This window comes from Leptodactylus fuscus, chromosome 4 (assembly GCF_031893055.1).
Source record: "Leptodactylus fuscus isolate aLepFus1 chromosome 4, aLepFus1.hap2, whole genome shotgun sequence".
Lineage (NCBI taxonomy): Eukaryota > Metazoa > Chordata > Amphibia > Anura > Leptodactylidae > Leptodactylus > Leptodactylus fuscus.
In genome coordinates, this window is record NC_134268.1 from 91,786,448 (window position 1) to 91,923,254 (window position 136,807).

General features: G+C 39.3%; 1 protein-coding gene across 1 annotated transcript; it reads right to left on the reverse strand.

Moving 5' to 3' along the window:
* Positions 1-49,807: 49,807 nt before the first annotated feature.
* On the reverse strand, positions 49,808-100,631 carry LOC142201153 (uncharacterized). Its single transcript, XM_075271978.1, has 5 exons — positions 100,590-100,631; positions 98,915-98,964; positions 98,552-98,711; positions 62,174-62,383; positions 49,808-49,951 (listed from the first exon to the last, which is right to left on the reverse strand). The coding sequence occupies exons 1-5, from the start codon at positions 100,629-100,631 to the stop codon at positions 49,808-49,810; spliced, it is 606 nt and encodes a 201-aa protein (XP_075128079.1).
* Positions 100,632-136,807: the final 36,176 nt, after the last annotated feature.

The following is a 136,807-nucleotide window of genomic DNA, read 5'->3' on the forward strand; positions in this document are numbered from 1 at the left end:
TCGCCTTTTATTGAACTGTGAACCAATTTTATCCTGCATACATTGACATTCCAAAGATGATCTTTTATCAGTTGTTTTAGATAGAAATATGTGAATGTCCTTTGGAAAGGGTTGATACATTTAGAAGAATAATGTCTATAACAAGGCACATTTAATTTGTACTAGTTCTACCCATTATATGATTTATTGTATGTACATATAAACTTATCCTGAACTTAAAATCAGATAATGGCAATATTCTAGGATTTGTTTCTGGGGTGGTATAGCTATCTAGTGTTTTCTCAAATTCTAAACACTTACTTTATTGGCATAAGCTATGTTCATAGAACCCTTAGCCCATAGACTTCTGAGGAAAAGACATGGAAAAATGTTATCATTTTTATATAAATGTGGCCTGTGTGTGATATATATATGTTTTTGCTATCAGAGTAAATGGTATTCTATAAAGTGACATATATACGGGAAATACATTTTTATATACGTAAGAATATTATATTATCTGTCAAATATGTAGAAGTGGTGTTAACAGATCTAATTGTTTACCAATAAAGTCCCACTAACGTTGTCTGCTCCATTTTGATATTTGTATTGTTGCCTGGTGTATTCTTGTAATATAAAACTAAATTTTTACCCCCACAGTCATTTCTAAGTTTTGGGGAAAAAGACTGTTTTTCATATACAGTGTTGGCTAAAAGTATTGTCAGCCCTGCAATTCTATCAGATAATACTCATTTTCTTCCAGAAAATGATTGCAATCACAAATTCTTTGGTATTATTATCTTCATTTAATTTGTCTTCAACGGAAAACCACAAAAAGAATTGTCAAAAAGCCAAATTGGATATAATTCCACAGCAAACATAAAAAAGGGGGTGGACAAAAGTATTGGCACTGTTTGACAAAATGTTGTGATGCTTCTCTAATTTGTGTAATTAACAGCACCTGTTACTTACCTGAGGCACCTAACAGGTGGTGGCAATAACTAAATCACACTTGCAGCCAGTTGAAATGGATTTAAGCTGACTCAACCTCTGTCCTGTGTCCTTGTGTGTACCACATTGAGGATGGAGAAAAGAAAGAAGACCAAAGAACTGTCTGAGGACTTGAGAAGCAAAATTGTGAGGAAGCATGAGCAATCTCAAGGCTGCAAGTCCATCTCCAACCTGAATGTTCCTGTGTCTACCGTGCACAGTGTCATCAAGAAGTTTAAAGCTCATGGCACTGTGGCTAACCTCCCTAGATGTGGATGGAAAAGAGATTTCAACGCAAGATTGTGCGGATGGTGGATAAAGAACCTCGACTAACATCCAAACAAGTTCAAGCTGCCCTGCAGTCCAAGGGTACAACAGTGTCAACCTGTACTATCCGTCGGCGTCTGAATGAAAAGGGACTGTATGATAGGATACCCAGGAAGACCCCACTTCTTACCCAGAGACATAAAAAAGCCAGGCTGGAGTTTGCCAAAATTTACCTGAGAAAGCCAAAAACATTTTGGAAGAATGTAGGGCCCAGTGTGAGAAAGCTGGGTCTCCATCAGAGGAAAAACATGAACTATCTTCCAAACATGATCATTCCTCTTTTTCCTCTCATTGTTATCTGCTCCATTGTTTCTGTAGTTTGCAGTAATCACTCACCGCATACTGATGTTCAGAATATTGCTCCATCATGAACCATAGTGCCACTTAATGCATGCTTCACCACAGCCATGACAAAGTGAGGGGGAGTGTAAGCAATGGCTTGCCTTGGTGAAGTGGGGGCAGAAAACGGTCCAGTTTGGAAGAACTGGAGGAGGCAGATGGGTCCTGCCTAGTATTGAAACTGAGCCTGTTCCCACGTGGTGATGTCAGTACCAGAAAGCACCTGGTCTGTGTTTCTAGACTTTGATCACCGACACTGAAAGAAGACATCGTTGACAGTGCAGAAAGACGGCGTGGTAAGTTGTGTCAACATTTGTGGTTCACTGCTTTCAAAAACTTCTTATATATATGAACAAACAAACCAAACAAACAATCATTTTAATTGAAGAAAATTAGGATATGAAATTAGATTTAGCCTTGGAAAGGTAACCTTGCCAGCATTAGACTATAACACAATGTGAATCCCCCCCCACCCAAAAAAAAAAAAGTTACCAGTTACCAAACTAAATATAGTAATAAAATGCATATTAATTTAATTAAAATTTAAATAAATAAGAAAAAATTGTAAGAGAAGAGGAGACCCCCCCCCCCATACACACCAGTCTCACATACAGGTAATCCAAGATAGAAGGTAATTATAATGGCCAATAAATAATATATAAAATATGATGCAAAGGCTGGATGCAATAAATAATCATGTATACTACCAGGATACGCTGCAATAATAAGGCAAAATATGAATTTACATATAGTGAATCTATAAATCTACAAAAGTCATAATGATATAGATAAATATTAGAAGAGACCAAATTCAAATAGATCACTGCATATATGCCCATAAATCAGAAAAATACCACAGACTCACATAATGCATCTTAATAAAGGTAGACAATATTAAAAACCTACCAGCAAGACTATGTTCACATGTGTGTTTGGGCTATAATGCACACTGTATTATTTTTTAATAGGAAAAATGTTAATGACCTTAGGGGAGCCAAGTCAATGGGGTCTTCCATGAGATGTACCTAGCACCGTTTTTTCAATTTCCATTCTTCTCATTGAGGACACAAGTGATTTATCCCCTCCTTTATGTTTCAAAGTAGGTCAAATAACAGTAGCCAGTCTAAAGATGACAGTTTAAAAATGCACCAAATTTATCATTCAGTCCCTGTGCACAATTAGACTGTAAAGTTTAAGTTTGCACTCTCTGAGGGCCCCTTCACACGGCGTAAGTGCGCCGCTCATTTAGACACGTATACACAGAGCCCATTGATTTCAATGGGAAGCGCGTGTATATGCTGATATACGCACACTTTCCATTGAAATGAATGGGCTCTGTTTTGAAGCGCCGCAGTCGGACACGTGTATACGTGTTTAAATGAGCGGCGCACTTACTCCGTGTGAAGGGGCCCTAAAAATTACACAGGACTAGGATAACTCTGCAGTGTTTTGCTCTTAGGACATATCATAGGCTGCTTAAAGGGGTATTCCCATGTATATAACTATTTTTAAATTTGTAGATAATTAAAAGTTAAACATTTTTGCAAATATAAGTAAAATGGTTTCTGACCATGGATTTACCCCCTACTTCCTTTTCTCGAAATATCTTGTAATCACAGTCTTGTGGTCTTAATCGGTTGCCAATGGATGCGACCATGAAAGCAAGATCTTTTTAAAGTCAGAAAATCAGCTATGATTTTCTTATCATGGCCCGAATATCTTCTGATACATCCCTGCCTGTTATCCCAGCTACAATAAGAAAATCATGGCTGCGTTTTTGAAAAAATTCCAGACCATAGAAAGTCTCTGCATTTGTGGTCGATCAAGATAACAGACTGTCACCACTAAGATAGTAGAGAAAATCTTTAAAATGCTGCAGAATTTTTAACTACTTATATTTGCAAAAATATTTATTTTTTTAATTAACTACAAATATAGATATGACTATGTTCATGGAAATACCCCTTTAATCCCAAGTGAGGTTCCACTTTACTGATAAAATTTTCCCCTGCTGAAATCACAGGGGTAGTCTGGGCTATTTTTTTTAAATAATTTTTTCTAATTATGCCAGGAAAGGTGAAAAAAAAAAAAAAAACATACTCACCTGTCTACTGTGCTGCGGTGTCTCCCATCATAGTCCAGTCTATTGCTTTCCTCTGGTGGAAGTGTCCGCTGCAAGTAACCACTGAGGCTGCTGATTGATTTTCAAAAAATTTTTACCAGCCGAATCAAAAAAAAAAAAAAATACCCTCGATAACCTCTTTAACGTAATATAAAATATTTTATTGATTATCCAGCTTATTTTTCTTAGGTCTCTGCATTAATACCATATTTGGAATCCATGCCATCCCATATTTGTGTGCCTGACACATAACTGACATTACAAAAGATGGTGGCATGATTTTCAAATAGTCCTACCACTGTTAGATGTTTAAATCTCCATTTTGATTTTTCTCCCCCATTGATGAAAAATTACACAATTTGCAAAAAAAAAAAAAAAAAACATCAACAAACAAATATGTAATCTAAAAAACAAGAAACAAGCTCAGAAAGCTATATTGGAAATAATGGAACGTGTGAATAGAAATTTAAGAATTCTTATCCAAAATGCTCACATTAGGATTGGTTGTCCGTTATTCTGTTCTGTCAGAAGACTAGAAGAATGGATAGGTGGACTGCTAAAATAGTGTTTACATATGGAATATAATGGGAACTGTCAAGTGTCTATTGTTTTTAACCCCATCCTGACATCAGCCGTACTAATACAGTGGATGCAGGGTCTTTAAAGATGGGAGCCGAGCAGAGCAGCAGTCTTAGCTACCAGGTCTCTGCTGTATCTGACTGTGGGTATTGAATTCTGCGATGGCTATCCAAAGTGAAAAAAAAGTCCCCTTGGGCTGTTTCTCACTGTAACTTTGTTGTTTTACTCTTATGACAGCCAGGAGCCTAATGAGGGCTCCCAGGCCGGTCATAGTAATATATCTATTGAGGCTGGTCTATGACCAGCCTCAATAGCTATTTAGTAAAAGTTAAAAAAATAAGTATATAAAAAAAGCAGTCTGCAAATTTCAGACAGACATGTGAGTGTAGCCTGACTCCCCACAGTACACATATAAAAAACTTTAGTAAAATATAATTGTGGCACAGAAGAAGATTTGACTTCAAGATGCTGAATTATAGCAGAAACATTTATCAGTCACTGACTGGCAACTCGCTGCTTATATATTACAATTTGTAGAAATAATATTCCTATTATATATTCCTTTATAGAAAAGTAATGACTGTGAAATGTGAGTATGATATGAGCAGGGAGATATTCATACACAAATCTATACTATAATTATCTGATTTATAGACTACAGTCTTTACTGTATATATATATGAAATGAAGAGGAATGTACGGTAGCATGATAATGGCTCATACTGAACATAACTGTTTCCAAGCTAGCGCAAATTCATTTTCGGAGCTTTAATCTTCTATTGTAATTAAGTTGTTATGCAATTTATAGGATACATTTGATGATGCCAATGAAGACTTAATTAAAATCCTAATTTGGAGCATGTAAACAAAAAAGTCTATTACATTAAACAGCATTTGTTTAAAAGGGTTTTTACTTTAATTTAAACTGAGTTTACCTCGTTCTCTAATTGTTACTCTTGTAGCCCACATAATATATTCTCCCGTGGAGGTTACACGCCACCTTCTGCATACTGTATACTGTTTTTTTATTTTATTTTTATTTTTTTTTAGAAATATGCAGAGAATACTTAAGGCATTGAGTAAATAAGTAGGGCCTCATAATTTTTTATAACTATACTGTGTATATAGGAAAGGCAAGAGTCAAATATATAGTTTGTTTACAAAATAGTTTTTCTATTTGAGCATTATCTTAATAGTACCGCAAATGGTGCTGGAGGAAAGAAGGGTACATGATCCTTTGGTTCCAAAAGGAGATAAACCGCAGCCATAAGTGTTAGGTAGAGATGAGCGAACACTGTTCGGATCAGCCGATCCGAACAGCACGCTCCCATAGAAATGAATGGAAGCACTTGTGACGCTGACTTTGGCGGCGGCCGGACGGCGTCACAGGTGCTTCCATTCATTTCTATGGGAGCGTTCTGTTTGGATCGGCTGATCTGAACAGTGTTCGCTCATCTCTAGTGTTAGGCAGCAGTTTAGCTTCCTATTGTCATATAGAACATATGCAAGCATGCAGAGTCAAAGGTCCAGGCATCACTATGTAATGGGGGAAGAATAAGCTGTTGGTCAAGTGATCGTTCACCTGGCTATGCTTAAGCCAAAGGCTCAGTATAGCGAGCTGCAGCCAAAAAGCACTGCAGAAAAAACTGTGGCGGAAATGCATTGCGTTTATTTTTTTGCTCTCCTTTTCAGAATTTTCCTGTGTGGACTTTCTATCCCGATTATACCTATATGGAAAACACCAGTGTTTCTGTAAGTAGAATTGACAATGTTGCGATTTACAAAAATGCTTTTGACATTTGACAAAAATGACGGTTTTTGAAATCACAGCGTTTGTGCTGTGCATATTTTTCTGCAATGTGTGGATGGGATTAGCCAGAATCTCATACACATTTCAGGTATCACAAAACCCTGCAAAGTGTTCACAACACAGGGCCTTAGTAAGGAAAGAATAAATGGTGAGAAAAATGCTGCAAAACCACAATGAAAAATGCTGCAGAAAAAAAAGGTGATGTGTTTCCATTACAATTTTTTTCTGCGACATTTTTTAGCTGCGTTCCGCAACACGGGGCCTTAGCCTAGAGCAGCATTTGTTTCCTGAGAAGGGGATAGAGAGTATCTGTGTTACAGGAACCCAGTTCCTCTTTCTACATGAATATATATAAGGTGCATGGCCACCTGAAATCTTCTACCTAAATAGTCTGACATCAGTCTGACAGCGTAAATAAGTGTTGTACTGTTCATTTGCATGTGGTATACTACACATTTAAGATTGGTATACAAGCATAGAAGAAGGGATCATGCATGTCTCTATGCAAAAACCAACAAAATCCTATGAAAAGCAGTAGCCCCATGATAATGACTAGAGATGAGCGAACACTAAAATGTTCGAGGTTCGAAATTCGATTCGAACAGCCGCTCACTGTTCAAGTGTTCGAATGGGTTTCGAACCCCATTATAGTCTATGGGGAACATAAACTCGTTAAGGGGGAAACCCAAATTCGTGTCTGGAGGGTCACCAAGTCCACTATGACACCCCAGGAAATGATACCAACACCCTGGAATGACACTGGGACAGCATTGGGAAGCATGTCTGGGGGCATAAAAGTCACTTTATTTCATGGAAATCCCTGTCAGTTTGCGATTTTCGCAAGCTAACTTTTCCCCATAGAAATGCATTGGCCAGTGCTGATTGGCCAGAGTACGGAACTCGACCAATCAGCGCTGGCTCTGCTGGAGGAGGCGGAGTCTAAGATCGCTCCACACCAGTCTCCATTCAGGTCCGACCTTAGACTCCGCCTCCTCCCGCAGAGCCAGCGCTGATTGGCCGAAGGCTGGCCTATGCATTCCTATGCGAATGCAGAGACTTAGCAGTGCTGAGTCAGTTTTGCTCAACTACACATCTGATGCACACTCGGCACTGCTACATCAGATGTAGCAATCTGATGTAGCAGAGCCGAGGGTGCACTAGAACCCCTGTGCAAACTCAGTTCACGCTAATAGAATGCATTGGCCAGCGCTGATTGGCCAATGCATTCTATTAGCCCGATGAAGTAGAGCTGAATGTGTGTGCTAAGCACACACATTCAGCACTGCTTCATCATGCCAATACAATGCATTAGCCAGTGCTGATTGGCCAGAGTACGGAATTCGGCCAATCAGCGCTGGCTCTGCTGGAGGAGGCGGAGTCTAAGGTCAGACCTGAATGGAGACTGGTGTGGAGCGATCTTAGACTCCGCCTCCTCCAGCAGAGCCAGCGCTGATTGGCCGAATTCCGTACTCTGGCCAATCAGCGCTGGCCAATGCATTCTATTAGCCCGATGAAGTAGAGCTGAATGTGTGTGCTAAGCACACACATTCAGCACTGCTTCATCACGCCAATACAATGCATTAGCCAGTGCTGATTGGCCAGAGTACGGAATTCGGCCAATCAGCGCTGGCTCTGCTGGAGGAGGTGGAGTCTAAGGTCGGACCTGAATGGAGACTGGTGTGGAGCGATCTTAGACTCCGCCTCCTCCAGCAGAGCCAGCGCTGATTGGCCGAATTCCGTACTATGGCCAATACTGTACTTAGCACACACATTCAGCTCTACTTCATCAGGCTAATAGAATGCATTGGCCAATCAGCGCTGGCCAATGCATTCTATTAGCTTGATGAAGCAGAGTGTGCACAAGGGTTCAAGCGCACCCTCGGCTCTGATGTAGCAGAGCCGAGGGTGCACAAGGGTTCAAGTGCACCCTCGGCTCTCCTACATCAGAGCCGAGGGTGCGCTTGAACCCTTGTGCAGCCTCGGCTCTGCTACATCAGAGCCGAGGGTGCGCTTGAACCCTTGTGCACACTCTGCTTCATCAAGCTAATAGAATGCATTGGCCAGCACTGATTGGCCAGAGTACGGAATTCGGCCAATCAGCGCTGGCCAATGCATCCCTATGGGAAAATGTTTATCTCACAAAAATCATAATTACACACCCGATAGAGCCCCAAAAAGTTATTTTTAATAACATTCCCCCCTAAATAAAGGTTATCCCTAGCTATCCCTGCCTGTACAGCTATCCCTGTCTCATAGTCACAAAGTTCACATTCTCATATGACCCGGATTTGAAATCCACTATTCGTCTAAAATGGAGGTCACCTGATTTCGGCAGCCAATGACTTTTTCCAATTTTTTTCAATGCCCCCGGTGTCGTAGTTCCTGTCCCACCTCCCCTGCGCTGTTATTGGTGCAAAAAAGGCGCCAGGGAAGGTGGGAGGGGAATCGAATTTTGGCGCACTTTGCCACGCGGTGTTCGATTCGATTCGAACATGGCGAACACCCTGATATCCGATCGAACATGTGTTCGATAGAACACTGTTCGCTCATCTCTAATAATGACTAAAAACCTGAGGAGTTGATTATTTTGTTATATAATATAACTGGTAGAATAACCGCGGCTTCGCTCGCAAAAAATATGTTAAATTGTTGGTTGTGCTAAAGTAAAATTTTCTGTGTCACACTGAAATTGAGATTTTCTGTGCTACAGTAAATCTTTTTTTCCACTTTAAATTGTATTATTTTGCGATTTTACTAATTTATCATAACATTGATGTGAACAACAACTTTTTCTTTAATTTCAACGTTTTTATTGATTTTACATATTCAATACCTATTATGTAGTGTAAACTATTATAACAACATAGTACAACCCTTCCCCTCCCTCCAGTGTAATCTATAAGTAGTTCACAAACAAAAGAGTAAAATTAATTTACAGTTGCACAACTATCTATTGTAGTTCCTTTTTGGTAAACAATGTTTCCGATTTTACCTTCAGGTGCATACCGTATACGAAAAGATTTTTGGAGTTACCCACTCTAGAGCAAGCAACGTACAATTGTCCATGTGAAAAACGCGGGCTCTCCAAATTGATGTTGACTACTTTAAGTAATTCACCTTGTGCTTTGTTTAGAGTAAGTTCACATGGGGTTTTTGGACCGGAACCTGAGGCGGTCCAAAATAAGGGTAGCTGCGACTGGATGCCAGTGCAGTGCATGGGCATCCAGTCAAGCACTCCGCTCCGGATTAGGCCCAAATGAATGGGCCTAGACAGGAGGGAGTGTCTTCAGGTGTATGCTGTGAGGCGAATCCGCCTGAAAGAAGCATCTCACTTCTTTTTCTGGGAGCCAGAACAAAACGGCTCCCGACAAAAAGAACTGACCAGCTCCCATTGATTTCAATGGGATCCGTCTTTTTGCTCAGTATTTTGAGGCGGATACGGCCTCAAAATCCTGACCAAAAAAACCCCGTGTGAACTTACCATTAGGCTGGAGTACCACGGACCGAAAGTGCCGAGAAATTGCAGTGTTTGCAACGTGGATGGGATTCATGCAAATCCCATCTCCACTTTGCAGAAAAAATCGCAGTGCGGACACACTGTGATTTCCGTAACCGTCGCGGTTTTGAAAATCGCAGCATGTCAATTATATCTACAGAAACACCAGTGGCTTCCCTATAGATATTATTGTAAAAGAAAGTCCTCAGAGGAAAACTCTATGAACTTTCTGTTCAAAGCACTGCGGGAAGAACAGCGATGCGTTCATGCCGCTTTAACGCTGCGTTTCTGGCCCGTACCGTAAAGTCATAGCAAATGCAAGACGGATTGGGAACTGCAGACACTTAAAATTGAAGGGCATGTCACTTGGTAGCAACACCTGACACTGATATGAGATATAATAGGATGAATAGTAAATACAGAGCAGCCCTCACACAGTATTAGGATCCATTCACGCAGGTGCTGTATTTGGTGCTGAATTTTCAGAGCTGAAAAAAAGTCTCCCATTGATTTCAATGGGTTCTGCTAGCTTTTTGTTCCACTCACGTAATTTTCCGCTAGCTGAAAATTCTGCGCCAAATACAGTGCAGGATCCATGCACACTGTGTTTTTTGGCACTGATTTTGATGCTGAATTCGCATCAGAATCTACATGGAAAAAACACATCCCTATAGAGTTCTATGGGTTCCACTCGCTTTATTCCTCCACTTGCAGAAAAAATAGGTTCCTTCAGGCAGATGGCGCCTGCAAAAACCAACGCAATCAATGGGAGCCGCAAAATTCCATATCACGGATTTGAAAGCAGAATTGGCAAAAAACGCACGGAAAAAACGCTAGCTGTTTTTTTTTTTTCAAGGTCCATACATTGTGCTGGAGGAAAAAAAAACAAAAGTAAAAAAGACTCAAAAAATGCTCCAAAAACCACTTCAAAAAAACATTTCTTAATTCCTGAAGTGGATTGCTTCCTTGCCAAAAATCTCAGTTCTAGCAGAAAATAGAACCCATTGAAGTCAATAGGAGACATTTTTTCAGTGCTGAAATTCCACACCAAATTCCTCACCATTTTCCTCCGTGTGAATGGACCCATACTATGACCTGAAGGATCTCACATCTCAGTAATAAAAACCGCTTCACAGGCAGATTTGTGTAGTTGCCCATAACAACCAACCAGAGCTCAGCTTTCACTTTACCTCAACAGCTTCAGTGATGAAAGTGATGATGCTTGTGTGTCGTGGTGTGGCCTCTTTAGCATTTTTTGGTGCCGTCACTATAATCCGTCCCTGTCAGTCACAACTGTTCTTTTCCCCTCAGCACTTTCACTTTCACATTTCCCCATTATATGTATAGGGCCTAACTTCAGGGGCCCCAATATCATGATAGGGGGACTCTAGTGAGATGTAACATGCGCAGTATTCTGCTCCTGTGCGTGGAGAGGGGCCGTGCCAAATTTCACCAAAATTGGGCGAGAATTGTGGATTTGTATTGAGCAGACTACTACAGAATTTGATATATATATATATATATATATATATATATATATATATATATATATATATACACTCACTGGCCACTTTATTAGGTACACCTGTCCAACTGCTCGTTAACACTTAATTTCTAATCAGCCAATCACATGGCGGCAACTCAGTGCATTTAGGCATGTAGACATGGTCAAGACAATCTCCTGCAGTTCAAACCGAGCATCAGTATGGGGAAGAAAGGTGATTTGAGTGCCTTTGAACGTGGCATGGTTGTTGGTGCCAGAAGGGCTGGTCTGAGTATTTCAGAAACTGCTGATCTACTGGGATTTTCACGCACAACCATCTCTAGGGTTTACAGAGAATGGTCCGAAAAAGAAAAAACATCCAGTGAGCGGCAGTTCTGTGGGCGGAAATGCGTTGTTGATGCCAGAGGTCAGAGGAGAATGGCCAGACTGGTTCGAGCTGATAGAAAGGCAACAGTAACTCAAACAGCCACCCGTTACAACCAAGGTAGCCAGAAGAGCATCTCTGAACGCACAGTACGTCGAACTTTGAGGCAGATGGGCTACAGCAGCAGAAGACCACACCGGGTGCCACTCCTTTCAGCTAAGAACAGGAAACTGAGGCTACAATTTGCACAAGCTCATCGAAATTGGACAATTGAAGATTGGAAAAACGTTGCCTGGTCTGATGAGTCTCGATTTCTGCTGCGACATTCGGATGGTTGGGTCAGAATTTGGCGTCAACAACATGAAAGCATGGATCCATCCTGCCTTGTATCAATGGTTCAGGCTGGTGGTGGTGGTGTCATGGTGTGGGGAATATTTTCTTGGCACTCTTTGGGCCCCTTGGTACCAATTGAGCATCGTTGCAACGCCAAAGCCTACCTGAGTATTGTTGCTGACCATGTCCATCCCTTTATGACCACAATGTACCCAACATCTGATGGCTACTTTCAGCAGGATAATGCGCCATGTCATAAAGCTGGAATCATCTCAAACTGGTTTCTTGAACATGACAATGAGTTCACTGTACTCCAATGGCCTCCACAGTCACCAGATCTCAATCCAATAGAGCATCTTTGGGATGTGGTGGAACGGGAGATTCGCATCATGGATGTGCAGCCGACAAATCTGCGGCAACTGTGTGATGCCATCATGTCAATATGGACCAAAATCTCTGAGGAATGCTTCCAGCACCTTGTTGAATCTATGCCACAAAGAATTGAGGCAGTTCTGAAGGCAAAAGGGGGTCCAACCCGTTACTAGCATGGTGTACCTAATAAAGTGGCCGGTGAGTGTATACAGTCCTATGAAAAAGTTTGGGCACCCCTATTAATCTTAATCATTTTTAGTTCTAAATATTTTGGTGTTTGCAGCAGCCATTTCAGTTTGATATATCTAATAACTGATGGACACAGTAATATTTCAGGATTGAAATGAGGTTTATTGTACTAACAGAAAATGCGCAATATGCATTAAACCAAAATTTGACCGGTGCAAAAGTATGGGCACCTCAACAGAAAAGTGACATTAATATTTAGTAGATCCTCCTTTTGCAAAGATAACAGCCTCTAGTCGCTTCCTGTAGCTTTTAATCAGTTCCTGGATCCTGGATAAAGGTATTTTGGACAAACAATTCAAGTTCAGTTAAGTTAGATGGTCGCCGAGCATGGACAGCCCGCTTCAAATCATCCCACAGATGTTCAATGATATTCAGGTCTGGGGACTGGGATGGCCATTCCAGAACATTGTAATTGTTCCTCTGCATGAATGCCTGAGGATTTGGAGCGGTGTTTTGGATCATTGTCTTGCTGAAATATCCATCCCCGGCGTAACTTCAACTTCGTCACTGATTCTTGAACATTATTCTCAAGAATCTGCTGATACTGAGTGGAATCCATGCGACCCTCAACTTTAACAAGATTCCCGATGCCAGCATTGGCCACACAGCCCCAAAGCATGATGGAACCTCCACCAAATTTTACAGTGGGTAGCATGTGTTTTTCTTGGAATGCTGTTTCTTTTTGGACGCCATGCATAACGCCTTTTTTTATAACCAAACAACTCAATTTTTGTTTCCAAAATGAAGCTGCCTTGTACAAATGTGCTTTTTCATACCTCAGGCAACTCTATTTGTAGCGTACGTGCAGAAACGGCTTCTTTCTCATCACTCTCCCATACAGCTTCTCCTTGTGCAAAGTGCGCTGTATAGTTGACCGATGCACAGTGACACCATCTGCAGCAAGATGATGCTGCAGCTCTTTGGAGGTGGTCTGTGGATTGTCCTTCACTGTTCTCACCATTCTTCTTCTCTGCCTTTCTGATATTTTTCTTGGCCTGCCACTTCTGGGCTTAACAAGAACTGTCCCTGTGGTCTTCCATTTCCTTACTATGTTCCTCACAGTGGAAACTGACAGGTTAAATCTCTGAGACAACGTTTTGTATCCTTCCCCTGAACAACTATGTTGAACAATCTTTGTTTTCAGATCATTTGAGAGCGGGCTGTCCATGTTCGGCAACCATCAAACTTAACTGAACTTGAATTGTTTTGTAGAAAGAAATGGTCCAAAATACCTTCATCCAGGATCCAGGAACTGATTAAAAGCTACAGGAAGCGACTAGAGGCTGTTATCTTTGCAAAAGGAGGATGTACTAAATATTAATGTCACTTTTCTGTTGAGGTGCCCATACTTTTGCACCGGTCAAATTTTGGTTTAATGCATATTGCGCATTTTCTGTTAGTACAATAAACCTCATTTCAATCCTGAAATATTACTGTGTCCATCAGTTATTAGATATATCAAACTGAAATGGCTGTTGCAAACACCAAAATATTTAGAACTAAAAATGATTAAGATTAATAGGGGTGCCCAAACTTTTTCATAGGACTATATATATATATATATATATATATATTATAATAAATACTAGTGGTCTTCCAGAGTCACAAGTTAAATTACGGCAGCTTTATTTAATGTAGCCTCTGTCACCCTTTATCACCATAACATGCTATGGAGAGCACATTTCTTTACTATTTTTTTGTTGCCAATAGGTTTTCTATAAAGTGAAATATTGATAAGGCTGATACAGATATTGATTTGTCAATTCCAATGTGATGTGCATTTCTACAAGAACAGGGGCGTAACTTGAAGGGGTGCAGAAGGTGAAGTCACACTGGGGCCCAGGAGCCTTAGGGAACTCACGAGCACTGGTATCAGTATTGAGATTGCAACTTACATGCAGCCCATAAGCCAAGGAGCCCCACAGATTACCCTAACCACACTAAGGTTGATTAAACTCCTTAGCTCCCGTAACAATCACTATCAAGAATTCACTGTAGGGATGAGGTAGGGGGCCCCAGACAAAAGATTGCCAACAAGACTTTACTTATGCTACTGCACAAGAATGCTGGGAAATTAGGTCCCCTGAATGTGTAAAATTGCTCTGTAACTGGATGAAACACACTAAGTAAAACTGAGTCACAATCTGTGCCTGATTCAACTGCCATCTTGTCTCCTGTGCCTTCATTCACGTACAACATAAAGGCCCCAAACACCATCACACAGTAAACACCTAGCAGAGAGTGCCGCAGGGAACCCAACACTATGACCTCAATGCGATCACCTTATCAATATGCCATTCTAGGGCATGTAAGAGGATTTGGCTTCAAAACCCTGTTCAATCAAGCTGCCACCTTGGGCCTACTTCCACCTATGTTCTAGGCTAGCGAGCGTCCCACTCTTAGAAACCCCAACAAATAAGCTGTTTGAATGTCCACGTTGAGACCTTATAATTGTTTACATCAGTCTGCATAACTTTATGCCATATTTGTTGCAATATTGCCACTTTGTTCTATTCCTATAGAATCTCTCTAAACATTCCTTTTACAGTCAGGCCCACGAGAAAATGGCCGCTTACAATACTGTGCAAGCGGCCATTTTCTCGTGGCCTGTGGGCATGCGCAGTCTGCTCTGGCCCAAGGCCCGAGGCCTAGAAGTTGCAAGCCACCGCTGGAAGAAGAGGCTGAAGAGAACTCTCCTGGTGAAGATGGAGGCAGCACTAAAGAAAGTTCTCTGGCAGCATTGGGAATGCCCCCAGTGCTATTTGAGCGCTGGGGCCCGACCACAGTGCTGCGAGAGAGCTAATTTGCATACCGTTAAGAACCAGGACTGTAGGTGAACGGCGGCACAGAGAAGACAACAAAAGGTAGGAGATCAATAGCCTTTCTTAAGGCTATTCCGACGTGGTACCTAGAAAAAATAGTGTGTGAGTGATAGGACTAGCATAGCACTAGCACATAGCACTATGTTTCTATAAAGAGGTCTTCTTCAGTTCTTAAGGCCAAAACCGTATACTTACTGTGACCATTCGTTAACCATTTCAGGTAAAAATGTTTATACTCTCAAAAGTATACCGTATGTAAAAAGATTCTCAAACAAATATTATAACAATAATTAAACGTATGATGTACAGTAATGAAATTTTTATGCAAAAAACAAAATGCTCCATTTAGATAAATTAATAGTATTTCAAAATGATGGTAAGAAAAAATTGTAATGATAGCAATTAAGTCTTGAAAATGCAAATTTTATAGTCAAGGACAATTACCTCATTTAAAGTGTACTGGAATAATGCCAGAAAGAGGTAATTTAGCCCTCTAACTCACACTTACTTCATGATGGATCTCATATTCCTATTATTTCACATTGGTAGGTGAAAATGAGGAGATAAGACATAAGATACATATTGACCTTTACTACAGCTCTTGTAGAACATCTTTAAAAATTATTACTATTGTAATATTTTAATTGAAACAATTTCTCAAATGAATGTCTGCCATCAATCACTGGTTACGGAAAACCAGTAGCAGAGACTGTAATAAGTATATAACAGATGCAGGAACAGCCCACCAGATCTATAAAAGTGCAATGTGTGAATTTGTCCTGTTTCTATTATGGAAAGGCAAACTACAGTTCACTGCAATGCTGCAGGCTGTATAATAGGATATTGATTTGCTTGGATCTTGTGCCCGGAGCAGTAGATTCTATTCTGGAAACTGATGTCCATAGTATTTAATACATTTTCATATATCACATACATTCTCATTAAAGGTATAACCTTTATCTCATTCTAGTTCTCTCTTTATAAGCAAAGGAATACACAAAGAGTACAGTATATAAGAGAGAGAGAGACATACACACTACATATACAGAATATGCAGTACTATTGTATATATGGTTATTTCATATACAGTAATTCTATAGACTGCCTTCCTTAGCTTATGTTCCCATGGGCTGAATATATTCTAGAAATTCTATTCTTATTTGTGGGCAGAAAACCTATAGTGTATTACAGTACCAGCAAAGTAGTTGAGATTATGTGCAATGAACATTGATCTGCAGTGTGTAAATGTATGTTATGGATTCACAAATCGGCAGTCCATGTTAAATCTTCATGTAACACGTGGACTTTGTTACAGACAAACTATTGCTGCAAATAAGAAAATATGAATATATCTTTAGTATAGAAAATATTCTGTTTCACACTGGGTGAATTTTTTTCAAATTTAGGGTGCATTCACACTATGTATACGGCAGCTTATTCTGAACGTAAAACACGTTCTGAATAAGCGGCGTATAAAGCAGTTCCATTCATTTCTATGGGAGCCGGCCAATATTTTTCCATTGTTTGTCTGAGTCAATACTGGTAGAGGATATTCCCTTCATCAAGGCTGTTTCCTTGCTCCCTCTTAGCCTGAATACTACTACTAATATTACCTTGTCTTCGCTCCTATTATCCCGCACATCTCTGATGCACTTCTCTTTACTTGTATCTCTCTTTCAGGTCCAACACTTATGTTGGCGGATCCTGAGATGGGTTGCGGCTTAAAGTATACACTCCTTTCTTGGAGCGACGTAAAATTCTGCACCATCTACACACCTCCTCCAGATCCACCAGGCTGCCGGGCGGGCATTAGGAAGAAGCGTGGATGGCTAGCTTGCTAGCTTGCCTCCCATTGGGCTGAGTGCTATGTGTCTGATTGGTGGTCGGCTGTAGGGGTGGGGCTTTCCACATATAAGGCTTGCATTTGCCTCAGTATGGTGCCACTGTTATCAGCAGTGGACACGCTGAATCACCAATCCTTCGTGTTCATAGTGTATTTTACACATCTCATGCAGTGGTTGTTGTTTTGTGATTTAACACCTGATGATCCAAGTAAATCATGGAGAAAGGCGTAGGTTTTGTCTAGAGTGGGATCTCAGCACCATAACTCTTGGCTAGTGACTGACCTCTATTCAGCCTCTTAGGGATATTGGTGTGGCATTAGGCCAGTATCCTCATCCCTGGTGAGCTTATTTGTTTGTTTTGGACAGCCCTTGCATCAGTTCCAAGATTCAGCTGACCCCTTACTTTATTTTCATCTAGTAAGGAGTGAGGTTTTTTTTAGGGCCATCAAAGATATCAGGGCTTTATTTGCACATGCAATCACTCTCCTGCAGAGGTGTGTTGTAATGCACATTGGTCCCTATACCTTACAGATGTACTTGCATTCTGATGTTTAGCCATTGCAGAGAGATGGTGTTACTTGTGGACACACATAGATTATCTTTTTTTTTTTTTTTTATCAATGTTTGTTTATTAAAAGTTACTTTTTATTTATTGTAACTGACTTTTATGCTAGAGATTTAACTGTGTTACCCGATGAGTAACGTGGCTCCTCAGACTAAAAGTTTAAGCAAATGAACACTGATAATGAAATACAAGTATATGATTGAGTGTAAAAATAAACATATATGAGGGGAGTTCATTAAAAATTTCCCCTGACAATCTTCTATTTATTACAGGACACTGAAACTACACATGAGTAATGATATAAATCTCTATAGGTTATGTGCCAATTTTTAACTTAAATCTGAACATAGTCTTGATTTTAGAGGTGCTGAAGTGGTGTGAGGTTTGATAATAGACCCAGTGGAATACAGAGAAGTCATCAAGTTCCTTTAGTTGAAAGGCCACACACCAAAGGAGACATTTGATGAGATGAAAGAGGTTTATGGTGATTATTCCCCATCATATGATGTAGTCAAGAACTGGCATTGACAATTCAAATGTGGTTGGACTTCGGTGGAAACAGCTACAATTCCAGGGCGATACCACTCTGCTATTGATGAACACATTATCCAGCAAATGGGCCACCTAGCCCAAAATGTCAAGATTAAAGGGGTATTCCCACCACACATACTCATCAGTCTTTACTGCTGTAAAATCTTCTTTCTTCCTGGTTTCTTGCATCATTTGGTGGGCGGGGTTTCACATGCAACATGTCGTTTAGCTCCGCCCCAAAATTTGTGTGTAGCTCCGCCCACCCATATTGGACTATGAAGTACAGGCAGCAGCAACTCCATTCTGTGTTGCATACAGACACTGCCTGTCTCTGCCATAATGAACACAATTGAATTAGCTAGCCTGATAACTGGGAGAACAGAAGAAATGAAAGCAGTTCCTCTCCCCTATCTGATAGCAGGAAGCTAGGTCACGTGGTGTAGACACAGGAATAGCTAGATACACAGGCTCGCTCCCTGCACTTAGCCCCTCCTCCCTCCCCCCTGAGAGCAGCAGATACATCACTTGACTCATGAGCAGGTAAGTCAGGGCTGTGGCCACAAAGAATTGAATAAAGTAAGATAGTGGACAAACAAAGCAGTTTTGCTGAAGCAGTGTATTTAGGAAAAGTCTTACATCCACATTAATAAGCAGTATAGATAGGATCCTTGTGATGGGACAACCCCTTTAATGTGAGGTCCGTGGAAAAAAATCATCCAAGACCATCTTCACATGCATAATATATCTGCTCACTGAGTTCCCTGGCTGCTCACACCTTTTCAGAAGCAAGAACTAGTTGAATGCTCTCAAAGTTTATTGACAATGTGCCATGGAAACCAGGAGGATTTTTTCAACAGACTGATCATACACAATGAAAGCCGGATTCAGTATGATCAGTATGATCGTGAGACTAAAATCCAGTTGATGCAATGGAAGTATCATGAGTCACCGCCTCCAAACAAGGCACATGCCAAACCCTTGACAGGCAAGGTCATGCTTACAGTATTTTCGGACCAGCACTGAGTAGTATTGATGGATTTCCTAGCAAAGGGTACCAGGATCACTGGGACATACTATGGTTCACTTTTGTGGAAATTGCGGGAGGCCATCAAAGCCAAGAGACGTGGTATGCTCACCAAAGGTGTCCGCCTTCTGCAAGACAATGCAAAAGTTCACAACACACATATTGCCCAAATGGAAACATGCTCCTGTGGCTTTGAAATTCTACTACATCCCCCTTATTCACCCGACCTCACACCATCTGACTTTCACTTTTTTCCAACAATGAACTTATTTTTGAAGAGCAAGATTTTTCCAGATGATGAGACTCTGATTTCTGAAGTTACAGTGTGGCTTTTGGAGCAACCTGTTGACTTCTACAAGTGAGGTTTTTACAGTTGCTTAAAGAGATGGGAGAAGTGTGTGTCCCTAGGTGGCACCTATGTAGAGAAAGACTAATCACTGTGCCAAATTTCATTGCTCTCAGTTGACAAGAAATGGGTCAGGGGAAATCTTTAATGAACACCCCTCATACAACAAAAAAATTAAATAATTATTTACATTGTGTAGGACATTGAATTGTTTGTCCTAAAATAGTTAATGTAATTTCTAAGCAATGAAAGCCACAATTTTTCTATTTTTTTCACTGTGTCAGATACAGTTGGCGGAGGTGATAAAAGATCCCCTTTAAGGGATCAAGGCTTAAACTTTTACCCTACTGCAGACAAAGCACAGAAGGAAGTTTCTGCTCCAGTTATCTTATAGTCAGATACACAGGACAATGAGGTGAAGGATGAAAAACAGAACTGATAATTGAGGAAACAAATATTAGTAGCCTCATCTTTGTTACATGTAATATGATTTTGCTAAAAACATGAAAGTAACAAGGGACAGATTAAATCAACAATATTTTTTTCCCTGGACCTTTAACCCCTACATTCAGGAACATGCTTCTTAACATTAGCACTTTTGTTTGAAATGTGTATTATAATACTGTATTTATATAATTTGCTATATTCATATAAACTATATTTATGTCCAGCCAATAGCCATTGCTGTTGAAACTGAAATGTTCACCTAAAACAAGTAGCTTACACTATAAGAATGCAAAGTTAATTTTTAACTTCAGTATATAAATCACAAAAAGTTTTATGTTTTCACATATAAGTTTCCTATTTGTGTAATAAAGTATAATTTACCTTTGAGGTACATGTATACAAGGCGGAAAAAGTAGGTTAAAAGCACTGGACCACATAAGCCACAGTAACAACAGTACATTCATAATCAAAGTTTTTCATATGTGGTTTTCAATGTTTAGCCACATCAGAATCTGCAATATATTCTTAAACTCATACTGTTTGTAAATTGGATTACATAAAATTCTATTCCCTACTGTGTAATGAATGGTAGAAGTTTGGTGAATATACTGTATGGAAACACAGCATTAACTCCTTCATCTGCTGTAATTGAGCTGCAAATGTTGAGTCTTTAAACATGGTGGCTGCTCTAAAATGTTCATTCTGATCGCAGCTATTATTTTTTTATGCCCGCCTTCAGTGCCTGTAGAGGCAGTTTATCTCTAATTCCACTCCATTCTGAATTTATTCTAGCTTCCCAGTATATTGTATGGAATATTAATTATAAAGTACAATTTGTTCCACAAAAAATCAACTACTATTTATTATCTTAACATTACATAACATATATCATGGCACCAGTAAGGTTGTATGATTAATTAATGCAACTCTTGGGGGTTAAAAAATGCTCTCTGTTCAGGGGCCACACGGTGGCTCAGTGGTTAGCACTGCAGCCTTGCAGCACTGGAGTCCTGGTGTTCAAATCCTGCCAAGGGCATAAAAGCATCTGCAAGGAGTTTGTATGTTCTCCTCGTGTTTGCATGGATTTCCATCCCATATTCCAAAAAGACATACTGATAGGGAAAAATGTACATTGTGAGTTCTATGCGGGGCTCACAATCTACATTAAAAAAAAAAAAAAAAGCTCACTGTTCCCCTGGGTAAATTCCTTCAGGTGTGTAGTTTCTGAAATAGGGTCACTTGTCAGTGGATTCCACTTTACTGGTATTTCAGGGTTCTGTGCTCCAAAAGCCAAAATAGCATTCTTTCCCTTCTATGCCCAGCTGCACCCAAACAGCAGTTTATACCCACATATAACATTACATACATTATCCTGGGTACACCAGTGTCAGACATGTGGGCATAAACTGCAGTTTGGGCACACAGTACAGTACAATTACAGAGATACCTCATTTTAATTGTCTTTTTATGCATTAATAGTTTTTAATAAGAAAAACCCATTTGGGGAAAGAATTCAATTATTTTTGCATTGCCATCTTCTGAGATGTGTAGCAATTTTTTTTTCAGTTGACAGAGTTGGTTGAGGGCTTACTTTTTTGCTGGGCGATCTGTACTTTTTATTGGTATTGTTTTAGAATGCATGACTTTTTGATCACTTTTTATAGAATTTTTTAAGACATGATGGCAAAATATCACTATTTCCTTGCTTTATTAAAAAAAAAATTTTATAGACTTTTTTTTTTTTTTTTACTTTTTAGTGATATCTCACTAGGGGACCTGAACCAGAGATGCTCTGATCACTGTTTCAGTACTACAGACAGCAATACACGTGTACTGCAGTCTATAAAGGAAGTCAGGCTATTCAGACGCGTAGGCTCACTTTCTCAGTTCTCGACAGCATCAACCAGGTATTGAGGGCACCTAGCAGCCCAGGGTCACTGGCCAGACCCCAGGTTGCAGAAGATAAATGTGGGTATCTACCAATCTTGCTGCAGGGGGTGCTGGGGGGGGGGGGCATTTGGCATCATGGAACCCCTCCAGAGCAGCTAGTCACATACATCGCATGTACAAGATTTTAATTGCACTCTACATGACTAGCTGCTCTGAAAACAGTGGGGAGGTGTAGAAGGAGGAATCATCTTTCAAAAAGGGGGCAGTCAGAAAGGGAGGTGGCTGATGATATAGGGGTGCTTGAGGCATAGGGATAACGCGCCTGTGCTCCTTGAAGATTAATTTGCATATGAAGAAAACCAGTTTCATTCAAAAATGGCTGCAAGGATGTCAGCTAGAAAAAGGTGTAGGCCACATGGAGCAGCAATTATGGACAAGGACAAAACCTCAGTCCAGAAACACAAAAAGGCCAGCTAGCTCCACCCCAATTGTTCAAGCCCAGATCCAACGCCATACAGGTACCCATCCATTATATCTGGATCATTTCCCATCATCATTTTCACCAGGGCAAGCTGTAGTATTCAATACTCCTCCACCACCCTGCAGTTTTATAAAAAAAAATAAGCCTGGATCAGTGGAGCCATTAAGCAAAAGAGCTGCTTCGCTGTGTCCTACAGCAAATTTCATGTTGGATGGCTTCCAACACCAACTGAGCAGCATTGCTAGTGAACATAGCGCCAATATTGTTGCTATGCTGCACTTAGGTAGAATAACACATTGTCTCAGTATGGCACATGACCATAATCTGCTGATGTGCCGCTTTATTAATGTGTATAGTGGCTTAAAAGATTTGCTTCTCATAGCCAAAAAAGTTATCTGCGCATTTCAGCCATTATTATGTCACAAAAAACACCCTGATCCATTTGCAGTGAAAAAAATGATCTGCCTTTGCACTGCCTTATCTGAAACATTGCAACTCATATTAAACATGCTGGAGTGTCTGTGTGAGCATCAGAATGCAGTGAATGATTATTGTTTGCAGCACACTACAGGGATAATGTGTTACTTCAAGATATGCCATTAAAGACTCATGAGGGAAGTGTGTCAGCTTCTCAAGCCCTTTGAAGAAGCTACCAAATTTGTCATTAGGGACAACTACAGCATCTGTCATGTGATCCCTCTATTGTATGTCTCACAAGAAACACACTCATGCATGAGGGACAAAAGAGGAGGAATAATTTCCACCTCTTAGTCAACATTATTGCCTTGTATTGATGAAAGAGCATGAGGCTCTGGGTCAGGGTCAGGAGAAGGAGAAACATTCTCCCTTAGATGCAAAGAGGGACCTTGATATGCCACAGGCCAGGGGAGGAGGTTAATCCTTATTTCTTTCAGGATAATGATGACAATGACAATGCTTGCCAAGAACCCCCACCAAGGTAGGTCTGCGTATATGCTAATGGTCATGGCAGGCTGTATACTTCGCTGCTAACACAGCAACAATTGTATACTTAGCATCAAACAGAGGGATGAGTACTGGATGGCAGTTCTCATAAACCCTCACTATAAAGATAAAATAGGGGAATTCTTCTTTTTCTCACTGTCAGAATCACCAGTACCCCAGTGAGCCAATCTGAGCCTGTACTTATGGACAGCAAAGAATTTAAACAGGAATTCCTAGGGAGAGTGACTGAAATATCAAAGTGATCAAGCTGACCTTCTGGAGTTGCAGCACATTAAGTCTGGAATCCTAAAGAAAAAACTTTTGGGTCAGAGATATCCATCTTAGATTGGAGGTTTTCAAAAAGACAACTGACTATCGGAGTATATCATTCAATACAACATTTTTTATTTTTTCAATTTATTAACGTTAGTTTTAATATTAGATTGTTTTCACTCTATAAGGCACAAATATACTAATAATGAATACATAACCAGCATTGTTGAGCAGCCTTCTTGACACCCTAAAATTGTGGGAAGATGTTTCTTCTGAGTTAAATACGGAATACAATATTTTTTATAATCTATAGGAATTCCAAAAAATAGTTAAATAAATGAGTGTAAAAAGTGTAAAGGATCAGTAATTATATCTATCCTATTTTTAACATAATGTGCGTATATTGTTAAGCATGAAACTATGTTGATGGTCCACTGAAAACAGCCATCTAGTTAGTTACACTTTTTGTATAAGTACTGTAAAAAGGTATTACAATAGCAGATGTATTCCAATTGAGATTACAATGCAAACAGCTAAGGATTACCCAAGGGCATTACAAAATAAGACCAGCGTTGCAAATACCAGCATAGAATCTAAGCTGTGAATGATTCAATTACAATTACACGTTTCCTTAATGCCAAACATGCAATGATATTTCCATAAAGATTCCTTTTCACAAGCTTTGACATATTAATATTATACAGATAAATATAATATTATAGTATTATATGCTATACTATATATATCTATGAAATAATGAAAGTCTGGAATAGTTGTTCGGATGCCATAGTTCAGAGGAATGTAAATTGTAGGTGTTAGCTGAACACTAATGGATAAACCAGTGATTCTTAAACTGCCACTAGGGAAGGCTTTCAACTTATAACCAATATTTTAAAACAAGCTTTTCAACAGACAGTTTTGGCACCTTGCATTGGTCTGTTCTATAGGCTTTAAAACTAATGATTTGATATTTATGGTCATCCCCAGATCCCTTCATAAGACTCTCACTATTTCTTTTACATGTCCAACATTCAATGTGTATTATTTTAACATTTTTCATGTAAATTGAAAAATTCATACTGATTTCTCAGACTGCTATGACAGAATGCAGGGGCCTTGTCTTCAACTTGTCTGGTAAGCAGAAAGTCATATGAATAAATGCCGTAGAAAGAAAGCATGGGGAACATTTCAATGCGATTCAACCTACATTACAGCTAGAGTCATACCTTTGCTTACTGGTATTGCATTTTATTTAACCACTTCAGTACCGGGCCAATTTGTGCTCCAGGACCAGACACATTTTCGGTTTTTTTTGTATGTGCGGTTTTGAGGGCTGTAACATTTTTCTCGTATGTCTCATTCAACTAATTTTTGCGTCTTTTTTCGAGGACACATAGGACTTAATTTTTTTGTTGCTTTTATTTTCGAATGTGTTTTAATTTTTTTTATATCCGGGAAAATATGAACATAATAGAAGGGAAATTGTGTCTGGTTTTCACTTTATTTTTTATTAAATTTAATAACATAAAGCGCTACTAAAAAACTTTATAAAAGGGGGCCACACGGTGGCTCAGTGGTTAGCACTGCAGCCTTGCAGCGCTGGAGTCCTGGTGTTCAAATCCCGCCAAGGGCAGAAAACCATCTGCAAGGAGCTTGCATGTTCTCCCCGTGTTTGCATGGATCTCCATCCCATATTACAAAAAAGACATACTGATAGGGTAAAATGTACATTGTGAGCTCCATGTGGGGCTCACAATCTACATAAAAAAAAAAAACCACTTTATAAAATAGTTTTTCCTCTCTGTTACGGTAATTTTTATTTTGTATGGAGTTGTCGGGGGTGGGGCTATAACCTTTAATAATGGTATTTCATTAGCGTATTATTTTATTTATTTATTTTTTAAATTCTTTTCTTTCTTTTTTTTTAACTTTTTTATTATATTTAATTTTTTTTTTTTCAGATTGTGTCCCCATAAGGTGATAAGAGACCTTTGGGGACATCTGTTCACTTTTTTTTTTTGTTAGGGAGGCTGATTTCCCCTATAACTGAGGCTGCTACATTTAGCCTCATTTGCAGGAGGAATACAGCCTGTTGTAGAAATGAATGGGCTGCTTCTTTCACTCCGAGCAGTCCCATTGAAGTGAATGGGGAGTGCCGGCGTGTACGCTCCGGCATGAGCAGAGCTTGCCGTATACGCCGGCACTCTCCATTCACTTCAATGGGACTGCTCGGAGTGAAAGAAGCATCCCATTCATTTCTATGGGGAGCGCTCGTATGCCGGCTCCCATAGAGATGAATGGAGCTGCTTTAGACGCCGCTTATTCTGAACGTGTTTTATGTTCAGAATAAGCTAGCGTATACTCAGTGTGAATGCACCCTAATATGTGCAATATCCCTCCAATAGCACCCAGGATGTGCACATTCTTTTCTGGAGTATATAAATATCATGAGACAAGCTCATGCCTTTAACCCATTTATTCCTAGAGTTCCATTATTACAACTCAGAAATGTCAACCTCTGGCATAAATGGGTTAATAAGTTTTAAATAGGCATCTTATGTATAGCTCTGTACCTTAGCTGATGACTAACCTTGAATTATAGGTAAACCCAAGAAATTCCTCTAAACAAATAAAGGACAGGTATCGTTTGATATCCTATATGCTCCCTTGTTAGACATACAGGACAGTCATGCAGTCAGATGCCCTTGCATGATCCCCAGTCTCCATCTGCACATTCAGCTGCACAATTTGGCGCAAACGCCACAATTTACCCGTGGCGGAAACACCACAGGAAAAATCACTGCGTTTTACAGTCAGGGTAAAGTGTATGGGATTCTAGCAAATCCAATGCCACTTTGCGGTAAAAACTGCAGGATAGATACAGTATACTGCGATTTCCAAAACTGACACGGCTTTGGTAATCATGGCATGCCAATTATACCTACGGAAATGCCGTCGGTTTGCTCATAGGTATAATTGAAACAGAAAGTCATCAGAGGAAACCTCTGCAAACTATTTGTCTACAGTGCTGCAGTAAGAACTGGTTTTTCCCGCAGCAATTTTTTTGCTGTGGGATTCCCCTTGGGGCCTTGGCCTATAAAAGCATTTGCTCTGTTATACTCCACATACACACCACCTCAATCTAATGTCTATCAGGCAATATAAATCTGACCCTCAGACTACAGCGTTAAAATAAAAAAGGTCCCTATACATATTTTACCATTACTCTAATCCATACTGGATCGTCAGGGAAAAAGCATAGTAACCTCCCTGTGTTACCTCCCTCCTATTTAATTGTTTTCATGGACTAGTTCATTGTAAAATTATTTATGATATTTGTATGTTTGCAAACTCCTTCTCACTACATGCACGCTGAGAAGACATCTAAAGGTAGATGAATAGCTTAAAACGGGATTCTAATAATATAATCCCTTTAATAAAACAGCCATGATGCAATAGCATTACTCTACAAATGGAGCTGTCTGCTTCTCTGATAACATAACTTAGAAAAGTTCAAACATAATCCTAAATATAAATTTACTGTCTCACACATCTTCAACTAGACATAATAAAGTCCATTCATATGAGACAATTCAGTCCTGAAAATCTGGTCAGTACTAGAGATGAGCGAGTACTGTTCGATCGAGTAGGTGTTCGATCAAATACTACGGTATTCAAAATATTCGTACTCAATCGAACACTACTAGCTGTTCGAAGTTTAAGGTTCGATGCAGAACCAGCGTTGATTGGCAGAATGCTATACATTGCCAATCAACGCTGGTTCTTCTCTTACCTTTAGAAGTCTTCTCCGTGCAGCGTCCCCGCGGCATCTTCTGGCTGGAATTCACTCTGCCTAGGCATCCGGCCTAGGCAGAGCCGACTGCGCATGCACAGACATGCCCTCGCATGCGCAGTCGGCTCTGCTCAGGCATCGGGCCGTGCAGAGCCGACCGCGCATGCACAGTCGGCTCTGCCTAGGCCCTGGTGCCTAGGCAGAGTGAATTCCGGCCGGAAGATGCCGCAGGGACGCTGCGCCGGGAGAAGACTTCAAGGAGAATCCAGCCCGACCGTCACTCGTGGACTTGGTAAGTATAATTTTATCAAATTTTGCCTACCCCTGAAACGAGCATTTCCCCCCATAGACTATAATGGGGTTCGAAATCCATTCGAACAGTCGAACAGTGTGCGGCTATTCGAATCGGATTTTGAACCTCGGACATTTTAGTGTTTGCTCATCTCTAGTCAGTACACCTGCCCAAACCCAGTCATGTGTCCGGGACTGCTTACATCATAGTATATAGTAGACAGTGAAGTTGCAGACAGGTAGGGACTCTCAGCCTCATAGATCACTTAATTCAGGCCAGAACATCCAGCCGATACATGGATCAGATTTTCATTTCCAGGTTGCGCTGTTATGCATGGGACCTCAAAGTTGACCAACTTCTATACAACTTCTATGAGGTCAATAAAATGTATTTTATATAGCTTACTAAATATATGGAAATAGATCTCCGTAGAGCTTTTTTCTTCATTTTCTAGTACTCCTTATTAGTCAGCATTTCCAATTAATTTGAGCTATTAGGTTTTCACTCTATCTGTATATTTTATTCAATTTCCATTATTAATGTTTGTCACACTCGTTTCCTATAAACAACTTTGTCCCATCTTTTTTTTTTCTCCGCTTCCCAATTACGTAGGTAGTGTAAGGTCTATAAAGAATGCGGTGCAGTGCTGTGTGGTTTTAATGAGTTATTAACTTGTATTATAAATTTGTTCAGGGGTTTGTCAGGTTTGTTGTTTTTCCTCTCTCTTCCATATCTTAAAAATATGCACACATTTGAGTTATGACTTTCCTACAGGAACTAACAGCTGTATGTGCAAATCATGCATATAAATCAATTACAGAGGCCTATGTTCTATAAATGCGCCCATTAATTAAGCAATGTCAGATGCTATGAACCGTGAAGTTCATTACATCTTTAGCATTCAAGCCACAGCTTATTTGAAGAAGGAGCAGAGAGTTTACCTTATACTTAATGAAATTAGCTGTGGCTTTTTGTGACATTCATGGTGTCTCTTCTAATTCAGCCTTTAAATGTTTATACGTTAAATAATTCCTGCGGAAAGTTGTACATACTAAAATGTAATTACTAGTAAGTTAGAACTCCTTCAGCAACTTATTACATCGGCCTGAAGATTTTTTTTAGGATTTCCTGTAAAATGTTCTCTAAAAATAGTGCATTTTATGGGCTAGGAACTGGAGAGACATAAATGATGTTAAATTTGTCCTGGATGACTGCAGTTTTTGATGATCGCCGTTCTGTGATTTATGACGGTAACATTTTCCAATCATTACATGATTGCATTTTAGTATTGTGACAGGATTTACATATGCAAGTATGCCAGCAAATTAACCACTGACGACTGCTGTTATGTTTGACTAGTTAAAGGAACCCGAGACATAAATAAACTGCATTGTACTATTTCAAGCATTGGATTTCATTAAAGTTAACTTGAAAGAAGTAATTAGTATATGGCTGAAACACAGAAACAAATTATTACTGTCTTGCCATATACACATTTTAATGTCTTCTTTTTACTGTGAAAGTATTAAAGGGGTTGTCCAGGATATTTTAAAAACCCTAAACTAATCTAAACACCCTGCACCCACCTACTTTCTAAATAACATTAATAATAAAAAATGTGTAGTCAAGTAACCTCCTCAGGGACATTTTCTGATAATCCGGTGATGATCCGTTTTCCCATTTCCAGAAACGGATTGTCACTACTACTCCCCCCATCCACTTCACTCATACATACCCATCCACGGCTTCATCTGGTGAAATGGGTCCTCCTAATCTGCTGGCAGGGTGAGCGCTCCTCTCCTAGCAGTGTGCATGTACTGCTGCCAGTAAATCACCTATATTGCATAGCTACACATGCGCAGTAGAGGTGACTCATTGGAGGAGTGCGCACACAGTACAGGAGGAGAAGAGGCCGTCTCGCAGGAAGAAGCCATACAGGGTAAATATGTAATATGGGTCAGGGGTTGGGCTGAGTAGGACGGGTAGGACATATAGGATAGCTAGGATAGGAAGGATAGCTAGACAGTGGGAGGGGTATATGGGGGGATGTGAGGATGGAGTGGGGGAGAGAGGTGACAGAGGTTAGGAAGTTACATTGCAGGAAGTAGAAGGATGTAATCAAAAGTAAGAGTCACTTTGGGCCCCAGAGACACACAGAAATCACTCAAAACACACTAAAAAGTATATAGGTGGATTTATTAACCAATTAATAGCACCAATAGATATTTAAAAAAACAACAACTTTTTTTTGCCCAGAAAACCCCTTTAACCCTTTCCCGACATCTGCCATAATAGTACAGCAGATGTCGGTTATTTAAATATGGTGGTAACTCAGTATATGCTATTGAGAAATACATACAATACTTGAGCCTTTGAAATGAGTAATCCCAATGGGATCAATTTTCCTTGGAACATTGAGAGCCATTTTCCTAGAGGCACATGAGTGCCGCCATTTTGGTGCAGGTTGTTGGCCCCAGGAATGAGAACTGGGGCCAGTGATTCTTTGCAATGATAACCAGGAGCCTGTTGAAGGCTCCCAGGCTATGTTGGCATTATCTTATATTACAGGCTACACTATACAGCCTGTAATTGAAATGCTGCAATTTTGCAATAAATTAGCAATGCATTGATTAGTGATAAGAATCTGAGGGGCTTAATAACTACAGCAATTTTTTTAAAGAATAAAAACTGAAATCAAAGTAAAACAAAAAAAGTAAAACCCATACACATTAGGTATCCCTGTGTCCATAAATGCCCATTCTACAAATTTCCTGAGGAAGCCTGCATTAGGCGAAACGCGTAGGGATGGTCCTTCTGCATGTCGGTTATTTGTTTGTGAGAGCTATGTGTGCCACTCTCCATTTTCCAACATGACTTCAGGTAATTGAATCCTGCAGCCATCACTTTGATCCAAGTAATATATGCTATATCTGATGCTTTATGTAGTATGGTGCATTTTGGGATGATCTATATGATCTAACTATAGCATGATATCTGTCAGGTTCCCCTACTATTGTCATTTTCGGTCTATATATATTTATGTGCGCTCCTGGTCTGTCCCACACTATCCTACATTGGTATAATTTATTCTTGTTTCTGTATGCTTTGCAGGCAGTGGCAATGTGCTATTCCTTGGATACTTAAGTGTGAGACGGAAACGCATTGCATATAGATTATTGCTATTTGTGGGGCAATCACATATCTGGGTCTATTTACACTGTTCTATTTATGGCTGTTTGTGATCTACCTAGGATATAATATTGTGGATTTATGCTCAGCTCTTTAGATCTTTGATTCCTAGTGTCATTTTTCGTTGTGTCTTGACAAATTTACATCTGCCCTGCTGTATTTGAATATATTTTAATGTTAAATATATAATTTTTGTATTGTTTAATAAATTTATATATAACTTTTTACAAAAATTTGGTTGGATTATTTTCTTTTGACTTGTGCTTTTTCCATTGTGTATTGTTTGTTTTGGTTTAGCCAAAGATTTATATGAGGTGCTTATATTTAGTACGGAGTGCTAACTAATCTCTCATTGTTCACCTTTGCTACTATTAGTTTACTCTGCTATTTTTATACTATCTTTATGTTGCAAATGTGAATTGAATTCAATGATATTACATTTTTTAGCATATTTAATCTATTAAATCTATAAAGGATAATTCCACCAAAGAAGGCAATCATATGACGCAACTCAGACATGTGTATTTTAATAAAGCCAATGATATTGTATTACAGTAGTGACCAATTGAATGGAGAATCCAATCACATATTGATACCAGCGTATTATTCAGTGTACATCTTGTCAATCTCCCAGCTACAACACTGCTAGACAGAAACCTACCTTTAATTACCATTATGTCATAAAATAATTAATCCAAGTCCTATACACAAGGGGTGTACACTAACAATTAGCTCTAAGGCTAAATATAACATTTACTGTAAACTCTCAAGACACTAAAAGAAAAATGAAAGACTGAAACAGACGCTTTAGTGAGGAACGTTCAAGGGATTTATCAACATTTATATATACTGCAAAATGTGCCAGGTCATGTTAACCTTATTACTTTCTCCAGAAAAATTTGAAAGACTAGTAAGACATTCACAAATATGAGTTTCGATTGTCAACTTCATATAACCTCTAAGAAATAATCTCTGAGGAGGAAAATGTATTTACATAATGCTCTGTTGTATGATAGCTACAAATGGCACTTGTCTTATAAATGAGGAATATCGGGATTCTGCTAATAAGCCTGCCATTTTACTGCACTGTTTCTGTAATATAATGGAACGAAAGATGGAGGCTTAGATTAGTGTTTAAAGGGGAATCTCTCATGGCAATAAACATATTTCATATGAAAGTACTCAGTCATCTATGGAAGGTATTTAGCCAATTTTAATGTCACTACAGAATGTCCATTGTCAACCGGAAGCAACTACGGTTGAGTCGATCTTGAAATTTCAGGATCAATTTTAAATTCCGATTTTCGATCATTTTCCATTCAAACCAGATCCCAATTTCGATCCCAATGCAAGTCAATGGGATTTTTTTTAATAATTGAAGATCGGATTTTAAAAACAACCCTATTAACTACACAGCATGTAGTCCAAAAATTATTTCAATTTTTGGACTCCACACTGTGTAGTGTTTAAAAAAATCCCCCTTGTGTCCGCTTACCTGCACAGATCCGCTGCCGCTCCCAGTTCTTCTTGGTCTGGTGCAGTCTTGGTCTCTCGTTCACAGGCCTTCAGAGTGCCGCCACCTCCCTAGGCTAGTGTAAGAGATGATGGGAGTAGGAGGGGCTTGTTGTGGCTTAGGAGAGTGTGGGTGGGGAGACGTGAGTGCATCACTCACGTATCACCTCCCAGTACCTGCCCACACTCTCCTAAGCCACAAGCCCTGACTTCTCCCAGCATCTCTATAATACTAGTCTAGGGAGGCGGGGGGGGGGGGCAGAGCACTCTGAAGGCATGTGAAGGAGAGAGGACCAGACTAGAAGAGGGCAGTGGCAGCACTTCTGTGCAGGTAAGAAGTAGATAGACAAGTCAATGTACAGTGGTATCTATCTACTCGCGAACTTGCCTTGTCTTCCTCACAGCAGCACAGGACACAGTGATTTTCCGCAGCCTGCCACTCTTCTGCTTTGTCCCTGCCACTCTTCTGCTCTTCTGTGGACCGATTTTAGACTCCGCCTCCTCAGACAGAACCAATGTTGATTGGCCGAATGCTGTACACTGGCCAATCAACGCTGGTCAATGCATTCCTATAGGAAAAAGTCAGCTCGCGCATATCGCAAGCTGACAGGGATCCCGACCAGATAGAGCCCCAAAGAGCTGGGTGAGTAACATTCTCCCCTAAATAAAGGTAATCCCTAGCTAACCCTGCCTGTAGCTCTGTCCCTGTCTCACAGTGACATAGTTCACAGTCCCAAATTATTCGAATGTTAAATCCACCATTCGTCTAAATTGGAGGTCACCTGATTTCGGCAGCCAATGGTTTTTTTAATTTTTTTTAACTGCTTCCGTTGTCGCAGTTCCTGTCCCACCTCCCCTACGCAGTTATTGGTGCAAAAAACGCGCCAGGAAAGGTGGGAGGGGATACAAATTTTTACTGCGTTTGCCTCGTGGTATTCGATTGTAATCGAATACTTCGAACAGCCGGATATTCGATCGAATATGTATTCGATCGAATGGTGTTCGCTCATCTCTAGTAACTATAAATAGCCAGTTGTTTATAGGTACAGTATCTATGGGTACCTATAAATAGTTTAAAGGTACGGACGGTACCTAAAAATAGCCAGTTGTTCATAGGTACGACCTAAAAATAGCCAGTAGTTCATAGGTACGGTACCTAAAAATAGCCAGTTGTTTATAGGTACGGTACCAATGGGTACCTATGAATAGTTTAAAGGTATGGACGGTACCTAAAAATAGCCAGTTGTTTATAGGTACCGTACCTAAAAATAGCCAGTAGTTCATAGGTACGGTACCTATAAATACCGTACCTATGAACTACTGGCTATTTTTAGGTCGTACCTATGAACATGGGTACCTATAAATAGTTTAAAGGTACGGACGGTACCTATAAATAGCCAGTTGTTTATAGGTACGGTACCTATGGGTACCTAAAAATAGCCAGTAGTTCATAGGTACGACCTAAAAATAGCCAGTAGTTCATAGGTACGGTACCTAAAAATAGCCAGTTGTTTATAGGTACGGTACCTATGGGTACCTAAAAATAGCCAGTAGTTCATAGGTACAATTTAAAAATAGCCAGTAGTTCATAGGTACGGTACCTATAAATAGCCAGTTGTTTATAGGTACGGCACCTATAAATAGCCAGTTGTTTATCGGTACGGTACCTATAAATAGCCAGTTGTTTATAGGTACGGTACCTATGGGTACCTATACATAGTTTAAAGGTACGGACGGTACCTAAAAATAGCCAGTTGCTTATAGGTACGGTACCTATGGGTACCTAAAAATAGCCAGTAGTTCATAGGTACAACCTAAAAATAGCCAGTAGTTCATAAGTACGGTACCTATAAATAGCCAGTTGTTTATAGGTACGGTACCTATAAATAGCCACATCCAAAAAAAAACACTTCATATACCGGCTAAAGTTATCCCTTTCATTTTGTGTACTTATTTTCCGGACACCCTGTATGAAAAAAACAGCAAACCAACAAACATAGAAATATGTTTATCTTGAAAACCTAATTTATATAATATGTCATTTTATGATCATGAAACTATCATGTTTCTATCTATGCAGTGTTAACAGAATGTTTCTATTCCCATTTTGTATTGTATGAATTATAACAACTAAAATTTTCATTTCTTTCTCATCTCTCTAAATGTATAAACAGTAGAAAATGTAGATTTCAGGGTATGAACCATTGTTAGCCAAATGATAGGTTATTAAAGTATCAAACTTCATATTATTGTGGATCTATAAAACTTTTACAACCCAATCTGATTTGCACAGAGATTACATCTCCAAAGCTCAGTGCCAAAGACACATGTTAATAAGCTCACAACTTTTAATTAAGCAATATGTATAAGTAGATTCCCATTAAGCGGTGATTTGTGGGCTAGTTCATTACAGTGGGTTTCAGCCACAAGACACATAGGCAATACAAATCAAGGAGCCTGAATATTATACGCTTAATTTTAAGCTTATGTGTGAGATTTTATCGTTGGTTTACAGGGCTGGTGTGCAGTTAGTGCAGTTAGAGGGAAGCTGGCGACATTTTTTTCTAAAATAATTAGAATTTATTAAAACAGAAGACAAATTTTACAGTAACATATTAAAACTAATTATTGGAAATGTAAATATGCTATAGAAGCAAATGAAATCCTGGGAAAATAAATCACTGTTTAACACAAAAGGTATTAGGGTATTAAAACTAAAGGATGCTAAAAATATGCCAAACAGCAGCTTTGCAAAATTACAGGGTCAAAACCTACTTGGAGAGTCCTTTCTATGGGCTCTATTCCTTCCTTATCGACCAGGCAGAGAAAATCACTGGCGGTGAGCACATCACTGTGGTATGAGGTATTACTAAAGACATTTTCATATCTTCTTAGCCTGGACCCTTATGTGTGTGACATGGGGAAGGAGGAAGGAGGTTTCAGATTTTGTATGGAGGCTTTGAACTCTTGAATCAAAGGCTCAAAGAGGAAATGCTATGTTGTTGTCAATCATGGAATGGGTTGTTCAGTTAAATGTCATATTGAAATGTCATTTGGGTTCAAGTGTCAACCGATGAGAAGTTTCATTGTTAACAGACTTTGTTGACTTACATGTATAAACCACTGTATGGCATTCCTATGGTATTTCCACTACTAGTGACATTAATTTTGAAATCATTTACATATTTCATAGATTTGCCTTTAGGACTCTATTTATAGTGCATGCTGCCCTGGGCATAGCTAACTGTGATGTCTGACCATACATGACATGCAAATTTATCTATTCCAATTTGCACTCATTGACAAAAAAGATTGCAAACCAAGAAGGAGCTGTTGGAATCAAATGAAACTTTATATATGCGAATGCAATTATGATATATGTAAGTGACTACATAGAGAACTGAAAGGAGGCTGTAGTAACCTGTTTGGACACGTCTAGTTTAGAAACAAGATGATATATGGTTGGACATGGAGGCATAACATTTCTGTATGGTATCCTGCAGCACGTTTCCCCACAGATGTGTAGCTGGGCCTGCAGATCCTGCACAATCCTAAGTTGTTAATGCTGACATCCCAGCTGCTCCCATAAATGCTTGATTAGAGATCAATCTGATGGCTCGTCAGGCCAAGGAAGTGGTGTAATCTGGCAGAGATATTCTTAGGAACCCTTACTTTGTATGAACAAGTATTATACTATTGAAGAATGCCAGATGGAAGATCTGCCATGAGATGCAATGAGTTGCCCCTCATATCCATACTAGAGGTGACCAACTGGCGTATGCCATGGCTCCCCAGATCAACACACTAGCAGTTGGGGCAGTGTGTTGCTGTGTAGCAAACGCAGGAATGAAGAACTTCCAATGTGGCCTCCATACTCAAAGTAAGTTGTCATCAGATCCCAAACATAACCTTAATTTGTTGCTAAAGACCTTACAAGTCCAGTTCATAGCAGTCCAGTTTTCTTGTTCATGAAACAAGTGCAAATGAAGGTGAAGGTAGCTAGATGTCAATTGCAAGATATGTAAAGATTGCAGTAAATAATACAGATGAACCACACTCTAATGGATTATACTTCTTATTATTTTAATTTGTGTCACAATAAATGCAAGACACACATATAAATGAGTTAGGTATAAATAGTACAGTCAAGAATCGTCCAAAACAAGATCACACCCCAGAGCAGAAATTAAGTTCCAAATAGCTTAATAACATGGTAATGTAGGTTGCTAGATATATTTGAAGGGGTATACCAATGCAAATAATGACATTTTCTTGCTGATGGCAATCAGTTATTGGTCAGTCAAGAGCTTCTTGAATGGTGGATCCCAAAGTTTTTTTAAGTGACTAGGATGAAGTTATCTACCTATAGTATGCCATGTTTTTCATGCTAGGCTTGTGAATGCTAGGATAATTTTAAAAAAAAGGTATATTAAAGGCAGGAAAGCATAAGGTTAAAAACACTTGGGGACAACATAAATGACCGAGACCAGGGGATGGATGCTACAATTATTAAGATGGTATAAATAGGATAACCCTCTGGGTGGGATATAAACCAGGTGGGATATGTAGAGACAAACACATCAAAAGGACAGGTAGACAAAGAGTAAAAAATTATATAATGAGCACCAGGGACTAATAGTACAGTAGCATACATGTGATGACACTAAGGGGCATTCACATTACCGCTGGTGACGTCAGTAAAGTCCTTTGCTATTGTCCATTACAAGATTTTAGCAATGGACAGTAGATGAATCATCACAAATCCGTTAAAATTTCCATTCATTTCAATGAGATTTTATCTTGTGTTCGTTAGTAACCATTAGTGACCAGTATACACCCAAATCAGTTTCATGACAGATGTGTGTCCATTATACTGTCCGTTATACTGTCCATTTTTTCTGCACATGCTCAGAAAGCAGAAACAAAATAAAAGCAAAAAATGAGCAGTTTTTTTTTTCTTTTTGTTAATGGACACAGTCATAACATATGTTCAATGGTAGTGTGAAAACACCCTAAAGGAAACATACATAGTCAAACACCATCACAACGAAGCATTAAACGGGAAGTCAAAAATAGGTACATAAATGATAGTGTGTGTGTGTGTGTCTTCATATAGCCGCAACACAACATCTCTTAACAGTTAGGTCAGTATGGCCTAGATTAAGGGCTATTTGAAAATATATCTGAATTTTTGCATCTTCCAGGGCAAGAGATGAGCAATCCCTGGCAGCGTGGAGGATCGTGGTAGTGTCAGCAGAGGATAGCAAGGCGCAATTGACATCTCTGGGAGGATCCTCGGGACCCGGCTTGGGACGAATGGCGCGGTGAAGTCGTTCCACCGCCGAAGGGGTAAGTTTATTAGGGCCAAGTAGCATGTCAAAGATCTTACAGGCAGTGTCGGATAAAGTGTCTGCCGCATAAGACTCCGGAATACCTCGAATGCGCACATTTCGCCTGCGATTCCGGTTTTCCAGATCTTCAAGTTGGAGGAAGCTTTTATTAATAAATTCGGCCTGCGTTTCCAGTTGAGAAGACATGGCAGACGTGGATCTTGAGATATCTCTATGAGACGATTCTAGTTTTTACACTCTCTTATCTATAGCTCTCATATCGGCTCGAAGTTCAGCAATTTCGGCAAGAACCGGAGCAATCGCCTGTGATAAAGCTTTCCGGAGGAAGCTCTGAGTGATGACAGTAGTCTGGCTAGAATCAAGTCTCCGGCTGTCGGCATCAGAATCATGTGCTGTCTCCCCGGCGCTGCTATCCTCATCCTCAGGTGCCATCTTGGAGGTAAGTGAGGGAGAACAGGGGTCTTTATTTCTCAGGTACTGCTGCATCCCCGATTGAGCTTGATGTGTTCTGGGTGTGCCAGAAGATGTTCCAGAACGATTTCTTCCAGTTCTGGCCATATTCGCTAGTGATGGCTAAGGTGGAGAGGTGATTTCGGACATACGAGTGGCAGAGCTACAGATCAAGCAGCCATCTCGTTCAGCGGTCAGGCTCCATCCACCAGGGCTATTTGAAAATAACCATCCTGATTTTTCAGTCTAATGATGCGCTCTTCTCAAAATCTGTTAACTGGGCAAATTGTTGACTACTAGAGGAATGTCTAAAAGACAATAATCTTACCAAGAAGTAAACTATTCAATGTGGTCTCTGAGAGACTTTATATAGGGCAGACCCAGTTTCTAAAATTGAAATATTATTAAACATTTGTATTTTACTATACATATTTGTTTTCCACATAAACAGAACGCTTGAAATATTCACACAGGCCACTAAAGCCGACACAGTAGCTTATTATTTTCGTTTTTTGGCTTCCTTGTCAGCTTTTCTTCATAGACTGGAGCAAACCGAGTAGAGTCAACCCATTCAAAAGAGAGTGGGGGGATATGACAGCAGTATTCTGCTATGGCAGTGTAACACACCTTTATCCTGGTTGGCCAGAAAAGAGGACCAATCAGGAGCCAATCTTATAGTATTAGTTCTCTATTTTGATCTACTCTTCACTCTTGTCTGTGTCAGTTATTATTTATTGCAGCCTAGTGTGCTGTCCTTGTGATATTGAACAGTTTACTCTATTTTCTGATCTGGTTTTGATTTTGCCCTTTGTTTGATATATCCCTGTTCTTCCTGAACTGTGTTTTAGACCCTGGACTATTTGACTATTTATTTATCTGCTATTCTGGTACTTTGGATAAACTTCGACTTTGCTATGTGTCTCACCCTTGCACCCTTGCATTGGTTTCTTCTTCTCTATTGATTACCCGGTCTTTACCCTTGTTAGTTAAGTTCTACTCCAGCTTGTCTGTCAGTCAGAGACTACTCTGCAGACACAACATGGGAATCTGCAACAGGAATGTCCCTTGTATAGGGATTGAATATTGAAAATCACTTAAACTCTGCTAAATCTAGTGATTCTGGCCAAGACTGACTGATGGAAGTTCTATTAAAAACCTAAGAGCTCACTGTAACAGTGACATATAGCGCTCTGTATGCATCTTCTCTACAACTCTTGGGTTTATGAATCACTTCTAGAGATGAGTGAGTAGTATTCGATTGAATACCTCCCTTTGCATAGTTATTGGTGTACTCGGGCGAATACCACGCGGTAAATATTCGATTCCCCTCCCACCTTCCCTGGTGCTTTTTTTTACAACAAAAACAATGCAGGGGAGGTATTCAATCAAATATACTCGCTCATCTCTAATCACTTTCAAGTGATTGTAATAACTAGTGTCAGTGAAGTCTAAGCTCACATCTGTGCTGCTATTTCTGTTTCTGTTAAAATAGTGAGAAAAGAAAAAAAAAGGAAATAACAGTCATGCCAGATCCGTCATATGGTGGACACCAACAGTGTGTGGTATATATTAACTACAATAAGGTACATTGGGTTTCTGTCATGAGATCCATCGTTATATGACTCCAAGTCATTGTAATAGTTTATATCAGTAAAGTCTAAGTTTACATTTGCAAAGCTTTTTCCATTTCAGTTCTGTTATTTGGACAAAAAAATGGAAATAATGGGTTTGCCAGATCCATCATATGGTGGACACTTAGAGCACCTGGCAGATATTGACTGTAAAAATATCTGTTGGGTTTAGACCATTGGTGTCCATCATTATATTGCACAAAATATCCCAGCATATTGCACTTTGTCCTTTTATAAAACACGCACCCCATGCTGCGCTGTCTACAGACAAGACCAAATGGTTGCAAATGCCTTCAAAATAAGAGGTTGCCAATAACCTGCATACCAAAGGAGGTTTTTTAAAAATAAAAATAAAAAAGTCTACAGGATTTTTTTTAAGAACATATATTCATGTTGAACATCAAATATACACATTTGTGCTTTTCTGATAAAAGAACACACCTAGCACTACCATTGAACCAACATCTAAAATCCATGATGCCATTTGTTATCATATATTTCAAAGGTCATCTGATTCTTAACACTGGGTAAGTCACATAGTTATGGATACATAGTATTTCTCATGTAGCTAGCTAGCTATTTATCTAATTATCATCTCTTTATTTATTTTGATACATAGGAATGTCACTTTGAAGAACTTAGCCAACTTTCATTAACACTTGTCAATTCACAGGATATAATAATGGTATGTTATTGTAAAGGTCCCTTTAAAGGGGTTTTCCAGAAAGAAAATCTTTTTTTTTTTTTATAAAGGTCTGTTAGTGCTAGTGATGGGTTAATAAGGTTGCTACTGCATCTTCTGTGTTTGTTTAAATGGGGTTAGCTTCCTGCTGTGCAGCTTCCTGTATAGCTGCTGCACTAACTCCCTCTCACTCAGCCCCCTCCTCTCTCACTCCATTGCAAAACCCTCTGTTTCACTAAGCCTAGCTCCTCCCACCCTCGCGTTCTCATTAATCCTAGCCCCTCCCACTCTCACTGAATAGCGATCCCACCCATTACCAGCCCCTCTCACCCTTCCCTGTCTCCCTGGCTAAACTATTATGCCCACTGCTAGAAGACAGGAAGATGGGTATAGGGGAGGGGGAAGAGTGATGGTGATGTTCCATATCGAAAGCGTTGAAATGGAACATCACCAGATTATCAGAAATTACCCAGGGATATGGGTAATTATAGATTTTTTTTATTTGAAGTAAATTAGAAGCTAGCTGGGTGAAGGAGTTTAGTTTAGGGGTTAATTATCTTTGTGTCCTGGACAACCCCTTTAAGGACTTGTTACAGATGAAGCTTGTTGCTTTGTTAATGGATACATTTTACTGTATTTTACTGGCTTTTTGGGTGATAGGTTTGGTGGGTCTGCTCATAGTTATCATAAAACTAGCTGAAACAGTATTCTTTATAGATGAAGATGAGGAAAATCAGACTCTTCAAACACTTTGAAGACATAACATCTATCTGTTTCTAGATACAGTTTTGTTGTTCTAGCAGAGAGTATAATCTTCATTTTTTACAATCAGTTTTACTGCCGGTCACGGTGGCTACATTAACTGACATTACCCGGATGAGAAGTTCGTGGCAGATACAAATGAAAATAAGATGCATGCGAAGAAAGATCTAAACGGACTAAACCCCAGGGTCATAATCTTAAAGTGAAACAGGAATTATGATGATCACTATTACCGTATGAATAGCTAAAAAGTGTTTTTCATCATCCGGTTAAATATGCACTGTAGTGCTAAATGATATGTGCCTCCACTAGAAGCAAATTACTTAGCACTTCAACAAACACAGCATGGAAGCACTCCGATAGAAACTCCACTGCCGACATGCTCAAGCTTCACATTTATTAAATAAATCAAGTGATAATGCTTTGAGGAGCAATGAAAAAGAGCAGCAACGCCACTACAACAATTGGTTTGCATTTAAACAGTGTACTACATAAGATGCTAAAGCAAGAGTAGAAATGTGAACTCAATGGTATGTAACAGATTATATGCCGCTGCATTAACCATTCTATTTACAGGATAAGTAACTAAACTTGTAAATATATCAGTAAAACCCAGCTTAACTAATGATCTATTCTACAGAAAGTTTTAAATATAAGGTTATATAACTGAGGCCTCATGCACGGATAGATTAAGGCTCTATGTGATAAGATCTAATACCCCAAGACTATAACATTTTTAGTACCTCTGTGTATCTCTGATCTTAAATGCTGGAAAATAGTCAAATGTTTATTATGGATTTATAGATCCCCTAGAAACCTTGATCCTCTCCTTGCTCCAGGAAAAGATAGGGAGGCAGTTCTGTTTGCTGCACAATACTTAGCGTATGGAAGCAAATACAGTAAAAGTATTAACCTGACTATCACATTCTGCTGAACCTTTAAGTAGTCAAGTAGTCACCTCGCAGTTACATGATGATCTCTTGTTGTTCAGTATAAAAGACAAATAAAATCCAAAAACTAAGGTGTACACCGCATAAATACTTTTCTATTATACAGACAATGCAATAGACTCTATTGCATTGTCTGTAGAGGAGGCAGTCAAAAAGTCTTACTCTATAAATTATAAAAATATTTTATAAATTATTATTTAAATTATAGCTTTCTAAGCCCCTCCATATATGTTAGCCAATTATATTCCTACCATATACAGTGCTATAAGATAAGGTTCAAATGTGACATTTCCCATGTTAATAAGGGAAGATGGAGTATACCCTGTCACACTGTTAGAAAAGGAGACAGTGTTGTCAATACCTACATGTATATTATTTTACAAGCAAAGATATGTACTGACCTCTCCACCAAGGTGCCAACCATATTATATTAAAAGTAAAAAGAAAAAAAAAACAACAACCACTGGGTGGCCATACATAGACTTATTTTGGCTAATGCTCCACCAGAGGCAAAAATACCAGGGTAGCAGTAATAGCCACAGGGCCTGGGACATTAGGGGGCCCAGCGACAGCTGCTACTGCTGCATTTTATTTTTTTTTAATAGGCCCAATTTACTTACCAATCCTGGCTCCGAGCCGAGATCAGCAAGTGAGGCCACAGGCCACACAAACACTATTATTATACTTGGAGGTCTTTTCAAAACCTCGAGTATAATGACTGGAGGCCCAGGGGGAGGTGAGGGAACATAAAAAACACTTTTACTTACCTCTCCTGGCTCCAGGCAGGCTTCAGGCCTACTTGTGTGACGTCCCTGGGCCGGGGCTTGCGTCCTTATGCGTTGCGACGCAAGCCACGGCTCAAGTGATGTTCCTTATGTCATTGAAGATGGCTGACATCATCAGAGACTGCACCAGAGCCAGGGAGAGGTAAGCAAGTGTTATTTTATGTTTATATCCTCCCTTGGGTCTCCGATTATTATACTCTGGGGTCTGAAAAGACCTTAGAGCGGTGATAGCGAACCTATGTCTTGGTGCCAGAGGTGGCACTCAGAGCCCTCTATTTGGGCACCCATCCATGGAACAGATTATACTGTGTGGGGCCACCATGGAGCAAATTGTACTGTGTAGGGACCACTGTGCAGCAGATTATATTGTGTGGAGGCCACTGTGGAGCTGATTGTATTGTGTGGAGGCCACTGTGTAGCTGATTGTACTGTGTGGAGGCCGCTGTGGAGCTGATTGTACTGTGTGGAGGCCACTGTGTAGCTGATTGTACTGTGTGGAGGCCGCTGTGGAGCTGATTGTACTGTGTGGGGGCCGCTGTGGAGCAGATTGGACTGTGTTGGGGTCACAGTGGAGCAGAAAGCTGTATAAAGCCCCATTCGTATGACCATATTTTGCAGGTCTGTAATTGGGTGCAATTGTGGATCTGCACATTATTAAGGTTAACTTGCCGTGTTGGCACTTTGTGATGAATTAGTGGATTTTGTGTTGCAGTTTGGGCACTCGATCTCTAAAAGGTTTGCCATCACTGCCTTAGAGTATAATAATTGTTCATTGGTGTCCACAATGGGGCATAATTTTGTGTGCAAGGGCCACTATGGGACATCATATTGTTTGCAGGGGTCACTATGGGGAATAATACCATGTGCAGGGGCCACTATGGGGCATAATACTGTGTTCAGGGGCCACTATGGGGCATAATACTGTGTTCAGGGGCCACTATGGGGCATAATACTGTGTGCAGGGGCCACTATGGGACATAATCCTGTGTGCAAGGGCCACTATGGGGCATAATAGTGTATACAGGGGCCTCTATTGGAAACAATACTGTGTGCAAGGGCCACTATTTAGAATAATACCGTGTGCAGGGGCCACTATGAGGCATACTACTGTGTACAGGGGCTACTATGAGGAATAATACTGTGTACAGGGGGCACTATGGGGCATAACACTGTGTACAGGGGCCACTATGGGGCATAATAGTGTGTGCAGGAATACAGAGGAGGGGGGTTGGTCGGATGGGGTCTTCGGCGGGGATCAGTCAGGGGGCCCATTTCAAAAGTTCGCCACAGAGCCCACCATTCCTAGTGATGCTTCTGGGCCCCATGTATCAGGCTGCAGCAAAAAAGCGCTGCGGTTTTTCCCGTAGCACTTTTAACAGAAAGCACACAGAGATTTCGTCTGCTGACTTTCTGCTTCTATTACACCTATAGGGAAACCGCAGGCATTTCCATATGTATAATTGATATGCTGCGATTTCCAAAACGGCAACAGTTTTGGAAATCGCAGCATTTCCGCTGCGCTTATTTTTCTACAATGTGTGGATGGGATTTGTTAGTGACTGTAAAATGCTGCGTTTATTTCTGCCGTGTTTCTGCTGCAGTCAAAACTGCAGTGTATACGCCACGTGGGACCCGACCTTATGGGAAATCTCTTCTGACTGTATCACAAAATCATGTTTTTTCATAATCTTGCAACACAATCAGGATACGTTGAGCAAAGAGGAAAGGCAAGGAAAGACACATCTTTAGAACGAAACAAACATGCAAAAAACCTATTGAGTATATGTGGAAAATGTGCTCTATAATATACAGAAAAAACACATTTTTTTAACTATTTAAATAGCAATTTGATAAAATATCCTTGAAGTTATCAAGCATATGGCAGAAGAGTTTTATCATCTTCTTTAGATGTTTGTGCATTTTCTTTGTTTAGGATGCCATAAGATAGAGTACATGATAGAGGCTTCTCCAAACATTCGTGTCAGTACAGCCGGGGTTACCAGGTGCTCCTCTGTCATTATTTAGTTATAGAGGCTGTTAGCAGAGAACTATGCACATTTTTACAGTCTGGCTCTGCTTCTTTTCCAGCAGGTGTTACAAGAAGACCTGAAGTTGCCTTCCTCGCATCTTGGTGATTTATTCCTATGTAGATCTCATTTGAGCGTATCCAGTTGTTTTGAACATTATGATCCTGGTTGTTCCTTTCTTAATGATGCATATGAATGGTAAACTAAAAATAAAATATAACAATCATTAAGAAGATGACTTTTAGAGTGCATTTTTGCAAGGCTTTGTAATTGTTTAAAGATGCAGCTCTAGATGTTCTTGTAGAGCAGACATGTTTAATTATATTTAATTTACTATTTCCAAAACTATGTCATTTTTCTTCTGCGTGTCTTAGTAAAACTGCTTAAAAAACACTTTTACTCTTGAAGTTGTATTTGCATATTTTTGCAAAGATTTCAATCTCTATGTGTAACTAAAAAATTTAAATCATTATAAAAAACATACTTTTTTCCAAAATACTTTTTTTAAAACCATAGCAAATTATTAAAGAGATCAGCTCAGTCTCCTGCACAGCGTTCACAGCATCCTGTTAGCAATATGATTAAAGAATAAGTTTTAGGCCTTGTTCACATCTGCCTTCAGTATTCTGTTCAGGGATCCCCCAAATGGAATAACGAACGCATTAAAAAAGCGGTGAGCAATAAAAACTCACAAACCCCATAGACTATAATATGGTCCGTGTGTTTTCCGAGCGGTGTCCGCACAAGTCATGCGGAGAGGAAAGTACTTCAGACAGCACTTTTGTCTCCGCATGATTAATACCGACACCGCGCAGATGTGAACCAGGCCTTAGGCCCCACAAACACATCACCTTTTTTTGGAACATTTTTCATTGTGTTTTTGTTGAATTTATCTCAGCAGATTTTCTTCCCTTAGTAAACCTATTGGAAAAATGCCAGCTTTTCCACTGGAAATGCTGCAATTTTCAAAACATGATTTTTGAAATTGTAGCTTTTATGTAGCAGATTTTTGTCTGCAGTGTGTGGATGGGATTCGACAGAATTTCATTCACTTTGCAGGTACTGCAAAACGCAGTGTTTTTGTCTGCAGCATTTCCGCAGCGGCAATAAGACTGTGTTTGTGCAATGTGGGGTTTTAGCATTAGGGTTTTTAAAAGGGGTGTCCCATTTGCACTACTGTAATCTAACCAATCTAATTCAGCAGGATTTACACACAGAATTAGATTTTTTCACTGTGATGTTTTTGGTAGCGTTTATTGTTTCTAGTTTTATGGATAGATGTTACATCCTGTCATTGCAGTGCTAGTAGATGCCTAAGATAATTCAGTTGTAGAGGTGTGGAAGTGACTGTTAGTGGCTGTAATGTTTCAGCCCATTTATACCGAATGGCGGCACAGAGAAGACATCTAATGGTAGGAGAAGAATAGCCTTTTGTAATGTTAGTGAGAAAAAATTGTGTTTTAATGATAGGATCCCTTTAAGACAGAAGGTTTGCAGAGTTTTCCTCCACAGACTTTCTGTTACAATCACCGCTGGTGTTTCTGTAGGTGTAATTGACATGCAGCGATTTCCAAAACGTGCCAGTTTTGGAAATCGTGGCGTGTCCGCACCGTGGTTTTTAAAGCAAAGTGGGCATGGGATTCACTAGAGACTGTATCTGGTAAAATCCCAACATCATTGCAAACAAAGGCCTCTGAGAAGGTTGGCATGATATTAAAGGGAGCGCCCTCTATAGGTTTTCTTGACTGAGACTCTGTCTTCCTAATTACATCATGGAAGATAGACTTGCACATTCTCAGTCAGCGCCATCTATTGGTGTGCATACTTGAGGCACTGGCTTCCTAATTACATCATGGAAGTCAGATTTGCATATTCTTCCCATGTTCCTTTTCAGTGGAGTGCTCATGGTTTAATAAGACTCCACACACCTAAATGGTGGTCTCTCCCTATGGAGTGACAATATCCTCTCAACCATGCTGTTGTGTTACAGAAAATATTGTAATCCAAAGATTTGTAAAAACTGTTATTTGGTAATCTTCCCCACTTCCACTGCTATCCTTGTATAAGCGGACCTATGCTTTAATATCATCTATTCATGGATTATTTTTTAAATCTTTTTTTGCAAAATGAAAACCCACTTAAAAAAAGTGTCAGCTGTTTCCAAAATATTGAAAGCCTATAGGTGTCACATGTCTGTTTTTTTTTTATAATGGACCATAGGTATTGGTATGGCCCATTACAAAGAACAGGCCATGGCCTATTCCTGGCCATTTTTCACAAAGGGAGCTGTGAAAATGTGCACTGCACAGAGAGATATGGACCATTTCATCCATTTTTCATGGGCAATTTGCATTGTGGTCATGTGAGAAACCCATAAACGGGGAGAAGTAAAGCTTCTATCTTTATGCATCAAAGAATGCCCAAGATCAGTCTAAGAAAGGATAAAAATGATAAAATTAATAAACATACTACAAATATTATACAGGAGTCTATCTATCTATCTACAGTCCTATGAAAAAGTTTGGGCACCCCTATTAATCTTAATCATTTTTAGTTCTAAATATTTTGGTATTTGCAACAGCCATTTCAGTTTGATATATCTAATAACTGATGGACACAGTAATATTTCAGGATTGAAATGAGGTTTATTGTACTAACAGAAAATGCGCAATATGCATTAAACCAAAATTTGACCGGTGCAAAAGTATGGGCACCTCAACAGAAAAGTGACATTAATATTTAGTAGATCCTCCTTTTGCAAAGATAACAGCCTCTAGTCGCTTCCTGTAGCTTTTAATCAGTTCCTGGATCCTGGATAAAGGTATTTTGGACAAACAATTCAAGTTCAGTTAAGTTAGATGGTCGCCGAGCATGGACAGCCCGCTTCAAATCATCCCACAGATGTTCAATGATATTCAGGTCTGGGGACTGGGATGGCCATTCCAGAACATTGTAATTGTTCCTCTGCATGAATGCCTGAGGATTTGGAGCGGTGTTTTGGATCATTGTCTTGCTGAAATATCCATCCCCGGCGTAACTTCAACTTCGTCACTGATTCTTGAACATTATTCTCAAGAATCTGCTGATACTGAGTGGAATCCATGCGACCCTCAACTTTAACAAGATTCCCGATGCCGGCATTGGCCACACAGCCCCAAAGCATGATGGAACCTCCACCAAATTTTACAGTGGGTAGCATGTGTTTTTCTTGGAATGCTGTTTCTTTTTGGACGCCATGCATAACGCCTTTTTTTTTTTATAACCAAACAACTCAATTTTTGTTTCCAAAATGAAGCTGCCTTGTCCAAATGTGCTTTTTCATACCTCAGGCAACTCTATTTGTGGCGTACGTGCAGAAACGGCTTCTTTCTCATCACTCTCCCATACAGCTTCTATTTGTGCAAAGTGCGCTGTATAGTTGACCGATGCACAGTGACACCATCTGCAGCAAGATGATGCTGCAGCTCTTTGGAGGTGGTCTGTGGATTGTCCTTGACTGTTCTCACCATTCTTCTTCTCTGCCTTTCTGATATTTTTCTTGGCCTGCCACTTCTGGGCTTAACAAGAACTGTCCCTGTGGTCTTCCATTTCCTTACTATGTTCCTCACAGTGGAAACTGACAGGTTAAATCTCTGAGACAGCTTTTTGTATCCTTCCGCTGAACAACTATGTTGAACAATCTTTGTTTTCAGATCATTTGAGAGTTGTTTTGAGTAGCCCATGATGCCACTCTTCAGAGGAGATTCAAATAGGAGAACAACTTGCAATTGGCCACCTTAAATACCTTTTCTCATGATTGGATACACCTGGCTATGAAGTTCAAAGCTCACTGAGGTTACAAAACCAATTTTGTGCTTCAGTAAGTCAGTAAAAAGTAGTTAGGAGTATTCAAATCAATACAATGATAAGGGTGTCCATACTTTTGCACCGGTCAAATTTTGGTTTAATGCATATTGCGCATATTCTGTTAGTACAATAAACCTCATTTCAATCCTGAAATATTACTGTGTCCATCAGTTATTAGATATATCAAACTGAAATGGCTGTTGCAAACACCAAAATATTTAGAACTAAAAATGATTAAGATTAATAGGGGTGCCCAAACTTTTTCATAGGACTGTATCTATCTATCTATCTATCTATCTATCTATCTATCTATCTATCTCATACATGAATATACATATATCATACAGTAGTATACATATGTTATACAGGAATATACATATATCATACAGGAGTATATATATCATACAGGAGTATACATATGTTATACTGGAGTATACATATATTATACAGGAGTATACATATATCATGCAGGAGTATACATATATCATGCAGGAGTATACATATATCATACAGGAGTATACATATGTTATACAGGAGTATACATATATCATACAGGAGTATACATATATCATACAGTAGTATACATATGTTATACAGGAATATACATATATCATACAGGAGTATATATATCATACAGGAGTATACATATGTTATACTGGAGTATACATATATTATACAGGAGTATACATATATCATGCAGGAGTATACATATATCATACAGGAGTATACATATGTTATACAGGAGTATACATATATCATACAGGAGTATACATATATCATACAGTAGTATAGATATGTTATACATGTTATACATGAGTATACATATATCATATAGGAGTATACATATAATACACAGGAGTATACATATATCATGGAATTATACCTCATTAGTCTCCTGTGCTCTTTTTCTGCTCTTTTATATCCACTGCACCAGCATCACAAACTGGAGAATATATTTGGTTGGCATGATCCTCAACAGCATCATTGACTTCACTAGGTATCAGGTTTATTCCACTGAAATCCCCAAAAATCTAGAAAAATATGAATAAATATAACCTTGTTTAAGTGAGGAAAACAGAAGAGATAAATTAATGTATGATATGAATAAAGTGCATAGTAGAAGGATTAGCTGGAATTCATGTCATTGTTAGAGATGAGCGAGTAGTGTTCGATCGAGTAGGTGTTCGATCGAATACTACGGTATTCGAAATACTCGTACTCGATCGAACACTACTAGCTGTTCGAAGTTTAATGTTCGATGCAGAACCAGTGTTGATTGGCAGAATGCTATACATTCTGCCAATCAACGCTGGTTCTTCTCTTACCTTTCCGAAGTCTTCTCCGCGCTGCGTCCCCGCGTCTTCTTCCGGGTGGAATTCACTCTGCCTAGGCATCCGGCCTAGGCAGAGCCGACTGCGCATGTGCGGGCATGCAAGTGCATACACGAGCATGCGCAGTCGGCTCTGCTCAGGTGTCGGGCCTGGGTAGAGCCGCACACGCATGCGTAGTCAGCTCTGCCTAGGCCGGATGCCTAGGCAGAGTGAATTCCACCTGGAAGAGGATGCGGGGACCCTGCGCCGGGAGAAGACTTCAAGGGGAATGCAGCCCGACCGTCACTCATGGACTTGGTAAGTATGATTTTATCGAATTTTGCGTACCCCTGAAACGAGCATTTCCCCCCATAGACTATAATGGGGTTCGAAATCCGTTCGAACAGTCGAACAGTGTGCAGCTGTTCGAATCGGATTTCGAACCTCGGACACTTTAGTGTTCACTCATCTCTAGTCATTATATACTTAACATATACACTCACCGGCCACTTTATTAGGTACACCATGCTAGTAACGGGTTGGACCCCCTTTTGCCTTCAGAACTGCCTCAATTCTTCGTGGCATAGATACAACAAGGTGCTGGAAGCATTCCTCAGAGATTTTGGTCCATATTGACATGATGGCATCACACAGTTGCCGCAGATTTGTCGGCTGCACATCCATGATGCGAATCTCCCGTTCCACCACATCCCAAAGATGCTCTATTGGATTGAGATCTGGTGACTGTGGAGGCCATTGGAGTACAGTGAACTCATTGTCATGTTCAAGAAACCAGTCTGAGATGATTCCAGCTTTATGACATGGCATTGCATTATCCTGCTGAAAGTAGCCATCAGATGTTGGGTACATTGTGGTCATAAAGGGATGGACATGGTCAGCAACAATACTCAGGTAGGCTTTGGCGTTGCAACGATGCTCAATTGGTACCAAGGGGCCCAAAGAGTGCCAAGAAAATATTCCCCACACCATGACACCACCACCACCAGCCTGAACCGTTGATACAAGGCAGGATGGATCCATGCTTTCATGTTGTTGACGCCAAATTCTGACCCTACCATCCGAATGTCGCAGCAGAAATCGAGACTCATCAGACCAGGCAACGTTTTTCCAATCTTCAATTGTCCAATTTCGATGAGCTTGTGCAAATTGTAGCCTCAGTTTCCTGTTCTTAGCTGAAAGGAGTGGCACCCGGTGTGGTCTTCTGCTGCTGTAGCCCATCTGCCTCAAAGTTGGACGTACTGTGCATTCAGAGATGCTCTTCTGGCTACCTTGGTTGTAACGGGTGGCTATTTGAGTCACTGTTGCCTTTCTATCAGCTCGAACCAGTCTGGCCATTCTCCTCTGACCTCTGGCATCAACAACGCATTTCCGCCCACAGAACTGCCGCTCACTGGATGTTTTTTCTTTTTCGGACCATTCTCTGTAAACCCTAGAGATGGTTGTACATGAAAATCCCAGTAGATCAGCAGTTTCTGAAATACTCAGACCAGCCCTTCTGGCACCAACAACCATGCCACGTTCAAAGGCACTCAAATCACCTTTCTTCCCCATACTGATGCTCGGTTTGAACTGCAGGAGATTGTCTTGACCATGTCTACATGCCTAAATGCACTGAGTTGCCGCCATGTGATTGGCTGATTAGAAATTAAGTGTTAACGAGCAGTTGGACAGGTGTACCTAATAAAGTGGCCGGTGAGTGTATATGTACTTATACTTAATTCATGGTATTATTTTCTGAGGTTTTTTTTAAAGAACTTCCAGTGCTACTTTCCCAAACCATCCCATAAGCCTGTAGTGTGTATGTAAAGTGTCATGACCTTCATATCACTTACAACAGTGTTACTCTCTATACTCTCTCTAAATCCGGGTTCCCCACAGCAGTCCCTAAGCCTTATTGTAACAACAAAATCTTTCTTTATCTAATGTTAGTAATGAAGTTGGATTACCGTGTACTTTTCTACTAAATACTCAGTTTCTCCATACTCTCCATACATGTTCCCGGCCACTGTACCTTGCAGCTCTGAGCAACATGAGCTCTGAGGCCCTTAACATAGGAGAGTAGGGTTGAGCGATCGGGATCGTAAAAGATCGGATTCCGATCAGCGATCGAGTAAATTTCACGATCATGATCAGAATTCCGATCCTGATCTTTTTAGGCGAGATCGAGGTCGGAGGTTATTTCCCACAATGCTTTGCTACTGGCCAAGCGTTGTGGGAAAAACTAACAATGTTAGCTACTAGAGATGAGCTAGTACTATTCGAAACTGCCATTTCGAATAGCATTCTCCCATAGGAATGAATGGATGCAGCCAGCACATAGCCTGCGCCAGCCGCTTAACCCCCTGCACGCCGGCTGCATCCATTCATTCCTATGGCATAGCAGGGAGGAAACAGAAGAGTAGATAGTATCTACTCTTCTGTTTCCTTGCTGCTGTGCTGTATACTGGACTCTGCTACATCTGCAGTATTGTATATTGACTTAATTATTTACTATTCTGCTTCAGGGATGAAGCAGAAGAGTAGATAGACAAGTCAATGTACAGTACTGCAGATGTAGCATAGTCCAGTATACGGCACAGCAGAGAGAAAACAGAATAGTATAGTCCACTAGAAACAGAATAGTCCACTTACCTGTATAGATCCGCTGCTGCTGTCGCTCCCCATTCTTCTCGATCTGGTCCCTAGCTCCCAGGTTAGTGTTACAAACCTAGGAAGAAGGTGGGGCTTGTGGCTTAGGAGAGTGTGAGCAGGTACTGGGTGGGGAGATTTGAGTGATGCACTCACGTCTCCCCACCCTGTACCCACCCACACTCTCCTAAGCCACAACAAGCCCCGCCTACTCCAAGCATCAGTAACACTAGCCTGGGAGGTGGGGGCACATACGTTGCTCTGCAGACATGCAAAGTAGAAAGAAGAGGAGCGAGAGCACCGTGGAGCGGCAGGGACAGCACCTCTGGGCAGGTTAGTGGACAGCAGGGGGGACTTAAGTAGCTGGGGCATTTTTTAATCACTACACAGTGTGGAGTCTAAAAATTAAAATGTTCAATTTTTAGACGCCATGCTGTGTAGTAAATAGGATCGTTTTTAAAATTCTGTCTTCGATTATTAGAAAAATCAGGATCGGGTTCGAATAGAAAATGATTAGAAATCGGATTTTAAAAACGATCCTGAAATCTCAAGATCGACTCATCCCTATAGGAGAGACAAAGCATGGTGGGGATACAAAACACGTTCTCTGCTTTTTTGCTGAGCTCTACTATCAGTACATCTGGGCAATTTTGCCCCTCATTCCCTCCAGATTCACACACTGTTTGGCACATATACTTGGCTACATGTTGTATTCCTTCAAATGCACTTTCCACTTCATGTCCTTTACCAGACTCTTCCCCCAGAAACTAACTCTTCCCAAACTACCAATCATGAAATAGCCTGAAATATGTAAATTCATTTTTGGCATTTATCTTGTGCAGGATATAGAGAATCTTGTCCTGTGTCTAGTGTTCATTGTGCAAAATGCTGTTGTTTGCAAAGTCCATCAGCAGAATGATGTCCCACTAAAGGACAAAATTATATCAGGGAAAACCTGATATGTGACTGTAAAACTTCACTTATCAGCCATTCAGATTTTTTGAAGTGATTTAAAACCATCCAATTTTGATCAGTTTGACCAATCATCTAATTTATCTAATGTCCTAGAAGTCCCTAGAGGTAGCTGAAGGGGGAAAAAAGAATTGCACTCCTTGATTCCAACTTTCCTGGTCCTTTGATTTCGAGGGAGATAAGCCCTCGACAGAGGTACCTGACAGTAACTTACTCTGCCTACCTATTAAAAACAGTGAACAAGTATTTGGTTGACAGTCATCTATAGTGTATGGCCACCTTAAGGCGGTGTACCATTAAGGATGCCTATCCCTTACCCACAGGACAGAGTATTAGTATCCAGTTGCTGAGAGCTTGACTGCTAGGTCCCCCAGCAACCAAGAGAATGGGGACTGAAAGTCCACCTAAAACGTATGTGACTGCTGCTCCATTCACTTCTATAGAACTATAATTTCTGGCAGCACCTATAGCCCCATGGCAGTGAATGGGGCACAAATCCTCCAGAGATCGAACACTTATCCCTTGTCATGTGGATAGGGGATAAGTGTCCTAAATGGCACACTCCATGCCTAAGCCCCATTCTATGTGTCATCTTAGCTAGCATATGAAGAGATGAAGAAACAAATGAATAAAGAGTTAGATGTGTAGACTTATTCTAAAAATACTAAAAATATGTACAATTGGCTGTTTTTGTTGTTTTACTGGCATTCAAAATATCTAAATATGTATTCAGTAAAGTATATGACCATATCACTTACATGGTTAAAAAACCTCAGCCTATAATACTACAATGTTGATCCAGAGGAAAGCAAAACCCCTATGAGGAGGATGCCATGTACCTCTTATTAGGTGATTCCAAAAGTCAACCTCTCACCTCCAAAAAATCTAGTTTATATAATTTATAGTTAGATTCATTATAACTATAAATATAATTTTTTAATTAGACAAATATATAGCCCCTTTTTTTAATATGATATGGTATCTGCCATTACTACCTCCCAGAGCACAGCATTGCATCATTTTATTACTCTAACTGTAAAGTTTCCTATGCAAATTCCTAAAATGCCTTTTCTCCTCCCACGAAGAATACCCCCAGGTGCTTTGGCCACTTTTTGGACTGAATATATCATGTATTATATATCTTTGGTGACCATGCATATATGTAAAATTGTAACATGAAGTTCCTGGGCCCTTAGAGAAAATCTGTATAAATGTGTCCCCCTTCTCACAAATATAATGTATCATTTATAATACTAGTCTATTCAAATTGGAAAAAGACACCTTATGGGCCCCCTAAGGATCCTGGGCTCAGGTTTAACTGCTCCTTCAGCATGCCTTCAAGTTACACCGCTGCATATATGTATACATTTATATCAGATTACCACTACGGGATTTATAGAGAGTAATATTACAATGGATTACTGGGGTTTCATATCTATTTATATACAGAATGTGGCATAAAAACAAATGCCAATAACCCCATATTAATTGCTATTATATTCCTTTGTTCCCCAACAGAAATTTTTTTTATTTTTTTTAGTAAGGCTGTATATTAGTTTAAAAAAAATACAAACCATTGTTATCTCTATCATAAGTAGATCTAGTTGTGCAAAAACCATTGTATGTTTATTAAGTTTGTTAGATACAATTGTGATTTCATCATTTCGTTTCTTCTGCATTGTTACTGACACAAACGTAACACGACTACTCTGCGTGTCTAAAGTTTAACATCTTAAAATAGATTCTGTACAAAAAAAAAAAAAACAGCTTTCAGCGATTGTAAGCAGCCTAATCTTTTTGCTTATATTATGTTCTACTTTATGGTAAATTACATTACATAGCAATATAACCATTTCTGAGTATTCCACAGGGTGATATGAGAGACCATTGTAGCCGTACTGACAGCATTAAATTTAACAGAATCATATTTTCTCAGGATCATGGTAAAAACGTAAAAAATCTACAATGAAGTCTGGATCACTTAATCTGTTACTTAAAGTGTACGATACATGTTGTGTCAGGCGGAGCTTTAGGATTAGCTGCTGCTAAACCTTTCTTTTATTGTTTTTTGAGTTTATGTGCAGTCTGTTTCATATATGTGAATAATATATAGAAATAAAAACCTGTGCAAAGGTTTTAGGCAAGTGGAATAAATGCTACAAAGTAGTAAATCTTTCAAAAATAGAAATGTTAATAATTTATTTACGTTAATTAATAGAGATGAGCGAATAGTACTCAATCGAGTAGGTATTCGATCGAATACTACGGTATTTGAAATACTCGTACTCGATCGAGTACCACTCGCTATTCGAATGGAAAAGTTCGATGCAGAACCAGCATTAATTGGACGAATGCTATACAGTCGGCCAATCAACGCTGGTTCTTCTCCTACCTTTAGAAGTCTTCTCCGTGCAGCTTCCCCACGGCGTCTTCCGGCTCTTCATTCACTCTGCCAGGCATCGGGCCTGGGCAGAGCCGACTGCGCATGTCCGCTTGTAGTGCGGGCATGCGCAGTCGGCTATGCCCAGGTCCGATGCCTGGCCAGAGTGAATGAAGAGACAGAAGACGCCGCGGGGACGCTGCAAGGAGAAGACTCCTCGGAGGATCCAGCCCGACCCTCACTCGTGGACTTGGTAAGTATAATTTGATCGAACGTTACCTACCCCTGAAACGAGCATTTTCCCCCCATAGACTATAATAGGGTTCGATATTCGATTCGAGTAGTCGAATATTGAGGGGCTACTCGAAACGAATATCGAACCTCGAACATTTTACTGTTCGCTCATCTCTATTAATTAACATAATCGAGTGAATGAATACAAAAGAAATCTAAATTTGGTGTGACCATCCTTTGGAAGAGAAGTGATGACTCCATAAATCTGATTTCAAGATCAATGAGTCTATCCAGGATTACATGAACAGACAGAATCTCTATGCCAAGTTCATTCAAAGACTGTATGTAAGTGTACCTAGAAGAATTGATGCTGTTTTGAAGGAAAGGATGGTCACACTAAATATTGATTTGATCTAGATTTCTCCTTTGTTCATTCACTTACTTTTCTTTATTGACACACTGTTGTAAACCATTAAGACATCTGTTTTAGAAAGCATTCTGTGCAGCGATTTTTCCACCTGTAGGTATACACTCTGTACTTCTTGTCTCTGTACTATACTTTTTATAAGATAAAATAAGATAAGATAAGATAATACTTTAATAGTCCCACCATGGGGAAATTCAGTGTGTTACAGCATCATGGATAATACAGTAATATATAGAAAAAACACATACAAGCTCCGAATAGCAGATAGAGAAGATACTAGGAGTCATAGCAACTAAAAAGAAAAGAAAGACTTCAGGATCATTTAGTTCTCTGTGCGGTGTGATCTTTGCTTAGCCTGATGTTGATTATACAGCCTGACCGCAGTTGGGCGGAAGGATCTCTGGTAATTAGGGTTGAGCCGATCTAGAGATTTCAGGATCGTTTTTAAAATCCGATTTCCGATAATTATCCATTCGAACCCGATCCTGATCCTAATGCAAGTCAATGGGATTTTTTTTAATAATCGAAGATCAGATTTTAAAAATGATCTTATTCACTACACAGCATGGAGTTTAAAAATTGAACGCTTTAATTGTTAGCCTCCATGCTGTGTAGTGATTAAGAAAAAATCCTCTGGCTACTTAGTTCCCCCTGTTGTCCACTAACCTGCACAGAAGCGCCGCCGCTGGTCCGGTCCTCACTGTTCTCTCTCCTCTTCTCACCTCGCTGCCCCCACCTCCCAGGTTAGTGTTACAGACCTAGGAAGGGACTTGTGGCGGGGCTTGTTAGCTTTTCCCACAATGCTTGGCCAGTAGCAAAGCATTGTGGGAAATAACCTCCGACCTCGATCTCACCTAAAAAGATCGGGATCGGAATTCCGATCGCAATCGTGAAATTTACTCGATCGCCGATCGGAATCCGATCTTTTCCGATCCCGATCGCTCAACCCTACCGATAATGCTCCTTCTCATACTTGGCACTTCAGCATCTCCTTTGATTCCAAAAAGACTACTTCCTTTCTTCTGGATTTCAAATGCTTTCTCTTTTTCTATCCTCAGCTATCGATCCCATAATACCTCAGCAATGCATGACATGACCAGCTAGGACCCGTGCCATCTCTGCCTGCTGGATGCACACAGTGATCATCCTCCCTGTTTTAGTTATTCTAAATAAGCTAAGAGTCCAAAATTATATAGTTATGAGGATAAACTTTCATTATAACTGAGTGACAGGGGCTGCCTAATAGTCAGCAGTATCTGTGAGTTTCTATCTCCTCTATCATACAAAAAGTTGTGATGGCTGTAATGTGTGTTCATAATCCATAGCCTTCATACAATCAAGTAGAGAAAGCACATCACTGAAGTATTTTTCCCACTATTACTATGCAACAACCTTACAATGATAGCAGAAACAGCAAGAAAAATAAAAAGTAAGACACATGGAATTGCTCAATGGACCATGTGGAAAACTTTCATTTTAGTTTAAGGGTTATTTTCTTCTGCAGGAAGTGGCAGGGGAGGACACATTCATCACCTGACAACCTCCTTCCCTTTTATATTTGCTGTGATTAGAATATATTTTTAATTTGGATCTCATTTACTTTGGATATTTAATACATTTATGTACTTTTTGTTATTCATGGGTTTAGGATGGGGATACACATATAGAAGTTCATTAGAAATGTTTGTATATGCCATTTAATAGGAATTTGCTGACATATGGTAGGATTACTATAATAACAAATTGTTGTTTAGTGTACAAGGTTCTCCATACATCAATAAAGCTCTGGCCTACACCCACTTTCAACTATAAAAACAGTGTTGTGGGCTGTATGGTTACTGGTTATATGAGATTATGTTGACGCTACACTGGGAGGGTCCATTTTTATTCCAGGAAGTCTAGTAATACTTGAAATGGTCACTATGGTTAATAGCATGGCCAGTTCTCCTCCTACACTGGTGCAGTGCTCAGGAGACATGCAGGATTCCTGATAGGGGTGCTAGTGTTTCCTCTGGGACATTCCCTATATGTTGTCAGCCTTCCCGAGCCTGACGGGAGTTCTGGTATCTATGATGGTCATGAAGGAATAAGATACAAGAGACATAAAGTATGCAGGAATGGGTCAACTTGCAACTTTTACTTGAGGTAGATCGTAGTTGATCAGTATACAAGTATGAAAGAACAATACTTGTAATGTACCACAGGTACAGCACTGAAAGCAAACAGTTGGTGCATCTGTTTGCAGTCTGTACTTCCATTACTGAGGCAGTATTTATGTGAATCTATGTGCCACTCTCTCACAAAAGCCCAACAATTCTCTAGAGATACCCACTGCGGTGTGTAGATCCAGAAGGGTGCACTGTCTATTCTGCGGCCTAGGCAGAGTTGTGACTCTGAGGCCTATATAATACTTATCCTCAGATTCTCTATTATATTAGTCAAGTAAAAATATTTTTCTTTCTTTCGTCTGTTGCTCATACAGAGTCTGGGTTGGCTGGGAGGTCTCCAGAACCAGCTCAGTCTCCCTCTCTCTTTGCACTTCCTCACACACTGGAGAAGACTCCCCCTCCTGTCCAGAACTCACTACATGGGTCATTCCATTCTCTGCTCCTCACCCACAATGGTACAACTTATTTAAGGGAAAGACTCCACATTATATACTTGTACATACTATGTACACATTACCATATGTAAAGATTACAAGGAGCATGAAAGAACCATAACCATTTTGTAGTGCTCTCAGTGGGAATCTACATAATGCAATATTGAAAAAAATGTATAAACATATAGCTTTTGATATTCCCTTCTTTTGAAATCCATGTATGTATAATTGAGTTCATTCTAAAAGGATACAGCATCTTATCAATGTGGTAGACATATCTGATCAGCGGTAGCAATGTAGTCCTAGCTTTAATGCTACTAATGGGAAATTATGTTTATGAAGCTCTACTGTAATTTCTAAAGACATACACAATCTTAATTAATTTACTTGTACAGTACATGTGAAGAAATATTATCCCCTGCCCTTTATAAGCTTGTTTACTAAGAGATGTTGAACCATCAAGTGTCGCTGGGAATGTGGTAACCTTTGCTGGAGAAGATGAGGATTTCACTTTTTGCTAGTATTAATTCTGAAACATTCAAAGACATTAAATTCACTATTTAAAAAAGCGGAGTTCACAGCCAATTCCATTCCAAGAGAAAACAACCCGGAGCATAAGCCTAAGAATAAGGAGAAACTAATTTGTTTTTATTAAGGGAGGATAGATGGGCTGGACAGTTAAAAAAAAAATCCAAAAAAAACCTGGGGCTACAATTGCAATTCTAATTATGTGACCTATTGTGTCACCTGTTATCATAGCATACACAGCCATCTATTAATGTAGATAGCAACACTTTAGAAACAAACACACATTTAACAAGAGAGGCACGAGAGTTGACATGCTAAATTTTCTAAGATGCCCTTTAATCAACTCTTATCAATGTAATGTGCGCTGCAATCTTTTCAAAACTGCCCGTGTTTTAAGAGTTCACTTGCTTTGAGCATTCTTGTTTTTAGACATTGCGTTTCTACACAGTTTTTTCATGAGAGCAAACCAAAGACTTTAAAATGCATTATGAGTGTCATTTTTCCCCTAAGGAGAACAAGCCTCTATTAGCTTGTATGGTACTATAGTTATTATGCTCCCCTTTGTTTCAAATCCAGTCTCAGATATATCTTATTTATTTTTAATGAATACTGTACATTGAAGTTTGGAAACTTTTTCTCATACTTTCCCTAAATAAGTTTTCATAAAGAAGTATTCTTTATTGCCAAATTTGGCATGCTATCCTTTATCAACCTGAGTATACAGATTACTTAGGATCTAGGAAACCTAATTTTTATCTCTTCAAGTTGTACAATCTGTTAGTTTTAGGGTATGGCCATAAGAGAAGTATACACCGCCGATATTCCAGTTCGCTATTTCAGGTGAAAAAAACACAGTTATTACAATAGTAATGTCAATTTAGAATATCCATTGTAAAATCATGGCACTTCTATTACAGGCTGCATAAAGCAGATTGTAATAGAAGAGTATGTCAAACAAGCCTTCAATAGGCTCCCAGGCTTGTTCTGGTAATGGATTGCTCGAGGGGCTGGCGATCCACCCCAAAAGAGCATTAGGAAAATGGGACCTCGGTCAGCTTTGCCCGAGGTGTCAGGTGGTTAATGTTGCCAATATGTGGCAGTCATTGTCGCCATTTGTACTGTAAATATCTGACATATGATATACTTTACGGTAAATGACAGGAAAGGATTAAAATGTAGACTGACTGGATGTCGGGAAAGGGTTAAAATGTAGACTGAATAAGTGTCATTGTTTTTGTCAACATGCAAATGAGCTCTCTTGAGCAATAAGGACATTGCTGCTTACCTCTTTGGGGCAATGACAACACCTTCTTTGCCCCAAAGATCTCCATTGATGTATTGACAAAAAAAAGTGATATCTCAACAATGGAGGCAGCGATTCATCAGGGAAAAACACAGTTTGATTCAGATGATCCTAACCTATCTATATGCAGGGTTGGGTTGTTATGCTGGTTATGGTGAAAGTATTGCTGTACGTATTATGGCAGTACTAGAGCGACTGTGTACTGTACATTTACATGCATATAATGTATTTGGGAAGGTGAAAAAAAATAAGTCACAGGTATACAATTATTTGTTTTAACATATTATATAATATTATATAACATAAAAAATATTTATTTCCAATTTTCTGCTCATTTTTCCCCAAATAAAAATTAGAACATTATACCGTATTCATTTTGCTTTAGTATTACACAAAAACCCACTGTATCATAAAAGATACAATTTTACCACTGCTTATGTGCTCATAGAGTACGTTTCCACCACATAATAATGTAATGGTAACTGTTAATGTATATTTGGTTCACAAGTATGACAAAACTTCATCTCTTTTGACTCAAGTTTATAGAAAAGTTTTCCACATATTTGAAAAGATGTGTATGAAAATTTTTATGATGCTAGGTTCACATTAACATTTTAGTTTCCATTCTTCGGGTCCACTTGGGGACCCAAAAAATGGAAACCTTATCAGCTTAAAAAGTGGTTACTCACAGAAACCAGCGGACCCCATACACTATAGTGGAGCTCACCGAGTTTCCGCTTAAAATTGGCAGAGTGAAAAGTCCTGCTATTTTAAGAGCAATGCTGGACAAAGTCCCCGAACGGTCACCGAATGCTGGTGTGACACAACATACTTCCAATCAGACCTACCTCTACAATGGCACCATCTGGGAGTCGAAGGAACTGACGATAAAGGTCTCGATAGCCTCTTAGATGAATGGTATAAATCATTATATGAGTAGTTATGTCCTTTGAGCTGTCTTCCTCATCCTTTACACTGTAATGTTCCAGATGCTGGCTATCCAAGGTTGAAAATGCTTTGATTGTTTCTTTTTTCCAGATGTAGTCATATACTGCCATCTAGACAAATAAAACGTCTAATGACTGCTGAACTGTTAACAACATAATAGCAAAATAAACTAATGGAACAACATGGCTGCTGCATTATTAGCTACTTTGTTTCATTTAAACACACACATTTTTAGTGGATACCGCAAGGGCCAGTGTTGAGACTTATTACATTAAATATATTTAGGCTAAAGACCCATGCAGCGATTCGCTGTGGAAAAGACGATGGCAGAAATGCACCGTGGTTTTTTTTGCAACGTTTTTCACAGAAAGTCCACAGAGTGTTCCTCTGTGATCTTACTGTCTCTATTACACCTACATGGAAAATGCCAGAGTTTCTGTAGGTAGAATTGACCACCTGTGATTTACAAAAATGCTAGAGTTTCCGCTGCAGATTTTTGTCTGCAATTTTTGGATGGGATTACCCAGACTCCCATCCACTTTGCAGGTAATGTAAAACGCAGCTTTTAAGCTCCAACGTTTCCATCACGTTTTTGCCATGTGGAACCCTGGCCTTATTAACAAGCTTATTTACATATTTGAAGACATTAATAAGTTATGTAAGTTGACATACAGAGTAAATTCTCATATTAAAAGGGAATGTAAATCAATTTGTTGCTAATTTAAAATAAATAAATAAATTATTGTAAAATATATTAACTTTTTAAGGCCGGGGCCCCACGAGGCGTAAATGCCGCAATTGTACAAGGCAGAAAAAAAACAGCGTTTTACAGTCACGACTGGGTAAATAGGATTTTAGTGTATCCCATTCACATTTTGCCTTAAAATAAGCACTGCGAACACGGTTTTGGAACTCACATGACGTGTCAATACCTATGGAAACTTTTTTACTGCAGAACACCACGTGGGGCCTTAACCTAAATCTGTTTTTCTTTTCTTATTGTAGATTTTTTTATTCTAGTTTCTATACGTGTTACAAGAATTAGCAAGTGTTATTCTATTATTAGGCAAAGTGGCTGAAGTGAAAATTGCAAGATTTATTATTCCCGTAGACGTGGAACTCATTGTTAAATAATTAAAAAAATTACCTGGACGTCTGTTCTGAAAAATATATCAAGTTGTCTGAGATGTGTAATTGGTCTAGAGATTAACAACCTCAAGAAATACTTAAATGTCTTGTTTGTGTACTCAGAAGTTAGTTTTGATGATCTAGGGATTGAATCTGATTGCCATAGCTGGATTTTTTCTCTCAAAATGAGAATATCAGAAAAAAAAACCATACAGATAAAGTATTTGCACAGACACAAGTGTTTTTACAATTACCTATTGGCAACTGTTTTGTCATACTGTAGTTTATCTTGCTAGTAACAGATTGGCAGGAATACAGTCACATGTCCTTTGGCATTTGTCAAACAGCACATACGCACAACAGTTCACATATACAGCATTTTGCTCTGTGGAATTTTTCTATCTGTCATAGGATTTTTTATAATGAGTATCTTCTTCTCATAATATGTTAATATTTTTACTTGCATTGTCATCCAGCAAACTACATGGACCAATTTCTTCCATAATTTTTAGTATATATGTGTGTCAATAATAACACAGTATACAGTTCACTGTTAAGCCCCCTTGAATGATGCACTGTTCTCTCCATTAACTTCTATAGTTAAGCATTCCTGTGGGTATACCATTGATGTTGGGGATGAGAATATCCCTTTCACTTAAAGCGGTTGTCCCATTTCAAGGATCGTATCTATACTGGTAGCTTATGTAAATTGAAGACTTTTCCTAAATATATTGCTTTTGAAATGCTGCTTTGTTTGCCTGCTATGCAAACTAATTCCTCCCATTGTTTCCTCAGCGTTACCATAACCACAGACCTATAGGACTGTCACTTACTCACTGCTCTTGCTGGCAGGACAATATGTTCGGCTAATTGCAGTTTGCTGATAAAGCCCAGTTTGTTATCTCTCTATGTAAACACACAGATAACACTCAGTTCATTCTCTACAAGCATCTGCATGTTATCTGATCTGCATAAGTATTGTGGTACTTCTCAATGTCACGTTCGTGTCAGAGTCCAGACACAGATTCCAGGCTGCAGATTGCACCGCTAAGGAGACAGGGGAAGGAGACTATCCCTGGCACTACGGTGGCTAGCTAGGCCCTGCCTACGGGTGATGGTCAGCTGTCTCCAAGCTAACCTTGGCCCCGACGACTCCTGGCTCTCTAGCACGAAGACCTGACAGACAGACAGGGCAAGAGCTGCAAGAAAACTAGGGACTGGGGATTCTAGGGTGGTGACCCCTACAGAAATAAAGGTGCAGCTGCGGACAAACAAACAGGACTGGAGGTGCAGGACAACTGACACGCAGCACAACAAAATACAAAACAAGAGAAATGAGGAGAGGGACAGTGGAGAGGTGAGGAAAGGGTAAACACGAGACTGGGGTAAAATAAACTGGAACCCACCTCAAACAACCAGACAGTGCCAAACAAACAGACGTGAAGGGCAGGGCAGAGTAGAAGTGTGGAGGGAAACCAACTCACACACAAACAACACTCAAACTCCTTTCTAGTCAGTAAGCACAAGCAGAACACTCCTCCTCCTCCTCCTCCTAAGGCCAAGAATTCTAAGTTGGGACCACAAAAACCGGCAACTGGTGGAGCCAGCCCTCTTCCTAATAAAGGCTCCAGACTCCTTCCATTGGATGATGGCGATCCATAACACCTGAGGTTAGACTCCTATAACCTCCAGTGTGTTCAGAAGACCAGAACACTATGTGCACACTGATGGCTCAATGGTAGGGAACCCACCAGCAGATCACAGAAGCCCAGATCAAATCCCCGACAGAACAGTACACCAACACAAACAATCAGGTCATGACAGTACCCCCCCCTTCAACGGGAATCCCCCGGATTCCTGGGCCGAGCCCTATCTGGATATCTCCGGTGGAAGGCAGCCACCAGTCTGGGCGCAGACACCTCAGAAGCCCAAACCCATGAGTTGTCCTCCACACCATACCCTGAAGCCACCAAATACTGAAGGGTTCCCCTCAAAAATCTGGAATCCACAATCCGGGAGACCTCATACTCTCCGTCTGAGTCCAGGGGAGGCACAACTGTAGGTGCAGTCTCCACCGAACTCACCTTTTTTAACAGAGAGACATGGAACACAGAGTTTATTTTCCATGAAGGGGGAATGTCTAACCTGACCGAAACTTCATTAATAAGTTCTGTCACAGAAAAAGGACCCACAAACTTAGGACCCAACTTCTTAGAGGGGACCTTCAATTTCAAATTTTCGGCTAGTAGCCACACCCGGTCACCCACCACAAAATCAACTTTTCTCCTTTTCTTGTCCGCCACCATTTTATTTCTCCGTGAACAAGATACCAGATTTCTCTTTACCCTGACCCAAACATCCTCCATCTTAAGAGAGAAGGACTTCTCCTCTGGCACCAAAGACTTAGCTCCCGAAAAGGGCCCAAAAATAGGGTGTTTACCATTACAGCAGAAAAATGGAGAGCAGCCTGCCGCAGAGGAATCATGATTGTTAAGAGCAAATTCGGTCAAAGGTAAAAAATCTGCCCAATCATCCTGATTATCAGAGACAAAACAACGAAGGAACTGCTCAATATCTTGATTTTTTCTCTCAGTCTGTCCGTTGGACTCAGGATGGTACCCGGAGGAGAAGGACAATTTTATACCCAGTCTGCCACAAAATGCCCTCCAGAAACGAGATACAAACTGAGAACCCCTGTCAGAGACAATATCCTCTGGAACTCCATGCAGATGTACCACATTTTTAACAAATTCCTTTGCCAAAATTTTGGCCGAGGGTAACTTAGGAAAAGGAATCAGATGACACATCTTACTAAACCGGTCAATTATGACCCAAATAACCGTGTTACCCTCAGATCGTGGCAAGTCCGTAATGAAGTCCATGGCCAAATGTGTCCAAGGACTATTAGGAATAGGCAAAGGATGTAGTAACCCTGCTGTCTGCGCATGAGAGGCTTTAGATCTGGCACAGACCGCACATTTAGCCACATGCACCGCCACCTCCGCTCTACAACCTGGCCACCAAAAATTCCTAGTAACTAGTCTCTTAGTTTCTGCCACCCCTGGATGCCCTGCCAGTCTGGAGTCATGACATTCCTGTAACAACTGACCCCGCAGGACCTTTGGTACGAACAACTTACCCTGTGGGGTCCCCCTAGGAGCCCTGTCCTGAGCCTTCAAAATCTGAGCCTCCAATAGAGTATCTAGGGCTGCCAACACAACTCCCCTTTTCAGCAAAAATTCAGGTTTGTCAGATTCATGACTGGGGGTTAAACTTCTTGACAGAGCGTCAGCCCTGCCGTTCTTAGTACCGAGAACATAGGTCACTGAAAAGTTGAAACGGGCGAAGACAAGCGCCCACCGAGCTTGTCTGGCATTTAAACGTTTTGCAGCATCCAAATAGGTTAAGTTTTTATGATCAGTAAGAATCTTAACTGGATGTCTAGCACCCTCCAAAAAATGACGCCAGTGCTGTAAGGCCAGTTTAATAGCTAATAACTCTCGATCGCCAATGTCATAATTAGATTCTGCCGGGCAAAACTTTTTTGAGAAGAAGGCACACGGATGCAGTCGCCCCTCCTTCTCCTGTGACAATACTGCACCCACTCCTACAGACGAAGCATCCACCTCAACCGTAAAAGGCAGATCCTCGTCTGGTTGGATAAGCACTGGAGCAGAGCTAAACCTAACTTTCAGAGCTTCAAAAGCCTCCACTGCTTTCAAGGGCCACTGCTTAAGATTGGCTCCCTTTTTAGTCAAGTCAGTTATGGGTTTAGCAAGCACAGAGAAATTCTTGATGAACTTCCTATAATAATTGGCAAAGCCCAGAAACCTCTGTAATGCTTTCAAGGTCTCAGGCCTTGGCCACTCCAACACAGCTTTAACCTTCCCTGGGTCCATCTTAAAACCCTCAGATGATAAAATATACCCCAAAAATGACAATTCTTGAACTGCAAATAAACATTTCTCTGGTTTAGCATATAAGGCATTTTCCCTAAGGATTTGTAAGACCTCTCTTACTTTTGCCCAATGGGATGAAATATCCTTGGAGTAAATCAAAATGTCATCCAGATAAACCAGAACTCCCCTACCTAGAACCGGACCTAAAACATCATTAATGAAATTCTGGAAAAAGGCTGGAGCATTAGTAAGACCAAATGGCATGAAAAGATTCTCAAAATGCCCCTCAGGGGTATTAAAGGCGGTTTTCCATTCATCACCTTCCTTAATCCTCAGGAGATTATAGGCCCCTCTCAAGTCAATCTTAGAGAACCATTTGGCCCCCACTATCTGATTAAACAGGTCCGGTATCAACGGCAAAGGATAAGGGTTTCTCACAGTGATCTTATTGATCTCCCGAAAATCCAAACAAGGACGTAGACCTCCGTCCTTTTTCTTTATAAAGAAGAACCCTACCGCCACGGGAGATTTCGAGGGTCTGATATGACCAGCCTCCAAACTCTTGGTTAAATATTCTTTTAATGCCTCACGTTCAGGTATAGACAGGTTGAAGAGGCGACTTTTGGGCATCGCCGCCCCCGGAACAAATTCTATGGCACAGTCATATTCCCGATGAGGCGGTAAGGTCTTAGACTCGGATTCACTAAAGACATCCTGAAAATCAGATATTTCTGCAGGTAAAGAACAATCAGTTATCGTGGCAATCATGGCGTCACCACACCTTTTAACACATTCTTTGCCCCAGGACAAAATAACATTATTGGGCCAATCTATTACAGGATTGTGCTTCCTCAACCAGGGAAGCCCCAAAACAATACTTGCCGGCAAATTAGGCAAAACAAATAATTCAATCATTTCTTTATGATCAGGTTTAAAACATAAATCAAAATCAGCAACAGAATGGGTAATGGCATTAAGGCCCAATGGAGAATTGTCAATTGCGGATACTGGGATAGGAAGAGACAACTCCTTTAACTCCAAAGAGTTGTCTTGCGCAAACTTAGCATCAATAAGGTTCAGCGCCGAACCACAATCAATAAGGACATCGATCTCCTCCCTGTTACTGCACAGAGAAGATTTGGCCTGAAAAAGAACCCCAGAAGATTTTATAAACACCAATCTAACCGGACTAGATACAGAAGTGTCATTGGGAGAGGGACGTCTTTCTCTTTTAATATTCCCACCAGGTCTGTGATTAGGACGTTTCTCACAATATTCAATAAAGTGGCCCAATTCTCCACAGTAGAAGCATCGACCAGTCTGACGGGGCCTTTCTCGCTCTCCTCTGCGATTGACCATACCACCCAGCTGCATGGGCTCATCAGAAAATTCAGCTGGGCGGGAAAGCTCAGACGCCCTGAAACGCCAGTCAGTATCCTCAACCTGCCTCTCCCTGAGACGCCTGTCAGCCCTTACCGCCGACAGCATGGCGTCCTCGAGAGATTTAGGCTTGGGGAAAGCGACCATAAGATCCTTAATCTTAGCATTCAACCCAGTCAGAAAAAAACTTTTTAATGCTGAAGAGTTCCAAGTGGTGTCTGCTGCCCACCTACGGAACTCCGCACAGTAGGTCTCAGCGCCTTTTTTTCCCTGACGCAAGGACCACAGCATAGATTCAGCAGTAGACTCCCGATCAGGGTCCTCATATAACAGACCAAGAGCCCTGAAAAATTTCTCCACAGACTGTAAGCAAGGAGCAGAGGCTGTCAACGAGAATGCCCACGTCTGTGGAGACCCCCTAAGCAGAGACATGATAATGCCAACCTGTTGTGATGCATCACCAGAGGACTGAGGCCTAAGCCGGAAATACAATTTGCATGCATTTTCAAAACGAAAAAAATCCTGCCGGTCCCCGGTAAAAGGTTCCGGCAGGCCCACCTTAGGGTCCGTTGTCCGAGGAATGACTACAGGCATTGCTTCCATACGCTTGTCCATCTCGATGACCTTCACAGTTAGCCTCTGCATCTGTGTCACCACATCTTCCAGGGAGGCCATGATACAACGGACCGATGGGTATTTTGGGCCGGTTTTACTGTCACGTTCGTGTCAGAGTCCAGACACAGATTCCAGGCTGCAGATTGCACCGCTAAGGAGACAGGGGAAGGAGACTATCCCTGGCACTACGGTGGCTAGCTAGGCCCTGCCTACAGGTGGTGGTCAGCTGTCTCCAAGCTAACCTTGGCCCCGACGACTCCTGGCTCTCTAGCACGAAGACCTGACAGACAGACAGGGCAAGAGCTGCAAGAAAGCTAGGGACTGGGGATTCTAGAGTGGTGACCCCTACAGAAATAAAGGTGCAGCTGCGGACAAACAAACAGGACTGGAGGTGCAGGACAACTGACACGCAGCACAACAAAATACAAAACAAGAGAAATGAGGAGAGGGACAGTGGAGAGGTGAGGAAAGGGTAAACACGAGACTGGGGTAAAATAAACTGGAACCCACCTCAAACAACCAGACAGTGCCAAACAAACAGACGTGAAGGGCAGGGCAGAGTAGAAGTGTGGAGGGAAACCAACTCACACACAAACAACACTCAAACTCCTTTCTAGTCAGTAAGCACAAGCAGAACACTCCTCCTCCTCCTCCTCCTCCTCCTCCTCCTCCTCCTCCTCCTCCTCCTCCTCCTCCTCCGGCCAAGAATTCTAAGTTGGGACCACAAAAATTGGCAACTGGTGGAGCCAGCCCTCTTCCTAATAAAGGCTCCAGACTCCTTCCATTGGATGATGGCGATCCATAACACCTGAGGTTAGACTCCTATAACCTCCAGTGTGTTCAGAAGACCAGAACACTATGTGCACACTGATGGCTCAATGGTAGGGAACCCACCAGCAGATCACAGAAGCCCAGATCAAATCCCCGACAGAACAGTACACCAACACAAACAATCAGGTCATGACACTCAAGCCCGTTCAGCAAGAGTCAGTAGAGGAGAGAGAAATACAGGAAGTGAGAAGAACAGACTGCAGGCAACACTGCTGAAACATTGAGATGGGAAAACTCCTTTAAGGTTTTTACCCTGTCATATTTTACTTATCACTGTCAAGTGTGAAGTTCTAAAAAATAATTGCTTAATATAAAAAGTAACATTTATTAGATATGCATTAAAACTATTCTCTTGATCATGTACCACAGCATATCCGAGGCATAGGGATGTGAGAAGATGTTGAGGTCAAAGTGAAGAGGCATTGAGTGAAGATATAGCAATTAGCTTATATAAAATGTATTGAGATACACCCAAACACCTGTACTGAAGGTACCAGCCCTGGTTACCCTCACAATACTTCCCAGCCTCTGAGGATCATCTGTCCTCCAGGTCCATGTAGATAGGCTCTAAGGCACTGATATCACTACAGTGTCTAATATACTACACAATAAACATTCCCTCAATGCATCTCCCCCCTTGTTATATAATAAAGGGATTCAGCAGGCGGTCCAAATATTAATAATGCTGCATAAAGACCCTATATTTGCAGTGAAAACGGCAATTTCCTGGGGCTTTGATGGTAAGCACTTGTACTAGAATAGATCGAATCACTACCAACACCTACCATCTATACCTATGATGAATGTTCAATATATGAATGTATTGTATGTACTGTATAGTTTAGTTCATCCCTGACATGAGACTTACAGTAGTATGATCACTCCTGGACCAGCCTCACTGGCTAGTTACTGTATGCTCCAATGTTACGCTCACAATAAATACAGTAATTGCTCCTTTTCATGTTCTCCAGAACTGTTATGTACATACTGTATAACATCTTTACATTTGGTTAAAACCTCTGCATTTATATATGTATAGCAATTTCTCTGACATTTGAAATAATTTATTAAAAGTTCCATTATTTTAATAAATGATTTAAGAAGACATTATCACATAATAAAAGTGTATGGTGCACCTGATGTTTAAGATGCCTGCTAACAATGAATGAAAGTCAGATGGACATCACACACCTGCCACTAAGCCCTGGGGGTAGTCGGAAATAATGCAGACCTGGCATTCTGGGCTTTATCCTTTATAGCTGTTGTTGTAACAATCTGTAACAAGCATACAGTGTTGTAGCATTGGGGTTAGAATGAACCACCAAAGCCTTGTTTATGCCTACCTTGACTATTCTGTAATAAAGTAGGTCCAGCTATGGCAGCCGCTTATCTTCCTCTGCCTTTAGCGTCTTTGTCCGAGGGAACCCTGTAAGGGTCATTTTACATAGACAGAGAAACTGCCAATAATGAATGTCCACCGACAATATATGAAGTCAAGTGCTCATGAGGGGGTCTGTGTGACTATGTGCTTTGTGCTATCATTTTTCCCCCCTCCCCTAATACACCTTAAACTATTGTTGGCCACATTCCTATAAGTACACAAGGGAGTGCTCCGCCAATAAACCTTCATTTTTGCGTCAGCATAAAAAATGCGGTCAATAAAAAACAAGTATTTTACTGTTACACTAGAAGTACGAATGAATGGACTCACACTCTAAAAAACCTATATATGAGAATTACAGGAAATAGTGACTAACAACCCTATCAGATTAGGCAGCAACAAGGACACAGTTATGTCACTTGAATAAAAATAAAATTTCATCTGCTTGTAAAAGTGAATATTTTTATCTGAAATAAATGAACGAATATATATCTTAAGGATTGCCCACACTCTAACAGAAATATATTCTGCCCTCTAAGATGATTGTCCCTATGGAACCCCCTCTGTAGCAGCTGATTTATAGCCCCTAAGCTGAACTTTTAATGCTCATTATCATGCAGTGCCCTTGTAACAACACAACATCTATCTATAGTGAATCAGTAAAAAAAAAGTGGGCAGCACTGGGCTACCTATTTGGATTCTTGTGCTAGAACAAAAAATATCAGATGTTAAGATCAGTATATATATATATATATATATATATATATATATATATATATATATACACACACACACACATGTTTATTTATTTATTTATTTTTTCTGGCGAACGGTTTAAAACTATGTAAGTAAAGTATTAGTTACTAACCAGGAGCTGCCTTTGCTCTTATCAGCTTTTGGTGCAACTTGTTTCACATAAGTTCTAAATAAATGAAATAAAAACAGCAGCACCACCATCCATGTAATGCATAATTCAATCTTCCAATAGATATAAAAAAAACTAATATGCTAAACAAGACGGTCAGGATTAATTTTCAGCAGGGGGAAAATAATTAGAATCACACTTTCCCATTGAAGGCAGTGAAAATGTAAACAATACTTCCCTCCAGGCAAGTGCTTTATCAAGTCGACAGATGCATTTGAAATTCCATGGGCGGGGGGCAAAATAGGTTACATGTCATTTTAATAGAAAGGCCTAACCATCAAGATGGACTGCAGACTGTATCAGCGGAGCTGTCTGTGACTAATCCAACAATTTAGGCCTACATGAAAATACTATATTTTAGTATAGATGGAGATATAGGATTGTATGTACAATACTTCATAGAAATCAATGTGGAGAAATCAGGACTGTTATGGAAATTCATTGACCTCTCTGTTTATTCTGCCATGGTAGGTTGCATACAAACACACACATGTGTGCATATATTAGTGTTACATTAGTCTCTCTCTCTCTCTCTCTCTCTCTCTCTCTCTCTCTCTCTCTCTCTCTCTCTCTCTCTCTATATATATATATATATATATATATATTATATATATACTAATGTATTGTTGTCATTAATTTTTAGAGCTCCATTTATTTCATGCTGCTATACATTTGTATACATAATTTGTATACATAAAATCAAAATAAGTGCAATAAACATGAAACTAAAAAATGAGTGAACGGTACAATCCTGCCCTTGAGTCCTTTACAAGGGAAGTTGGATAGAGACAGTGGCTGAATTTAATATGTCTTATGAGTGATCACTTAAAAAGTAACTATCCTTTCCAATACTTTTTGTGACTCAATAATTCAAATGAATATAAGAAATAATATACAGTGTAAGTCAGTAATGGTGAACCTTTTAGAGACCAAGTGCTCAAACTGCAACCCAAAACCCACTAAATTATCACAAAGTGCCACAATTGTGGATGGTTATGGACTCACAAAATACAGTCATGTGAATGGGGCTTTACGGAGCTTTCAAGAATACAAAACAACTTTGTACTGAAAGGTAATAGCCTGTATTTGGCATTATTTTGAACAATTAATGTTGATTACTTACATTGCACAGGATATGTTTTATAGTGACCGTGCAATGTTATTACAATTTGTAATAATATCACTTGTCTGCTATAAAACAGATACTGTGTGATATAAATAGTCAGGGACCCCCACATACTACAATATGTTCCTCAGTGGCCCCACACAGTAAAATATGCTCCACAGGGACCCCCACACAGTACATTTTGCTCTACAGTGATCCCAGCACTGTACAATATGCTCCACAGTGTCCCCCACACAGTACAATTTGCTCTACAGTGATCCCCACACAGTATAATCTGCTGCAAAGTGGCCCCCACACAGTATAATTTGTTCAACAGATGGGTGCCCACAGAGAGGACTCTGATTGTTACCTCTAGCACCCATGTCTTAGGTTCACCACCACGGGTGTAAGTAATACATCCTATTAGAGGAGAATGTTTCTACCACCTGTTATCAGCTCTTCTCTTGCCTGTCCATTTAAATTTTTTCATTCAAAAAAATGGATCTGAGCATCCATTTTTAATATTCAAGTTTCTACTGTTTTTCATTTAATTTTTACTGATCCATGCTTCAGTGAAAAACAAATGATCCCATAGACTTCATTGGTCAACAATAGGATATGCTCTATAAAAATGGAATGGACATGCAGATCAGTTCATAAAAAACAGACCTGTGTATTGCTCCATAGACTTAAATGGATCAGTATTTAGAGATGAGCGAGTAGTACTTGATCGAGTAGGTATTCGATCGAATACTACGGTATTCAAAATACTCGTACTCGATCGAGTATCACTTGCTATTCGAATGGAAAAGTTCGATGCAGAACCAGCATTGATTGGCCGAATGTTATACAGTCGGCCAATCAACGCTGGTTCTTCTCCTACCTTTAGAAGTCTTCTCCGTGCAGCTTCCCCGCGGCGTCTTCCGGCTCTGAATTCACTCTGCCAGGCATTGGGCTTGGCAGAGCCGACTGCACATGTCCGCTTGTAGTGCCGATGCCTGGCAGAGTGAATACAGAGCCGGAAGATGCCGCGGGGATGCTGCACGGAGAAGACTTCTCAGAGGATCCACCCCGACCCTCACTCGTGGACTTGGTAAGTGTAATTTGATCGAATGTTGCCTACCCGTGAAATGAGCATTTCCCCCCCATAGAGTATAATAGGGTATGATATTCGATTTGAGCAGTCGAATATTGAGGGGCTACTCGAAACGAATATCGAATCTCGAACATTTTACTGTTCGCTCATCTCTATCAGTATTCTATCTGTGTCAAAAACAGATCAAACACTGTGTGTGATGTGTGTATGGGGCCTGAGAGATCTTCAGTGTAAAGCAGAGGTATAACTTGAAGCTGCTGTACATCAATGCAAAATATGTAACAGGGCCCTCACTTACCATAATACTGGTGTTTTCTTATGTTGCAGAGACATTTCGGCCCCTTCAGGCTCCAGACACTGGTAACAATTGTTAAATTTGCATCCCCTATAACTATAACCCTATAATACATCCATGGTGTGAAGACATTTAGAGTTTCTTTACACAGTGGAAGTTGCAGAGAAATCCTCTACAAAAACTGGCACTGAGAAAACCGCTACAGAGACTGAGCTCCGGGTCTATGCTGTGGGTTTGCATGTGTGATTAGCTATATATATAATGGAATAAGTTTGAAGTCTCAAGCCAAGATTTTAGCAATGAGTGATTCTGATACAGAAACCATGGCAAGGTCAGCAGGATTGAAAATAATGGGAGGCAGTTTCAGTTTGGTTTTTGGAGAGAATTTTGAGGTGTTAGACCACGTTAAATTCCTCCTCATAGAAGTCTAAGGGGAGGAGCCCAGTGAGTGAGGAGCAAGCACTTTTATAGCAGTTTTTACCTCATTTACTTGCTAACAGATCATTTGTTGGGCAGCCTTGTGCATAGTTTCCACCATTTTGTAGACTAGGAATGTTTACCACAAGGAAGTCACACAGACCAATGATGAAAAACAAATTAATATTTCTCATTCAATAACTGTGTGGTTTCAAATTCATAGGTAGATGGCTATTGGCATTTGTATGTTGTGTGCAAAAGAATGGTCAGTAACAGAAGTGGAACCAAAGCCAGGACTGATGCTAGGTTCACACTAGCGCCCAGAGTCCATTCTGAGCTTTCCGTTTTCTGCATGCAGAAGACGGAAAGCTGTCAGACCGGGTCTGGCCGTGTGCGCCGGTGAGCGTTTTATGCTCTCCGCCGCGAAAGCGTTTTTTTTTTTTTAAACTGGACATAGAGTACTGCATGTCCGACTCTGTGTCTGATTTTTAAAAAAATGGTTTCGCGGTGGAGAGCATAAAACGCTCACCGGCGCTCACAGCCGGACATCTTTCAAACCCATTCAAATGAATGGGTTTGAAAGAGTCCTGCAGGTTTCCTTTTCCTGCTCAGTTTTGTGCAGGAAACAGAAATCTGCATGAATAGAGATCGGGCACAGATGTGAACGAGCCCTGAAAAGACAAGCGGTCCCAAAGGTGGTCCATGCCAGATCTCAAACAAACCAGCAGATACTTTACAGAACAGCTAGAAGCAGTCATCCTTATAGAAATACAGTTTCCAGACTATTAGTATTAATATCACTGAGACCTGAGTTGTCACATTGGACTATTCTTATAATATTGTACCCTGCTGACATTACTACAGTTCTAGTCTGTCTATATCCTTTGAGTAAAGAAAGGTGCATTTCTGGTAAAGTCTAATTTGTCACCCAGCAAGCTCTCAAAGCTACTGTCTGTGTCTCCATGAGGCACTCCATTCTACCCTACAAGCAGTAATATGGCATTTTTATCCCTAAAATTAGAGGCACATGAGCCCATAGCAGTACATGGGTACAACATAATGGACCCGACTTGGCATTGAAAAAATATCCTCAAGGAGAAATAAGTTTATTACAATTTTACTTGCAAATATTTGTTTTACCGACATGTATAAAATAAAAGTGTTACTTCCCCGGATGGCAAGGCCTTTGTTTTAGGTGATGAATATTATCAGGTCCCTTTGCATACAAAGCCTGCTGCAAAGTAACACAGAAAGTTATAAAATGAAGAATGTTCAGCTGAAATTGACATCTGTGTATGTGATATTTATAACATATTTTTACAGGTCAACAGGTGTGATGTTAGCAACCATGTTTAAAACAGATGTATTATATTTTCACTTTGTACCCAGTTACAGGGGTCTCATAATATACAACATGTTCATAATAGGGACAGCGACAAAGATTAACCCCTCAATAACTGGAGGGTTTGGACCCTATTCACTAGTAAAAAAATTATCATGTTTAGTATTTGTTAGAATAATAGTAACAAAGTAATTTTCTTTACAGTAACAAAGGATTTCTGTTCATGCTGTTTTGACCAATTGTTCATATAAATGCCTTCATGCCCCTTTAGTTGGTTATTCTTTGGGTGTAGTTCAACTAAAATTGAGAAGAAATTAATGGATTGTTATTTCCTATTACCTTTAATACCCCTTAGCCTCACACTTTTTTATGGTATATATTAGGACAGTCTTGAGTTTGACTTTCTAGCCTAGTTTTTTATGCAATATCTCCTATCACAGGGGATACAGGTTGACATTTACAAGAATTGTAGATAATCTGAAGTCTTGGACCTGGATCTCAAGATCGATCGTGTAATCACTGAGAAAACACATGGTTATGTGTAAATAAAATATTCTATATTCTATCTATATATATATATATCTATCTTTCTACCTATCAATATATTATTAGTAAAGGTATCACTGCTTATAAAGCAAATAACTTAAAACTAGACCTTCGATGGGGAAGATTTAGTTAATGGTAAAGAGTACCACTTTCCTAAAATAAAAACAGTGAGGAGAATTTATAGGGGCTGACAGTCTCTTAATCATTCTTATGCACCAAAACTAAAATCTATTTTAGGACCTAGCGTAGAATTCAGATATGACCCACTATACTCTCCATCCTGCACCACTGCTCTCAAGGAACAATGAGGCACATTTTTGGCACTGGAAAGGACAGTTTGCCAAAGATGAATCACATGGGGACCCATCTATTTCAGTAAACTGGTGTAAATGCGTTAGTAAATTTCCCCTAGTGTTGTAACAAAAAGTAACCTCTTTATAACCAATTAGAACATTTCTATATTTGATATTCTTTGATAACAAATAAAATGTACCATCAAAGATCTAGTGAAAGCTCATAGTGAAGCTCATTTCAGCACACAGACAAAATACAATAAAAATGTGCAGGGATAGAATCTCTTTTTACTGATATAGCAATATATCTTTGTGTTGCAGTGTAATAAAATACTACCGGACCCTTTGAATCTATAACAAGGGCCTTGTCTGGAGTCAATGAGGTCATATATCACTATGCCAAAATTGTCATTGGTACTAAAATGATACAGCTTGACTCATTCTTGTTGGACACTTAGAAATAATGGCATAACTATACATGAAGAAATGTCTTTTAAGCTTGGGAAGAAGTCTTTTAAGTGTCTACTTGCTTCATTTTGTTTTTTCTTATTTTTTGCAAGAGTAAATAAACAGATATAAACCATGTGCTAGTACATGACTGTAATATATTCCTCACTCTACTGTAGTATACTATATGCTAGTATATATGCTCTACTAGTATAGGTATAGTATGAATAAATATAGTTAATTTAATGCTAGCCTATCTGTCTACATGTATAGGAGGCTGAGTTTGCCAATTTTACATAGGAGTACTGTACATTATCCCAATGTATATATGATATAGTCCCAATGACATAGATTGACTGTAAAAATAAAATCAGTTCTCATCAGCAAATGAAAAGAACAGTAGAGACAAAACTGATATACTATGTTATAACTAGTGCAGGGCCTGCGGAGGTAGTGTATGGCACACAAATACAAAGCACCTTTCCTTTGGGCCCTGCATTAGGCTTAATGCAGTTTTATAATCAGTTTTATGGGGAGTGCTGGTTTCATCTTGTACCATTGACAAATATGTACTTTCTATGGGTACCACTTTTGATAAACTTTGCTACATCTGTACCAATTCTAAAACACCGCATATCTTCATGAATCATCAACAGTCAACATTTATTAATTGTAAAGTATTGCATTAAATTTATCTATGATATATTAAACCAAAATTGGCTAAAAATATAATCTGATACTGAACAAATTAAAAAGGGGATTTATCTGGATTACTATTTAATGGAAATGTGTAATCTATAATAAATCTTTTGTAGTCTACGTGATAATACTAATAATATGTATAATCATGATAATGTATAAACTGAGCAGACAAACAGTGACACTTCGATACACGGTTAACAAAATGCTCCAAAAAGAAATCTAATATATATTTTGGTTACATATATATATATATATATATATATATATATATATACATCAGAAATAAAAGATAAAACCATTTGCCCTCCACCTGGACTATAACCACTTTCTTTCTAGATTTTCCTCTAGACAACATGCTAGACCATTCATTCATTGAACATCTTGCTTGTTCATTCCCCATAGATTATCCTTTTTAGTTTACTATTGTTTTCTGGTGAAGGTATTTATGTCAGCATAATGATCTCATCTCAATGGGTGTCAACATGAATCAGTGGCCCAAGAAGAGATCATCAGGAAGTAAGGCAGAACAATTCCTTGTCTCATGGGGGCAATGTGTGCTATCAGTCACTGAGGTGTGAGGCTCTAACCTTTGTGACCTTCTCTGTCATGGGCTTCAAACATATGAAGGCAAAGTAGAAGCAGGACTCAATGACTGCCACTGTATGGTGTCTCTTGTTCCCCTGAGGGAATAGTGTCCCAGTGAGGCTCTAATGGGAGGCTACAGAAGGCTCACGCAGAAGCTTTGCCTCATTACTCCTCTTGATCCCTTCCAAGAGGTCATCTACCATTAGTCAAGAAGCCCACTATAGGCAGCATTAAAATGTTATCCACATATAATACAGACTCTTGATATCTTAATGATGACAATGGTATAATCTGTGTACATTGAATATTTTAGAAACTATTTTGTGGATGGTGCAGTATCACACACCATCTGGATTTGTAGGGTAAGTGACAATACGCAACTATAATACACATAAGTATTATGTCACTGCGTGTATAACTCTTTATAACTGAATTTGTTCAATGACTTCATAAGAGTTTTTAACACCACTTTTTTATGGGTTTTCACTTTAGCTTTCAACTTATACCACGAAAGGCCTGCAACAATTCCTGCTGGTGTGGGAAAGCAAACACCATCTACTTACTAAAACTTTCAGGGGAATATTGTGAGATTCAGAAAAATGTTTGCCATGTGTGGCCTCCTATATATATCCACTGGATAAGTGATATGTGTTAGATTGGGGAAGGTCTGACTGCTGAGACCCACTGATTAATAGTGTTTGGTTGATTCTGTCACTGCTCCATTAAAATCTCCTATCAACCAATCAGACACCAACCAATCTACTTGGTTGAGTGTCATAAAACGTGGGTTGGGTCATAAAAAGTAGACCCATGAAGTTCATCCATTTTTTTAACTGTAAAAACGGGTGACAAAGTGATGCAAAACTGACATTAAAAACAGACTGCATGGGCAGCACGGTGGCTCAGTGGTTAGCACTGCAGCCTTGCAGTGCTGAGTCCTAGGATCAAATCTTGCCAAGAGCAACATCTGCAAGGAGTTTGTATGTTCTCCCCGTGTTTGTGTGGGTTTCCTCCGGGTACTCCAGTTTCCTCCCACACACCAAAGACATACTGATAGGGACTGTAGATTGTGAGCCCTATATGGGACAGTGACTGACAATATCTGTAAAGCGCTGCAGAATATGATGGCGCTTTATAAGTAAGCATAATAAATAATTAATAATAATAATAACAACAGACAGATGGCCAGAAAATAAAGCATAAAAAGTAAATCACGAAAAATAAGTGACCCACTGATGGAAAAAGGATGTTAAAAAAAAGACAGTTTCATCTGTTTTTAATGTCTATTATTTTTCCTGTGTGCATGTAACCTAAGGTCTTATTTACATGACAGTAAAACATAGCAATGTTACGTTCATGTTAAATTCCTTAAAAAACGGTTACATTCCTTAAAAAAACGGTTTAAAAAAAGAAAGGCCAATGAAAGTCATCAGCAGCTCATTAAAAACGGATTACAATTGAGCACAAAAAAACAGTATAACAAGGGGCAACACGGTGGCTCAGTGGCTAGTACTGCAGCCTTGCAGCGTTGGAGTCCTGGCTTTGAATCCCGCCAGGAACAACATCTGCAAGGAGTTTGTATGTTCTCCCTGTGTTTGTGTGGATTTCCTCCCATTCTACAAACACATACTGATAGGGAAAAAAACAGTATAACAAAACAGAGCAGATGCAAAACAGCCAGTAAAAACCTACCTTCATGGGTGTTTTTAACAGACTTTAGATCCATCAAAAATGAAACTGATGGGTGACTAAGGCCTGAAGCTATATTCATACAACAGCAAATAATGTTCCTGTGACGTCCATTTTTTTAATGGACATCACACGGCAGCACTGAATTCAATTCAAGACAATGGGGGCTATTCACATGACTGTCAAAATATAGGTCATGTTCTATTTTTGTCTGTGGATCCCCTCCATATGCCTAAATGTTTTTCCAAACCCTTTTTTTTTGCACCTTGGTAGCTAAGGGCCCTTTCACATGACTGAGTCCCAGACTGAACCCAGCCATTTGCAGTGAGCTCCTGAACAGCCCAATTGCTACAGTAAAGAACTGACAGCATTATGTCAGTTTATTACTGTAGCAATTTTGTACATGGCTGAGGTCAGTCCGGATACTACGACCCACACACCGACCGTTTTCCGCGTACGTGACTCGGCCGTGTGAAAAGGCCCTGAAACTTGATTTTCTGGACTATCTTTCCCAATAAATCCAGTTTCTCCTTTTATTTTAGTTTGCAGCTCATCTGGACCGGATCTTTTTTTCTTGTTTCAGTTCAAGTTAAAGAAAGTTTGATTCTCCCTATTATGCTGTGCAATATGTTAGCGCTTCTCACTTTTATTTTACTACTGCTGGCTGTCTGGCTCTTTAATTCATTTGGGAATATGTTAAATATAAAGTCCATACAGTTGTAAAATGTGTCAGTTTTTGCAATTTTGCTTAAAGAACGTTGTCTCTTGAATCCAAATCTTACGTCTATCTCTATGTCATGAAACGCTTTTCATTGGTATGGCTTCTTACCTGCTCCTCATCAGTATGCATCCTACATACAGGCACAATTACCAGGACTGCAAGTGAATGAGCAATTTACAATTCAGTAAGATTGGTAGTGACTGCTGATCTGGTAAACTTCAGAATGATGACTGAGTGACAGGGGAAGGTGAAAATGCTTTAATTGGGTAAGCCTGTATAATATCTGGCCTCCGGATAAAAGACTTCCGCTTCCTGCACTCACAACGCTTTAGCTATAAAACTGTGAATATACAAGCACGGTGACTTATCACTATCATGAATTAGAGAGGTTTCCACACAGACCTGGAGGTATAAAATTTTGAGGTTACAGAAACAACATTGTATAAATTTTAGTAAAATGCCCACCCTGTATTTTAAAATGAGACCACGCGGATGTTAGTCTAAAGTAATCATGGCAATAAAAAGCTGATTGTACACATGGAGCCTATAGTTAATGTGGATTGCATGTTAGACATTAGCATTTACCTTGCCAGGCCTGTGTAAAATTTGAGGAATCGTCTTGAAAAGCTGTTCTCTTGACAAAAAAAATGTGTGCATATTTATTTTACATATATATATATATATATATATATATATATATATATATATACATTTATTATGTATCTTATTGTAGGAGATATATTATAACATGACTGCCAATTTTTCCCCTAATATAAATCAAGAATAAAATTCTCGGAAATATGTTTTTGTCACCTGCAAACTTTACACCTGCACGATCAGTTTTATGTGATTGTGATTTGCCAAAAGTGTCCTAAGTTTTTCCAGTCATGTTTGATAACAAACTTCCTAAATCTAAACCACTTTGGGTTCAAAGCTGCAAAACTTAAAAGAAAGGGAAGTATTACAACCCATGTAATCTAAAAGCCTTCCTGTCACGCATTTATTCATCTTATTGAAAACACATATGGTAAAACTTAGAGGAAAATTCAGTTCATTTTAGAATAAAAGCTTCATGCATCAAGCCAAAGCAAAACAGTGTTAACATGAAATCTGAAATGAGTTATTAAATCGGAACATGTTTCACGAAGCAGACTCGTTCACTGGAGGTAAACTAGAAGAACGTAAGCATTGTTTTAGCTGGTTAACTATCTACTGCTGGGGTTAAATTATTACTAGTATAATGTGCTAATAGTCATACAAAACAATACAGTTCATTGTTAGAGATGAGCGATTCGTAACAAGCTGGATTCGACCAAAATTTTACAAAATTTTCTTTTTTTAACAAAACCGATTCATCTTGGGAAAAGTAAAATGGCCACCTTCAGTTAAAATAATATTCAGTTAAAATACAGAAGACAAGGAGGATTTCATGGCCTATCAGCCAATAAGGAGTGGCAAGTGGAGACCTTGCTGTGCCAATGTCACATACAAATAAAAGATGCTGCAGAGGAAGAGACATTTTATAATATTGCAACTTAAGTTGTGTTATCATTAGTGCATGCTGCAAATTTATGTAATATGTTAGTGGGAAAATATCACCTATATTGCAATAGAATAATAGGAGGAGGACCAGAGGAGCACAGTTTAATTAGATATAATCAATTTCAGTCAGGCAGAAAATCATAAGAGTGGGGGAGAGAAAATTTTGCACTGTGCTGTAGTGTCTGCATAGTTCACCCTTTTGTTCCCAATAATTATATTTTGCTAAAGTAGTTGTCCTATCTTAAGGATCCTAGCTATACTGGTAGCTTATGTAAATTGAAGACTTTCCTAAATATATTGCTTTAGAAATTCTGCTTTGTTTTCCTGCTATGTGAACTTATTCCTCCCATTGTTTACTCAGAACTGCTCTAACCATGGACCTGTGAGACAGGACAAGTGACATCACCTACTCAGTGCCAACAGGACAGCTAATTGCAGTTTGCTGATAAAGCCGGTCTGTTATCTCTCTATGTAAACACACAGATAACAATGAGTCCATTCTGTTCAAGAATCTGTATAATATCTAATCTGCAGAAGTGTTCTTTGTCCCCTTCAGAAGGGGTGGGGGAGGGAGGAGAAATACAGGAAGTGAGAAGCAGACACTGCAGGCAGCCTGGCTGAAACACTGAGATGGGAAAACTCCTTTAACTTGCAATAGAGCAATTTTTTGGTAACATATTCAGATTTGGCATAGATTGCACTGCCATTATCTGACTGCTGTCCAAAGAGGGGGTTATTTATCATCTGCCATTTTTAAATAATATTTTTCACAGGTGCATCTTTTTGTAAACTAATTTTACTGTGGTTTCTATGATATAGACGTACTTCCTTGGTCACCACGGTAGCAGTGGTAGCAGCTGCCACAGGGCCCAACACCTTAGGGGTCCCGGGCCCCCTCACTAGGTAATATGCTAGTATTAGTGATGATGCAGCAGTGCTCAGTAGTAGAAGAAAATTCCCCCTGTGCTCCAAGATCCTCATATGAATAAAGAATTAGGCTGGGGCTCCACGGGCTAGAAATGACATGGAGTTTTACAGTAAATGCAAAGTGGATGGGATTCATGTGAATCCCATGTCTACTTTGCCTTTAAAACCGCAGCACGGACACACTGCAATTTCCAAAATCGGAAATTGCAGCATGTCAATTATCTACGGAAACACTGGTGGCTTTCCCGTAGATATAATTGTAACAGAAAGTCTGTGGAGGAAAACTCTGCGAACTTTCTGTTCCAAGCGTTGCGGGAAGAACCGCGATAAGTCCCCGCCACGGTTTTCCCACAGCACCTTAGCGCTGCGTATCGTCCCGTGAGGCACTTAGCCTAAAAGAGCTTTTTCTCCATATCCCTGAAACTCTAAGGGTATGTTCACCTGGAGATTTTTGCAAGCTGAAAAAATCTGCTTCAGGAATTAGGAAAGGTTTTTTTGACGCCGTTTTTTACATGATGCATTTTTGACGCAGTTTTTGTCAGTTTTTTTTTTTTTGCTCCAATACAGTGTATGGACCAGGAAACTTCTCTTTAAAAAACGCTAGCGGTTTCTGACGTAGTTTTTGCAAATTCATGTCAAAAACCGCACCAAAAAATGCATCACATTTTTTCTGCCTCACAATGACTTTAATGGGTTTCTCCAGGTGGAATCTGCCTGAAGATAGGTCATGTCAATTTTCTTCTGCTAGCTGAAAAAAACTGCTAGAGGAAAAATCTGCTAGTGACTCCCATTGAAATGAATGGGAAGCGTTTTTTCAGGCAAATTTTGCCTTAAAAAAACTCAGTGTGAACAGACTCTAAAACTTAACAAAGGTATAGTTTTTATTCTGCTAACAGCATCTATAGCACTATGGGAGTGGTTTAAAGTAGCTGGGGGCAGTGATAGACTCTCTTTAAGCCAAAAATAGATGTGGTTTGTACTGAACTTGTTCAGTCCTGAAACTAATCTAGGTTAGTAATCTAAGAGGTTCACCCATTTTTTCTCTCTAGCAATATTGTTTTTTGGGAGTGATTAAGTGAGAACATTTACAATCATTTGCTCCTGTAGGAGATTGTGCCCCTTGTGGTGACCTAGTAAGTGTTTTCTCCCTGGCACATAAGCCTTTACGGGGCATTCACACAGAGTAACACGGTGCTGATTCTTCCACGATAACTCGCAGCAGAATCAGCGCTGATAAAAAGACTTTATTGACTTCAATGGGTTCCGTTGAAGGCGCGTAACACATTGAAATCAAAGAGTTAAAAAGCCTCCCATTGATTTCAACATGTTATGTGTGTTAAATGGAACCCATTGAAGTCAATGGGAGTCTTTTTATCAGCGCTGATTCTGCCGCGAGTTATCACTTTACTCCGTGTGAATGCCCCCTTAGTGTCCAGTCCTGGTATTAAGCAGTAATGTTCTCATGTTGTGCATCAGCTGTTATCCTTCACTAATAGGTCAAACATGCTATGAGACATGTAACTTTCCTTTGCAGTATTGCATTATACCGACAATAGTCGAGCACTATGGTAAAGTATGGTACTGTGAGATACTTTATTGTACAAAGGCAATGTATGATGCAAATCTTCTGTATGGATAAGTGATGGGTAACAGGAAGTGTGTTAATTCAATAAATTGAAACGTTTTATCTAAACATCTTGAGGGCATCCAGGGCAATTTGTATTTAACACATGTCAGTAGTTTTTGATGAAGACCTGATAACATAACTGTTACTGTGTATTTTTATGCCACAATTCAAAGCCCCTCAACACTAGTAACTCTATTCCTTTAAGGTATAGAAGCTGTTAAAATGTTGAAAGACATTTAATTTAATCTTTCAATGCATTTGTCACTTATACTAACTAATGTATTGAATAAAAGATGAAAACTTACAATTCAAAGACAGGTATGTAAAGAGGTTGGAAAATACAGTGATGATATGTTATCAGCTTATGAAATATTGCAATATACAGAAAAGGTAGCTAGTAGTGGATATGGAAATATTGTAGAAATCAGAGTGAAATGGGATTATCCCCTCTTTTTACTACCATGGTATAATTTCTGTAGTACCTCAGTGAAAATTTTGAACTGTAGAAGGAGACTGGAATACCGACAGTAGCTCTAGGCACCTAATACAAACATATGAAGAACATGCCAAATCCATGCAGATATTGCCCTTGGGAAACTCACATTTGATATTCATATTCTCCTTTACATGGTCACTAGCACACTTTGCATAAATCAACAAGTGAATCTAAGAAACTCTGCAATACCTTTTATTAATGAAAAGTGCTGATTTCTCCACTAATCTGGCTCTTTTTTTACCCTAATCATGAAATTTCTGCTAAATCTGGCAGTTCACATGGATATTAGATTACATTGGACGCTATGAACAACGGAACGGGAAGCAAGACCTGAATGAAAATGGAGAGGCACACAGAGGGTGCTGAAGTGAAATAGTCAGTTCTTATTTTACCCCATGTACTTTATTCATGCAAACCCCATTTGTCTCACCTCTGTAGGCAAGGAGGTATAGTCGTCTCACCTCATTATGGTACAGCGTCTCTATCCTAATCTTACTGGTAGCTTGGTAGGTGTACAGAAGAACCTCCTCTTCTGTCAGGGATAGACTTAAGAAGCCCCAGTCTAAGGTAAGTACACAAGCTCATTGGCTACCCAAGGGCTGGTAAACATGGGCTATTCCCCTTAGGACATCAATTGTAAAGTAAGTAAATGCCCTTTGTAAAGAATTTTGATGTAAAAATCTGTTTTATAACCACTATTGATATCCCGTAAGGGACAGGAATGTTACTAGTGGCAGATGGAACACTTGGATGCATATGTAATAATAGAGCATTCCACTTGTTAGCTACTTCATGCGATAAATTTGGTTGTCTTTGTGAGTCTACTGGGAGATGGGAGTGGGAGTGGTGACAGTGTTGGTAGCTGTGGCAACATGTGTGGCAGTGTGGCAGGGCATATTATAATGGACCAGGCTTCAGGGAAGCAGCCATCTGGGTATCTGGGTACAAATGTGACTGGCACTAATCTCCCTAAACACTGGATATACAGCCTATCCTGACAAAATTCAAATTCAAGAATTCCTCCATTTTGTCTTTATAGCAAGGGTATAGGAGAATTTCCATCCAGTACTAATCCCTCTGCTTGATGCTAATAATATGTTCATTGATGTCTAAGTACTTGAGCATACAGCCTGCCATGCTTGCCAGCATATGTGGGTCCCAAGTGCCTTCCATAGTTGGTGTTCTTACCTAGAATGGTTATCATATATCATCTTGAAACATATAATAGTCAGTGCTTGGCCTTACACACATGAAACGAGGGTGGAGAATGGGGAGGATTAGAAGCAATAGCTTGCTCCAGTAAGCATGCACTTGCACATACAGAGAAACACTCAAGCAATAAATATTTTTTCTAAGATTAACAACAATGCTCTGTCACACTGGGTCACTAGAGCGGAATGTCCCCCCCCCCCCCCCATGAAATTACAATTTTTTTCTTTTTAAGATTAACGCAGGCTAAAATGTATATTAGGTGAACAAGAAACTGCTTGTATATGGTGGAGTTATTTTTGGGACTGGAAACACTGCATGAGTGGAACTTAGTAGGGTCTTCTTTTGCACATATTTATCAAGGTCTGCCAGGCTTTTAAGGGCTCCCGATGTCCCGGATGGCTCATTGGTTTTATCTTTACCTATTTTGACCATTTTGAGGTAGATTATCTGTCTATATGACCAGGTGTTGAGCAGGCTTACGATGAGCTAGTGTGCTATGTTACCATCATATTCAATGGTCAGGCCACGCTCAAGCCACTCACTACTCTGAATACCCTAAACACAAAGATAGGGCAATTTTGGGTAGTACTATCAATACAAACAAAATTGGCCAAGAAAAGGCCAACTACCACACAAAAGACAACAATATTCTAAAAATATATAAATTTATTGAAAAGTATATTAATAAATAATGAACAGTAAGCAAAAGAGTTTCAGAGGTAAGTGGTGCAACCACACATAAGTGTAATGAAATACATGCACTTAGGCTTAAATGAAAAGTCTATGCTATATACTGAGTCAATGCAATATAGAGAAAATGATCCATGATTACTCCATGAATTGAAAAAGAAATGTACATTTACTATTTTTAGGTTTATACATGGAGAGACCTAAAGAATCTAACAATTATTGAAGATAACAACATCTTCATGCAATATTGCAGACACAGAAAATCATGAGCATTTTGAATAGATGACTTTACCTTGCATGTATATCAAACACTGATACGCGCCCCGACGCGCGTTTCACCACGCAAGTGGCTTCGTCAGGGGGAGAGACTATGTGGCTGAGTATTTTCCAAGGATATATAGTGTCTCAAATAAAATAATAATTAGATACAGCTGCTCAAAGAAAACCACGATCCACTCAGACGGGAATATAGTATAGAATGGCCACGTAGCATAGATGCGCATGCGTACTATAGGAACAGCCAATGCGCGTGTGCGAGAGTATCAAGACAACGTGAGACATTCTAGACACCGCGCCTGGCTGCGCATGCGCAGAAAGATGGACGCACATCGCATATATACAAAAAGGATGATCAAAGCGTCATGAGACGCTATGCATATCAGTCAATGTGTGCATGCGCCTTCAGATGCCCATTAAGCTGCATATATATATGAAAGATATTAAGCTACATATATATAAGAGGGACAAAACGTCTAAAAAACTATATGTATCATGCAAATAACTGCAGCATACTCAATATATTCAAAGGTACTAACAGTCATAAAATGGTGCATCTAAATGCAATAAAATCGCACCTATAACGCATTAGTGTGAACCAAGACAAAACAATTCATTTTTAATACAAAAATGGTGCATACATATATATATCATTATTATATTTAATTAATAATATATAGTGATAACCAATATCATTTAGTATTTGTGTATAAAAAGTGAAAAAATATATTATACTTATTCAAAATAAATAAGTGAATTGAGTGAAAAAGTGCACAGTGGCGAAGGTGAAAGTGAAAAAAATATATATTACCAATATAAAAAATATTTAATTTATGCATAATGCACCATATATATTACACCAATGTTATAAAAAATTATTAGTACCCTCCTGATACATACAATATACATATATATCATTCTTTATTATAAAGATGACTAAGATCTATACAGGGATGGATTCATTGTCACAATTCTCAATTCGTTGGATCTGTTTTCTTGTTCCTATGATGTAGCTGTAGAATATAACACCTCTATGATATTACACTTCAGGCAAGACAAGATAGCATACCCATGACAGCCCGGGCCAGTTCCTGTCGTCGGTCTCATTTAACAGCCCAGATATCCATGGGGTCAAGGTTATCTACTGGAGTAAGCAAACACTCTCCAGGTACAACTGAACTTGGTTGTGCAGGTAGTTCATGTATGCTAGCTGTCGTGTGCCCAGTTGGCACTGCAAAGTAAAAAAAATTCAGGTTCTTCGTGTCCAGATACTGTATAGGCTACTGCTAGTACTTCTGATTTTCCTTCTGCTACTTGCAGTGGTAGCCCTGTGAAAGTGGCAGAGTAAGTTCGATTGGAGGACTGATAGCGGGCCAAGACCTCCTGGTAATTTCAAGTTTATTGTATTGGATGTTTTTGTCATTTACTCATGTCTCAAGCCGACCCGAATATAAGCCAAGGCCCCTAATTTTACCACAAAAAACTGGGAAAACTTATTGACTTGAGTATAAGCCTAGGGGGGGGGGGGGGATGCAGCAGCTACTGGAAAATTTCGAAAATTAAAATGGTCGGAGTTTTTGGGTGCAGTAGATGCTGGGAAAGGGGAAGGGGAGGGGGTGTTTTGGTTGTCTGTCTGCCCCTTACCTGAGCTTGAGGACTGTTTCCCCCCCCACACACACACTTGGAATTCAGTCTGGCTGAATATAGGGTATCTGCAGTGCTCCTATTAACCCCTTCCAAATGGAACAGAAGCACTGCAGATACCCTGTATTCAGTAGACCGGGCACTTTCAGACACAGGGATACCTAATGTGTATATGTTTTACAGTAATTTTATACTTTTGTATGTATTCCACGGAAAGGAGGGATTTACAACTTTAAAAAAAAAAAAAAAAAATTGAAAGCTTCTTTTTCCCCCCACTATTTTATGGGAGATTCTATACATTGATATTGCGGCTATTTTTTTTTTTTTTTTTGCTGACTCGGAGTATAAGCCGAGGGGGGCTTTTTCAGCACAAAAACTGTGCTGAAAAATTTGGCTTATACTCGAGTATATACTTTGTACATAATTCTTTGTACATCAGCCTGGGAATTAATTGGGCTATTAAATAAATATTAATAATTCCAACAAAAGTCATTATTCATATGTTTAATAGAAAAAATTGTTAAAAACTATTTGGAGGGTGCAGAATAAAGATAATATAGCGCATGATGAAAAGCTTCCTATGTGAAAAATAGCCTTTGTACTAACAAGTATATAAACATACATTTATCTTGCTGCTAGTATAACAATGACATATCAATTTACGTACTGTACCTGAAAATCCCATTCTAATTAACATTTTCTATACTCTTTTATTGAATGTGTAGTTTTCCCACTTTGAAAAATTGTCCAATAATATTTTGTTCCTGAATGATCGCTTTATTGCCAAAGAAAATTACAAGTTTAGTTTGTGAACTACATTATAAAGGGAAACTTAGATTCTAACCTAATCATAAAAACATCGTTATCTAATTAAACATGCAAAACTCATTACAATGACAAAATATACGGCGGCGTCATATTATATTTTAGCTGTCCTTGTCTAAATGTTTTTGTAATCATTATTATTATTTTGTTCTGCAAATCTTGTAGTTAATAGTGTTAATAATTATGTAACATACATGCCGACAAAGTATATTGAAGACATCTGAAGACAAATTAAAAAAATAGTAAATATAAAATACAGGATTGTTTTTTTTTATGTTTTGCTTTTATTTTTACTTCAATAGTACAAATCAATATAGGAAATGTTATAATGTATGTCATTAAGAAAAACAAACAAACAAACATACATTATATGTGCTAACTGACGTCTCAACTCCCAGTACCTGCCCACACTCTCCTAACCCGCCCACACTCTCCTAACCTGGCAGGGAGGGGGCAGCGAGGTGGAGAAGACGGCAGCTGGATCGGCATCGAAGTGAAGAGCAGCGGACCAGCCATCTCTGGAGGTAAGTGGACACCAAGGGGGACTAAGTAGCCAGAGGATTAAAAAAAAAATCCTCTGGCTACTTAGTGATTCACTACACAGCGTGGATTCTAACAATTGTTCGATTCCATTTTGTATAGTGAATAGGATTGCTTTTAAAATCCGATCTCCGATTAGTAAAAAAATCCCATTGACTTGCATTGGGATCGGAATTGGGATCGAGATCAGGTTCGAATGAAAAATGATCGGAAATTGGATTTTAAAATCGATCCTGAAAAGTCAGGATCAGCTCAACCCCAGTGCTAACCCTAAGGGTGCCTTCACACGGAGTTACGCTCCGTGTATTCTGTCCATTTTACACGTGTAAAAATACACGTGTAAAATGTAGTTAGCCATTGAGTTCAATGTTTTTTTTTAAATTACAAATTAATTGCAAAATTACACACATGCAAAAAGACACGTGCGAAAAGACGCGCGTTAAAAAAAAGCCATTGAACTCAATGGCTAACTACATTTTACACGTGTATTTTTACACGTGTAAAATGACAGAATACACGGAGCGTAACTCCGTGTGAAGGCACCCTTACCTTCTAAACCGGTTAGTCTTAGGAGACCAAGAGATTACTCAGCAGTGTTGTCAAAGTAAAAGACATTTTAGGATGGATGATCTAGGATGGTGATATTCTATTCACTTGTACTATTGATTTGGGAAATAATATTAATTTCATTGTTCGATTAAAATAATGTTTCATAAGGAATTTTTGTTCTTGAAAGACATTTCAAAGATCCAAGCCTAGACTGGGACTAAAAAGTGGTTCTGACATACAGACCCCAATAGCCCACATACAATATAATAGGAAAAGTAGTGGCCAACAATGTGCAATGTTCTGACTTTTGTATTACTTGGTCTTGACATTCCCTATTTTCCCTTAAATATGTAAACTACATAATTAATAAAAAAAAAAGGAAAATTAAAGTGGTACAGGGGTATACTTGTCTTTTAAATTTTTGCTATGTTCCCTAGATACATAGGACTACTACATACTAGTGCATCTCAATAAATTAGAATATCATCAAAAAAGTTATTTTTTTTTAGTAATTCAATTGAAAAAGTGGAACCCATATATTATATTGAGTCATTACAAACAGAGTGAACTTTTTCAGGTGTTTATTTCTGCTACTATTGATGACTATGGCTTACAGCAATGGAAAACCCAAAAGTCACTGGAGGCAATCAGTCTGTGGCACTGCAGAGGTGTTATGGAAGCCCAGGTTGTATTATACCAGCCTTCAAATCGTCTGTTTTGTTGGGTCTTGTGTCTCTCATCTTCCTCTTGACAATACCTCATAGATTCTCTATGGGGTTAAGGTCAGACGAGTTTGCTGGCTAATCAAGCACAGTGATACTGAGGTTATTAAACCAGGTCTTGATACTTTTGGACAGGTGTGGACTGGTGGCAAGTTCTGTTGGAAAATGAAAATTCCATCTCCAGAAAGTTTGTTGGCAGAGGGAACTATAAAGGTCTCTAGAATTTCCTGTTAGACGGCTGCGCTGACTTTGGTCTTGATAAAACACAGTGGACCTACACCAGCAGATGACATGGCTCCCGAAACCATCACTGACTGTGGAAACATCACACTAGACCTCAAGCAGCTTGGATTATGTACAGCAACCTATCCACTCTTCCTCCAGACTCTGGGACCTTGATTTCCAAATGAAATGCAAAATCTACTTTCAACTGAAAACACCTTTGACCACTGAGCAACAGTCCAGAACTTGTTGATGATATTCTAATTTATTGAGATGCACTAGTAGTTGCAGTACCCAAACCGAGCATAAACACAATGGAAGGACAAAACTCACTGACTAGACGTGAGTCAAGTGATAATCATACACATTAGGGAGAGTGTGTGCCTACATAGGCAGTACGGAGACTTACAAGTCATTCCTGCTCCGTTAGGGATTCTGGGTAAAAAAACATGCAAATCTATTCTCCAAGATGTAATTAGGAGAACAGTGCCTCTGTATGCTGACCTCTAGAGGGCAGCCTCCTTAACATCATGCATGACTCAGTTATTAAGCCTACCGACATGATGCGGATTTAATTGCCAAATTAGTATTTCTATTCCAGAAGGAACATATATTGTCTCTCACTCAGCCAAATCAGTATCCCTGCGCTACATATATATATATATATATATATATATATATATATATATATATATCTCCTATTAATATTATAAATGTGAAAGTTTGTGAGTTTGTGGGTTTGTGGGTTTGTGTGTTTGGATGTTTGCATTTTCGGATGTTTGTTCCTCAATCACGGAAAAACCGCTCCACCGATTTGGCTGAAATTTTCCACAAACATAGTTAATACACACGATTAAACAACAGGCTACTTTTCGTCACAATAGCACACATACATTTGTGCCAGGACCCCCACAAAACCCAAACTCACACCACCATCTCTGCAATCTCACACACTTTGGACCATAGCAAGCCACAAAATTCCTATTGCCCTCTACAGCCTCGTCCCTAACCCCACACAATCACATTCACATATACTTTACCACTTTGCCCCTCACCTTACCGATACTCCAGGAGGCTCTCTTTAACGCTCCGGAGCAGCCATGTTTGCCGACCCCCACCGCTCTGACAATCCGCGACACCCCCCACCCATGTCAATACCCCTAGGCAGTCTAATAAATGCAAAAAAAAAAGTTTAAAAAAAGTAAAAAAAATATAAAAAAAATAAATAAAAAGGATTAAAAATTCAAATCACCCCCCTTTCCCTAGAACACATATAAAAGTAGTTAAAAACTGTGAAACACATACATGTTAGGTATCCCCGCGTCCGAAATCGCCCCCTCTATAAAGCTACACAAATATTTTTCCTGTTTGGTAAACGCCGTAGCGGGAAAAATGGTCAAAAGTGCCAAACCGCCATTTTTTCACTGTTTTGATTCTGATAAAAATTTGAATAAAAAGTTATCAAAGCAATAACATTTCCCGAAAATGGTAGAACTACAAAGTACACCCGATCCTGCAAAAAAGGACGCCCTATACATCCCCGTACACGCACGTATGAAAAAGTTACGGCTGTGGGAATATGGCGACTTTTCAAAAAATAATTTTTTAACACAGTTTTGGATTTTTTTTAAGGGGTCAAAATGTAAATAAAACCATATAGAATAAGTATCCCCGGAATCGTAACGAAACACAGAATACAGGGGACATGTCATTTTGGTTGCACAGTGAACGCCGTAAAACCAAAGCCCGTAAGAAAGTCGCAGAAATGCATTTTTTCTTCAAATCCACCCCATTCTGAATTTTTTCCCTGCTTCCCAGTACATTATACAGAATAATTAATGGTGGCATCATGAAGAAAAATTTGTCCCAGGAAAAATTAGGACCTCATATGGCTCTGGGAGCGGAGAAATAAAAAAGTTATGGGGTTTAGAAGGAGGGGAGTCAAAAACGAAAATCAAAAAATGCCATCGGCGGGAAAGGGTTAACTTCAAATACTTCTGTCCCAAAGTCACTATGTAAAGTTTCTCACAACACCGTATAGCGGCGGAAATACAAAATAACTTCTACACAAAAGTCTCACGTATTCTCTGAATTAAAGAAAAAACAAGATACAAAGTTACATTTCGTATCCCATCCCTTATACACAGTACGAAAACCTTACCCATGCCTGTATATACCCACTTCTACAGTCACCGCAGACGAAGTCGCGGGTACCAGCTAGTATATATATATATATATATATATATATATATATATATATCACTATATATATAACAATAATTGTCAATATATATATATATATATATATATATATATATATAGTGACAATTGAGAGTAGTTTAGCATCAAAGGTAAGCAGTTTTCCTTGATTTACAGAGGTCTTGGTGGCGCTGGGTGCCAAATAAACAGCAGTTCACGTAATGCAAACCAAAATAAGTGACTTTATTCAGCTTATAAACAGGAACAAACATAACAAACAGCCTAGCCCACACACAGGGCAATACCTCACTTCTTGAACCCTGTCTGATCTACTGAGTGCAAGATATTTTACTGGCAGACTTTGAGAGGATGGACATTACTGGATTGAGAACAGTAGAATGGTCAATGAGTTGTCCAACAGCCTATTCTGACCTAACTGTTAGGAGGTATAGAGCAGTGGATATGTGATGCACGCATGGCAAACAGGTTCCGGATAACTTCTTCTCCTCCCAGCAACTGCCGTTCTTCTTCCCGGGCTTTTGGTTATATATTTCTGCCTCTGCAACCTAACCCTGTGACAACCTACCATACCTTTGAATTAACCCAGTGACTGCAGTCCATCCGTCTCCACGTCATGTGGTCCTGGTATGGTCAGCAGGATATAGTTAAAAAAAAACTAAATAATAATATCCGGCGTAGCCCAACTGGACACTGAATCGCAGGGCACCCTGGTTTGAACAAGGCCCGACAATTAACCTCACTGCCGGGCTACACCACAAACTAGGTGCTTCTCTGATAGCTTCTCAGAGAAAGCTCTTGTAGTTCAGAGCAGCTGCTAATGAATTATAAAGTCTTGCAGTTACTGCACTGCAAGACGAACACAAACTTGACCGTGTGCTCCCAGTAGCTTACTGGGCCGCACCCACCACAGCCACCTGCTGTGGAGCACAACAGGTAGCAGCCTGCCTAAGGTAGGAGATTCCACAATACTAAATAAAGGATAGATTCCCAGAACTCTAACTAAAGGAATGGTTTCCCACAATTTTAACCAAAAGGCTGGAGATTCTCTTAACCTACCTAACTGGGGCAACTAGCTGCAAAACTAGTGTCTTGCACGGACATGCACATATGGCATTTGAGGTTAGAGCACTGGGCCGCCCAAACCTGCCTCCTTAAATGGAGGGAAGGCGGGCCTGATCACCCAGGCTAGATGCTCAAACTAGGTGCTCATAGGCTGACACCACTGTCAGTCAGCAGACTGACCATGCCCATCGGCTGCAAGGGAATCAACTCCATGCATGCTGGGCTGAGCAGTTACAGGGGAACAGGCTGGAACCCTGATATCTTGGCCACACCTGCCACACGGTCCTGACAGGTCCCTCCCCTTAAAGCTCCGCTTGCAGTAGGGTCCCATCTAGAATCTAGAACTCTTACATCTTTATTAAGAAATACAGGTATCCAACGACGGTTGGGCTCAAATATTGTAGCCTTGTACTGACTGCTTCAATCCTGCCTTTGCTGTGAGAAACACTGCACTAACTGCTGATGCGATGATTTGTGGAGCAATTGCATATAACAGCTGGTCATCCCAATGAAGTGAGGTAAACTAAAGGCTCAGCAATATATGCAGGACATTCTGTGGCCATATGTGTTGCCTTTCGTGGTAGGGCTTCCAACTGGCATTTTTCAACAAGGTAATGGTCAACCACAAACAAAAAGGATTCCTAGGAATGTCTCTCCCAGATTGCAACTCTTCCTAGCATTTGTGAGACAAGCTGGGATGCCATCTTCAGCAACTTTCAAGTGTGCCTTAGGCCAAGCTGCAACATCTGTTGGCAAATGTGCTGAAGGATATGATTCAGAATCTTTATGCCTCCATGCCCAACTGCATCTCATCTAGCCACCCAACAGGGTAATAGAGTCTCCTTTCAATCGTACATCGTATAGTTTACAACTTGTCATTTCCCTCTAGTATTGCAATACTTACACGTCATCATTACATTAACAAATATAAAGTTTATTTATGACATAGAATATTTTTTTTCAACCTTTTCAAGCAAAATACTCTATTGTGAGAAAACGTCCCAAATGAGTACCCCCCAAAGTAGCGATCACTTATAAATGTTAATAAAATAAGGCTTATTTGTAACCTTCATTAACAAATTTGTAATGGCCCCCTAAGGGCCCCCACATGTAGTATAATGGCCCCTCAGTGCCCCTAAACAGTATCCTCATACTCAGTATAATGGCACTGTCATTGTTCCCAAATGTGTAATGGCCTTCACACTTCAATGCTCCACATGTAAAATAATGACCACAAAGGTATCCCGCATATATATAAAAATAAAGGTCTCCACGGTGTCCCCATATATTGGGATGGATAAAGGGAACCATGGACCTCTTACTGTTAAGAAACTGAACCTGGGGGCAAACGGTGGCTCAGTGGTTAGCATGGCAGCCTTGTAACGCTAGAGTACTCGGCTCAAATCCCACCAGGACCAAGATCCACAAGGAGTTTGTGTGTTCTCTCTCTGTGTTTGCGTGGATTTCCTCCCATTCTACAAAGACATACTGATAAGGAAAAAAAATATATACATTATGATCCCTATATGAGGCTCACAATCTACATAAAAAAAGAAAGTGAACCCAACGTTTATGCCGAAGTTCCCTGTGACAGAATACTGTCTCATTGCAGTCCCCACACAGTAATGTTTTATAGTGACTCTCTACACAGTATAGTGTCCCATAGGAGCTCTCAATGTAGTATAATGTCCCATAGTGGCCCCCAAACAGTATAATGTACCATAATGACCTCTCCACACAGTATAATGTCCTATAATGACCTCTCCACACAGTATAATGTCCCATAGTGCCACCTCCATACAGTAATAATGTCCCACAATGGCAGTATAATGTCCCATAGTGGCCGATCCATACAGTATAATGTCCCATAATGACTCTCCACACATTATAATGTCCCAGAGTGTCCCTACATTATTAAAATTTTAAAAATCTTACATAGATAGGGAATTTTTAAAAAATAATTTTGGCTTTGTAGTGACACTATAACGGAAAGCCACGTGACCTAAGTGAACACTAAGTAATTAGTTATAGGCCTCAGAAGTCTCTGACATCCTCTCTAGAAGGCAGAAGAGCATGGGAAGCAGCACCAGAGTCCAAAGAAGGTGACTCTGCTAAATATACTCTGAAGGTCAAAAGAGTATAATCATAGCTTTATAATTGCATTGTCCACTTTATAATATGCACATGGATATGAATGAGCTCTTTAATGTGAATGTATAGCATTTCAGAAATAAGCCCAATGATGTGATAACACTAGGCAAATAAATTGTATAACATAAATAATAAGTAGTTATGTACTTTAATTAAAATATTGTTAATTCACCTACTTTTCTTCGCTCCCCATTGATACCTCGCCATTGCTCAGCTTTTCGTACAATATGGCTTAATTCTTGATTAGAGATCTCCAGATCACAAGGAACATGGCAGACTCCTTCATCACAAGTAATGCGTTGAAATACATCCAAAATCCAACTTTCCTTGTGTATCCTATTGAATAAATATAGATTCTAAATAAATCTAAATACTATGTAGAGAACATATTAGAAATTGGAACAAACATACTTTTAAGCTATGCTTTATTCATTTGATACAGATATGCGAGAGATGAATAGTAGGGTGCTTATGTGTCCTGCTGTCACCCACTTAGTTATTGATGTGTTGTTTCCACTGCACACTACGTAGTGACAAACCTTAGGGGAAATTCATCATTCTGTTCTGAATTTCCATTGCTTTCATCTGTCTAAGGATAAGAGCAATGGACAATAACAGAAGAAGAGTTCTCATTGACTCTATGGTAGAGTCCCCATTGACTCTAGTTTTTATTTTTATTTATTTTTTTAATACATGATAAAATACATGATGGAAGAAAGTTCTGTTTGCATCACTCAATCTTTGTAGCTCTGATCCTATGACATTGTTCGTTCAACAAGTTCAAAGAGGGCCTGGATGCCTTTCTTGAAGAGGACAATATTACGGGTTATGGACTCTACGTTTTAAGGACACATTGATCCAGGGTTTTCATACTGACTGCCAGGTTGGAGTCAGGAAGAAATTTTTTTCACCTGAAATGGGGCAATTGGCATAAGCCTCATGGGTTTTTTTTGCCTTTCTCTGGATCAAAACTGTAAGTGAGTGTAGGGTTATAGGTTGGACTTGATGGTCTGATGTCTTTATCCAGCCTCAAACTATGATGGATGAGAGCAACAAACATTAATAATGGTAGTGTGAATCTACCCTTATTGATAAGAAAAATTGTCATTTCCAGTTATCAGTTTATTAATACATATTTAGGAATACATAACCAGAATTCAGATTCTTCTTTCCTCCCACATCTACCATCAAGGGAATGCTGAGGCACCGCCATATACAGCACATTATATGGTCAGCCAGTCTTTCTAGTGCAGTTGACATTAATCTAATGTGTATGGCAAACAGCACAATTGGTAACTGTTAGTAAATTGATACCAAATGCAAATCTTCAAATCCATAATAAATTGGGTAAGGGTTGAAACTAGCATGTCTCATGAGCCCAGAATCTACTTTGACAAAGGTCTCTGTCCTATTTATATAGTTAGATATTCTTTACAATATTTGGACTGTAAGCTTTCCTGGAAAAGCCCAGGCACACAGATGAGGATTATTTTATGCTCTGTATTTTTATCCTTTTATAGGAATTAGGTCTAATTTGCATTTAATATTACATAGAAAATACAGCGAAATCCCTGCACATTGCAGGACTGCCTGATTCAATTAGCCAGTGATACAAGTTACTTATTACTACAGATTCCTTTCCGTCTAATAAATTGTTTATTTTTCTTGATGAGATATCCGTTAAAATAAATTCTGAGTGCTTCCGAATATCTGGCCTGCATTCTGCTTACTTTGGTCATCCATTATCCCTTTAGCATCCACCACTGAAGTAAACAGGATTTTCAATGTATATTTCAAAGTAAAGGATGAATATTGGCCATATCAAATCTGAAAGCTTTTGATATTACAGTAACAATCTGGCTCATTTTTCATATTTAGACATATGGGTGAAACAGGATTTCTCAGTTTAATTTCAAATATTATAAAATGTACTTATTTATAAAATGCACATTAGAAATTAATCTATGCTATTTAACATCAAAGGGAACAGGAACATTTGTGAATTCCAATTTTAAACAGAAAAAAAAGCAAATTACGCCAGTTTATTAAAGTTTCGTGTTTATGCAGGGGGACACATGAAATTCTATAGCATAAATCCATTTATATTGTACAATAAAAGATGCACCATCTGCCCATATTAACACCTAATTTCATTGCAATAACTGCATATAACTTGTTTCACTCAATTTATATTTCTTTGCATCTGTAATTTACCTTTGTATCTTCTTCTATATGCTGTTTCCTAGCCACTATCATTTTTCCAGATTTGGTGACCTCTATTTTAGTACATGAAGTTGTGTGTATTGAGTGGTCATAGGAAGTTCTATTCTTTATTTTCCAGGCTACTCAGTTTGTACTATCACAGCAAAAGAAAATAAATACATGGGATGTATAGTATGAGACTATTTAGTTTCTTAGTAAACTCTTCTGGGCAGGGACTAGAAAGGGCAAAATGGCCAAGTTCAACCTGAATATTCCAAATTGTTCAGTTTTTAATGAAACCTTAATCTTAACTCTTCTTTATAACATGATAATGTCCCATTTGTAAAGAACTGTGGAGTATGTGGAGTATGTTGGCCCTATGTGGAAAACATTACAAGAAACCAGACAAGATCTATAACAAGATAGAGTGCAGTTTATATATCTGCTTTCTCTACATTTCAATATCTCTTGGTTATGGTATATCATGGTATACATTGACATTTGAAAGGGGATATAATTAGAGATGAGCGAGTAGTATTCGATCGAGTAGGTATTCGATTGAATACTACGATATTCGAAATACTCGTACTCGATCGAGTACCACTCGCTATTCGAATGGAAAAGTTCGATGCAGAACCAGCATTGATTGGCCGAATGCTATACAGTCAGCCAATCAACGCTGGTTCTTCTCCTACCTTTAGAAGTCTTCTCCTTGCAGCGTCCCCGCGGCGTCTTCCGGCTCTGAATTCACTCTGCCAGGCATCAAGCCTGGGCAGAGCCGACTGCGCATGTCCGCTTGTAGTGCGGGCATGCACAGTCGGCTCTGCCCAAGCCCGATGCCTGCCAGAATGAATAAAGAGCCGGAAGAGCCGGAAGATGCCGCGGGGACGCTGCACGGAGAAGACTTCTCGGAGGATCCAGCCCGACCCTCACTCGTGGACTTGGTAAGTATAATTTGATCAAATGTTGCCTACCCCTGAAACGAGCATTTTCCCCCCATAGACTATAATATGATTCGATATTCGATTCAAGTAGTCGAATATTGAGGGGCAACTCGAAACGAATATCGAATCTCAAACATTTTACTGTTCGCTCATCTCTAGATATAATCCATTGAATTTTGAGTAGAAGGGGGTCATTATCCATGTGACATCCAATTCACTATGCCATATTAGTTTCAGACATTGGCATGTATAACAGAACTCCAAATTTTATTGACATATATATATGGAGACCACAGCTGGATAACATTGGAGCCATAACACAGCACTATACTAGACGGACTTAGAAAATTTTTGGGATATTTATATAAACAGAACTCTTTTTGTATATACTGAAGCCTTTAAACAGATGCACTGTGCCTATGCTGGTTACAATGAAGCAGCAGTATTTCTGAGATATAATATAATGTGCTATATTATATTTTCTATCACAATCGGCTTACCCCAATAACAATATTGGGAAACACTAGACTACAAAAGGCAGCTGCAAAATTAGAAGACCAAACAACTTCTATTCCTAGTATAGGCCCAGTTTGATGTGAACATAGTTACTGTAATGAAACTTGCATAGTAAGGCCTTATGCACACAGATGTACTTTTGGTCTGTAAACGTGGATCCACAATTGGTGATCAAAGTACGTACATATGCTTTTCAAGGGGCCCAGACACAGTAATAGTTGAAGAGCTGCAATGTGGAAAGATATCTCCTGTAAGTAACAATATATTACTGCACTGTATTCACTTTAATGTTACCACTAGCACTCCCACCCGCACCCCACACTGCCTGATGTGGACGATCAAAAGAAAAACTATATCACCCCGCCCCCCCCCGGACTGAAGAGCGGGGGGGAGATGGGGTGTCTTTTGATCGTCTGCCTCACCACTGAGCACACGGTCATGGGCAGGAGGCCTAAAAGTCATAAGAGCTTATATTATGCAAACTGAGCTCATGTCAGTATCACACCCAGAAAACCAAGTTTTTTACATGATCAAAATCCCAAATGTCAATGCTATAACTCAGCTATATTAACAAATGTTTGAGTATGTTGTCTGTTTAAGAAAAATAACTTATTGACATGTACTTTATATATTACAGTTACTCCCACAATAAAGAAGTTGCAATGTATGTATTGATGACTTATGGACAGTTTGCTTGTGTTTTCTCATCATGCTTTCTAACCTGAGAAGATAAAGGTAAAGCACAGCAGAAGAGATGATAAGAATCATTAGATATATCAGCAAAGTGATGAGAATGCCAGGGGTTCCAGACCGCTCTATTCGAACGAAGAACCAATAGAGTTTCGCTGCGTCTGCTATGGGCTTGTCTACACTGTAAGAAAGTCTCTGCAACATAAAAATAAGAAGAAACAATGTTACAATATGGCATCTTAAAACAGTATTACACATATCTGAATATATAATAGAAAATGGTGAACTCACGCTGTAGCTGTTATTGTTGTCAGACTATAGTAGGCATAACAGTACATTATTGTTCATCACCATAGAAGTGGATTTACTCACAATATAAGTTGTACAAAGGTTTCATCCCTTCTAGTTTTAGTGAGAAATTTCCAGTTTAGAAGATGTGGGCATTAAAATAAGGATACATTATCTTTCTAAATTTTTGGTCAAGTCCTGGGCCTTAATATAGAATCTATAACATGCTTACAACCTAATGTGTCATTTATAATACTAGCATAGTATCTACTTTTATGGCAGAGGGGCCTTTCCATTTCCTCACATACAGTGACTAGGTGCAACTATTAAATCTGCTCCTCCAGCAAAGTGCTGGACAATGTATCTGATCAATATTATCAGCGCTGTTTTATTGTATTTCATGATTGTACTTATTTAACTCTTAGTAAGTACTCTGGACATATGACCACATTATCTGCAACATCTAGCAGTTCCCATTATTCACAGTATAGGAAGTAAAAAGTAAATCAAATATTGGAACTCAGTGTTATGCATAGCTAAAGCATTCTTTTCAATGCTCATATTTCCCCCAAATACCACATACTGTATGAAAAACTAGACTGAGGCTTTTCTATGTTCACCTGCTTCACAACTTTTGACAATCGATATGAGTAATTGATTCATGTTAGTAACACACTGCAAAAATAGAAAACTGCACTTTCTTCTTTTTTTTTTAAATGACCATTATAGGAGTTATTTTAGTGACTTACCCCAAGGAATGAATCCACTATAAACACAGCCAAAGGGTCTAGCACAGTCCAGAGACCCAGAGCAATGATAAACTTTGACAAGATAGTAGGGAATGAGTGAAACAATATTTGACAGCTCCATCTTAGAAGAATCATTAGGAGCATTGACACATTTAAGGACATAGGTCCCACCGCGACCATAAACAACTCCTCTCTTGTATGCATTAGAGAATGCTGATAAGTCAGCTCTACAGTATGAGGATAAAATGTAAACCTGGAAATTGAAGCAAAAATAATATATAATCATAATTTGAAAACAAGATTATATTGTTTATTCATAATGTAAGCCGATGGCTGGTCAGGTAATGGAGGAGGTGTACATCTCGCCCAGACTACTAAAGTGGGTGAGATGAGAAAACTCCTGAAAGAACATTTCTCAGCAGATGACTATTGTCTGCTGAGGGTTATTTCAGAGTTCCAGTTACTGGGCTGGATTTTTAGGAATGGCAGGTAGGTTGGCAGTGGGACCTGTCATTCCACCCCCCTCCAGTCCACCCTTTGGGGATGTTCTGGCAGCGATTCAGCTGAAGAGAGTCTGCTCATCAAAGGAGACTTAGTCTCCAGCAGCAGACTTTGGCAGAGCTTGGCTGGAGAGCCAAACAGAGAGGTCGGTTTTTAGAGCTGTGTCCTGAATTATTCAACTGGCTTTGGATTTCTGCTATTATAGGTGAGGTAACCTATTCTATGTTTAGTTAGAGCCTAGCCGGGCAGGTATTTATTTTTGTATTGTTTCCTTTTGTTGCTGCACCATTTTGTTTGGAGTGAAAATAAACTCTACCTTTGTTTGGACTAAAGAAACTGGACGTTTGTGTCTATGCCACCCCACCTAGCAACCCCAGACCCGGACTATATTTAAAAATTTAAAGGGGTTGGTCAATTCAGTCCAATATTGAGAAACAAATGTTATGGTTTGTATAATAAAAAGTTACAGAATTTTCCAATATACTTTCTGTATCAATTACTCGCAGTTTTCTAGATCTCTGCCTGCTGTCATTCATTTTGTTATGTCTAGTGAATAAAATTCTGACCATGGTCATGTAATGTACCATCCATGGTCATGTGATGTACAGACACAACACCACAATTTTTAAGCCTAGGTGACTGCCATGTTCAAGGAGTGCAAATTATGAAACATTTCAGAAGTCCATGCTCATTGTTTAGACACAGGCACGGGATATAAAATGCCAGCAGCGTAGCATAAATAAATATAAATGACAATGTAACAATTTTTCACAATTCCTATAATTTGATAAAGAAATAACAGCATATAGAGTGGGTTTTTTATTCCCAAAATGGTAATTATTGGAGAAAGGTGCACCTTAAACCCCACAAATGAAGCTTACGTGAAAACAGGAATGGAAATAGCCTGGAGGAAAAGCCACTGACTGCAATAATGTAGATAAAGCCTTATAAACCACATCAAAGCCATCATGAGCATAATTGACCAGAAATCATGTGATTTCCATTGCCCCATGTCCAGCTCCGAAAACACAGCCCATATTACAAATGTCGCATGCTTTGCCATTTTCTGATATACATGAATTTCTTTTCTTGGGTGGCTAGACAAAAAATAGGGAAAGGTTAGACAATACACAGAATGAGACATTAGACAGAATTGTATGAGTTTGTATGAACAGAATAGATATATATGGTGAAAGTACATTGCACAAACTAGAACTAGGATAGTGATCATAAATCTGATAACCATAATAAGTTTTATGATCCACTTCATACTCAATAAATTATGATGAATTTCTTTAAAATACCATCATTATCTTAGCTTAGAGATGAAGCACAGTTCATTCAAAATGATTGTTTATGCAGAAAATTATACAAGAGTGAAGTCACACATACTTAACATGTCAATGGCTAGAGACAATTTAGTGCATATGCTTTACACTATCATGCTTGGATTATTTTTTGTTATATTTTCATTCAATTAAAGCACATTAAATGAGCTCTGTAATCTCCTAAGGTGTAGGCTGAGTTTTGATGTATCTACAGTAGTATATTTGGAAAATGTAAAAAAAAAATTGTATTTCACCAATAGGCTACAGCAGCATAACAGCCAAAGAGTGACCACAATGCAGAAGAGAACTATGTGGTCATGAAGCTGACACAGTTTCCCATGTAAAATTCATTACAAGCTGATAGTTTATTCAGTGTTCCAAGTTAGACCTTATTCACATGTCACTGTTTTTGTTAATGTTTTGCATCAGTGTTTTTTGTCCAGCTGTCTCTTCCATTGATGCACATGGAGTTCATACATTAAAGGGATTCTATCATTGGGAAAACTCATGTCAGGATACGGAGTCGCCGCGGTCTCCTTGCTGCGCGGCGTCTCCCTGGGAGACGTGTTAGGAGTTCTATTGGGTGTGCTTAGGTCTTTAAGGGTTAATCTTTTCCTTACCTTCAGTCTCCATGTCATTAGCCATCAGGTGTGTTCTCTGCTGCTATTTTAACTCCACCCAGGCATGGATCCTTGCCAGCCAGTCACTTTGTGGTTCCTGGTCCCCCTGCTCAGTCTGATTCCCTGTCTGTTAATATTCGGTCTGTTCTCTTGGTTAATCTGCCCGGCTTGTATTTTTGACTATCCCTTGTCTTTTGATTCGGTACCTCTATTATTATCTCCTGGCTCGACCTCTTGCTCGTCTGACCTCGCCTTCTCTTCTGTGTCTTGCTGGGACTTGTGGTCCTCCCTGGTTCCATGCTGTTTTAGTCTTTTGTTTTGCATTGCAGTTACACTGTGCTTTCTGTTTAGGTGTGACCCCCGTGACTCCAGTCCCTAGCACTTTCAGGGCCTCCTCTCCCCTTATCCTAGCCGCCGGATAGAAGGTTAGGAGCCGTGGTAGGCGCACTTCAATTAGGAAGTGCATTGGTCTGCCTCATCTCAGATATTACAGCATAGTTATAGCTGCAGGGCCTGCGACCCCTTTTGTCATTAGTTGCACAGTGTTGCTTTCCCAGCTGTGTCACTTTGCACTGCCTGCCCCTGACTCCAATCCTTACAACTCATTTGTAACTAAGCATATATTTGCATAGCCATTAGAAAGGCTATTCCAGACATACCTTTTATTTGTTAATACTCCCAGTAATTTTTGAATTAGGCTGCTTCAATTGATATGCTGGTTAGCCTCCACGGTGCATCTGGAAGTCTCCGTGATTCTCTCTGAGCACTGCTTGTGTGATCTGTGTACACAGGGGGAGGTGAGAGCAGGGAGGCTGCTGCTGCTGATGATGATGACTCATCAGCCTTCCCTGCTCTCACCTCCTCCTGTGTATACAGATCACACAGTGCTCAGAGAGAATCACAGAGACTTCTGGGTGCAATCTGGAGACTAATTATCTTATCAATAAAAGCGAGCTAATTCAAAAATGGCTGGAAGGATTAACAAATAAAAGGTATGTCTGGAATAGCCTTTCTAATGGCTATGCAAATATATGCTTAGTTAAAAATGAGTTTTCCCAATGATAGAATCGTTTTAAAATCATTCCAAAAACAAAGGTTTCTGTCAGAATTGTATCCCCAGATTTAATGCTTGATTCTCCATAGACTCTGGAAAAAAGAACCACCACCTAAATATACAATGTATGGAGAGTTCGTAGGATTAATATGGATACATACAGTGCAAATCAGTAACACGGCTGTGTGAATAAGTTATTTACCCCTTCCCGGCATCTGCCATAATAGTACAGTGGATTCCGGGTCTTTAAAGATGGTGGTCACTCTCCTGCAGTGTGGCCACCATAGCAACCGGGTCTCTGCTGTATTCTACAGCAGAGACCCGGAGCTAATGTCTTCAATCAGAGTTCACTGGTATTTCTGGTATTGAGCTGAATGGTAAACCACCTGGAATTTGTATACGTTTTGCTTTATTATTGGAACACCTTTACTTGTAAAGGGAGTGATAACAATAAGGTTTTCTTATTTTTAATGATAAAATCTACAATTTAAACGTAATACTGTATATAATACATTGTTGTTTAATATTAATGATACTCTATATTATATTACAGACATAGCACTACTGCAGCTATGCTCATGTGATACTTAGCGTCACATTTGCTATGAATAGTGTTGCATCTCTCAGTCTCTCCTTTTTCCGTTTCTATCAGTCACAGTGTTAGTGCTGGAAAATGCCAACCTAGTTCTTTAATATCTGCACACTTTACATGAAGGCGGAAACTGCACTTAAATGTAATTGCACTGCAGGCAATTAAGATTCTAAAATGTCACATATTATAAAAGCAGCAACGTGGATTTGTTATAACATTTAAGGAGACAAAAAGGCAGCAATATGTCTTGTTGCTTTTATTCCAGCAAGTATGAATTAAAACACTGGAATTACATATTTCTTGACATTATAAGGGCAACGTACATCATGCATAGAAAGAAAATATCATCATAACTTATCTATGAAGACTTCCTAGAATTTGTAAGAGCTTTGCAGGACATGCTTTGGATGTTGTGTGAGACACAGCACCTCCTGATCTTCCAGCTATGTCTGGATCTCCAGTGGCTCACTGTCCACTTGATCAACAACTCTGTCCCTCTGCAAATAATAATCTATTTTTTTATTTGGAATTTGGCTATGCTTGAGTTTTGGAGACTGACATAAGAAGTAAGGGTTCTAAAGGCTATCTGCAATGATAATCTTATGATCTCTTTATAGATTTTAGATCAATGTTGTTAACTTTTTATAGATAAACAAAGATTACAAAATCAGATTATAATGGTTGGCTCCTTTGACAGGCAAAAATAATGCATGACAAGACTAAAACATTTGCCATTTAGAGAGGTAATAAGTTGTGATTTCCAACCTTGTGATGTCATAAAGCAAGGCTTTGATTTTATCCTCAGTCTCAAGTTGTTTCAGAGACTTACACATAAGAGTACTCTATTGTCTAGATGAAAAGAAGATATTGATTTTCCATATCTGACTATAGGACAAACCGAAGAAGTGCTGTCACATGATTGCACTAAATGCATTTTATTTTATTACATCCTACTAATATTATAAGTGTGAAAGTTTGTGCGTTTGGATGTTTGGATGTTTGTGAGTTTGGATGTTTGTTCCTCAATCACGCTAAAACGCCTGGACGGATTTGCGTGCAATTTTCCACAAACATAGTTTTCCCTTAGGATTGAGTCACAGGCTACTTTTGGTGCCACTAAACAACATGGCTTCCTAGCAGGAGACTCACAAAAGCAGGACTCCTAGCCCCAGCTATAGACTCACACACACTGCCTGGCATTTCCTGCCTCAACCTGCCTGCACACTCCTTACTGTCACCTCAGGAGTAGCCCTCACTCTACTCACTCACATTTTACATATAGCATTCCACTATATAACACATCACATTGTCTGTATCACGACATACACAATACAACACATCACATTGTCTGACACAATACAACACATCACATTGTCTGACACAATACAACACATCACATTGTCTGTATCACGACATACACAATTCAACACATCACATTGTCTGACACAATACAATACATCACATTGTCTGTATCACGACATACACAATACAACACATCACATTGTCTGACACAATACAACACATCACATAGTCTGTATCACGACATACACAATACAACACATCACAAACACATCACATTGTCTGTATCACGACATACACAATACAACACATCACATTGTCTGTATCACGACATACACAATACAACACATCACATTGTCTGTATCACGACATACACAATACAACACATCACATTGTCTATATCACGACATACACAATACAACACATCACATTGTCTGTATCACGACATACACAATACAACACATCACATTGTCTGTATCACGACATACACAATACAACACATCACATTGTCTGTATCACGACATACACAATACACCACATCACATTGTCTGTATCACGACATACACAATACAACACATCACATTGTCTGTATCACTAGACACACAATGTAACACATCACATCACATTTGCTAGCCCACCAAACTTTTTAAAGCACTTTTACAGTTTCACACGTCTGTGTCCGCCCAATTCTCAAATCACCGCAGACGAAGTCGCAGGTAAAAGCTAGTAATATATATATATATATATATATATATATATATATATATATATTACTAGCTTTTACCTGCGACTTCGTCTGCGGTGATTTGAGAATTGGGCGGACACAGACGTGTGAAACTGTAAAAGTGCTTTAAAAAGTTTGGTGGGCTAGCAAATGTGATGTGATGTGTTACATTGTGTGTCTAGTGATACATATATATATATATATTTTTTTTTTACAGTTCCTAAATTTAGACTGGTTTCAGTTTATTCTTATAGGGCAAAAATGTTTGACATCTCTCCTTTTTAAATAGATTTATATATTCCGTTCATATGAACTGCACATGGTAAAGTGAATGATTCTTTATGACTAATCCTACATTATCCCCCACATTTCACACTGAATTATGAGACCTACTGAATGAGGTGGCACGTGTGCTGTGCCTCGTATGTGACCAAACTTAAATTTTTTATAAGAAACTGCAAGTATCTTTATACAGAGCAGGGAGTTATCTCTTCTTTATTGAAGTATGAACACATTTACTCCAGTCCAATAAATTATATTTACTTACTTTATAGTATACATATTCAATAAATAGGCGAACACAGTAATAAAGATGACCTAAAACATGGACCATTGGAATAAACCAGAATTCACAGTGATAGTGATAAGTTCCCAACAGTACAGTTAGAAAAAGACTGAAGAAGCATGGCTTGTTTGGAAAGGTTTCAGGGAAAAACTTCTTCATTAACATTGCATCATGTCTTATGTTTTCATCTTGCATCTGAACAGACCACAAGACTTCTAGAACAGTGTCTGTTGGACAGATGAGACCAAAGTGGAGAGGATTACCCTCAATGAACAGTACCACATTTAGTGAAAATAGAGGATATCAATACAAAAATATTTTACCAACTGTCAAGAGCAGTGGTAGAGAGTGAAAATTGGGGCATTTTTTGAAGCCACAGAACTGGGTCGTTGAGTCAACAGTGAACTTTTCTCTATACCTTGTGCAGCCATGTACATAAGAGTGGGACAAAATTCCTTTGAAACAATGTGAGAGCCGGATAAACTCATACAGAAAATGATTGCTTCAAGTTAGTTCTGGTAGAGGTGGGGTGTTTTTCATCCATGGCTTTTCCACTTTGGTTATAATTTGTTAAATAAATCATGAAACTGTGGAGTGTTTTGTGGTTGTTGTTCATATGAGGTTGTATTAACCTAATTTTAAGACCTTCTAAGGACTAGATTTTTTAAATAATTTTTTTTATTACATAAAACTGTGTAATTCAAAGAGGGTTCACTTTATTTTTCTCATGAATGCACATTGCTTTGTAGGAAGGGATTAAAGGAGTTGATTCATTTTTGTTCAATGTGAATCTAAGCAATAAGCTGAATATAGAATATCCAGTTGATACCCAGTTCCAGCTGAAAGGAAACCCTGTAGCAAGTAGGCCGTATTTTTGCAGCAGCATAATTGATGTTTTTTGTATGATGTCAATTTAAATCATGATGTGTACAATAACAGTTATCATTGAATATGCTTTGGGAGGTGGTAGAATTTTCTTAACCCGTTTCCCGACATCCACCGTACTATTACCAAGGATGTCGGGTATTTAAAGATGGCGACCTCACGGAAGCCAGGCGACCACCATAGCCGCTGGATGTCTGCTGTTTTATACAGTAGACACCCGGTGCTAATGCCTGTGATCGGTTCCCACATTGATTGCGAGTATTAACCCCTCTGGCACCCAGATCAAAGCTAACCAAGGCGCCATTTTACTGGGGATCGCCAGCACCAGGAGCAAGCTCCACGGCTGTTGTCCATTTGCATGACAGCCAGGAGCCTTGTGAAGGCTCCCAGGCCTGTATCAAATTATTTTCTATTGGGGCCACACGGTAGCTCAGTGGTTAGCACTGCAGCCTTGCAGCGCTGGAGTCCCAGTGTTCAAATCCCACCAAGGGCAAAAAAACCATCTGCAAGGAGTTTGTATGTTCTCCCCGTGTTTGCATGGATTTCCATCCCATATTCCAAAGACATACTGATAGGGAAAAATGTACATTGTGAGCTCTATGTGGGGCTCACAATCTACATTTAAAAAAAATATATATATATTTTCTATTGAAGCCTGAAGAATGAAATATAGGGTATAGGTGACATGTCAATTTGGCTGCACAGTGAACACTGTAAAAACGAAGCCCGTAAGAAAGTCGCACAAATGCACTTTTTGTTCAAATCCATCCCATTCAGAATTTTTTTCCAGCTTCCCAGTACACAGTACAGAATAATTAATGAAGCATTATGAAGAAAAAATTGTCCCGCAAACATTAAGACCTCATTTGGCTCTGATAGTGGAAAATTAAAAGGGTTATGGGGTATGGAAAGGGGGGAAGGGAATCAAAAACGAAAAACAAAAAGTGCCTGCAGCAAGAATGGGTTAAAGGGTATTTAAAATTTTTCAGTATGTAAAACTTTTATTAATTCCTTATATTTTACTCTTGTGAGTTTTTTGTTGTTGTTATAACAACGAAGTATTATACCTTGTTAACTTCATACATATTTTGTTTCATTGTTCATAAGCCCATTATATTCTAAATCTGCCAAGGATTGATTTAGCAAGAAGGCAAAATGTGCACCAATTACAATTAAAAAGCATGAAAGGAAAATAGATATAAACATTTCATGCTTAGAAAAAAGACCTGATAGGAGCAACAACAGGTAGCAGTGAGATTACTTATGACTTCTAAAGGCATTTTACATTAATATTTCCATTCAACCCATCTGAATACATGATAATCAGTTTTCTAATCCAAATGGACTCTCATCACATTAATAGTCATTCCAATTGAACATACAGTCAATGAAGCATGCTGCGATTTAATGCCTTCTACATAATATATGGCTACACAGGACAATTTTTAGAGTAGTATCCAATGGATCATAAATAGGTATTATGCGTGCAACTTTGCAATTTAAAATATTCTCACTTTTTTTCCGGTAATGGAGTAATAACTGTTTTATATGGCCGTAGAATTTATACCTTCATTGAGTACGGTCAAAGGGTGTTTGTAGGACCAAAGTGTTATGGCATTCTAGTCTTAACTTTTGGATGATATCGAACCGGGATTTCTAATGTACGTACACAGCATGGTGTTGCTGTGGCTACTGTTATCACTTACATGATGGGCTAATTCTAATTTGACTCCATCAAATACTTGTACTAAAAGGAAAAAAGAATGTCTGAGCATGTATCTGTAAACTAGCCCTTAGTCTTTGTACCACTGAGGTATGCCTAAGGCTTCTTCTAAATTGTAGTTGAATTTGATAAATTTGATAAATATAGCAGAACTTAGCTTGAGATTTAATATACCGTATAAACTCGAGTATAAGCCGACCTGAATATAAGCCGACCCCCCTAATTTTACCACAAAAAACTGGGAAAACATATTGACTCGAGTATAAGCCTAGGGGGGAAATGCAGCAACTACTGGAAAATTTCAAAAATTAAAATGGTTTTTGGGTGCAGTAGGTGCTGGGAAAGGGGAGGGGGGGGTTTTGGTTGTCTGCCCCTTCCCTGAGCTTGAGGACTGTTTTTTTTTCTCCCCCATGTGGAATTCAGTCTGGCTGAATATAGGGTATCTGCAGTGCTCCTATTAACCCCTTCCCGATGGAACAGGAGCACTGCAGATACCCTATATTCAGTAGACCGGGCACTTTCAGACACAGGGATACTTAATGTGTATGTGTTTCACAGTCCTTTTCCACTTTTACATGTATTTTAGGGAATGGAGGGATTTAGAATTTTTATTTATTTTATTTTTTTATTATATTTTTTAAAGCTTCTTTTTTTCACTATTTTATGGGAGATTCTATACATTACCATTGCGGCTGGTCATAGACCCCCCACCCCCCAAAAAATGTTTTGTTTTTTTTTTTTTTTGCCTGACTCGAGTATAAGCCGAGGGAGGCTTTTCCAGCACAAAAACTGTGCTTAAAAATTCTGCTTATACTCGAGTACATACGGTAATTCATTATAAAGTCACAATGTGTGAATGAATTCCCTAAGTGTTTATATTACATTATTACCCATATGCTCTTCCTTTGCTGCCATACGGTACTATCTTAAGGTATCTTAAGAGGCAAAGCTTCCAAAATTAAATACTTGCAAAATAAAATGATTTTAAGTGGATTATACCAATTAGGCTAGAAGAGGTTAGATGGTACGTTCTTCAGCAGTACTAAAGGTGGAGGAGTTAGTTGTTCTTTTCCTTCTGAGCCGAGGTGACACAGTTAGGCTACCATAGGCTAGTTGAGACAAGTCAATATTACTCTATGACTAAGACCTAGGAGCATCAGGTGAGGCCTAGTAAGATTTAGAGACCTGCAACCTACAACTTGCAGGTAGTGCACCTTTGTTTAAGAGAGAACACACTTTTTGAGGAGGCTGCCAGAACTAGAGAGATATTTACTAACACCAGGGAGGACTATCCTAAACCCCCAGCTCCAACCCAGTGATATTCAAAATGGTATCTCCATCATTGTAGAGGATTTCTGTCCCGTTGTTCACCTGCCTTGCTGAAAACTTCATCAAGAGCATTGTTTGTACCATTTTCAAGTATCCCCCGAGTCCTCAATCTTGTACCAACTTCAAGAGCACCCCAACCACCTTCGGGTGGGAGACTAACTACAGGAAATGCCCTGGTGAAAACCACTGTCACCAAGCTCCATACCAAAAGGCCACCACACTTTACTATAACAACAGGTCCTGTAGAGGACCTGAGGTTAAGCGGAGTTGACTACAGCCATGATGAGTCAAACTGTCTGACCGACTACTACTCCCATCCACCCTATATTGCTTCATTGGGATTTTGCACTGTACTCATGCTTTGCTTAGTTCCTCCATATCTATATGATGTATCAAACATATAATATTATAAGCAGGGTTGTTGAGGTTATGCTAAGAATAAAAAAATGAGTCAGCTTACCGCTATATAATCCATTTGCAGCTGTATTTGATCAGCATTCCCTTGGGCACAAGACCTATTCTTGGTAGTATTGAGGCATTTAGTGAGTGAAAGGAAAGGTCACTCTTTCTGAAACCACAAAATATAGAACTGAATACTTTATTAAGGACTCAGAAGATTAGGGGCCAGATAATGTGGTTCAGATTATAAGAAAATCACATAATCATCAGGTCGGGTTTGGTGAATATGGACTACAAAAGAGAACAGATACTATGGCATGGCTTATCACAGTAGAAGTGTATATCAAACATATTTTGTCATGACATCATCTCTGTGATTCATATATATATATATATATATATATATATATATATATATATATATATATATATATATATATATTGTACAACTGAACAGGTTCTAACAGCTTTTGTTAGGTGGTCTTTGTATTATAAGCTGATCACAGAGTGTCCCACTGCTGGAACCCCAAATGGTCAGCTTTGTGGGTCCATGTGGGAAGCATTCAGTTTACCTGCAGCACATTTACAAGACAAAGCCTTACTCTATTTCCATTGAAATCAACAAGCTGTCAATTTAATGAATGCCTAACCCTCTGATGCAAAAGACGCTCTTTGATAGATCAAGTTCTTAAACAGAGGACCACACAAGTGTTTTCTCAGCTACTACTTTACTCAGCTGATCCTCTGACTCTGCCTTTATAAATGGAAACTTGGTCAACCTCTCATTGAAGGGGTGCTTCCATCTGGGGATTTAGGGCTATATCCACAAGATACAACCATAGCCCTCATTAGTGGTCATGTTATAGGCCGTCATAGGACATTATACTATGTGGAGGGGTAACTATAGGATATTACACTATGTGCTGTGGCCACTATGGGAAATTATACTGTATGAAATGGCCACTATAGGACATTATATTGTGTGGAAGGGCAGTTATGGGACATTTTACTGTGCGGGGTGGCCACTATGGGACATTATACTGTTTGAAAGGGGCCACTGAGGGACATTATAGTGTGTAAATGGGACATTATACTGTGTGGGAATAAGGAAATGGGCCAATATGCCATGTGAGGGTGGGAGGCCAAGTCAAAAGCTGTTTTCACACAGTGGAATCTGGCATTGATTTTGACGCAGATTTCACCCCAAATCAGCATATTCTTTTGGGCCTAATCTGCAGTTGAAAACCACAACGGGATGCTAATACTCGGCAACCACCACTGTGAAGCAAGGGGCAGAACACACATTTTTTAGGGTTCACCATTCACCATCCACAAAGTATTTGAAGGCAGATTTGGAGGAATCAGAGGCAGATGTACACCTCATATTTCTCTTTGCTTTCCAATGTCTGAACTGGTTCTATCAACTTGTATGGAACAGACTGTATTACAGTCCATTCCAATAGGTCTCTCTCAGCAAAAAACAACCAATTTAGTTTTTAGTCGAAACATCACAACCACGGGGACAACATAGTACAACATATTTAACAGCTTGTAGATCACAGAGAGTTCTTTTCTTAGGACATCTATCAGTTGGAGTGGAGAACAGTTAATAAAAATTCCACTAAAAGACCTGTTACAATTTGTATTACAGGAGCAAAACCACTAACTTCAGTAGGATCTGGGTAATTCTCAATTTCCTGTGCAGTGATGCTGCAGACACATTGAAGACGTAAATTACCTGGTCTCCCAGAAATGATACCTGATTATGGGGAGAGCCCCACTGTTACGGATAGCAGGATACTTAAAAAAAAGGAAATAATAATATCCTGCGAAGCCCAACTGGGCTCTGAGCCGCAGAGCTACCCTGGTGTGAACTAAGCCCAGCAGTTAGCATCATTGCTGGACTTAACCACCATCTGGGTAAACTCTGTTAGCAGCACAGAGACAGCCTCTGCAGCTCAGAGCAGCCACTATAGAAATAGGAAGTCTAGTCAGAACTCCTGAGCTAGACTGAGACTGCATAGGAGTGTGTGCTACCAGAGCTACCTATAACAAACAGCTAGCTGACCAAAGGAAACTAAAAGTATGATTCTATCTAAAGGGAATATTCTAATTAAGGCCAACTATAAAGCAACAGCACTGGAACCATGCACACAAACACACAGTTGCTGCTGGGACAACAGACCAGTCAGACATGCAGCTATCACACCACATACATTATTATGAATTGAGGCTAGAGCAGCGGGCTGACTCACCTGCCTCGTTAAATAGGGAAAGGGCGGTCCCAAGCAGCCGGCCCAGCTGCCCAAGCGGGGCGTTCACTGGTCGACACCCCTGTCAGTCAGGCAACCAACCACACCCACCTGGCTGCAAGGACTTAACCCCTGCTATGCTGGATTTCCAGCAACAAGGAGGAAATGACAATGTGTTACGTCTCCACAACAGAAGAATGGGCTGCGGCCCGACCTCTTGGCCGCATCTGTCGCACTGTCCTAACACCCACATTGTAGAAAAACTGCTTTTTTGTTTCAGATTTTGCTCTGGGTTTTTTTGAGCCAAAGCCAGGAGTTAATGTAGCAGAAAGGAGATGTATAAGGGTAAGTTCACAATGGGTTTTTTGTCAGGATTTTGAGGCCATATCCGCCTCAAAATCTTGACCAAAAAGACGGCTCCGATTAAAATCAATGGGAGCTGGTCAGTCCTTTTTTTTTGGGAGCCATTTGTTCTGGCTCCCGGAAAAAGAAGTGAGATGCTCATTCTTTCAGGCGGATTCGCCTCGCGACATCTGCCTGAAGACCCTCCTTTCCCCACTAGGCCCATTCATTTGGGCCTAATCCGGAACAGAGTGCGCAACTGGATTCTGGTGCAGTGCATCGGCATCCAGTCGCAAATACCGTATTTTGGTCAGGAACCTGAAGCGGCCTCCGCCTCAGGTTCCGGACCAAAAAACCCAGTGGGAACTTACCCTAACAGATTCCTATATATTATTTCTATTTCCAGCTAAAGCCAGTCTTGTCTTTGGCTCAAAATACTGCAACAAAATCTGCCCCCACAAAAACAGTTTTTCTGCAATGCAGGGCTTCAGCCTAATAGTGTCTCCACAAGGGCACAGCCTTCAGTGAGCATGTCATTATGGGACCCTTGTAACAGAAACAGATTGTCCAAAAAATCTGATCTTTTAAAATTGTGCCCACTTTTGTTGCAAAGCAACATTTTTGTTTAATCAGGTCAATGTGAATATTCTCTTAATGAAAGACAGTTAATTGATAGGTGTTAATTAGAAGGCACAAAGCAAATGTATACGACAATAGCTGAAGCTTTTCACAGAGAAAAAAAACAGAGACTGAGCAGCAACTAACCTGGATCTAATGATTAGGTCCTAATGTAGTGTGGACCACATGAGTATAACAATTTGGTTTTGTTTGATCAGCCATGACCCTTAGCTATCACCAAAACAACAGTCTAATTCCTCTAATGTCCTGTATATGTGCAAGGGCTCAGAAAATAAGTTCCAAATGAGAGACCCCATTTCCTTGTAGATTTCTTTGTAAGGTATAAATTTAGATCACATCTGTGAAAAAGTCAAATTTGAGACCAGAGAGCGTTTCTATTTCTTTTTGAACTTTCTAGCAATTTGCATATGCTGTGAACTAATTACACGCTGGAGAATTAGTTTCTGACCACCAGGTCTAGCGAGCTATTGAATACATTACTTGAGACTCTGTTGAGTGAGATCAGGTTCCATCTCATTAGAATGCATTTTTACGTTTTCTTAATATCTACTTGTTGACAGCAATTTTCATTAAATTCAGCCTCATTCCCGACATTATGTGCAGATGTACATTGTGGTAATCAGAATTCCTAGACCCAAAATATTGATGGAGCAGGAAATGTTTTGGCTTGCTTATACTAGTCAGTGCGACTGTACGATCATTACATGTTTCGTGAACATCTGTTGTAAATGTAAAATATCTGCACAGGTATCTCAGGAACATTATGATGAACTGGCGAAGCATTAGAAAGATGCTAAAAACAAGCAAAAATTCAATATGAATAAATAATTTTCATTATTTTTAAGACTATATATGTATGAGAATTATAAGAATAAAGCTGTAATATTATTGAGGGAAAATCCTTTAGATACAACATTAAAATAAGAGAAACTCTATCACATTCCAAAATTATTTTAAGGGCTGAAATAAAAAAAAAAAAAAAAACAACTGTTGGAAAAATATATTAATATTGTCAGAGAAACATGTTCTGACATTACAGAAATAAAAAAAGAAATAAAAGGTAACAAGATGTTTTTTTCCATTACAGACCCATGATGTGTAAAGTATATAAGTAATTCCCTTTCCATTGGTACCCTCTATAAGGGCTAGTTCACACAGAGTTTTTTGGCAGCGGATTTTGACACGGAATCTGCCTCAAAATCCGATGACAAAAATGGCTCCCATTAACTTCAATGGGAGCCACTTGCTTTTTTATCTGCTAGCTAGTAGAGGAAAAAAGAAGCGTCATGCCCCTTCTTCATTCAGCCGAGGCGTTCCACAGTGTGAGACTCCCTTCTGATTAGGCCCATTCATCCGGGCCTAATCCAGAGCGGAATGCCGTAACAGGATGCTGATGCACTGCAGTGCTTTATTGTCTTTTTCCACTGATGTGAACCCCCCCCCCCTTCCTGAGCTCTCTGCATCTGAAACCACCAGGTACATTTGATCACTGAGTCCAATCAGTGGCCTCAGTGGTCACTCAAGAGGGACAGGAGACATCACTCACATACTGTATGTCATATGTTCATTACCATTGACTGTTGAAGCCACTGATTAGTCTCAGCGGTCACTGGTGTCTCATAGTTTCAGGCATAAAGAGCTCCAGCAAGTGAGGGAAAATGGTAGTGGGACTGTACAATGGAGCGCAAAGGACAGATATTTTTTTTTTCTTTTGCACCAATCCCTGGCAACTCAGATCCTAATCCAGGACAGAAACTTTAAGATCGTTTGTAATATTGTGTGAAAACTCCTTTAGGCTGGAGCCCCACTTTGCGGAAACGCAGCTTTTTTTTGTTGCAGATTATGTTGCGTTTTTTTGAGCCAAAGTTATAAGTAGAAGTAGAAGTTATAAGCAGAAGTTATAAGTATAAGAGCTTTCTATATATTTCCCATTCCATTTGTAGCCACTCTCGACTTTGGATTAAAAAAACACAACAAAATCTACAACAAACAAGCTGCATTTCTACACCATGGGGCCTTAGCCTTACTGTTGAAGAACCTGGAAAATCCGTGCCCTCATGATGTCACTGGGAAATGTCCTGATAGGTAAAGAGAATAACTCTGTAGTGCTGAAGAAAAGTCTGAAAAGCACCTTCAGGCTGTTCCATATGAAACATGTAACCACCACCATCTTACATGCAGTGAGCTCAGCATCCATGGTGGGAAGGAAAGGTTAAACAGTGTGTGTGTGTGTGTGTGTGTGTGTGTGTGTGTGTGTGTGTATATATATATATGTGTGTGTGTGTGTGTGTGTGTGTGTGTGTGTATATATATATATATATATATATATATATATGTATATATATATATATATATATATATATATATATATATATATAGTTTTAATTATATATAAATAATTTTGGGCTGCAAAGCCCCTTTAATTGAATCATATATAAGTGATAGTGAATATATCTCCTCCTGTTCTATAACATGCTCACACTTAGGACTGTATGTACAACGTCACAGGTTCCCCATGAGTAAGGGGTTCCATGTCTTACCCTGAAACGCGTAGGCTAATATTTTTTTTTTCCCTTTGTCATGGATCCTAGTTATTTGGAATGATTTTATTTTGTTCTTTTACAATATGAATTAAGAGTTATAATTTATTTTTTGATGTTGGAATTTTACATTTTTGGATATAGTGTTCCCTTTAAATGTTGTGTTCAGTCTATTGCTAATATAATGATGAAAATGATACAGTTTCTCTGTAAGTACACTTTACCCTCTAGTTTTTCTTCTGTACTTCTATGTGTACTTAAAGGCACACACCTGACTATGCATTCCGTTAGTTGCAAATTGATGATGTAATAATAGAGAATATGAAACTTCAATTTGTCAGTCGTAAATTGTCAGCAACTTCTATTGGCCTGTAACAAGTTTAGACTAATGGCGACACGTGTCATGTAAATGGTAGTGTGGGTAAGCACTCTCTCAATAGTACTCTATTATCACTCTAATTTACTTAGGTTAGATCACTGTATAAATAACATACTTCCTTTGGCCTAAAGCCTATATGATCCTTAATGATAGAAACTCCACAAACCACAGTAGTGTAGAATTTGTTTTTCCCTTCACAGTGTAATTCATTGACTTTCCGTGGTGTAAAATCAATCTGTTCTGTTTATATGGCATAAACAACAAGCAGTTTCACAGGCATGAGGCAAACCATATGTGGAGGTGTTTAAAAAGGCACAACAGGGAATACATGAAGCATCTGCACCTTCAGTGTTTCCATGTCAAATCACAGGTGTGTTGTAAAAAATAAGTTTATAGTTTTTATTGTTTTATTGAAGAATAACATTACTGTTGCTCTCTTTATGAGAATTAACTCTTTGCAATGCTACTAGTTAAAAGGAATGACATGTCTACTATCTGGCTAATTTGGAAAAAAACAGCCTTGGGAATCGAATTATTGCATTATTATACATAGAGAGAGAATACATTTAACACGATGTTACTGGTGTTAGATTTTTGGTGCATGTTGTATATATTTTTAGAAAAAAACTACTTTAGACTGAAGCCCCACGTTGCAGAAACACAGCTTTTTTTGTTGCAGATTTTGTTGGGGGGTTTTGAGCCAAAGTCTGGAGTGAATTGATCAGAAGGTAGAATTATAAGACCTTCCTATATATCTCCCATTCCTTTTATACACATTCTAGGCTTTGGCTTAAAAAAATCGCAGCAAAATCTACAACAAAAAAATGCTGTGTGTCCGCAACGTGGGGCCATAGCCTTAAAGACTTAAGCCAAAGAAGCAGTTGGTACACTGGGGGGGGGGGGGCTTCAGATTTCTGGGGGGGCCTTCAGATTTCTGGAGCATTGCCTTTACTGTGCAAACCCCGACCATTTCCTGTCTGTGCCACCCCATGCAGTGGGAGTTGATGTTCCCACTACCATGATATCACCCATCCTATAGAAGCAGCAAGAGCTGTGCTCTCAGGGCTCAAGGGCCGTCTCTAGTGTCTGCCTAATTTTCATAAGACCTACATACATAACTAAGGTCTGTGGTTTATCACCCCAAAATGTGCACCGCAAATCCCCCAAGTGGGTGGTAACCCTTTATTTTTCTCTGAGAAATTAAACAGTTCCCATCCACATGGAGAATCAGAGCTATAATCTGCCAGGGGCCATATCTTTTGAATGGGTGGATGGATTTTAAAGAGAAAGACACCAGATTTTTCAGGAGAACAGCAAGAATAAAATGTATATTATTTAACACTTTCTACTTGGTTACAGGTCCACTTTAAGCATATTTTGTTGTTCAAATATCACTTTTAGGCTGAGGCCCCACGTTGCAGAAACACAGCTTTTTTGTTTCAGATTTTGTTGCATTTTTTGAGTCAAAACCAGGAGTGAAGTGAGCAGAAGGGAGAAGTATAAGAACTTCACATATATTTCCCATTCCTTTTGTAGCAACTCCTAGGTTTGGCTAAAAAAAAATGTAGCAAAATCTGCAACAAAAGAAGATGTGTTTCTGCAATGTGGGTCCTCAGCCTTAGTCTCCAGTGTCACAAGACCTGAGTCTAATCTGGGGCCAGTCTTGGATCCAAAACGCAGTTTTGGTTTCTATTTTTTTTTTTTTTTATATATTGTTCTAGCCTCTTCATCCAAAGTTAGTGATGAGCATCTCTTGTAATATTGAATTTGCTGATATAGAGTCTTACTAATTCTGTCAATGAATTAATGAATTCTGCTGTTTAGCCCATTTGTTATAACTTGTCTACTTTGCTTTGTTTCAGATTTTTAGGATTTCTACTGTAACACCTGATGCTTATAACATACAGTCCCTAACAAAAACATGGTTATTGTGAAGAATTAAAATGCAGTCTTAGCTAGGACTTGCAACTTCTCAAATCATATCAGAATTCAGGAAAAAAATAATGGCCCACATTTAATAAAAATTAGACCGTACAAACTAAGGAAATTTTAGACTGAGAGTACAAAGTGACATTTAGAGTTTTTTATTTCTTTGGAAGAAACTATTTGCACATTTTACAGCACTAACAAAGTGAATGAGATTTAGCTTAACCTCATCCACATATTGCAAGAAAAAAAATCTGCAGAAAAGCTGCATTTTGAAAAACGCACACTTTTTTTTAAATCAGAGCATGTTTAGGTTATCTATGGAATAACAAGTGTTTTTTTTTTTTGCTATAGATTATGTAGGGGGACCCAGATAGAAACACAGGAAAATCACAATGATTGCTTTAGCCATAATCAGGGTCCATTGGCAGTAGAATTGAAATACAACTTCATTGACACCCAAAGTGGCAGTCCAGATAAATCTCCTGGTCCTTTTCCGCCATGAAATATTCTATAATTGTTATATTGAAAAATATAGATATTTAGTTTAATGTCACACTTGTTTTGATAAACTGGGGTTTGTAGTTGAATATTATAGAATCATACAGGAACTAATTGATATCAGAAAGCAGATGAAAATGTGATCAGGTAAATCGATCACAGTGAATTTAATGCTACAAATATTTGTAAAGCAGAAGGGGAAAGCCACAAAAAGTAAGGATGGAAGTAACGTACATGAAATGTGTTTGAGTTATAATAAATAAATGTGCTTCGTTTGTAATAAAACAAGCTAATTAACATTGTATGTTATCATTGACCAGGGCTTTGGAAATATACGCAGAGCAACATTTATGCAAGGAAGCAAATGCAATCTTGCAGAATTAAAGAGCCTTAGAATTATTTGTGCTGTTTAAATGTGCAGGGAAGGAATTGCGTTAGGAAATGAGGCAATCATCCAGAACTCTTCATTTCTTCAGTTACTTAATTAGAAAATGAGTTCAGTCTAAGGAAGGGAAAAGATTAGTGTTGTGTGGTGAAATTGCTAAACGTATTTTCAATGTGAGTGGCTTTTGGACGAATATATGTATATTTATTTTCGTTATACTCTCCAGTGAGTGACATGATATCATTTATTTAAGTGAAGGGAATAAAGCAAACCCAATATTATGCAACAGTAGTATAATATTATTACTCATCAATAAATTTAGATTTTTTTTTTTTTAAAAAAAGAATAGCATTATTACTAGGTAATTTTTTTTTTTTTTTTTTTCAAAAACAAAAGTAATGCAGTGGAAGAAAGGTAGAATTTATACAATACATTATTTTTTAAAAAAAATTATAATAAAATATATATTTCAAGAATTAGAATATTTAATGGATTCACAATTAAAAGTTGTCGATTATGAAATTGGTTAAATATAATTGTTTCCGATCACAAAATCATGAAATGGTAAAATAAAATGCAAGCATAACAATGTATTAAATGTTCAGTTATTGTGTTTTATTGCTCTTTGTACAATAATTTTGGGGTATAAGGGAATTCATATTTGCAAGCTAAGGTCAGTTTCAGATGATAACATTATTGATGTGTTTCTTGAAGACATAATAAGGAAAATAAAAGAAGAAAGGAAAAAGTCGCTGGGCAATTTACTATGACATATTGAACTGCAGGATGTCCTTCAAGATCCATATCCTTGATACTCATCCTGATAAATTCAAGCAGAACATATGAACACATTTGGAGGTGCAAGATGATGGGATATACTAGACTTTTAATACTATGATAATATAAGGAGTACATAACAGAAGATTACTCTTAGAGATTCATTCATGAAAATTATCAACTGTATAGTCGTAAGTCTTAAAAAGTAATTTTTGCCATAGTTCAGAAATGTGCTGTAATTCAAATATGCCCACTTGATGCCTGAGCCTAAAAAAAAAGAGTCCTAAATAATTTAATTACACGTTAACCTCAATCTTTACGCACAAAACTATGTATCAATGTGTGCAATTCTGTTCTATATTATTCTGATTGTAGATAACACTGCATTTTCAAGTGACAGTTCTCTTTTAGGGTGCTTTCACACAGAGTTTACGCTCCGCTCATTCAGACACGTAAACACGTGTCAAAGTGACCGCTGTAAAACAGATCCCATAGACTTCAATGTGTGCCGGTCATATGCGTGCTACACATTGAAATCAATGGGTTTAAAAGCCTCCCATTGATTTCAATGTGTAGCGTGCGTAAGACTGGCACACATTGAAGTCTATGGGATCTGTTTTACAGCGGTCACTTTGACACGTGTTTACGTGTCTGAATGAGCGGAGCATGAACTCCATGTGAAAGCACCCTAAGGCTGGAGTCTCACATAGTGCACAGTTCCTGCAAAGTGGACAGTATACTAGCGAATCCTATCCACACATTGCAGAAAAATACCTGCAATGGAAATGCCGCAATTTCCAAAACAGTTGCGTTTTTGGAAGTTTCAGATGTCAATTATACCTATGGAAATGCTGGTGGTTTCCCTATAGGTATAATTGAAGCAGAAAGTCTGCAAAGGAAAACTGTGATGCATTTCCATTGTGGTTTTTCCTGCAGCACTTTTTCGTTGCAGCCCGCAGCTACATGAGGTTAGGCTAATAGTCAGGGACAAAATTGTATTACATTGTGTTATTATTTTCTTGTCTTTTGTAATATTTAAAGAGAATTTGATCATTCTGTAGATGAGAACATGTACAATTTCCTCTATGTACTGGGATTTATGCTATTGTAAATGAGTCATATGATTGTGGTATTGTGAAATGATGATTATCCTTTACTTGTCTGACAATAAGTTTCAGTCATAGATTTGAAGAGAGAACGGTGTAAGCCTGTCTTCACTTAAAGTGATTGACAGGATGTAAAGTTCCTACTTTGCCAATGTGTTTGCCCTTACATGTAACTTTCTAGAGTGTTATACTCTAAGGAATACTCTGTGAATACAATACTTTGAATTACATGCAGACACATTTCTACACCTGTGAAAAGGGTGTACATGATTTTTTAAAAAGATTTTTGAACTTAGAAAATAAAATTTCAAACTCTCAATTCATTGATAATACAGCAAGCAAATAATAAATAACTAAATAAATTAAATTAAATTAATAATTTTAGTTCTTTCTAGTAATTTGGCTCTGAAATACTCATAGCCTTTGAATGTACTTTGATAACGTGAAATTGGAAACAAATACTGTATCATTTGCCACTGTCCTGTGTGAAAATTCATCTTACCATACTGAAAACCGATGCTTTTCCAGCTCATCCAGATAGGAAGTACTTGTTGAGCATTTATCTGTTTGCTTATCTTCACTCATTTCAATTTTTGGCATCCACTGGAAATTCTTTCCTGGGGAATCTTTATTCTTTTTCTGTATAAAAATTCCATAATATAAAAAAATTAAAATGTATATAATTGACACTAAATTATACAGTAACTACCACTCTGTTACATGCACCTAAATTCTCTCAGTGAGCTCTATCTCATATAATGTGATGGCATTCCCACTAGGATATGACTTTACTTTATATTACACCTTGGGTACCTGCACCAATCCTGAGAAGTAATTGACTGTAGTGCAATGTGACAATGTGTCCCCCTTCTAAGGCTTCCCTGGACAATGGCACTCATGACTTCCCAGCATGGTTACATTGTGCTGCTCTGCATAGTGGGTAGCTGTGGCACCACTATGTAGGACAATCAGTAAAGGGATGCAATACTCAATCAGTGCATTGTTCCCTTTATTCTCAGTGATATTTGGGGTCCCAGGTGTCATAGCCCTTAGTGACCATAAAGTGAAGGCATATCCTAGTGAGATGCCATCACTTTATAACTTAAAAATACTGTACATATTTCATGTATGTTAAAATTATTGTTTACATATACACTCACCGGCCACTTTATTAGGTACACCATGCTAGTAACGGGTTGGACCCCCTTTTGCCTTCAGAACTGCCTCAATTCTTCGTGGCATAGATTCAACAAGGTGCTGGAAGCATTCCTCAGAGATTTTGGTCCATATTGACATGATGGCATCACACAGTTGCCGCAGATTTGTCGGCTGCACATCCATGATGCGAATCTCCCGTTCCACCACATCCCAAAGATGCTCTATTGGATTGAGATCTGGTGACTGTGGAGGCCATTGGAGTACAGTGAACTCATTGTCATGTTCAAGAAACCAGTCTGAGATGATTCCAGCTTTATGACATGGCGCATTATCCTGCTGAAAGTAGCCATCAGATGTTGGGTACATTGTGGTCATAAAGGGATGGACATGGTCAGCAACAATACTCAGGTAGGCTTTGGCGTTGCAACGATGCTCAATTGGTACCAAGGGGCCCAAAGAGTGCCAAGAAAATATTCCCCACACCATGACACCACCACCACCAGCCTGAACCGTTGATACAAGGCAGGATGGATCCATGCTTTCATGTTGTTGACGCCAAATTCTGACCCTACCATCCGAATGTCGCAGCAGAAATCCAGACTCATCAGACCAGGCAACGTTTTTCCAATCTTCAATTGTCCAATTTCGATGAGCTTGTGCAAATTGTAGCCTCAGTTTCCTGTTCTTAGCTGAAAGGAGTGGCACCCGGTGTGGTCTTCTGCTGCTGTAGCCCATCTGCCTCAAAGTTTGACGTACTGTGCGTTCAGAGATGCTCTTCTGGCTACCTTGGTTGTAACGGGTGGCTATTTGAGTCACTGTTGCCTTTCTATCAGCTCGAACCAGTCTGGCCATTCTCCTCTGACCTCTGGCATCAACAACGCATTTCCGCCCACAGAACTGCCGCTCACTGGATGTTTTTTCTTTTTCGGACCATTCTCTGTAAACCCTAGAGATGGTTGTGCGTGAAAATCCCAGTAGATCAGCAGTTTCTGAAATACTCAGACCAGCCCTTCTGGCACCAACAACCATGCCACGTTCAAAGGCACTCAAATCACCTTTCTTCCCCATACTGATGCTCGGTTTGAACTGCAGGAGATTGTCTTGACCATGTCTACATGCCTAAATGCACTGAGTTGCCGCCATGTGATTGGCTGATTAGAAATTAAGTGTTAACGAGCAGTTGGACAGGTGTACCTAATAAAGTGGCTGGTGAGTGTATATATATATATATATATATATATATATATATATATATATATATATGGACTATTATAGAAGAGGAACTATTCTTATAAGATGGATTGTTATAAGAGGGCTATTATGTATAAGAGAGAAACTATTTATAAGGGGGCCACTATAAGAGGAAATTATTATATAGGGAGGTACTCTTTATAGTAGGCCTATAAAAAGGGGGACATTTTATGGGTGACTATTATAATGTGGTCTCTTTTATTTAAATAAGAGGGAAACTTTATGAGGAGGGTAATGTTAAAGGGACTACTATTATTTATAAGTGGGTATTATTGTTAAGAGGGCAATTACTTATGAGGGCTAATATTGATAATGTGAACTATTATTTTATAAGGTGAACTATTATTTATGAGGGGGGCTATTACTGATAAGGGGAACTATTACTGATATGGGCCACTGTTTATAAGCAGGGACTATTGTTTATAAGTAGGTGCTATAATAACTGATATGGGGTGTGAAAATCTTTTAGGCAGTACCTGAGTGGTTATTTGAATTGTGCGTGGGCATAAGAAGGGGTGGTTTTTACTTTTTTGAAGGCAGAATGGAGGCGTTCTTAAAGGGGATTCCACTGGAAATATGATGCCAATAGGAGCAGAGGAAATGATCACCACCAGTGGTTTATTTTTGGACATCAATAAAGAAAGTTTATCAATATAAGGTGAAGCGCAGTGATATTTGCTCTGGTCCTTTTGGCATTGCATTGACACCTCGGGTGGTACAGGTCCTGCAGCTCCAACACCTAGGGAGGAACCCCCCCTAAAAAGTGGTTCATAGGCTCTTTTGGTAGTTGTGTTTATCACAACCTCATCAGGTGAGAAGCTTTCATTCTGAATAATGAGATACTTACCTTAACTTACATTACGTCACCATATACAGCTCGATGCTGTTCTTTTCTTTTTTTGTCTCCACTGAAAATATGATGGCATTGATGGTAAATCAGCATTTGGGGCCTCACTTTTAATTTTGCCCAAGGCCACAGTTTGTCTAAAACCGGCCCTGCTTACATAGGTCATTTGTAAGTAGGGTATCTCCTTAGAGGCCTGGACTTTAAGAAGGTAAGCCATAAATATGTCATTAATTAATATATATTAATTCCCTGAAAGTCAGGTCATATTAATTAATGTATCAAACACCAATAAGTGGAGCTAAGCTAGTTGACTAATATATATATATATATATATATATATATATATATATATATATATATATATATATAAAGGCACGTTCATTATATAAAGTATGTAAAAGGGTAAAATGAAAATGAAAAGGGAGATAAACTTTTAATATTTGGGGATTTAAAAAAAATATTTTTAAAAACTATGTAATTTTTTTCTTGTAGAATGCACTGCTATACTTCAGCATTACTATGAATTGTCAGTTGATCAGCATTCTGAGGCAGGGTGTATTGCTATCAGGACACTAAGATGGCAGGCATGGGGGCCGCCACTGGGTCTGACATCAGGGCAATACTGGAGGTATGTCCGTTAGGGTCCTGTCACAACTGTAATGAAAAGGGGCCCAGTGGCCACTACAACCAAATTAAATCCTGATGATATGTTGTTTTAGTCTATGTCCATGATTCCAGGCTCTTCCCCATTATAGCTGTGACCAGACCGTGTGGGTCATCCTCATTCACTCTTTGCTCTTACGACGTACTGGACATTTTGGGGATGTCACTAAGACGGCAAAAAGGAGATCAAACCTCTGTAATATTCAGATAGGTCTTCTGTAGAAGGTTCTAGTGTTTCTAGATTATTTGATGTACTCTGTTGGCAAATGGGTGCTAAGTATTCACAAAGGTTATACGCTACTGTTTATATTCCCTGATTGAGATTGGCCTGTTCTTAACCTGATCAAATCTTTCCTCCTTCTTTTAGGGTGCACCCCAGGAAAGGAAGACCAAGAGTCACCAAGTTCACCAAGTTCATCTGAGTCACCAGCCTCAAAAATCGCAGGATAATAGCAGTTCAGATTAGGGGGCGTTCCCACTACCGTTTGTGTCCGACAGGTAGTGTCCGCTCCTAGTGTCCTTTCAAAATCTTGCACAGACATTAGGAGCGGACACTAGCTGTGTCCGTGACACTTGTCATTCATTTAAATGGCGATCGGGTGCGTTCTTTTGCACTCCGTGCCGTTCTTTCACTGTCCGCTTGTAAAGATGTCCGACTTTTCAAGCGGACAGAAAAACCCAACGTGTAGGTTTTTTCTGTCCGCTTGAAAAGTCGGACATCTTTACAAGCGGACAGTGAAGGAAGGGCACGGAGTGCAAAAGAACGCACCCGATCACCATTTAAATGAATGACAAATGTCACGGACACAGCTAGTGTCCGCTCCTAATGTCCGTGCGAGATTTTGAAAGGACACTAGGAGCGGACACTACCTGTCGGACACAGACGGTAGTATGAACGCCCCTAGAGACCAGGTCAATGCCACATAGAGTTCTAGCAGCAGATACATCTCTACAACAACTGTTAAGAGGAGACTTTGTGCAGCAGGCCTTCATGGTAAAATAGCTGCTAGAAAACCACTGCTAAGGACAGGCAACAAGCAGAAGAGACTTGTTTGGGATAAAGAACACAAGGAATGGACATTAGACCAGTGAGAATCTGTGCTTTGGTCTGATGAGTCTAAATTTGAGATCTTTGGTTCCAACTACCGTGTCTTTGTACGACGCAGAAAAGGTGAATTGATGGAGTCTACATGCCTTGTTCCCACCATGACACATGGAGGAGGAGGTGTGATGGGTGTGGGGGTTCTTTTCTGGTGACACTGTTGGGGATTTCTTCAAAATTGAAGTCATACTGAACCAGCATGGCTACCACAGCATCTTGCAGTGGCATGTATTCCATCCAGTTTGTGTTTAGTTGGACCATCATTTATTTTTCAACAGGACAATGACCCAAAAACACACCTCCAGGCTGTGTAAGAGATAATTGACCAAGAAGGAGAGTGATGGGGTGCTACGCAAGATGACCTTGCCTCCACAGTCTCCAGACCTGGACCCAATCGAGATGGTTTGGAGCTGGACTGCAGAGTGAAGGCAATAGGGCCAACAAGTGCTAAGCATCTCTGGGAACTCCTTCAAGACTGTTGGAAGACCATTTCAGGTGACTACCTCTTGAAACTCATCAGGTGAATGCCAAGAGTGTGCAAATCAGTAATCAAAGCAAAAGGTGGCTACTTTGAAGAACCTAGAATATAAGACCTATTTTCAGTTGTTTCACACTTTTTTGTTAAGTATATATGCCTTCAGTGTGAATCTACAATTTTTATAGTCATGAAAATACAGAAAACTCTTTGAATGAGAAGGTGTGTCCAAGCTTTTGGTCTGTGCTGTATATACTTTATACTATATGTATTTTTGCATATGAATTGTACACTTATCAGTCACCATTGTTATTGTATCTTTGTAGAGTCTAATGAAGGTCATCTATTGACAGCAGCATTACTTGTTTTACGGATGTATTAATGATTGATGAATTAAACCATGCTTACTTTGCAGATACTTATATATAAGAAGTTTGTTTATTAGTGGATATTAAGGATTGCGACCCTACTTCGTTCAAAGAGTGCCCTCCACATTTTTAGAACATTGTACCTCCCCTAGTTATGTTACTGTAACCCCCCCATCAAGTATCCATCTAGTGTCTGACTTATCACATATGATACGCTTGTCTTTTTTTCTTTCATGTTGTATTTTTTTAATTGACAAAAATAAACTATTGACACTTTTATTTTTGAAAGCATTCTCCCTCCATACCTTGCTAAAACTTTTGCACAATACTGTATACATTCCTTGCAGCTCTAGTCAAGTGTTGAAGATAGCCAAGTGCTGTAGTCAGCTGTGTTTTGACGTGATAAATGTCAATTCTGGGAAAGCCCCTGTAACAGTCTGAGACGTTGTCGCGCTTTCCCAGCAGGCTCTGACTTTGGCTTAGCTCTGTGTGGTTTCTGACTCTTGATGCATTCATATAAGTTTCTGTCTGAGAAATCTGTGTTCTGTTTGCATACATGCTTCTGTTTTGGTCTGTGTCTGTCTAGACTGTTTGTTTTTTTTAAACTTTTTTATTTCATTTTTTCACAGTAATATACAGACTTCAAAATCATACATAGAAAGCAAGATGTTACAGTATGTGAGTGAGCAAGTCTAACATACAAACTATTAATAAAGTGCAATATTAAGCTCCAGCACAGACTTCCAACAATAAACCAAGAACTATAGTGCCTGCATTAACCCTGGTGTGTCGTGATACTGTGGGGACAACATGGGGCGAGGACATGATATTGTGGGCTCAACCTGAGGGAGACATGTCATTGTGGGAGGACATGATACTGTGGGAGCAACCTGAGGGGGAGCCTGACACAGTTGGGGCAACTTGGGGGGGGGGGGTGAAATGGTGTTGCGGGACAACACGGTTGCTTAGTGGTTAGCACTGCAGCCTTGCAGTTTTGGAGTCCTGGGTTTGAATGCTGCCAAGGACAACATATGCAAGGAGTTTGTCTGTTCTCCTTGTGTTTGCATACTCCAAATACATACTGATAGGGATAAAATGTACATAAAAAAAGTGGGGGCAGCCACGGGGTGGGAGGGCACGAAATAGTGGGGGCAACCTGGAGAGGGATGTTATTAGGGGAATATTGTATGGAGCCTCTAGAGAGGCATTATACTGTGTGAGAGTCACTAAGGGGCATTACACTATGTGGGGGCCATTGAGGGAGCAATATTATTTGAGCAGGTCAGGTATTTGTAGGTGGTGGTAATGGGAGGGCCCATTTATGAAATCTTTGCACAGGGACAACCAAATGTGTTAAAATGGCCCTGAAAGCAGGTTATCTCTGGTGTGATATCACCAATTCTGTTCCAGGAGAATCATTTGAGTTGACCCTGCCTCATGCCAATCTACTCTTGTACCTCGGGTATTGTTAACCATCTCCTGTCTTCTGCAGGAGATGGTTAACCTGCAGGTCTCCTAACATAGTGATTCCTTTTTCCTGCCACCTATGGAACACCTTACTGGTGTATCCCATGGAGAAGCCTGGGTGACCCCAATAGCTCATGTATCTGAAAAATTGGAAGGAGAGACTGAACCGTTTACAAACCTCCTTCCACACTGCAATCGTATCTCTCAGTACTAGGGATCCCCTAGCTAAATTTCACAGGGTGGTCAAGGTCATCTCCAAGGAATAATTAGAGAAGTAGTACCCTCTGACAGTATGTGGCAGAGTCTACTGAAGGGGACTGAAGGGGATGACTGCTTTTGTTGTGATGCCATGGAGAAGAGTTTTGCAGTAGTCTAAGTGAGCGATTATAAGGGCGTGGACTAGCATTATTGTAATTTTAAGGGTGAGGAAGGAGTGATTTTGAAATTAGGGTGGAGAGCTTTTCATTGGTGATGGTGGAAAAGCTGGTTAAAGATGAAGAAAACTGAACAGTTGAGTTGAGTGGTTTTGGGGGAGTGTAGGTTGAGGCTTTTTCTGATGGTGTCAACTTTATTTGTGAAGTATGAAGAAGTCTTCAACTGGGATAAGTGATGTTGAAGGTGGACCAGGGGGCAGAGAAGGGAGATAAAGGTATTAAATAACTATTTTGGATTGTGGGATAGTGAAGATATGAGTGTAGTAAAAATGGGCCTTTTTTGTAAAGTGCATTCTTGAAGCTGAAAACCCTCAAAAACACAGCAATGTTCCTGGTTGCACAGAGAATCCACCGAACTCACACAGATCCCGCTGATCAAGGTTATCATTTTAGTTAGGGAAAAATCTTAGTTGCTCTCCCAGACTCACACTGTCACTCAACACAAATGAGTAGCCGTACAAGACTTAACCAATCATAAACACAACTTCTAAATCCCGTTCCCTATTATAGGAAGCTTTTCATACCTCCGCATGATAGGAAACATCAAGTATATGTAGCCTATATATTGGACAGCATGGAAAAAACACTATCTGCAGCATAGCAAACAAGAACAACAGAGTTGTACCCATGGGGGAATCATTGCACTGCTCCCTATTCAGAATGTACTAGAACAAATACAATAACTCAGCAGTGGCATTCATAGTGACAGCAGCGTATACGAGTATAAGATGCAATCATGAGACATTAATGGGGTATTCCCACCTCACATACTCAGCAGTCTTCACTCTTGTAAAATCTTCTTTCTTCCTGGTTGCTTGCATCATTTGGTGGGTGGGGTTTCACAGGCAACCTGCCGTTTAGCTCCCCCCCCAAATTTGCGTGTAGCTCCGCCCACCCACATTGGACCATGAAGTACAGGCAGCAGCAACTCCATTCTGTGTTACATACAGAGACTGCCTGTCTCTGCCATAATGAACACAATTGAATTAGCCTGATAACTGGGAGAACAGGAGAAATGAAAGCAGCTCCTCTATCTGAGTGCAGGACCTAGGTCACATGGTGTAGACACAGGATTAGCTAGATACACAGGCTTGCTCCCTGCACTTAGCCCCTCCTCCCTCCCCCCTGAGAGCAGCAGATACATCATTTGACTCAGGAGCAGCTAGGTCAGGGCTGTGTCCACAAAAAATTGAATAAAGTGATATAGTGGACAAACAAAGCAGTTTTGCTGAAGCAGTGTATTTAGGAAAAGTCTTACATCCACATTAACCAGCAGTATAGATAGGATCCTTGTGATGGGACAACCCCTTTAAGATTATCATCAGAGATCCATACAATACACATACAGTATATACAGTATATTCATATACAGTAAAGTATTAGAAAGATGGGAACAATTTTGTTATACAATAAATATGCTTTGCTTGCCAAATCTAGAAACCTTATATTACCATGTTAAAGGGAGAGTACACCTAAACATAAATACTAAAATATTGTCTCATTGTTTTTGTGAAGGTAATGCAGACTGACAAAGCTTTGTGGCAGAGAACAAAGGTGTTAAATTCTTGCTCCATACTCACCTAGGCAATACACAAAGGGGTAGGTCTTAATAAAGGGTGTGGGGCTTAAAAATATCTTGTCCTACTCTAAACTCTGAGGATTGTGGCTGAGCTGCTGAGACACATATAAATGTCTTTATATATTTCTTAGTTTTAACTGTATATTCATTTTTATATCAACCAATATACCAAGCTACATCATACTTGTGACCCCATTCATTACACTATAAAATTTATATTCCAACAAGTAAGTGTGTGTGTGGTAGAGCATGCATAGGACTGTGCGAACATATTTGCAAAAGCTACTGACAATAAATATTCTACTTAACATCTGCCTTGAATTTTCTCTCAATTGGTGGTAAGTTTTAGCATAAAAATATTTATTAATGTGAACAGCTCAGAAATGCTTTCGTGTATTTAGACATTGAAATTACTTATTGGCTGCCTTTTCGTTCTACTTACTGGATATAAAATACTGTATATATTTTCCATTAAATTACCTATTTGATTCTATCCTTAAACCTAATCAACATTACCTTCCTGTTAACCTCAATTCATAAACCTTGCAAACAATATTCATGTTGACTTAAAGAACTTTAAACCATTTTCTTCTAAAAAAAAAATCTGAAATATGAAATTTGAGGTATTTTTAAGTCTCGTGGTTACGTTATGGAAATGTATTAGAAATTCAATAATCAGATGAAGGGCAGAATGATATACAGGGTACTCACCCAAGACAATAAGAAAGATAAATGAAGATGATGATACAGTATAAGGCTAAGGTCACATCACTATATGAAACAGATGAAAAAGGATGCAATTTCTGTGGCAATCGTTTGCATATATTTTTTGGTATACTTTTTTTTTTTTTGAACGGTGGGCTGAACTGTATTGTAAAAATATGATTTTAGGGGAGATGGGTGGGCTTGAAAGATAGGTGATTGTAATGGATCAAACAATTATCTAATGTGTGTGAGCCTCAGGCTAAGCCAGGTTACACATGACCGTGTGCTACCCATCGGCCTTGAATGAACCACACAGCTGGTGCATGGGAGACACACAGATATCATCAGTGTGACGCCCATGCACTGGCCATACTTCATTCAATGAATAGGAGCTGTCAAAGCAGGGCTAGAAAATTGGACAGGACTGGACTGTAAGCCCGCACATAGTCATATCATGTGTAGGGGCCCATAGAAATGAGTGTACTATCCCTGAAAATCCCAAATAGCACGCTGGCCATTCATGTGGTCATCTGCAAGGGGCTTAAGGCCCCAAGTTGCAGAAAAGTTTACTGTGGGTTTTTCTTGGAGCCAAAGTCAAAAGTCACTTGAATGGGAATGGAAAATATAAAAAAGCATTAGTACTTTTCCTTTCTGTTAAATCCACTTCTGGATTTAGCTCAAAAAATTGCAGCAAAGTTTGCAACAAGCAGCTTTTCTTTAGACCTCATTCACACATCCACATCTGATGAGGTTCGTGTATCCCACCTTGCTCACTTTCAGATGGTGTGCTGTGCGGTGTTGATCAGCTTTTCACATCTGAATAAAGTAATTTTTTAAAAATTTTGTATGTCTCTCGGGCCGTGAAAAACAGATGACAAATGGATGTCTGTTTTATTTCATGGACCCATAGACTTTCAATGAGGTGATGCATCGATAATATATCTGCATCTGAGAAAAAAGAACATGCTATGGACATTGAAAATAAACACGTTGAAATGCATTGGTAGGTATGACATCCATGAAAACTATGGACCTCTTACATATGTGAAATGCAGACGTGTGAATAAGGCCTCAATCTGTGTTTGATAATTAAGTATTATTTGTGGAGTAATTAGTCTAAACGAGCCT

Bases quoted from the DNA above. Each gene is read 5' to 3' on its own strand.
- LOC142201153 (XM_075271978.1), bottom strand. From the start codon at position 100,631: ATGATAGTGGCTAGGAAACAGCATATAGAAGAAGATACAAAG. The intron at 98,965-100,589 runs GTAAATTACAGA...TCTTATCCTTAG, and splicing joins ATATAGAAGAAGATACAAAG to ACAGATGAAAGCAATGGAAA. The intron at 98,712-98,914 runs GTTTGTCACTAC...TTTATTCAATAG, and splicing joins AATGATGAATTTCCCCTAAG to GATACACAAGGAAAGTTGGA.